We start from the raw sequence: 144,179 nt of genomic DNA on the forward strand, positions 1-144,179 counted from the left end.
TCTGCAGAGGTGGGGGGCAGCTGTGGCTCACCGCAGGGACAAGGACATGGGCAGCAGAAGTTCTGGGAAGTACTCCTTGGCATGAGCCCTCCCGGAGTCCACCATTAGCCCCACCAAAGAGCCTGTAGCCTCCAGTGTTGGGTTGCCTCAGGCCAAACAACCAACAGGGAGGGAACTCAGCCCCACCCATCAGCAGACAAGCAGATTAAAATTTTACTGAGCTATGTCCACCAGAGCAATACCCAGCTCTACCCACCACCATTCCCTCCCATCAGGAAGCTTGCACAAGATAGCCTTATCCACCAGAGGGCAGACAGCAGAAACAAGAAGAAATACAGTCCTGCAGGCTGTGGAATGAAAACAACATTTACAGAAAGATAGACAAAATAAAAAGGCAGAGGACTATGTACCAGATAAAGGAACAAGATAAAACCCCAGAAAAATAACCGAATGAAGTGGAGATAGTAAACCTTCTAGAAAAAGAATTCAGAATAATGATAGTGAAGATGATCCAGGACCTCGGAAAAAGAATGGAGGCAAACATCGAGAAGATGCAAGAAATGTTTAACAAAGACCTAGAAGAATTAAAGAACAAACACATAGAAGAATAAAAGAACAAAGAAACAGAGACGAACCATACAATAACTGAAATGAAAAATACATCAATAGCAGAGTAACTGAGGCAGAAGAACAGATAAGTGACCTGGAAGACAGAATGGTGGAATTCACTGCCACGGAACAGAATAAAGAAAAAAGAATGAAAAGAAAAGAAGACAGCCTAAGAGATGTCTGGGACAACATTAAACGCACCACCATTTGCATTATAGGGGTCCCAGAAGAAGAGAGGGAAAGGACCCGAGAAAATATTTGGAGAGATTATGGTCGAAAACTTCCTTAACATCGGAAAGGAAGTAGCCACCAAAGTCCAGGAAGCGCAGAGTCCCAAGCAGGATAAACCCAAGGAGAAACATGCTGAGACATGTAGTAATCAAATTGACAAAAATTAAAGACAAAGAAAAATTATTGAAAGCAGTAAAGGAAAAATGACATATAACATACAACGGAACTCCTGTAAGGTTAACAGCTGATTTCTCAGCAGAAACTCTACAAGCCAGAAGGGAGTGGCACGATATACTTAGAGTGACGAAAGGGAAGAATCTACAACTGAGATTACTCTACCCAGCAAGGATGTCATCCAGACTTGACGTAGAAATCAAAAGCTTTATAGACAAGCAGAATCTAAGAGAATTCAGTACCACCAAACCAGCTCTACAACAAATGATCTAAGTGGGAAACACAAGAGAAGAAAAGGACCTACAGAAACAAGCCCAAAACAATTAAGAAAATGGTAATAGGAACATACATATCGATAATTACCTTAAATGTGAATGGATTAAATGCTCCAACCAAAAGACACAGGCTCACTGAATGGATACAAAAACAAGACCCATATATATGCTGTCTACAAGAGACCCACTTCAGACCAAGGGACAAATACAGACTGAAAGTGAGGGGATGGAAATAGATATTCTATGCAAACAGAAATCAAAAGAAAGCTGGAGTAGCAATACTCATATCAATAAAATAGACTTTAAAATAAAGAATGTTACAACAGAAGGAAGGACACTACATAATGATCAAGGGAACAATCCAAGAAGAAGATATAACAATTATAAATGTATATGTATATATGCACCCAACATAGGAACACCTCAATACATAAGGCAAATGCTAACAGCTATAAAAGAGGAAATCAACAGTAAGATAGTAATACTGGGGGACTGTAACACCTCACTTACACCAATGGACAGATCATTCAGACAGAAAATTAATAAGGAAACACAAGCTTTAAATGACACAATAGACCAGATAGATTCAATTGATATTTATAGGACATTCCATCTGAAAACAGCAGATTACACTTTCTTCTCAAGTGCACATGGAACATTCTCCAGGATAGACCACATCTTGGGTCACAAATCAAGCCTTGGTAAATTTAAGAAAATTAAAATCATATCAAGCATCTTTTCAGACCACAACACTATGAGATTAGAAATGTTACAGGGAAAAAAATGTAAAAAACACAAATACATGGAGACTAAACAATACATTACTAAATAACCAAAAGTTCACTGAAGAAATCAAACAGGAAATCAAAAAATACCTGGAGATGAATGACAACGAAAACATGACAATCCAAAACCTATGGGATGCAGCAAAAGCAGTTCTAAGAGGCAAGTTTATAGCAATACAATCCTACCTCAAGAAACAAGAAAAATCTCAAATAAACAATCTAACCTTACACCTAAAGGAACTAGAGAAAGAAGAACAAACAAAACCCAAAGTTAGTAGAAGGAAATAAATCATAAATATCAGGGCAGAAATAAATGAAATAGAAACAAAGAAAACAATAAAAGATCAATATAACTAAAAGCTTGTTCTTTGAGAAGGTAAACAAAATTGATAAACCTTTAAAACCAGACTCATCACAAAAAAGAGGGAGAGGACTCAAATCAATAAAATGAGAAATGAAAAGGGAGAAGTTACAACGGACACTGCAGAAATACAAAGCATCCTAAGAGACTACAGTAAGCAACTCTATGCCAATAAAATGGACAACCTGAAAGAAATGGACAAATTCTTAGAAAGGTATAACCTTCCAAGACTGAACCAGGAAGAAACAGAAAACATGAACAGACCAACCACAAGTAATGAAATTAAAACTGTGATTAAAAATCTTCCCACAAACAAAAGTCCAGGACCAGATGGCTTCACAGGTGAATACTCTCAAACATTTAGAGAAAAGCTAACACCCATCCTTCTCAAACTCTTCCAAAAAATTGCAGAGGAAGGAACACTCCCAAACTCATTCTGTGAGTCCACCATCACCCTGATACCAAAACCAGAAAAAGACACTGCCAAAAAAGAAAATTGTAGACCATTATCACTGATGAATATAGTTGCAAAATTCCTCAACAAAATACTAGCAAACAGAATCAAGCAACACATTAAAAGGATCATACACTATGATCAAGTGGGATTTATCCCAGGGATGCAAGGATTCTTCAATATATTCAAATCAATCAATGTGATACACCGTATGAACAAACTGAAGAATAAAAACCATATGATCATCTCAATAGATGCAGAAAAAGCTTTGGACAAAATTCAACACCTATTTATGATAAAAACTCTCCAGAAAGTGGGCATAGAGGGAACCTACCTTAACATAACAAAGGTTATATATGACAAACAAAGGAAACTATAAACAAGATGAAAAGACAACCCTCAGAAAATATTTGCAAACAAATCAAGGACAAAGGATTAATCTCCAAAATATATAAACAGCTCATGCAGCTCAGTGTTAAAAAAAACAAACAACCCAATCAAACAATGGGCAGAAGACCTAAATAGATACTTCTCCAAAGAAGACATACAGATGGCCAAGATACACATGAAAAGCTGCTCAACATCACTAATTATTAGAGAAATGCAAATCAAAACTACGAGGTATCACCTCACACCGATTAGAATGGGCATCATCAGAAAATCTACAAACAATAAATCCTGGAGAGGGTGTGGAGAAAAGGGAACCCTCTTGCACTGTTGGTGGGAATGTAAATTGACACAGCCACTATGGAGAACAGTATGGAGGTTCCTTAAAAAACTAAAAATAGAATTACCAGACTTCCCTGGTGATGCAGTGGTTAAGAATCTGCCTGCCAATGCAGGGGACACATAACCACAACTACTGAGCCTGCGCTGTAGAGCCCACGAGCCACAACTACTGAGCCCATGTGCCACAACTACTGAAGCCCGTGTGCCTAGAGCCCTTGCTCTGCAACAAGAGAAGCCACTGCAATGAGAAGCCCGTGCGCCGCAACGAGGAGTAGCCCCCACTCACCACAACTAGAGAAAGCCCGTGTGCAGCAACGAAGACCCAATGGGGCCAAAAATAAATAAATAAATAAATAATTTTAAAAAGTAAATAAATAAGATAAAAATAGAATTACCATATGACCCAGCAATCCCACTACTGGGCATATACCCAGAGAAAGCCATAATTCAAAAAGACACATGCACCCTGATGTTCGTTGCAGCACTATTTACAATAGCCAGGTCATGGAAGCAACCTAAATGTCCATCAACAGATGAATGGATAAAGAAGATGTGGTACATATATACAATGGAATATTACTCAGTCATAAAAAGAACAAAATTAGGTCATTTGCAGAGACGTGGATGGACCTAGAGACTGTTATACAGAGTGACGTAATTCAGAAAGAGAAAAAGAAATATCGTATATTAACACATATATGTGGAGTCTAGAAAAATGGTACAGACGAACCGTTTTGCAGGGCAGAAGTTGAGACACAGATGTAGAGAACAAACATATGGACACCAAGGGGGGAAAGCCACGGGGGGGGGGGATGAACTGGGAGATTGGGATTGACATGTATACACTAATATGTATAAATAGACAACTAATAAGAACCTGCTGTATAAATAAATAAATAAAATTCAAAAAAATTTAAAGAAAGAAAAACTGCTCAGATTCCGAGTTCTGCACAGCCCCTGACACTGTCCCAATGCACTGTTATGAAACTACACACAGACATCTCACAAAAACTTCCTAAATCCAAGGAGCTAAGAAAAACACCCCTGGCAGCCTTCCCTCACTTTATAATGAAACTGTTCTTTTAGCAAAAAATTCACAACCAAGAAAAATTCTGCTAAATAAGGTGGGTATTTATTTGGGAGACCGTCTTTGGTGATTTCCAAGACCTTGGAACTTAGCTTTCTCTTGTTACTGTTGTTTTCTACCCATTTTACAATCTTCTACATAAGTCTATAGTATGTGGGTGAATCAACTTTAAGCTATCAGAGGCAAAACCAATATGATGTCCATTATGAGTATGCAGATTCAAATATTTATTCAAACATTTGCTGATCCAGGAGGATTTCTTTGGGAAGCTTGGGGAGAATAGCTAATGGCATACTGAAGGCAGATACCAGAAGCCATCGTAATGCAAGAGTCAACAGTTCAGAGTGATGAAGTTGGTGCCAGTCACCGAATTTGGCCATTTGTAACAAAGAAGGTACAAATTGTTTTATACTTATGATGCCTTGGTAGTATATTAAACGTTAAAGAGGAAGTTTATTTCCAGAAAGAAAGAAGCAGGGGAGCGGACACAATGTCTAATTTTTAGACCAAATGAGTAGAACTTCCATTCAGGATTTGGAAGCGCTCCATTATCCAACAGGCTGAAAGTAACTCAGGGGATTGTCATGGTATTAGAGACAGTCCAAGGTGCCAAAGTCAAAACAGGCCACTCTGGCCATAGGAAAGCCCCAAGTGGGAGTGTATGTAGGTCACTTACATGTTTTGAATTTAGACAGGCTGCGTTTATACAATCAGTTTACAACTAAGCGCCGGATAAGTTCTGAATGTTCTAAATTTTTTATAATGTGCTTTTTTCCCAACATATAAGAAAATTGCACCATCACCTTGAACGATGGCCTTAATGGTTCACCTTGGGGCCCTGAGTGTTTGGTAGGGCGCTGGCGGGGAACTCTGCCTCTGCTGACAGGCCTCTTCCCACCCCAGTGAATTTCACTCTGCTTGAGAAGTGTTTGGAGCTAAGAGTGACTGAGGCTCAGGACTAAATTAGTCACGCTCAGTAAACTTTATTTTGATGCAATGAAAAAGAATGAACAAAAATAGAAAGTGTATCAACCATCTGGTTTGATCCCACACATATTTACTGAACATCTACTTGGGTGGGAAGAAGGACAAGTACGTAGAGAGGAAGACAACGGAACACACGTGCCCGTTTTGCCCGATGCTGTCCTGGTGCCCTTTCTTTCCCTGGAGCACATGGACGTTATTTCCCCTCACTCCAGGTCTCCTCTCTAAAAGACTCCCCTCTTTCTTGTTCTCTGCAGACACCCCCAACTTCCCCCATGTAAATGCACATAACAGGAGGACAAATTGTTTCCTGGGGAAACTTGTGCTGATCAGAAGCTTGGGTCTATAAGGGAGGAACCAAATTAGCCACATCTCAAATTCTGCTTTTGTTTTACCAGCTGCCGCTTCTAAGTTCTTATTTAATGAAAGTATTTGCTTTTCCATAAACACATGTAAATTTCCTACCTCTTGCTTGTCACAGCCAAAGAAAGCTCAGTAAGTGGTAATCAAGGAAGAAAGCATATTTCAAAAAAATCACTGTAATTGAGAATATCAGTGTAAACAACGCCATCTTCACAATTGATGAATTTGCCAATTGTTCTGCCGTCTTGTAGATTTAAGGGTGTCACTTAAATTTATTTTCATTAACAGTTCATTAATTAAGAAAGTTATATATATGGTAAGAAAAAGAAAGTGTGTAGTTATAAGATAATCACAGCAACCCAAGGGATTCACTCCCTTATTTCAAACTCTCCAGTGCCTTCTTTCTTTTTTTTTTTTCTTAATTTATTTGATCGCACTGGGTCTTAGTTGCAGCTCACCAGCTCCTCAGTTGCAGCACGTGGACTCCTTAGTTTTCATTCGCGGGCTCCTTAGTTGCGGCATGCAGCCTCCTGAGTTGTGGCATGTGAACTCTTAGTTGGGGCATGCATCTGGGATCTAGTTCCCTGACCAGGGATCGAACCCTGGCCCCCTGCATTGGGAGCGTGGAGTATTAACCACTGCGCCGGCGGGGAGCTCCCTCCAGTGGTTTCTCGTGACCCCTAGAATGAAATGCAAGAGCCATACCTGGTGTGACAGGCCTTTCAGGATCTGGCCCCTTTTTCTTCTTCACCTCCTCCCCAACCTCTCCCCTTCATGTCCCTTACATTGCTCCAACAATCCACTTTTGTTCCCACCTCAGGGGCTTCGCCCTGCCGTCCTTCTGCCTGGCACATCCTTCCCCCCTTTCTCGTCACTCAGCTCTCAGCACGCGTGTCCCTCTGCAGAGGTGGCCTCCCTGCCTGTCCTGTCCCATGCTCCCCCACTCCATTCACTCACATCACCGTGTCTTATTGCTGTGGCCTGATCCGTCTCTGAAATGGCTTTATTGCCTCCTGGTTTATTTTCTGTCTCCCCTCTAGAATATAAACTCCAGGAGGGCAGGGGTCTTGGCCATCTTACTTACATTTCTATGCTCAGCACTTAGACAAGTGCCTGGCACACAGTAGGCTCTCAGTAAATATTGGTGTGATTGGATGAAAGGCGGTAGCAAGGATGGAATGATTAGAATTGTGTCTGGCACAGAGTTGGGACCAGCAAGTGGAAGTTGCCTTCCTCTCGCTCCGCATCCCCCTAACAAAATATATATAAAGGAAAACAATCTAATCTACACTGTTATGTCTTGAATATATTAAAGATATTCAGTTACACTGAGTATAGTAAATTATATCTAGCTGAGTATTCATTAAATGTAGAATGTAAATATTTTCTCGATTTCATTTTTCAGGTTGTCCTTGCCAGAAGGAATCATGAATTGGCATTTTCCCTTTTTCCTCGTGGCCACCGTGACATTGCCCTCTGTGTGCTCCCAGTTCAACCCCCTGTCTCTGGAGGAACTAGGCTCGGACACAGGAATCCAGGTGTTCAATCAGATTGTCAAGTCCCGGCCTCATGACAACATCGTCATTTCCCCCCACGGGATTGCGTCCGTCCTGGGGATGCTTCAGCTGGGAGCCGACGGCAGGACCAAGAAGCAGCTCACCACAGTGATGAGATACGGCGTGAATGGTGCGTGCGCCTGGGCCTGGCTGGCGGGACTTGCAGGAGTCCCAGTCTGGAGGGCCCCTGGCTTGGTCTTTGCTTACCACACAGAGGAGCAGAGCAGCTGGGAGGGGTCTTGCTGGTGCCCCCTGGGCTTGAGGGCCAGTCTCCTCTAAGGCACAGTGGCAATGCTAGGAGTTAGGAGAGCTGGGTTCTGGTCTCCGTTCGGTAGCTGTGGGGCTTTGGGCAGTCACTTGACCCCTTGAATGCCCCTGTTTTCTCATCTCTAACAAGAAAACTTCCCGTCTGCCCCCGCTCTATGTTGTACAGGGCTCAGAATGCATCATGGCTGTGAACGTACTTTTAAATCCGTAATCTGGGGAGGTGGGTGGGTGTGACCATGGAGGGCAGCCCAGGGCAGCCTTATGCTGATGGAACCGCTCTGCGTCTCAGTTGAGGTGGCAGACACACGAATCTCCATGGGGGGTAAAATTGCATAGAGCCATACACACACGCACGCACACGCACACACATACGTATGTAAAACAAGTGAATGAGCTCTGGGGACTGCACCAGTGGCAGTTTTCTCGTTGTGGATCTGTACTACCATCATGCAGGAAACTGGGTGAAAAGTGGAAATATACGGGACCACCTTGTATATTGTTTTGCAACTTCCCGTGATTCTATCATTATTTCAAAATAAAAAGCTATAAAGGAAGTTTGTTTAAAAGTAAGGCCCAGGGCTTCCCTGGTGGCTCAGTGGTTAAGAATCCTCCTGCCAATGCAGGGGACACGGGTTCGAGCCCTGGTCCGGGAAGATCTCACATGCCGCGGAGCAACTAAGCCCGTGAGCCACAACTACTGAGCCCGTGTGCCACAAGTACTGAGCCTGCGCTCTAGAGCCCACGAGCCACAACTACTGAAGCCCACGCGCCTGGAGCCCACGCTCCGCAACAAGAGAAGCCCCCGCTCACCACAACTAGAGAAAGCCCGCGCGCAGCAAGGAAGCCCCGACACAGCCAAAAATAATAAATTAATTAATTAATTAAATAAATTAAAAAAGTAAAGTAAGGTCCAATAGGAATGGTTTCGTTTTCTTGAAAGAAAGCCCCATTGTAATTACCTGTTTAAGCTTAAGAGCTTACATCTCCTAGTTCTGTCACTCAGCTTTAGCTCAGGTTTCTCACCCGAGTCCCCTTCCACTGCCCCCTCCACAGTGCTGGGCATGGGCCAGCGCCAGCCTTGGAGCCCTTCCTTGGCACCAGCCTGTGCCGTGACCTTGACAAGTCACATCTGACGTCCAGGTTTTAGTTGCTTTATTGGGAGGCGAGGACGTTTTCCCACCCACGTTCCTCCATTCCCACTGGCCATAAAGTTCTAGGAATCTTGACCACGTTGACGCCTTTGCTGGGAAAGGAGGAGAGATGGGGGTGTGCGTACTTCAGGGCTCCCCTCTGCGCCCCAGTTCGATCCTTCTCAGTGTAGCCCCCGGGGGCTGCCAGCACGAGATGCCCACCCGCCCCGCTCTGTTTACAGGGCATTAAACTTTTGCATGAGTTTGCAGTTTGTTTACCTGTTGGAAGCACTGGGACACTAAATATTTGGAACACACCGTTATGCCCTTGCTTGGAAGCCCACAGAACTCCTGGTGATTTATAACTTCATAGTGAATCACCTACGGGGCTCCTGGCCTCTCCCAGCGCCATCCAGGCCCTGTCGGCCAGCACCATTCCCAAAGAGCAACTGGATTGTCGTTGTTTGTCTTCCCGCTGAACCACATTCATTTTCACTAGTGTTTCTAAAGTTTTGACAATATTGGTCTGTTGGCAACTCCCCCCAACCCCCATCTCTTCTTCCTCCCAAATCACTAGCAGTCGAGTTGTGGAATGACTTCAGTTCACATGAAGGGAGATCATGTGAACTCCCACACATTGGGGGAGCCCGGGTGGGTTTTCAGGCCCCGGTTTGGGCTCAGACTCTGAGAACTCAGGACAGCGGCACTCTGGTTGAGGGCAGAGGCAGGACAGTCTGGGGCACAGGAGGATCTGCCCTGATCTTTTCTGGGCAGGAGACTGGGGAGCGTGGAGGAGCTGAAAGGGACAAGTGCCGGGATTGGGCTGTGAAGTCTGCTGGTCCCTTCGTTGTACAACGTGCCTGCCCACTCCTGCTGGGCCTGCCCCCACAGAACCCGTGAGGGGTGCAGTCTCCAGAGGCCTCACAAAGGGCCAAACCTTGGGGCTCTTACCTGCCATCATTTAAGAAGGACAGGTCAGCTCTCCAGGGGACCGTCAAGGTGACTCTGCCGGTTGTTTTAGGACAGTGTCATTTTGAAAGGACCCCAAGCGAGTAAGACAGATCTGTAATTCGAGCTCTCTGTAGGAACACATTTCATCCTTTACAACTTATTTCCCTCTTTTCCATGCTCTGAAACTAAATGGAGCATGTATGAATGGTCTGTGTAAAATAAAGCTTACGTTGCCATAAAACGAATTCCCTTACATTGTGAGCTTCGTATCAAATAAAAATCACCTTGTTCTTGGATGGTGGCACATGGCCATTTTTTATAGTCTTTCTGATGCTCAACTTTATACCTTTTTTTCCCCAAAATAGAGAAAAATTGTGTTGTTAAATCTTTGGCAAGAAAGGAAATAGCGCTTAAGATTGTTAAGAAAGAGAGACGGCATTAGGAAGAGTCCTTTGGTTTATTCCCCCATGGCTACATAACTGAAGAGCTTTCCAGCCTCGCTATTGACCTGGCGCCAGGAAAGTCTTCCAGGAGAGCCAGGTCTACTTGGGGAAGCTGTGGAGAAGGCCTCGAAGATGCCTGCTTTGAGGCTAGAAGCGCAATTGATCTTTAGGGGCTATTAATAGTTATACTTCATTCTACGCCCTCCCTTTTCTTAACAGAAGGCCACTGAGAAAGCAGATGACTTAGTCTCTTGCTACGCGTACTAGTTTTGTTTCTACTGTTCTTATTTGCCATAATATAGAAGATATTAAAAAAAATAATAACCTTCCTACATTCTTGCGGAAATATTGCTGCATTTTCTCCTTTCTCCTTCAGGAGTGGGTAAAGTATTAAAGAAGATCAACAAAGCCATCGTCTCCAAGAAGAATAAAGATATTGTGACGGTGGCCAATGCCGTGTTTGTGAAGAATGGCTTTAAGATGGAAGTGCCTTTCGTCACGAGGAACAAAGACGTGTTTCAGTGTGAAGTCCGGAACGCGAACTTCGAAGACCCCGCCTCTGCCTGTGACTCCATCAACGTGTGGGTCAGGAACGAGACCAGGGGTGAGTGGCCACGGCTCCCGGGAATGAGCGGGTGTGATTTTCCACTTTGTGAATGAAAGCGTGAGTTGGGCTCTGAGACCGTCACTGGGGCCTGCGTGTCCGGTGGCCCTTCTGTTGTGAAAGGCCTGGACCCACTGACTGCTCCGCCCTTTCTCTCTCAGAGCCCCATGGCTCAGTCCGCCTTCCTACCCTTTTCCTGCCGCCATCACCTGTGCCCCCTGGGGACTTGTCTCCCCGTGGCTCTCGGGCAGCAGGGCGGAATACCGCTCTGCAGACTCTCTTCTTTCTTTGCAGCATCTCATCTCCAGAGCCCCTGCCCACAGGCCCTTGTCTGTTTCGAAGGTTTTAGTGCTCATTCCTTCCTACTTCTGTATCCACATTCCCTTTGCCCAGAATGTGCTTCTCAGCCTTTAAGATTCGGGATTGAGCTCTCCCCACACCTTCCTTGTCTCTTTCTTTTTACATTGACGTATAATTGATGTACAATATTATATAAGGTACAGGTGTACAATGCAGTGATTCACAATTTTTAAAGGTTATACTCTATTTATAGTTATTATAGAATGCTGGCTATATTCCCTGTGTTGTACAATACATTCTTGTAGCTTGTTTTATACCTAATCGTTTGTTCCTCTGAACCCCCTGCCCTTGTGATGCCCCTCCCCCTTCCCTCTCCCCTCCCCTTCCTCACCTCTTGCTTCTGTCCTCCCAGGAAGTAGGTGGCTCCCCCGGTTATGATGGGCATATGCTTATCCACGACTGCACCCTTTTTTAGAGCACATCCACACTATGTGATTACTTGTGTACGTGCATCTCTCCCTCCACGAAACTGAAGAAATGTCTAACATCAGTGTTTTTAGCCTGTTACGTTGTAAACTTCAGGTTCAGGCGGAAACATTCAGAGGGAGAAGTAGGTCCAGAACATCGGAGGAAAGTTAAGGTTAGAAATAGAGATTTGGGAACCGTTTTTCACCGAAGGGGAGAGTTAAAGTCACAAGAGTGGAAGCAAAAGAGACTCAATGAGGAGAGTAAGCCCAAAGACAAAACTTGGGGGAACTCTGGCCTTTCGGGTCATGTCTCTCAAAGCGTGGTTCCTGGGGCGCGTGTTTAGAATGCAAATCTCTGGGGAATTCCTTGGTGGTCCAGTGGTTATGTCTAGGCACTTTCACTGCTGAGGGCCCACGTTCAATCCCTGGTCAGGGAACTAAGATCCCAAGAAAAAAAAAAAAAAAGGAATGCAGATCTCTGGACCCCAGTCTACTGAGGCAGAATCTCTGAGGCAGGGACCTAGTATTCTGCACAAAAGTAAGTCCTCCCCCGGTCTCCGTCCAGACTTGTAGATGTGAATATTTGCAAACCATGTGAGGGGCTAGAGAAGAGCCGGATGGGGAATGCTCTGGAGGGTGGAGGAGAGCCAGCGTGTGGTTTTGGTAAACCTGTGAAATCCCTTTTCAACAGGATCCTGCACGGTGCAACCTGGGCTCCCTTCCTGAAACCACGAAATGATCAGGCGGACTGAGCCGTGGGGCTCTGAGAGAGAAAGGGCGGAGCAGTCAGTGGGTCCAGGCCTTTCACAACAGAAATGCAGGAGACCAGCAAATGGGAGGGGGTTAGTGGGCTCTTCTGAGCCTGTAGGGCTAAGAACAGAGGTAGGAAGCTGATGGCCCTCAGATGCTGGTAGCTGTATGATGTGACGTGTCAGCGCCCACCCAGCCTTCTTCTTTGCTGTGTCCTGGGAGTAGTAAGTCCCTCAGGATGCCGCCCGACCATTTCAAACCACTTGAACACACACTGACTCAATGCATTTCTCACAGCAACCGGGGAAGGGAAAGCGATGAGGCTAGAAAAGTGATTTTCAACCCTGCAGACCTAACTCCCTCTGTTAAACAAAGATTTTCACTCTGTTTACTCTCTTGAAATGAAACTCGTAGCTCATATAACCTATGCACATGTACACACACACACAAAAAAAATTAATATAATGCCAAACTGTAATACCAGGAAAAACAAAAGTTATTTATAGATGTAGTTCAGTAGGTAAACCCTTGGGTACAGCCACCCCTGAATACGTAACAGTCAGATTCTTAGAATAAGAATTGACATTCACATTGACTGTGAATTGACAGCCACAAAAGCAGACCGAGACAGGCACACTGCACTGGCGACACAAAAACCACGGGCTGTGTTACCATCGTTGAGGCAGTTTTTTTCTAAAACGCTGCAAAACTCCTGGTAAATTTCCGAGCAAAACAAGTAACAGACTCTACTTGGTTTGCGTGGTAGTCACATTCCTGACAAATTCAGCATACATTAAAAGTATGCAAAAGAAAAGATACTTTGTGTTTACACCGGAAAAAGAATAAGGTTCTGGGCTCAGATGACAAGGAGCAGGTTTCTCAAGAACGTGACTGTGCAGCGGGGCATTTGAAAGCAGGATAGTTCGTTGTTTGGGCTGTTTTGAACACTGCAGGATGTGTAGCATCTCTGGCCACTGTCTTTGCAACCAGAAACACTCCCACAGATTTCCAAACTGCCTGCTCAGAGGCGCTTGTGTATATGTGAGGTGTCAGAAGGATCCTGGTGATCAAACTGTCCACGTGTGGAAGACTGCTGCATGATGACAGATCCTGCCCCGCAGAGAGTGGGGGAGCCTTTCCAGTGTGCTAGAGATGTGGTGATGGCCTGGCTGGGGCTGCCCTGCCACCTCTCTGCAGCCTCAGCCCCAACCATGCGGGCTTCCTCCGAACTCTCCTACTCACCATCCTCTCTCCAATCACAGAACCCGCCCCCCGCCCCCCTCCCCCACCCCGGTGCATCCTGCTACTTGGAATGCTTTCCTTCCCCGTTGCCCTTTGCCTATTCATTTCACACTATGTCATGAATGGAATAATAGTTACAAGCATGAGTGCCCAGTTTGAACCTCAGTTCTGCCACCTGCTGGCTGTGTACCATTAGGCAGGTTACTTAACCTCCCTGTGCCTCAGCATTCTCCTCTGTAAAATGGAGATATAGTAGTGGTACCTACTAGAATGTTATAATAACATTAAGGTTGTTATGGGACTATAAATAATAAGCATAAGTCATTTAGCAAGGTGGTTGGCACTTTGCAAATGTTCAACGAATGTGAGCTATTTTTATAGCCGTTGGCTCAAGTAATACTTCCTCAAGGAATCCATCCATCCCTGACCTCATCCACCAGATCAGATCCCCCTCTTATTTGCCCTCACATCCTTAAGTACTTTCACTTGAAGATATTTATTACAATTGCATTTCTAAGTCACTTATATCAGCCTCCACTTCCCTCTAATCTATAGCTTTTGGAAGGGCGGGTTTTATTTTTATTTTGTTTTGTTTTCTCAGGTAGACATCAAAGACTGGCTACATGGATGGATGGATGGGTGGATGGGTGATGGATGCATGTTTATGGCAGTTATGGATGGCAGGTCCCCCATGTGCCTCCTTGCCTCTAAACCATGCATTTCTTACACTTCTCTTTTATCCTTTCTTTTTATTTCCTTGTGCCCCCTTATTATATCTTAGTTCTACCAGTGGCAATAAGAGGCTTTATTTACCTTAGGAAAAAAGGGCAGAAGAGATTCCTTCAGACTCTCGGTGTGCAACAACAGAATAGTGAACATAGAATCTTAGGTGTGATTTTTAAAAAATGAATGACAGGGTTCTTGCTCTTGTGCAGCTCACAGTTTAGTTGAGGGAGACAGATGCTACATTTGGCTAGAATAAAATACCGCAGTGTAACGGTGGTGCTGAGCATTGGGCTTTATGGAAACTCCAGGAGATAGGGAGGAGTGACAGAGAAGAGATATAAGAAGAGGGGACCACTGAGCTGTGTCTCAAAGGCAAGTAGGAATTGGACTGGGTAATGGTCCCAGCAAAGGCAAAACACAGCCTTCGCTATTGGGAAACCAACTCTCAAGAGCTTGCTATCACTGGAGCACAGAGTTCTCACTTCCTTCCCACAGGACAGAGTCTGTGCACAGATGCCGCTTTGCTTTGAGCGATGGCTATTTATATCGCATGTATTTTCCTTCCAGATCCTGATGTAAGGTGGCGTTGGTGCCCCCTTGTGTAAGTAATGAGCAATGATGACACTGACTTGCCAGGCGCCCTGTGGGTCAGGGAATCCTCCAAGTGTGCTTCTTTACCATGACTGACGTAAACATCTGTTTATTGTACCTCCAAATCTTCTTGAGTTTCATTTCAAAGAACTTAAAGCTCTCTCTGCTGAATCAGATATTCTTGCTTCTTCAGAAGCTGTTGGTTTTATTCTCACCATTTAATGTATTGTAACTTGCATTTACATTATGAACATTTTTTAAAAGTTGGACTAAAAGCTACACTGAACTAATTTTTAATAGCTTTAGTGTTATTGATCTCTCTTAAACCCGTACACACACACACACACACACACACACACAGTTGAATCTTCAGAAACCAAGCAAAAGGAACCTAAATGAAAATTCAAAGCTTCAAGCACAGGTGGCACTTTAGAAGGACCTTTGGGACTTCACAAGAACAGCCTGAAATTGCAACTGTTGTGTGTGCTTCATTCCTGCACAAACAAGCTGAACCATCCTGATATCTTGTGAAGAGCATCTTCCTTAACAATTAATTATTCTAGGAGAGACCCCGTTTCTTTTTATCTCTATAATATGAGCGTAAATGGACCCCTGACCCTTAAATATAGATACCGATTTTAGTCTCAACTCTTCTTTAAGTAGCTATATAATAATCAGGGATTCCAAACTAATGCTCAACATTCCTAAAATCTTAAGAGAAATTAAGCATTTGCCTTTGATAACATTACACAGGCTGAAGTGTTCCTTTAACTGGGATTAAATCATCCCAGTGGTTACAACAAAGCAACACGACAACTGTTTATCTTGTGCCGACCAAAAGCCCTCACTGGCAGTCATACGTGTCAGTTATTATCAAAAACAGAGAAGTTAATTATGAATTAAGTATAGCTTATGCAGAGGAGCAAAATGTTCTTAAAATATGGGGTTTATGGGGAATTAGTTATAAAAGAATTTTTTTTTTTTTTTTTTTTTTTTGTGGTACGCAGGCCTCTCACTGCTGTGGCCTCTCCCGTTGCGGAGCACAGGCTCCGGACGCGTAGGCTCAGTGGCCATGGCTCACGGGCGCAGCCGCTCCGCGGCATGTGGGATCTTCCCGGACCGGGGCACGAACTCGTGTCCCCTGAAACGGCAGGCAGACTCTCAACCACTGCGCCACCAGGGAGGCCCCTATAAAAGAATTTCTGGATGAAAAGTTTGTTAACCCTAAATAGAGGGTCTCTGAAGTCTTTTCTGGTTCTCTGATTTTTAGCTTGTTTTCAGCTTTTAATTTTTAGTGAGGAAAAAAATTAGAAGGGACAACAGGATATTGTAAAAGTTCTTTTATAAATCTTTGAAATTTTAAATTTTAAAAATCTTTGAATTTTTAAATGTTACAAATCTTTGAATCTTAAAATTTCTCAGGTTTTTCATTCCCCCCGATCCTGCAGCTGCCTTTTGCCCCCAGACGGACTGCCCGTCCTGAGTGTCCTCTGTGTCTGTTCTCTGACTGCACAGGTATGATCGACAATCTGCTGTCCCCGGATCTTCTCGACGGTGTCCTCACCAGACTGGTCCTGGTCAATGCAGTGTATTTTAAGGGCTTATGGAAATCACGCTTTCAGCCTGAGAACACAAAGAAGCGCACGTTTGTGCCAGCTGATGGGAAATCCTACCAAGTGCCGATGCTGGCCCAGCTCTCCGTGTTCCGGTGTGGTAAGTTCACACTCAGTGAGGCTCTGTCCTAGAATGTGCCAGCCGCAGAAAGGCCCTCGGGTGCTGCCACTTAGCTCAAGAGCAGATCTGCCTTTTTATTTTTTATAAAGGGCAGGGAGGAGACAGCAGGATTTTTTAAAAGCTCATGGTAAGTCTTTGCATTATTTACAAAGGTTATGTATTAATGTATAACACATGTAACGCTTTTAGGTTGAAATTTAAAGATGACAGGACAATTCACAAAATGAGAAGTATAAATGGACATGAAACATATTGCATGCATTATCAAGTCATCATTAGCAATCTTACGTTACCAAATCAAAAATAAAAGTAAAAATTAGATTTCTTTTTCACTGATCAGATTAGCAAAAATTACGAAGATTGACAAAGCCCAGTCGTGGCTCTGATGTGGGGGCCACGTGGGCACCCTTGGGTGCTGTTGGTGGTGGGGAACCGTGGTCTGGAGGACTTTCTAGAAGCCCCGCCTCAGCAGTCTCATGCCAAGGAATTTATAATATGAAGATAATCATACACTAGCAAATAAATAGAAGCCATATATGTGCATGTAGTGGAACACACATGATAATTAGATTTATATAAGCAGAAAGTTATATAATATGTTGTTGATTTCAGAAAACAAGTTGCAGAACAGCAGATGCTGTTTCATCTCATTTATGTAAAATACTTTCTATATATTCATGCAGACACGTCTTGGAGGACGTTCAATAAAATGTTAGGTGGTAGTATTTCAAAGGATTATTTTTCTTTGAGTTTGAAATTTTTTTTAAGGAACATGTGTCAGTTTTACAGTTGGGGGAAAAAGAAAATGACCCATCTCTGTAGTCATTACAACACATAGGTAACTAAGGCTGGTGACTGTTTTTTAAACCTACTTTCATTGAATTATCAGTGGTCCAGTTTAAGTTAAACTTCTTTTTCCTCTATAAGTTAGCCTTTATGTCTCCAATCTATATGTGGACATGTGGGTCCCAAGTATTCCCTTTGCATATACAGTATATGTTAGATCAAGCATTGCTCAACATTTCTCCAGCTGCCTAATTCTTTAAATTAAGAAATGACTCATGCTAGGGACACAGTAAAGTCACTTTCCTTCCCCCATGTCTTTCATCTAACTTCCAGGTAGAATTTTGTCATTCGCTCAATAAATTTTTTCAAGATAATATGTATTTAAAAGCCCTGCAGAGGGACTTCCCTGACAGTCCAGTGGTTAAGACTCTGCACTCCCGATGCAGGGGGCCCTGGTTTGATCCCTGGTCAGGGAACTAGATCCCGCATGCTGCAACTAAGACCCGGCACAGCCAAATAAATAAATAAATATTTAAAAAAAGAAAAAAAAAAAAAAGTCCTGTAGAAAGGTAGCATGCTAAACAACTGAGACCAACGAAAGGCTCTTTTTGTCCAGAACTCATTCTCAGGTTACGTTGCCCAGGAAGACATCATGGAATGCTATCATGGCCACCAGCTCCTATCCGAAGCACAGTTATTTTATTTTAGGTCAATCTTTGTACACATTCTAATAAAACAAAACGCGAGAAGGCGTCATTTACTGTATGTTTCTGTTGCTGAAAAATAATGAATAAGTCAGTAAAGAATAAATCAGCAAGGCTTCTATAGGCATTCCCATGAAAGATTAAAATGTTTGTATTTGTAGGAATGGAAGATGCTTTTCTTGAGTATATAGGATGTTCCCAGAGAGGGAGTTACATATCCAGGTGGCTTTTCAATTAAGAACTGATTTGTCTAAGAATTTGTGGTGTGCCTTATGGAAAGTAAGACACAAATACATTCTTATGGTCCAAGATTCAAACTCCACAGCTCCACAGTGTGGGAGATCTCGTCCCCCACCTTCCCTGATTCATGCCCTCCCTTCTCCACCCTCTTCTGAGCCCCCAGGAGACTGCATCAGTGGGCTCCCTTTTCCCCTGGCTTCCTGTTGGTTGGCTAGTGGTGTGAACCAGCAGGTGATGGGGTAAGGGAGGAGAGCGGGCTTGGACATTGGCTTCCCAGCCCTCTCCTTGCATCGCCAGGGCCGCAGCATCCCTCCACCCAAGGTCACCTGCCATCAGGACCTGCCCAAGGGCTCTTTCTCTCTGGGCCACCAGCCCTTACCCTTGGCCCTCCAAGGCTAAAGCTGGTAATGGTGCCCCACTGTTTGTAGCCCAGGGTACCATCCTTAATGGCTCCTCTGTACCCTATCCTTGCCTTATAAGTGGTCCCTTCATTAAACTCTGCTGAATTGACCCAGTTTGGTGTCCTGTCTGTTAGCTGTCAGACCTTGATTGATCTGTACTGAATTCAGAACAGAACATGAAAGTCCCCTTGCTCTCATTCCCTGCCAAGTAAACACTGCAGGTGGTCTGGGACCATCCTTCCTGCCCCCACTTTCTACGGTGTCATGGGTTTTTACTGAGTAACTTGGGATTGGAACCCAGCTCCTTCGTGGGCCAGGAGACAGAGCCCAGTGGTGTCATCTTCCCCCAGGTTTCCCTCTTTGGCAGCAGAGCAGTTTTTCATGGAAAGACGAGGCAGGTTTGTCTTGTGGAGAAAGCTCAGCCATCTGTGGTGGCCCCAAGGAGTCATTTGTTTTCATGACCATAGACCACACAGCCAGTCACCCATTTTCGTCCTGTCTCATCGCAGTCTGGCCCACTCGACCAGCCAGGGATGGGAGGCAGGTGGTCCTGATAGCTGAGCCAGGCCAGGCTGCCTGAACTCACTCACTCAGCCTCTGGTGCCACCTGCCCAGCGCCTCGTGAGGCCTCAGCCAAGCCTCGCCACCTTTGGTCACTTTGCTGAAACATTGTCCTTCCATTTACTATTTTTCAGCCTTCCTGACTTTTCCTCCAAGATATCATCAAGGTCTCTGAGAGGATTTCCTTAATAACATTAAGGGAGAGGGTAGAAAATAGGAGGGGAAAACTCTTCTGACTTAAGCCCCATAAAGTGTAAGCACTTTGAGGGCAGAGACTTTTCCATTAAAAAAAAAAAAAGCCTTAAAAATTAGTAGAAATGTATTTCATATTCGTTGCAAAGTCCTCAAATACAACAGTATATAAGGCAGAAAGTAAATGTCACTCTATATTCCCATTTCCCAGCATAAAAAGCCCTATTAAGTGCTAGGCGTTTTGAGGCTTTTTCTATGCATATCACTTGAGGCTTTTTCTATGCATATGTAAAATTTGTCCAACTTTTTTGCATACATAGGATTACACCGTAATTTCTATTCTGTAATCTGCTTATTCATTAGACAGGCTATCTTGGAAAACCTTTTATTGTCAATCCTCGTGGAACTACTTGATCCTTTATCAGCTACATAACACCCCATACTGTTATAAACGTATCATAATACCTTAGGGATGGCCATTTACTTTTTTCCTATAACAACACTACAGTGAGCATTCTTGTACATAAATCTTTAGATATTTGTGTCAGAACTTCTAAAGGTAATGTCCTTGGATAGGAATTGCTGAATCAATGTTGTTACAAATTTTCTGTTTTTATGGTTATGGATTTAGATTTAAGAGACTTTTCTGCTTTGAAAAAGACCACAAAGAATTTCAAACATACATATGTATGTGTATATACATGTGTATCTATGAATATACAGTATGTTTCTAGCTTCTACTCTTCTCTGAGTTTCCAACTCATACCTACATATCCATATTATGTCTCTAATTAGTTGTCTATTAAGTTCTGGTTCCACAGATAAATATACTCTTGCCCTTGCCATCTAGTTCTCCCCGCAGTGTTCCTTCACCCAGCAAATGGCACCAACACTCACCCAGTTGCTTAAATCACTCCTCCTTCCCCATCAACTCTCCCCAAACTCCCTTTCCACTGAAGCCTGAATACAGACTAATATATACAGTGGGTCTACTTGTTGTGGTTCTTTTTTTCAAATGTATATTCCAATTTCTACTTAAGTATAGCCTGAACAGTTCCTTAAGACTCAGAAATCCACAAAACTGCTTGTAGTAGAAGGTAATTAAAGGGACTTTCATGCTGTCATGCCCCGGAGCAGTCATTTATTAACAACTTCCCACATTTCGCAGTTTCTTTTTTTTTTTTTTTAATTAATTTATTTTGGCTGCATTGGGTCTTCGTTGTGGTGCGCGGGCTTCTCATTGTGGTGGCTTCTCTCGTTGCGGAGCGTGGGCTCTAGAGCGCAGGTTCAGTGGTTGTGGCGCACGGGCTTAGCTCCTCCGTGGCATGGGGGATCTTCCCGGACCAGGGCTCGAACCTGTGTCCCCTGCATTGGCAGGTGGATTCTTAATTAATTTATTTATTTTTGCTGTGTTGGGTCTTGGTTTCTGTGCGAGGGCTTTCTCTAGTTGCAGCAAGCGGGGGCCACTCTTCATCGCGGTGCGCGGGCCTCTCACTATCGCGGCCTCTCTTGTTGCGGAGCACAGGCTCCAGACGCGCAGGCTCAGTAGTTGTGGCTCACGGGCCTGGTTGCTCCGCGGCATGTGGGATCCTCCCAGACCAAGGCTCGAACCCGTGTCCCCTGCATTAGCAGGCAGATTCTCAACCACTGCGCCACCAGGGAAGCCCGGCAGGTGGATTCTTAACCATTGCATCACCAAGGAAGTCCCTTATTTCGCAGTTTCTAAAAATGAGCTCTACAAGTGTAGGAACTGAATGTTTCCTTTGAGGATTAAAGGGCTTATTAGGAAGTGTGTTTTTTTCTCACTTTTCCAATCAATTTTTCAGTTCCTGCTGAGACCATTTTATCATGCAGGGTAATAGTAAAGGTGAAGACTCCCATCTTGGACCCTCAGGCAGCCCCAAGACGGGACCCGGGCAAGAAGGAGAGTCCACGTGTGTCCGGAGCTGGGGCCAGTCACCCTGGGTACCTGAGCAGCCCTGCAGGCGAGGGCGGCACATGGGGACCTGAGACACCGAGCACCCCCATGAATTGCCCGCGTATTTCTTCCTCAAGGAGAAGCTGTCATGTCATCCTGTAGTGTCATGTATTCTAAGAGCTTCACCATTCTTATCATATTTTACAGCTAAAACTGTTTGTTGCATAACGAAGACACAGTATGCTGTCTCTCTCTCTCTCTCTCTCCATCGGTGCCTCCATCCCAACCCCTGTCTGTGGACAACTGGCTTACTGAAGTTTCTTGTCTCAGTTGCAGTGATTAGCAAAGTTATCCCCAAAGAAAAGACAAGTGACAATCATGAGAGAAACTCACTTTCTCTTTTCTCTCGTTCTTAAATATGTTGTCCTTCTGGGTCATTCAGGGGAGGAGGGAGAGGGAGCCAGTGTTCACTGGGCACCCACCGTGGGCCAGGCCCTGCTGAGTACCTTATATGCATATGTCTTCTAATCTCATCATCACAACTGCAATATCCCTGGTCTCTCCATGCTCCAAACCCGGAGGCACACAGAGGTTAAGTAACCTCAGCAAGATCACCGAGGTCTTCTTCAAAAGTTGGAAGTGTTTCAGAAGACATTTCAGACATCCACCGTCATCTAGAAATGCTGGTTTTCCATTCACCCGGTTAATTCTTACAACTCTCCCATCGCATGTCTAATGTAAAGGTTCTGTGGGCTCCTCAGGCATGCTCTGTGGAAGGCTTTTTCTCCCGGGAGTTCATGGCCCCTCTGGGCCCCATGCTCATGCCCTGGGCTTCTCTCCAGCGCCTATCATGTCTGCACTTGCGTCCACTCGGACGGGTAGTGCTCAGCTGTGCTGCTCAGTTGCTAAATGTTTTGAACATTTTAAGTGGGCATAAAAGGGTTCTAAGATCAAATAAGTTTTGGAAACCTGAGAATAACTAGAGTTAAACAGTTTTCTTCGGGATATCCCAGAGCCTTTCTAGCATTGGTGTATATTTTGAATCTGCAGGAAGAATCGAGTGTCTGGGGCTTCCTCAACTTCCTGGAATGTGGAATCTGTTTTGTCTACCGGACGTCTTGCGGGGATGTGTGTTCTCTAGACGACATTCTGAGAGATGCTGGTTTAAATCCTTCTTGTGTCTTCATCAGTAAGCACAAGTACCATAAAGTATCAAAAAGCCCTAATGGTAGTTACTGGAATGAATGAAGAGTGAGTAGGAAGTCAGGCAGTGAAGGAGGATCATCTTTGCCATTAGACGTACTGAGTCCTGGTCCACATTTTAGCCATGTGTCCCTTGGTAAGTTACGTAATTTCTCGAATTGTAGCCTCCCCAGCTGTAAAATAGGACTGCGTATACCTACCTCGTGGGGCGCTGTAGAGGCTAATTGCGTTGGGGTGGTTGGTATGGGCCTGGCACAGAGTGGACCCTAAACAGTGGAAGCTGTTTACCCCCACCCTTCCTCCCTCCTCTTCACATGCATTCAGAGACACCACCAAAACAATCATTCTTAGGCAGCTCAGATTCATTCCTTCATCCATATGATAAGGGTCAACTTGCAAAGCACTGTGTGCTAAGTGCCGTGTGATCTAGTTAAATTCTACTCAACAGAATTAGTATGACTTTAGTGATGGCCAAAGGCATTCTGTTAAGACATGTCTAGACTAAAGAATTCTTTACCAGGGAAGGAAGAAATAACTGCCCTTATCTTTGACTTTGTAAGCAAGCTATTTTTATTTATTTTCTTTGAATTTTTGAATTTTATTTTATTTATTTTTTTATACAGCAGGTTCTTATTAGTCATCCATTTTATACACATCAGTGTATACATGTCAATCCCAATCGCCCAATTCATCACACCACACCCCTACCCCGCACTGCTTTCCCCCCTTGGTGTCCATACCTTTGTTCTCTACATCTGTGTCTCTCTTTCTGCCCTGCAAACCAGTTCACCTGTACCATTTTTCTAGGTTCCACATATATGCGTTAATATACGATATTTGTTTTTCTCTTTCTGACTTACTTCACTCTGTATGACAGTCTCTAGATTCATCCATGTCTCTACAAATGACCCAGTTTCGTTCCTCTTTATGGCTGAGTAATATTCCATTGTATATATGTACCACATCTTCTTTATCCATTCGTCTGTCGATGGGCATTTAGGTTGCTTCCATGACCTGGCTATTGTAAATAGTGCTGCAATGAACATTGGGGTGCATGTGTCTTTTTGAATTATGGTTTTCTCAGGGTATCTGCCCAGTAGTGGGATTGCTGGGTCATGTGGTAGTTCTATTTTTATTTTTTTAAGGAACCTCCATACTGTTCTCCAAAGTGGCTGTATCAATTTACATTCCCACCAACAGTGCAAGAGGGTTCCCTTTTCTCCACACCCTCTCCAGCATTTGTTGTTTGTAGATTTTCTGATGATGCCCATTCTAACTGGTGTGACGTGATACCTCATTGTAGTTTTGATTTGCATTTCTCTAATAATTAGTGATGTTGAGCAGATTTTCATGTGCTGCTTAGCCATCTGTATGTCTTCTTTGGAGAAATGTCTATTTAGGTCTTCTGCCCATTTTTGGATCCAGTTGTTTGTTTTATTTAATATGGAGCTGCATGAGCTGTTTATATATTTTGGAGATTAATCCTTTGTCCGTTGATTCGTTTGCAGATATTTTCTCCCATTCTGTGGGTTGTCTTTCTCATCTTGTTTGTAGTTTCCTTTGCTGTGCAAAAGCTTTTAAGTTTCATTAGGTCCCATCTGTTTATTTTTGTTTTCATTTCCATTACTCTAGGAGGTGGATCAAAAAAGATCTTGCTGTGATTTATGTCAAAGAGTGTTCTTCCTGTGTTTTCCTCTAAGAGTTTTATAGTGTCCGGTCTTACATTAGGTCTTTAATCCATTTTGAGTTTGTTTTTGTGTATGGTGCTAGGGAGTGTTCTAATTTCATTCTTTTACATGTAGCTGTCCATTTTTCCCACCACCACTTATTGAAGAGACTGTCTTTTCTCCATTGTATATCCTTGCCTCCTTTGTCATAGACTAGTTGACCATAGGTGTGTGAGTTTATCTCTGGGCTTTCTATCCTGTTCCATTGATCTATATTTCTGTTTTTGTGCCAGTACCATATTGTCTTGATTACTGTAGCTTTTTAGTATAGTCTGAAGTCAGGGAGTCTGATTCCTCCAGCTCCATTTTTTTCCCTCAAGATTGTCTTGGCTACTTGGGGTCTTTTGTGTCTCCATACAAATTTTAAGATTTTTTGTTCTAGTTCTGTAAAAAATGCCATTGGTAATTTGATAAAGATTGCATTGAATCTGTAGATTGCTTTGGGTAGCATTGTCACAGTATTGATTCTTCCAATCCAAGAACATGGTGTATCTCTCCATCTGTTTGTATCATCTTTAATTTCTTTCATCAGTGTCTTATAGTGTTCTGCATACAGGTCTTTTGTCTCCCTAGGTAGGTTTATTCCTAGGTATTTTATTCTTTTTGTTGCAATGCTAAATGGAAGTGTTTCCTTAATTTCTCTTTCTGATCTTTCATTGTTACTCTATAGGAATGCAAGAGATTTCTGTGCATTAATTTTGTATCCTGCAACTTTACCAGATTCATTGATTAGCTCTAGTAGTTTTCTGGTGGCATCTTTAGGATTCTCTATGTATAGTATCATACCATCTGCAAACAGTGACACTTTTACTTCTTCTTTTCCAATTTGTATTCCTTTTATTTCTTTTTCTTCTCTGATTGCCTTGGCTAGGACTTCCAAAACTATGTCAAATAATAGTGGTGAGAGTGGACATCCTTGTCTTGTTCCTGATCTTAGAGGAAATGCTTTCAGTTTTTCACCATTGAGAACAATGCTTGCTGTGAGCTTGTCGTATATGGCCTTTATTATGTTGAGGTAGGTTCATTCTATGCCCACTTTCTGGAGAGTTTTTATCATAAATGGGTGTTGAATTTTTTCAAAAGCTTTTTCTGCATCTATTGAGATTATCATATGGTTTTTATTCTTCAGTTTGTTAATATGGTTTATCACATTGATTGATTTGTGTATATTGAAGAATCCTTGCATCCCTGGGATAAATCCCACTTGATCATGGTGTATGATCCTTTTAATGTGTTGTTGGATTCTGTTTGCTAGTATTTTGTTGAGGATATTTCAAGCAAGCTATTTTTAGAATAGGAAAGTTCTCAACCTGAATTGCTGTCTTCCCTCTGAAGCTACCCTGGTGATCAGCAACCATTCATGCCCCTTCTGGAAGTCACCAAGGATGCACTGAACCTGCCTCTGATTTCTTTAGGGTCTACAAGCACCCCCAGTGACTTATGGTACAACTTTATCGAGCTGCCCTACCACGGGGAAAGCATCAGCATGCTGATCGCGCTGCCGACAGAGAGCTCCACCCCACTCTCAGCCATCATCCCGCACATCAGCACCAAGACCATAGACAGCTGGATGAGCACCATGGTGCCCAAGAGGGTGCAGGTCATCCTGCCCAAGTAAGTAGCCCCTTTCCCTAAAAGAGAAAACAACAGGACTACTCGATCCCTGGGAGTGATTGTGTCAGTTACTGGACAACTGAAGGCTGAAATAGACATATCATGAAACCTGCCTTATTTTGCAGAAATTGCATGGTGGGACTACAAGGCTGTGCTTTTGTGAAAGTTGGTTTTCAATCCCTGTGCCTCTTATATGGCAGGATAGTGATGATGGGGAAGGAAAGAAGGCAGCCTGGTCTCTAAGCCTCCACAAGACTACAGCTCTTGTGCCACGACAAAGGCTTTAAATATAGGTCACTGTTCAAAAGACTGAAAGGCAGATGCATATCATCATCTGATAGTATGCTGAAAATACAAGAAAGCTTAGTAGTGCTCCGTGTGGTTTTTTGGGGTTTTTTTTTGTTTTTGTTTTTGTTTTTTTCCGGTACGCGGGCCTCTCACTGTTGTGGCCTCTCCCGTTGCGGAGCACAGGCTCCGGACGTGCAGGCTCAGCGGCCATGGCTCACGGGCCCAGCCGCTCCGCGGCATGCGGGATCTTCCCGGACCGGGGCACGAACCCGCGTCCCCTGCATCGGCAGGCGGACTCTCAACCACTGCGCCACCAGGGAAGCCCCTCCGTGTGTTTTGATAAGGAGTTTCATCTTAGGTACTTACGTTTTAGCTGCAAGTTGCTAAAGGCCAAGGTCCAAAAGATAGGTAATAAGGAAATATTTTGAAGCCACCCAGGCAGAGTTCTTACATTAGTATCTAGGGCAGTTTTTCTATTATACCCTAAAAGTATAATATAAATGAAACCTGAACTGTTAGGACTTGAAACCAAGGGGAAAGGAATCCCAAATTCTGTCTGATTCCTAAATTTCTAACAGGTCAGAGAATACTTTGCCCAGATCTGTGAGGCAGGCAGTGAATGTCCCCTTTTTATAAACTTTTCAGCATTACTGTTTTGTCAGTACCCAGGGCTTTAAACCACCCAGGCCTCAGTGGTGGTGGCAATACCTTCCAGTTCTAATAGCTTTTAATTCTCTAGCCACTGAGTTAAGTAATCAGAAGAGTACATTCATAATAAGTATTAGTAATTCTTATTAGTATTAGTAATTCTCCCAAGAGTATTTCTTTTCTTTTTAAAATTACTTAATTTATTTATTAATTTTTGGCTGTGTTGGGTCTTCATTTCTGTGCGAGGACTTTCTTTAGTTGCAGCAAGCAAGGGCCACTCTTCATCGCGGTGCGCGGGCCTCTCACTATCACGGCCTCTGTTGTTGCGGAGCACAGGCTCCAGACGCGCAGGCTCAGTAGTTGTGGCTCACGGGCCTAGTTGCTCCGTGGCATGTGGGATCCTCCCAGACCAGGGCTCGAACCCGTGTCCCCTGCATTAGCAGGCAGATTCTCAACCACTGCGCCACCAGGGAAGCCCGAGTATTTCTTTTTGTTGTAAAATAAGCCTTCACATAGGCAGTGCTTGCCATAAATTAAGAAGCAGGTGATGTAAATAAATTATAGTTATAATGGTAAATTACCATATAAATTACCATAATAGCCCATCTGTGATGAGAATCTGCTCACTTAGCCTTGCCGCTTTCCCACAGGATGTGATAAAATCTGGTAAAACGTCCTCTGATGATAGATTTAATAACTGACATTTACATATCTATAGCTATAACGCCAGATAGTCCACAAATGGCCAAGAAATCCATATCACACCCAAATGAATACCATTCCTAATGCTTGCCCCTGTTTGGTAAAATGTAATGGTAAAATGCTTCCAGAATCCCAACACGAACTAGCAGGAATGTATTTCCTCTCTTTTGACCATCCCCAATCCCAGTAAGTATGGTGGCTCTTACAGCAGCCAAGATCATGGCTCTGTGGTTGGGTATGGGGAAGAACAGTAGATATTCCAGAATACCAGACACTCATCAACACCCTGTTACCGAGTCCAAGCTTGTATTTCTCGCCACATGACAGACCAGTAAATCAAGAAATATCAAGGAATAGCAACTTTATTCAGAAAGCCAGCAGACTGAGAAGATGGTGGACTAGTGTCCCAAAGAACCATCTTGCCTGAGTTAGAATTCAGGCTTCTTTTATACTAAAAGAGGAGGGAGTAAAGTCAAACATTTCCTGGTTCCCATCAGCCTCCAGAGGGGATGTGTTCATTTCTTCCTTCCTGCAGTCGTTCACAGGTGGGCCTGGTCAAGATAGTTACTGTGAGCTAAACAGAAGTATTTTAGCTTAATGCTCATTACCTGGGAGGCAGGGTTCCCAGAGATGGGCTATTTATGTGTAATTTAAGCTTATAGGCAACATCCCTTTAATGATTAACTTGCAATAGCATACAAAGTTTCTTCCCTATTGCAACCCTGCATCTCCTCATCAGAATAAGAGAAAGTGCTTCTGTAGATCTTCCTAGGACTGGAATGGGGAGCCTGTTGCCCATGAGGGTAAGGACACCCCTACTTGCTGATACTGTGCTATTTTGCCAGGTATGTGTTTGAGAGGTGAGTTGTTCTCTACTTACCTGGTACTTAAATCTTGGGATTAAAATTAAAGATATTAGGTGTTCAGAGTGTACTTTAAAGAGGATCTGTTTGTACACCTTTTTTCCACTGGCACTGATTACATCATTTTATATCATTTATAGTATATTGATTTTCTCCCTATTTTCTGCTTTCGTGCTAGGTTCACAGCTGTAGCACAGACAGATTTGAAGGAGCCGCTGAAGGTCCTTGGCATCACCGATATGTTTGATCCATCAAAGGCAAATTTTGCAAAAATAACAAGTATGTTCAATTTAAAACTTGCTCTGAAACTTGTGGAATATGTTACAAATTGAGCCTCTGATTTGTTCAGAAAGAAAAGGTCAAACTTAGGAACGTGCTGCCATAAAACTCTCCAAGGTTTAATCTGAAAAATCACCCAATGATGCTGTTGAACCTTCATCCCTTAAATCAGCATGTCATCCATCCCTGCATTTCACATGCACATTTCATGTGAAGCCCACACGATCCCACACATTTAAAGAAGCATTTCACGTGTTGCCTCTGTTACCTAAACATTTGGCTCTTAGTTAGATATGTCTCTTCCTTTTCCAAATGCAAACTTTTCCCCTGTATTTTCAAATTTTCAAAATCAAGATTTTTGAGCTCCCAAATGCTTACTTCCCCCAGACAATAGCAGGTACCACAATATTTAGATAGGTATTTTGGCATCTCATCACCCGTTAATCTGAACTAATATAAATTCAAAGGAGTCTGATTAGAGCTTTCCTTTGTCAAACCATCTAGGACACAGCTGGTATAATATCCCTTCATTTGCCAGTACATGTAATTTTTTCCTAGAGTCATATTTGAATGGTCGGTCCTTTGTCTTTCTAAGTTAGAGCATAGTCACCTCCTGCCAAAGGCATGGCTTAAACATGATTTGTGCTCCATGTTGTATCTTTCCCCTGAGTGATAAGGAAACAGTTCATTACCAACCCCACTTGCCTGCTAGTGAACACCTGAGTACCTGTCCTGGGGATTAAGGTGACTTCCCTGGTGAAACTGAAGTTCCATGGATGTTCTGATACTCTCATCCCTTTTGAACCAAACTCTCTTCCCCCATCCAGTGGCATTAGCATCACCTTGTTTGAAATTCACAATTTTGGGTCTGACCCAGACCTACTGAATCAGCGTCTTCGCTTTAACAAGATTCCTCATCCCAATGAAGTTTGAGAAGCACTGTTTTGGATTTTTTTTTTATAAATTTATTTATTTATTTATGGCTGCATTCGGTCTTCACTGCTACGTGCGGGCTTTCTCTAGTTGTGGCAAATGGGGGCTACTCTTCCTTGCAGTGCACCGGCTTCTCATTGCAGTGGCTTCTCGTTGTGGAGCACAGGCTCGAGGCGCACGGGCTTCAGTAGTTGTGGCATTCGGGCTCAGTAGTTGTGGCTCACAGGCTCTAGAGTGCAGGTTCAGTAGTTGTGGCACATGGACTCAGTTGCTCCACGGCATGTGGGATCTTCCCAGACCAGGGCTCGAGCCCGTGTCCCCTGCATTGGCAGGCGGATTCGTCACCACTGCACCACCAGGGAAGCCCTGAGAAGCACTGTTTTAACCTGCCCTTTCCCCTTCAGGATTAGCTTTGTAGCTTAAATACTAGATATCGTCTCAGGGCGTTCACAGGTGCTCAGAGGGAGGACCAGGTGCCAGAAATTCTCCTGAGAGGTTCTGTTTCACCATGCAGGTGATGTGGTCTCTGCGAACGTGCCTCTCATTCATGATTGGTCACATTAGAGCTGAGCATTGACCATTGCAGATGACCCAAAAAGCACTTTCTCCATTTGCATCAGACCTGTGTCCCATCAAGGTCACCATTAACTTCTGTTTGCATTCTCCTCGAATGCTAACCCCAGTGGGCGTTGCTGGAATGGTAAGATTTGCTGAGAAGGAAAGTGAATTCACTAGGAGGTCCCGGAAGCACAGCTGCATTTCTGAGCCTGGCCCTCCAGAGCGCCTAAACTCTGCTCCTACTCTTTTTTTTTTTTTTTGCGGTACCCGGGCCTCTCACTGTTGTGGCCTCTCCCGTCGAGGAGCACAGGCTCTGGACGCGCAGGCTCAGCGGCCATGGCTCACGGGCCCAGCCGCTCCGCGGCATGTGGGATCTTCCCGGACCGGGGCACGAACCCGTGTCCCCTGCATCGGCAGGCGGACCCTCAACTGCTGCGCCACCAGGGAAGCCCTCTGCTCCTCCTCTTCACTAATATGCCCGTAGGACGAGTGACTTTTGTTATGAAAAGACAGCACTTACCACACCACTAATTAGCCATGTGATTGGGGGCAGATTTCTTAACACTCTGGTCCTCGCTTTCCCCATCTGTAAGTGCCATATTTTTTCTGGATCTGACATTCTGTAATTGAAAAATAATATTGTTGGCTTGCTTCTTCTGGAAAACTAGGCTACCTTTTTAAAGCCCTGCTCTTTTCATTTTTTAATAGAATTCTTAGTGATCAGAGTTGAATTGGTAGAGTCACTAACACATTTGGGGTCCGGGACTCCCTCCTCTGAACTGATGATGTCACAGTTCACTTAGCGAAGACTGAAATTAACCGTGGGTGACCCTCACCCTACATGCAGCCTTCAATCACCAGGACTGTAAGAGGTCACTTCTTCTGACACCTTTTAAGAATTGGAGCTTGCCATGGCTTTGAGGTTACTTCCCCCACTAACCCGATGGCCTGCATATCAAATAAATGCCGTTTTTGTTTTATTTTCTGGAAACAGGGTCCGAAAACCTTCATGTTTCTCACATCTTGCAAAAAGCGAAAATTGAAGTCAGTGAAGATGGAACCAAAGCTTCAGCAGCAACAAGTAAGTAAGCCCTGGGTCAGCAAGTAAGTAAGCCTTGGCTCAGCAAGTAAGCCCTGGGTCAGCAAGTAAGTAAGCCCTGGGCAGGACTGGTCCTGGTGAAGGGAGCAAGTGTACCCTGGTCCACTCATCAACTTAACTAATGTGTCCTGAGCCCTATTTCTAGCCAAGCACTGTGGATTGATCCTTGGGAGACAGTGGTGACTTTAGGAGGATCTGCACCCACGAAGCTCAGAGTCTGTTCCATTAAGGAAAGCACTTCAGTAGAAATTCCTCTAGGACAGGAGTTGGCAAACTTCTTCTATAAAGAGCTAGATAGTATATAGTTTCTGCTTTGTGAGCTATACAGGGCTGCTCACAGCTTCTCAACTCTACCCTTGCAGTGTGAAAGCAGCCTAGACTATCCAGGCAAATGGGCATGGCTGTGTTCCAATAAATCCTTCTTCATAAAAGCAGGGCCCCTCAGACTTGGCCTAAGGATGGTAGTTTACTGACCCCGCTCTCAGAAGGATGAAACATGTTGTGGGTTCTTATCGACAGAAAAGACCCATCTTCACATTAAAACATAAAATAATAGCAACTACTCATAGGAACATAGCCAGTTGGGTCTGGACGAAGGACAAAGTGAAGGATTAACAAGCAACTATGATGCAGCCTTCCTCGATAATTAGAGCATCCACGTTTGCTTTCTCCTCAATAGCTTATATAATTAAGCTAGAGAAAATAGAACAATTTTAGGTTGGTTTTTGTACCCCCTAATTATCCACATGAGATTGGATGAATAGATCTGGCCAAACTCTGTGAATTCATAAAGTGAATGTCTTAGCTATACCTGTAACTAGGTCAAGTATTTCTGGTCATTAAAAGGCATCATTTATACTCACAATAGACATTTTATTGCCTTTCTAGAATAAACATTTATTTTTTATTCCTTTAAAATAGGGTTTAAAACAAAGACCTAGAAAGTGATATCTAAATTTTGCCGAAGTCGTTGAGCAATTTTGCCAGTTGGTATAACTATTGGAACTGACTACTTAAGATGCAGGGCCCTAGGCAAAATGAAAATACGGAGCCCTTTGTTCAAAGCTGATTAAGAATTTCAAGACAGCAATAGCAGAGCACTAAACCAAGTGCAGGGCCATTGTGAGTGTGGGGCTCTTGTGACTGCCCAGGTCACGTGCGCTTGAAGCCAGCCCTGCTGTATTAGTCTGCTAGGGCTGCCATAGCAAGGTACCACAGACTAGAAGGCTTAAGCAACAGAAATTTATTTCTCACAGTTCTGGAGAATAGAAGTCCAAGATCAAGGTGTTGGCAAGGTTCCTTTCTCCTGAGGCCTCTCTCCTTGGCTTGCAGACGGCCACCTTCTCACTGTGTCCTCACATGGCCTTCTCTCTGTGTGCTCACATCCCTGGCGTCTCCCTCTCTTCTTATAAGGACACCAGTCCTATTGGATTAGGTCCCTACCTTCATGGCCTCATTTAAGCTTAAAGAGTTCCTTAAAGGCCCTGTCTCCAAATACAGTCACATTTGGGGTTAGGGATTCAGTATACAGGTTTTGAGGGGGTACAGTTCAGTCCATAACTACCCTCCTGCAAGACCTTATCACTGGCTTATACATCAAAGCTGCCATTGGTAAACAGCAGAGTAAACATGTGTAAGACCATAAGCCAAAATAAGTTTGCTTTCTAAGTCCCATGTCTACACCAGATGAGTTGAACAGCAGTATAAGGTAGTAGGTCCCAGATGATCAGTCTACACTGCCAGTGAGAGGACAGTCTAGATGATGTGCTCAAAGAAGGCACAGACAAAATGGATGAGAAGTGAGTGGGTCCTTGATACAGGATTTGGATAAGCTAAAAGGCCCAGGGACCAGGCATCAGCTAGGAAGATGGTATGAATGAAAAACAGCTAATAATAACGGTGAATATGCATTGGGTGTTTATTAAGTGGCAAACACTGTTCTAAGAGCTGTAATATGTTTCATTTAATCCTAATAAAAACCCTACAAGGAGTAAGTACGTTTATTAAAGGAGATGGGGCTTATGTGGACTAAACGAGGAAGGATGGAAAGGGCCTGGCCCATGGCAGGTGTGCAATCAGTGGTGACCACTGGGCCTGTTATTACATGGCTAGCCTGTGGGACAGGAATCATGTCCTGCCTTGAATTACGTGCTGCCTTGCTGGCCTCATGCTGGGCGTACAATGTATTTTCCTTTTCCTCCCACAGCTGCGATTCTGATTGCAAGGTCATCGCCTCCCTGGTTCATAGTAGACAGACCTTTTCTATTTTTCATCCGACATAATCCTACAGGTAAGTGATTCTCCTCCTCCGTTTTTCGCTAGCTGTTAGTTAACTCCAGCAGCGCTGCTTTTAATCCTTGTCCCATGTGTCAACAAGTGCCAACACTTTCAGTAATGTACCCACGCCCCTCGCAGAGAGAGGAAAATCAGGCTGTTTTTACAGAGTGTGAGGGCATTTTTCAAACACAGGATTTTAGGTTTGGTTTTGTTTTGTTAACATCTCGAGAGCTCTACAACCCTTTGGGGCATTTTGACGTCTACTGATTGTTTTTATAAATGCAGTAGGTAAATTTTGCAGGACGCTACCTGTCTTCAACCTTTGTAAGGGCACCCTGCGGTTATGACCTGAGAATTGTTCATTCAGTCTAAGCTCCATGAGTCATGGGTTCAAAATTGGCTGTCCTTTAGCTTCAACTTTAAAATTAGAATAACAATAATTCCTACCTCTTAATACAGTTATGAAGAATAATAAAGACTGTCTTTGTGGAGACGTTGTCGTCATGTTGGTACAGAGTAAAAACTAACATAGTCTAGCGTTTACTCTGTTTTTAATCAATAACATAAGCTAGTTCCTTATCCTTTTATCTCACTGCATCTTCATTGTTATAATTAGTGTGCTCCCGAGCCAAACAGTCCAATATGGGAGCCTCTAGCCACATGTGGATACTTAGCTTTTTAACTTTAATTAATTAAAATGAAATGTAATTAAAAATTCAGTGTCTTAATCACACTAGCCACATTTCAAGGGCTCAGTAGGCACATGTGACCAATGGCTACCATATTGGACGATGAAGATACACACATTCCATTCCCATCACTGCAGAAAGTTCTATTGGACAGCACTGCTTAAGAGCAGTGGGTTAAACACAGCCCAGAAACCTCCCCTTAAATATACCTTCCATCTTATTTTAAGGATTGTTTTTTATAGAGTTATGTGTTGTTTCCTTTTAATTCTCTAGGTGCTGTTTTATTCATGGGGCAGATAAACAAACCCTGAAGAGTATACAAAAGGAACCATGCAAAGCAAAGACTACTTTGCTATGAAGAAAAGACTCCTTTCCTACATCTTTCATAGTTCTGTTAAATATTTTTGTACATTACTTTCTTTTTAAAAACTAGTTCTTAGGAACAGAGACTCAGTGATGCAGTGTTTCTGTTCTGGGAGGCGTTAAGGGAAAAAAGGGCAAGACGGCTGGAACACTGTACTGAGAAATGAATAGAAGGCTTCAAAATGTCTAAAAGATTCTTTAAACTACTGAGTGGTTACCTAGGTCAACAACCCTCTTGAGTATTTACTGTCCAGTTCAGGATCTTTGTTTTGTTTTGTTTATATGTGTGGCTTTTCAGAAAAAAAATTAATCAGTGTGATGGGAGGGAAAAAAGGACATTTTATGGTAGCTCTTACGGTTATATGAAAAAATATTATTGGCCTTTTAAATTTTTTTTTTTGTCTCATCCAAAGTCTTGATAGTAAGAATTACTTTGGGGATAGAAATAGCGAAATCTCTAGGCTCTTTGTGTGTTTTTGTTGTTGTTGTTGTTTTATATAATGCATGTATTCACTAAAATAAAGTTTAAAAAACTAATGTCTTGCTAGACAAGGTTTGCTGTTGTGCAGTGTGCCTGTCGCTACTGTTCTGTACTCTTTGGATTTGCATTTTTGTATTTTGTACAAAGTAAAAATAAAGTGTTATGAGTAGTAGAAGAAAAAAAAAAAAGCCATTTCTCTGCTATTTGAAAATACAACAAAAGAAATAGCCTTTTAAAAATACCTCAGCCTCTTCTAGTAAACCTTTGCACTTAGGCAAACAGCAAGAAACCCCTGGCCTTCCCTTCCCTTCCCTCTAAACCTAGCAATCAGACACTGTTCCCTGCCCCAGCACTCGCCAGTTTGCAGATCACTCCGGAGAGCCACTGTCACAGTAAATCCATCTCTGATGTCAGCTGCGGTTCCTCAGGTGAGGGCTGAGGCTTCTCAGCAAAGGTAGGGATTTTGTAGCAAGAGTAGAAAGAAGTTACCTAGTGAACAGTGACTGTTTCTTTTTTTTTTTTTTTTTTTTTTGCGGTACACGGGCCTCTCACTGTTGTGGCCTCTCCAGTTGCGGAGCACAGGCTCCGGAGGCGCAGGCCCAGCGGCCACGGCTAACGGGCCCAGCCGCTCTGCGGCACATGGGATCCTCCCGGACCGGGGCACGAACCCGGTCCCCTGGATCGGCAGGCGGACCCTCAACCACCGCGCCACCAGGGAAGCCCTGACTGTTTCATTTTTGATGATAGGCCGGAGCTTTTGTTTTTTGAAATGACAAGCTTTTGGTCTTTTGTGTTTTTGGAGAACTCATCACAATTCTAATGTTACCATTTTTTATTTGCCTGTTTTTTTGTTGTTGTTGTTGTTACTAATTTCCTAAAGATTTGGGTAGTCTTACCTAAATCAGAATGCTTTTAAAAATATTTCTTATCAAAACTTTGAACTTTTTTTTTTAACCTTCGAGCTCTGTTCGTCTCTCTTTATACATTTAAACCTCACATTCAGCTCTCCACCAGTTTGCCATTTGTAATTTTTATTCGTCAAGTGGACTGAGTTTTGCTGTTTGCAACTATTTAAGTGTGGATACCTTGGTTAACCAAGAGAGAATGGAGAAAGGGGGCAATTGTTTTCCTGATTTAAGAGTAAATGCCAAAAATTATTTTGAAGGGTTACCTGAGGCCACTTGCATTCTAGCAAACATGCTAGTATAGTTATTAATGCCTCTAAAGTAGTTTTACTGGTTTTCCAGTTTTCTGATCCCATTCAGTTATATTATTTTGAATAGTTTAAAAAAGGCATAGTGTTAGCAGTAATTTGAGAATTATACACTTCATTCATTCATTCGTTTATATACCTATTGGGGTACCAAGTACCAGGCAGTACAAAGACAAATATGTCCTTTCCTTAAGTGACTTGATTTTGGAAGGGAAAGAGAGAATCCTAGCCCAGCAAAATATCTAACTATTGCAAGTGTATTTACAAGATGTGGAAGTAGGATCAAGTGGTCATTAGTCCAGGAGAGAGGATATAAAAGTGGCTGCAGGGTCAAGACTAGATCCCTGGGCTCTTGACTCCAGCACTGCTCATTCCAGAAAGGACCGGAAGAGTTTGCCTTTCAATATAGTGGCCCTGTTACATGATACAGGTAGTCTGCTCCCCAGTAAAATAATTAGTCAAATTTTACTGGCCACATTAAATTTTGAAGTATCTGGTCCCATTTCTGAATGCCTCTTCAATAGATTATAGCATTTCAAATTTATGATATACAAAACTTGGAAACATCTCATGGAAAATTCATAATATGAAGGTTCTCAGACTATATATATATATATATATATATATCTCCTATTTTTCATTTGATCCTCCCAACCTACTCATCTTTAGCCTTTCCTCATGTTGACCTAAAACACATAGAATGCCAGGTGTTTCTCCAGCAAAGATGGGTTTATTTGGGATCAGCAGAGAATTACAATTCGGGGTCTGCAACTTTGGGGAGCCTCGTACAGTCCACCCCCATGGCAAGAGAAGGAAGTGCTTTTATAGAGGAGAAAAGAAAGTTGAGCGGCTGTGATAAACAAAGGGTTCATGGCTTCCCATTGGCTGAGTCCTTGCGGGGAAAGAAGAGGAGTCTGTCTTTTCCCTGTTGGACTCAACTGTCTTCACAGGGCGTGAGAGCGCCCCCTTCTGGTCTCCAGCCTCTATTGCAGTTTCTGTTTATTAACTTTTTACAGTTATCAGTCAACACCCAGATTCTGACCCTGGCTGACTCTTAGACCCTGTTTATAATCTCTGGACTTGGGGAAAAATTTCCTCTCAAATTATTATTTTTCTAAAATTCAACTTTTATCTTTAGATATACTTAGTGGGTCTGTCAGCCTTGTCTTCAAAATGATAAAGTTTATGAAAACTCCTTTACTTGAGGGAAACGAATAAATTTAAAATATGGAGACTGCCACAAAAATGACATACCTGGGGTAAAAGATCATGTTTGCTGTGCTGCTGCGATTTATAATAAGAAATATATATTTGGTCTTCATCCTCATTTCTGGCACAGAACTCCCAAAACCTTTGGAAGTTCTTAAGTGAGGAACACAAAAAAGGGGTCTTTTGTTATGTTAATAAGGTAACTTTTCCTGCTCCCAAGGATGGGGGTTGGTCGCCAGGAGACCCAACCACGTGATTGGAGGGGGTTGGAACTTTTAGTCCCACCCCCATGACCTCCTGGGACAGGGGGAGGGGCTAGGGGTTCACACCGATGGCCAAAGATCTAATCAGTCGTATTTATGAAATGAAGCCTCTGAGAAAATCCAAAATGACGATTTGCAGAGCTTCTGGGTTGGTGAACTGAACACATGGAGATACAGGGAAAGCGGCATGCTCATTGAGAGCTCCTTGACCTTGCCCTTCCCCCAGACCTTGCCCTATTTGTCTCTTCCATTTGGCTGTTCCTGAGTTATGTCCTTTTGTAAGAAACCAGTAATCTAGTAAATAAGATGTTCCTCTGCATTGTATGAGCTGCTCTAGCCAACTCATTGAACCCAAGGAGGGGGTCATGGAAACCTTTGATTTATAGCCAGTGGGTCAGAAGCCCAGGTAACCACCTGGGCTTGCAATTGGCATCCGAGGTGGGAGACAGTCCTACTGGCCTGAGCCCTTAACCTATGGAATCTGATGATACCTTCTCCGGGTAGATAGTGTCGGAATTGAGTTGAATTGTAGGACACCCAGCTGGTGTAGGGAAAACCCACACACACTGGAATTGGGTGTCAGAATCTTTATTTGCTATGTAGATATTTAAGCAAACGATCTACACGTGGATTAGATGTCATACTGAGTTCGGACAGGAGACAGACTGCAATTTCCCTAAAGTAACAAAATGGTAGACTTCTGGAAAAGCTGAAGACAACGGCCAGTAAACTCACTCCTCTGACACTTAATGAGATGGGGATTTTCAATTCTTTTTTTAAAATTTATTTTTATTTATTTACTTATTTGGGCTGCACCAGGTCTTAGTTGTGGCACACAGGCTTCTTAAGTTGCAGCATGCGAACTTTTAGTTGTGGCATGCATTCGGGATCTAGCTTCCCGACCAGGGATCGAACCCAGGCCCCCTGCATCGGGAGTGCAGAGTCTTACCCACTGGACCACCAGGGAAGTGCTGGGACTTTCAATTCTGCCTGAGACACAATGAAAACAAAGAGTAGGCACTAACCCAAATAAGTTGAAAGTGCTATGTCTTGCTGGCCTTCGAGTCTTTGTTCTAAATAGGAAATGATGACAGGTGACCTGGAAAAAATGCAAATCATAAGAGAACTTTACAGAAAGACACAAGGGAGTGGCTTTTGTACCCGCAGCTCTTTGTTTTCCTGAAAATAAAAAACTGAAGGACACATGTGCTCCACATTAAGGGACTTAAGAAACTGAAGGAGGAAGGGCAGGATTTGCTCAGAGCCGGCAGAGTGAATGTGGTCGGCGGTGACTGCCCGGTAGAGGTGAGGTTTGGGTGAGCTGCTGGACGACCTCTATGTCCTTGACCTCCCGTGAATGCTGAAAGACACTGTGTCCTACCAAGAGTCCACTTCGGGTGGCCAAAGAGTGGACAACACCACTGGCTCCAAAGCCCTGTTTCTTTCAAGATTCCCCAAACTGCCCCTTTGACCCTCTTCCAAACCTTGAAGAAAAAAGGATGCAGATGTTGTGATTTAAAGGAAAAATTTGCTAAATGAGAAACCACTGCTCTACACAATATCAGGTATGTTGTTTGCAGATTAAATTGTTGTATATGAGGTAGTAAAATGGAAATGAGTTGTTTAATCCCTTAATGTTATACCTCCTTCGTCTGCAGTTTAAAATCCCAGCTACCAAAGGTAAAGGGAAGGGTGGCAGACTCTTGTGCTTGTCCTTTCTAGACAAAAAACAATCCCAGGACCAAAACCTGAGTCCTAGTGGCAGGTTGTCTGGGGCCTAACTAATGGTCACCATTGCCAAGTTCATCTGTGGATGGTCAGCTAATTTTTGACTGGATGTGTCTTGTTAACTGTAACGTCTGCTGGTAAGTATCTCCTGGCCCTTGCTGACATGTTTTCTTGCTGTGGAGGCGCTGATATCAATAATTTATGTAGAGGAAGTGTTATCAGAAAGTCAGATAAACCCTTCCTCCTCTGACTAGAAATGTCCTTCTCTAGCTGACAATGACATTACTCATCTCTCCTGCAAAACTCATTAAAACAAACTCACTAGTTCACTGTGCAATTTTAATGTACGACAGATATGGTAAAACGGTGTTCTGTGGATCATCAAATTAATGGGGTTCTTCCTTAGTTGAAGGGGGAATAAGCTAATGTATTTAATTTTCTCAATCATTTTTCTCTCAGAAAATTGTCTTAAAACCCTTAGTCTTCTGGTATCGGTGAGCACTAACAGGCAGCCGGATCATTGAACAGGAGCAAATGAGCGTTGAGTGGAAAGCACAGACACTACTGATGCCGAGACAGCTTTCTTTTTTCAGGAGCGTGTGTGCTTGTGATTATTTTTGACTGCATGAATTTTCTCCTGGAAAAACTGTTCTCTGTTTGCAAGATGCGATTCAATCTAGCCATCAGTCTTGGTATCCTACAGAGAGAACTGTGGCTTTCAAGTGCTCTGATAGTCAACCAAAGTTGCGAACCACAGCTCTAGGGCCTAGCAACAATGGTGGAGGGCTTTACCAACTGAGAGAAGACTCAGGGGTCGGCTGACGGGAAGAGAAAAAGTGGGCTTAAGGATGCAGACGTGGGCAGCATGGGGCCACCCTCAGCTGGGGAAAGTTGTGAGCTGGACCACCCCCCCATGAGAAGAATGTCCACATCTGGTTTTATGAAGTGTCAGGATGGACAGTGAGATTCCCTTGCCTCTGCAGTGCATTTTCTGCCATCATAAAAAGAGAAGAGGAAAAAAAGTCTTTTCAATGTTTTATCCATGGCAGCCCTGCAATTCTCCCTTTCCAGTAAAGATAAAAGAGCTCAAACATCCATACCTTGGCATCAGAAATGAATTGTTCATACATGAAACTCTTTAACTTTACGTCCTGAAGGGAGAGGTAAACTAGCTTCTGCAGAAATAGTCATAACATATTATAGCCGTAAGGGGCCTAGAAAAGTCATGTTTCACTGTAATCAAATGTAATCAATCTTTCCTGTATAGGGAGAAAATGGTGCTCCCCATAATAGCACTTTATATATTACTTCACTGCAAGTAGGGTTAGAGCACCACCTTGTGGCCAAAATCTAACACATGCTGAACACAAAAAGCCGCATTTGTTCCATTCTTACTTGGGATAATAGCTTACTAGTTTCTAGTAATACTTTCTCATGGCCATATAAAACACTTTTGAGAATAATATGCCCTATTTTACGTATGTATATAATAAAAACATAATATGAACTAAAAAGAATAAGCCTTGTATAATTGAGTCTGTAGATACCAATCTTAACATTTTTGGCTAAGGAACCTTTTTGGAGCAATTGTATTTTGGGCTTAGGAAACTGGAGGGTGGGAAAGTGTCAGAATTTCAAAGCAAATGACTTTAAATGTCTGTCTCTGCTGCCAAGGTTAAGCATCAGTGCTTTTATATCCCACCAACTCCTATGGTCATAACGACTGTCTTCTCAACGTGGATTAGACTTTAGTCAAACAGGAGTTCTCCGAATGGTCACTGAATGCTCTTGGGTACAAACCCCCTTTGGCAACACCCTCACACCCACATGTTCCTCTTGCCCACACATCAAACTTATGCAATATTTATTCTCATACAGCAAATTAAGTAATTGTCCAGGTTGGTTCCAAGTTTCAAGCTATTTCACACAGAAGTGTTTCAAAAGCATATTGTTTTCTGTGTTCTAGTCCATCATGTTTTAATGGGTGCTTTGAAGAGGTGTAACTTAATTTAGGTTCTAAGACTTTAGAATTGTGTTGAAATCATTCTTTTTCAAGGCATTTGGATCTCTTGCAAAGCAGTTTTCATGAACTAGAGCTAGATTTGCTCCACATGTTAATCTAAAAGCATTCAAGTTTAGAAGCTTGAAAACCTGAGGATAGTTCCCCTCCAACCTTGTAGATTAAGGTCCTACAAACTGCCCTCAACAGGAGAAATATCAGCACAAATTTATGGGGGGAAAAAAGGATTTTACTGAGTCTGCAACTGAGTTCTCCAGACTTTTCAAAAAAATATTCAACTAAAATAAAATTAGAACACTGCTCTAGCTGGAATCTGACATTTTGCACATGCTGGATGACTAAGTGGTTGGAGGACAGGTACCATCTTTTGCGTCCCAGAAACTTTCTATAATCTTTCCTCCTATGGTGTCAATGAGATGCTTATCAAGTCAGGTTTACTTGTCATGGATGATAGCATAAGAGTAGCATTTTACTACTGGATTTGGTCCTCTATCCCTGTGTTGAATTATTAGAAGTTGCAGTTACTCTCAAAAGAAAGGTGAAATAGTTTACATTTAGCCTACTAATTCTGCCAACTAGGTCATTCTCAAACTTCCCTCCAAATGCAGTCTCTGTGTTAGCTGTCATAGCTGTGAGCCCTCTTACATATAACATTAAGTCCACTTTCCTAACCAGTCTCAGGAAAGGAGTTTCAAAGATCCTTCATCTTCCCTTATAAAAAAGATTTCATGGCAAAAGTGCTGTCAGTTTAAACATTTTACCACTTTTCTATTCTCAACTCCCACTTTCCTTGTTAACCTCTGGGAGTGACTACTGGCAGACTGAAACTAAAAATTATTACTGTTGCCAAAAAGTTGAAAAGAAATAAATCAAAGGGAATTTGCAAAAGGATTACTGAATTGAACACAAAGGATTAAAGAACCAGAAGGACACACTCTCAAGATTTGTCCTCTACTGAATTAAACGTGTTATAATAAAATACTTAGAAGAGTGCTTGGTACATGGTAGGTACGATGATGATTATGGAACACTAACTGATAAATACATACCCTATTTTTCCATTAGCTTCAACAGTTTAAGCTGCTTTTGATTTGTTTTATTTTAAAAGCATAAAACGTACGTTCCCTGCCATTCGTTTTATAGATATTGAATAACTATGAAATTAGTATACAGAATTTTAAACCTAGACAGAATCTAGAGTTCATGTAAATGCCTAATTATTATAATCAGCCCCTTACATTTCTAAAGGTTAAGAGTTATAACATTACTTTTTAGCTAAAGTCATACTAGGGAGGCAAAGTTCACTAACCTGGGTATAGCAAATTAAGCTACAATGAAACACTTAAAGAGTAACTTTTTTATTGGCATTACAGCAAACTTCACATAAAACATATATTCAAATTATGATACTTCAAAGCTAGAAGGGAATAAAATACACCTAACTGTACAAGTTAAATATTTACAATAATAAAATCAAGAACTTTAGTTAAAACTTATCAGAAAAATAACAAGAAAGACTTTTGACAAAACAAAAGCGATTAAAAGGAAAAGAAAAGTGACCTAATATCAATACTTGTTTAATTTTAGGAACTCAGTATGAAGAATAAGATATATTTCTTTACAATTTAAAAAATGTCCAGCTTTGGATGTCTTTTGACATTTGTCTCGCTGTTTTGCTTGCAAATTTCAGGCTGCCACATCTCTGGCTGGCTAGCTGGCAGTGATGGTCTTTTCTGCTCTCACATGTTCTTTGGGCTTGGAATAGTCCCAGGGCCGGCGATTCTCGGTGAACCCGTAGAGTTTCCTAAGTGCCACTCGAGCAGCTTCTTCTTCTGCAACCATCACTGTCTCCCCAGGTCCTTCTGCAATCAACTTTTTATCACTAGGAAAAAAACCCAACAGTAGCCTAAAATTACATGGTGCATCATAAAACAAAGTGCACAAATCAGTTTTGCCTGATCTAATTTTGGCAACAATATTCACCAGAAGTAACAGAAATACTGCGCTTTTTTTCTTTCTACCATGAGTGTATGAACTGCTGATAAAGGATGTGTTTAAAGCTCGCCAATCTGATAAGAGTATCTCATTTTGCTTTGCACTTCAATTAAAACTAAAGAAGAAACTTCTTAAAACATTATCAATTTTCTCCTTTGTGATGTCTTCCATTGCTTTCATACCTATAAAGTCCTACATCACATAAAGATCAGAAAAATATTTACCTAAATTTTAGTTAGTTACCTTAGATATTCAGTTTACATTTAACACATCAATCCACCTGAAATCAATTTGAGGCAGGTCAACTGTTACTAAGAAACCAAAAATGTTCTCAGCATGGGTGAATTATACATTTTTGGTGGACAACGTTTAGTTTCTTTTCTTCCCCAGTTCTAGGCTCAATTGAAGCTGTTACAAGTGTGGATTGCGGTTAAATCTGTAATACTTATGAGTCAAAATTTTTTTACAGAAATATTTTTATTAGCAGATACTCCATGAAATTCTACAGTGAATAGTTGGTTAACAAAAGCTACTATGCAGGAAAGGAAGTAGTGACTAGATAAGCATGGGAATGAGATTTTTAAAAAATCTTTTAATGCAATTAGAGGTTATAACAAGAAATCGTGAAAAGTCAGTTTTTAAGGCTTCTGATCAATATTATGAAGTTAAGATTAAAATTTTACTAACCAGTATAAGCCAACAAAATACACAGGCAAAGCTGTGGTGCTTCCAGATTGCCTAGTAAGTCTAGATTCGGGAGCTGAAATATTCCTTTTCTTCAATTCTTCTACCAGTAGCCCCATGGGATTTATTATCTTCCAAATCTCAAAGAGTTCTTTTCCAGTCATTTGAGTAATTAAGAAGTCCTGCATATAAAAAATACAATTGATACATTTAAATTAGTATAAAGAAAATAAGGACCATAATTCAAAGTACATTTTTTATAGAAATTTAAAAATTTAACAGGATTAAGAGGTAAGAACTACTATGTATAAAATAAATAAACCACAAGGATATATTGTACGGCACAGGGAATATAGTCAATATTTTATAATAACTTTAAGTGGAGTATAATCTATAAAAATATTGAATCACTATATTGCACACCTGAAATTAATACTGTAAATCAAAATAAACAAGTAAATGCACATTTGATCATGAAGATCTCCTACCTAGAGCTTCTCCAGCTGTCTCCACATTAGCCTTTACTAGACCATCAAATACAGACTCCTCAGCATGGCTAAAAATAGTGCTGTTCAAATTCTGGGGTGCTTAAGGATCAGCTGGAGACCTAGTTAAAACAGATTCCTAGGCCATACTCCCAGGGATACTCATTAGCAGTCCGAGGTGTTGCCTGAGAGTCTGCATTTCTAGCACGTTCTCAGTGATGGTAATACTGATGCACGGTTTCAAAAGATCTTCCCCACACTGGCTCTAAAAGGTCCAGACCCATCTCCCATTTCCCCAGATACAAAATGACCTGACCACACAAAATCACTTGTAGTTCCCAGAGCAGAAGCTCATCCTCAAGGTTTCTTCCTGGAATGAACTTCTTGGGGCAGGTGTCAGTTCTGTAAAGCTTCCCCAGCCCTGCTAGAGTTAGCTGTTGCCTCCTGATGAGCTCCCTCTCCTCTTTACAATAAGTGGGAGCATCGCCCACATCCCACTCTACCTCTAATGAGCTGTGAGTAGGAGCCTGAAGGCAAGGATCGAATGCTACTAAGCTCGGGCTTCAGTGCTCAGCACAGTGCCCGGCACACAGCAGACAATAAATACTAGGTGGACACATGAATGAAATAAGACAACTCAAACCTGTCAGTTCTACTATGGAAGGCAGCTACACTCACCACTATACCACCAATGCAGTCAGTTCTACTATGGGAGATACCAAAGCTCTTGACTTAGAAATGGCTATCTGAATTATGTGACTCTACTAGGATCTACAATTGGAACTGTCAACAGAGGCACTAAAATACGGTAAACAAGTATTTCCAAAATGGTCTCATGACTACCCTGTGAAAATTTCAAAAAGGTGACTGAAAACTAGGCAGTTCTAGCCTCTACATAAGCTATAGTGATAGGGAGAGAATGGAAATCAAGGGAAGATTTTGTCAGAATTTCTTTAGGAAAAGCTATTTAATTGCAGGGGGAGGAAGGCGCAGGAGAGGCTTCCCTTTTCACCTTAAGCCTAGAGGGCTTCAAAGGGTCCACTGGCTTCTGAATGAGGCAAGCGATGTTCAGTCAATGGGCAGCCAACCCACACGCCTGCTCAACAGGCTGGCAGAAGCTGCCTGCAGTGGTGGGGTGGAAGTCTGCACCTGCTCTCAGAGGTACACAAATCCTTAAGGCCTGACGTGTAACTCACAGAAGGGATGTCATTTTGGGAGGAATCTCACCCAGGAAACTAGAAGCTGACAGCCAACACCCATGTAAAGGAACCTGGTTACAAGGTTCCAGCAGGGAACAAAATGCTCACTAGAGTCTGTTTTAAACACTGATCAGGCTCAGAAAGCACTAAACCAGTTTACAGACATCAAGTAAATATCTTCTGCTTTCCTTCTTTCCCTCAGCTCCCACTCCAGAGGGGTCACTTAACATACCTGCTTCCCAAAGGCAAACAGGTAGTCTACCTATTATAAGCCCTGGCTGGGGAAGGAGGAAGACGGGTCTCATCTATGAATGAAGTCTGAGTGTTGGTCAACACAGGTATCCTTCTTGATCAAAATGATCAGTGTCAAAACTAAATAAATAGATTCCAACAGTAAGGGATGCTGGTTTAAAACACGTGAGGTTCAAAGGTCTGAATCAAGACTGTTTTTGTGAATTGAAGAGACTGCCTGGACTATGCATTATGTAAGAAAGACCAAAAACTCATGTTTTCATCCAAAAGCAAAGGATGAAACTTCTCCCAGTTAACAATTCTAAAAGGACAGTGGAGTTAAGTCATACCAATTATTTATTATTTTAATTAGCCAAGCTACTGGCTAACAAGGAGTTAGGTATACATCATAGGGACTCAGAAATCCAAGATTTTATCACTTTAGAAGAACAGAACAGCAGCTAGTACTTAAGCATGGAGCTCCCTAACCATACTAGCCCCTCCAATAGTGTTCTTTGGACTCATTCATTCACTAAACATCTACTGAGCGTCTACCATGTAGGCACTACCCTTGTACCTGAGGATGTAAAGCTAAAGACATGGCTTGCAGTGCTTACGAACTCACAACCCAGAATTTAGTATTCACCTCTGATGCTGTCCTCAGTAAGAGACAACTGGAATAATTAAGACACTACCATAAAAAAGCTTTAGGTCTTTCTCAGTTTGGGCAGGGAGAAAAACTCACACGTAACCTGCCAAGGTCATAGAGCAAGGACATTAAGTATAAAAAGAAATTTTTCTTTCTGTCTACCTCAAGCATGTCCCAGAGTGTGCAATTAACAATCACCTACCCTGATGAAAAGTGCAGTCCTCTCAGGTCCGCTGCTCTGTAACAGGACTCCAATCACTGCAAAGAAAGTCTGCCTTAACACAGCTGGGGGGACTGGGAATTCTGCACTCAACGTTAACTGCTCCACTGCCAAGTTTCTAGCTACATGACACACAACTTCCTCACTGGTGAGAAAGTCAACTAGACTTTTAACGCCTTCAGTGGGTAAGTCTGAGAATGCGTCCTCAAAAAACTGTGTGAGGCAAGTTTGTGAAAAAGATGTCCCTTGTTCAGATAGTTCTTGATTATCTTTAAGGTTCAGAAGAACAGCTTCTTTCTCTATTCCAAGTTTTTGGCGTTTGGCCTCCTCACTTTTAATATAGCAGCTATTAACAAATGCAGTTTTGAGAAGATCTAAGGAAAAGGTTTCCTGTAACCGATGGCCAAATGCTTGCATTTCGGCATGGTAATCCCAGTTGGGCTTCTCTGAACTGAAAATGTAAAACAGAAGATAGATGGTAAAGAGAACAACAAGATGTTACTATGATGCAAACATTTTTCATTGTGATGCAATTTTATTAATTATATAAAGGAGATTTAAAAATACTGAGTTTCATTTAAATTCCAGACTCTGATTTTCTGAAAATTAAAACTTATGTCACGTGATTACTTGTGGTTCTTTGCCAGATTAATTTTCCCTTTGAGTCAAATGCCACATCAAAGTGGTTCTTCAACATCAGAGACTAAGCCATTATCCTAACTTTCAGGTTCTTTACTTCTGCTCTAAATGGGACTACGCTTCATACTTAGATATGAAATACAAATTATAATTTCATAGGGTCAACCCATAAACAGTAAGTATATTATATTTATCTTGTATTTTATTATTTTAAGTTTTGAAAACAACCATTTAAATTAGCAATTAAATAATCTAGTATCAATATTACAAATAGGTTAAAGGTTCATAATCATTCTCAAGAATTATTAATAGGTCTTTTTAAAAATAAAGACAATAAATCGAAAATAAAACTCTTTTAAGTAAAAAAGTGCAGCAAAGTATAAAGATATGGGCTGTAAGTCATACGACGTATATAATCTATACAATCCATAAAGTTTCTTCCAACTATAAAAGCCTAAAGTGACTAACCTCACAATAATCAAATGTGAATTAAGAAGAAACATTATTTTATTTTTCTTTTTAGCAAGAACTTAATATTCTGTGTGCAAAGTATACAGGACTATGAACACGTATACACCTCCTAGTAGGTGTATAAACCGGATCAACCTTTTTTTTTGGAGGGCAACATGAAAGTACCTATCAAATTTTCATACTAAATTTCCAAAACAGTAATAACTTCAAAGCTGTTACATCGATGTAACTAACAGATGTACACTGTTTCATCGGTTGTAATAGCAACAGTATGGAAATCAAACAACCATAAATGGAGTCATAAGAGTGCGGTGCATCAACCTGTATAGCCACAACTACATGTCAAAGACACATTATTAAAGAGCAAAAGGTGCAAAACCTCATGCATAGTAGGGTCTTTTTTGAAGCTATAAAGATCTGCGTCTATTCCTACCAGATTTTCTACTACTGGAACAAGGTTAATTTAGGCAGAAACCTAAAGCCAAACCGTTTTCCTTTTTCTCTGGACAGTGGACTTGTGATTGTGTAATTTTTTCTTGCCCTAAATCGCAATACTGTAGAGTGCTTTCTTCCCTCTTGTCCGTACCCAAAGAATTCGCAGGCATCATCACAAAGCAGGGGCTACAACACCCAAGCCCAGATAAAGATTACCCTCCAGCCGGCCTCATTTCTCACAACTTTCCCACAACTTTCGGATTCTAAATGGGAGTTCCGAAAGCGTCGGGGGCAGCCACGCGCCCAACCCCTTAGCACAAATCCATCATTCCCTTTGCCTCGGCCACGCGTCCACGTCCCGCGGGTGTCCCTATCGCACAACTAGAGTCAAGCCAGGACCGCACTAGCAATGAGCAATCCTTCCCGCCGCCGGGCCGAAGCTGCGGGGAGGGGAGGCCAGCGTCCCCAACCGCCACCCCTACCCCGTCCTGAGGTGGCTCCTACCGGCGCACGGGCGGCGGCGGGCACCGAAGCAGGCGCCACCGCTCTAACTCCTTCTGGAAGCGGAAGGCGGCGCGGAATGCCTTCTTCACTCCCCGAATCGGCGGGGCGAGAACAGGTACGGCCGGTGCCAGGAGGCAGCGAGGCCTCCACAACACCAGCCTCACCAACCCGGATGCCATCGCGTAGAAGAAAGCAATGGACGGCGGAAGGAAGAAAGTCGGCCCAGCGTCGCTGTAACACAGTTCCCCCGGAACCCGGGTAGGAGAGCGAGGTCGGGGCGGAGCCAGCGCGCGGCGGGTGGGGCGGCTGGCCTGTTTTAGTGCGCATGCGCAAACGTTGGTGTTTTTGCGCGCCTGGGAATTTATCTTGGGGGAACAGGGCCTGCTGGGTATTTGGGTGCAGGAATTTCTGGAATAGCTTCTTCATCCTGTCAGTTGCTCTCGTTCCTTCCGTTCTAATTAAAGTAAAACAAAAAAGTTGTTTCACGTTTAAAGAAAACACTTAAATTCTCAAAAAAAGAAAACACTTCTTATCAACATGTCTTAGAGCTCCAGGCCATCAATCCAGCCGCTATTTATGAGAAAATATTTACCTGGCATGTCTCCAGAAGCCTTCGTTTTAGGACCCCTATACTAAAACATATTGATTTATCCAAAATAAACATTTTTATTTAAAAACTAGGTACGAACTTTTTTACAGCAAAAAAAAAAAGGGGGGGAAATGGAAAAAAATACATCAAGATGGGAACAGTGGACTTATGTCTTTTTTTAATCTTTCACTTTTTAGCAATATCATTATATTGCTTTCTTACCAAACTGTAAATATATATTTTAAATTTAATATTAAATCACAAGGGAAATCTTGTCTGAATTATCAAATTTTGAGTTGGGTGCAGAACATCTAGATGTTGAAAGGGGCACCTCTTTCTGTGGTCTCTCTACTTGTTAATGGCGTTAAAATCCCTCCTCACCCAGATTGGGCTCCTGTGTCTTCAGTTGTTCCTTTTTCCACAAACACCCTCTTTTGTCTAGTTGCCAAGTCTTTTTTCAGTTTAGACTGAAAGCAGCTACCTGATGGCTTAGGCTACCTCTCTCCCAAGTTATTGTAATCAGCCTTCATTGCAATCAGTCTTTTACCTTCCTCTCTTCCCTTGCACATCTCACCGACACATCTCACCTACATTCATCTCCCTGAAACACAGACCCAAACATGTTACTACTTAGCTCAAGAATCTCTGATGTTAGGATCTGGCAAAGATTCTCCCTTGACCAAAGTTCAGTCAGGCTGCTGTAAGCCCTCTCCTCAACAAAGCTTTGATCTTAGGTTCCAGTGTCCCCCCCCCTTGACAGGCCTGCATCACCCAGTTTCAGCAAGAATCCTATTAAGTCAGTTTAGAGAGGCTCCCCCATCTTCATTATCTCATCACCCTTGATATCTAATCAAATTTATAAGCCTCTATATCCTCCAGTGATGTCTGATCACCCTGACCTGCCTTCTGCAAGAGTTCTGTCAACTTGGTTTAGCCAGACTCCTCCTTTACCCCTGATGTTTCCTCTTAGTAATTTTCCACCCACTGACCACCCACCCTGCTCCTTGGCTTCAAATCCCCACTTGTCCATGCTATATTGGGAATTGATCCCAGTTGTACACTGGGGTCCCTTTCCCCTCATTGCAATAGTTCCTAAATAAAATCTGTTATTAACTACTGTCTAGCTGTTATTTTTCTTTGACAGGTCATACAACAGTTTAGGTCTCTTAGCTTAACTTTTCAAGAGGAAGAATCTGAACTGTTCATTCCAGCTTGTAAAAAGGTTCCCTATAGGGAGGGAGAGAAGAAAAGAGGGATTTGGTACATATCACAAAACAAGCTATGAATTTCTGGGTGAAGCAAGTTCTCTAAGAAAAGGTGAGAGGGGATTGTGATTGGTCTTTGTATTACACTGCAATGTGAAGTATTGAAAATTCATGGACTATCAATCAAATAAATGGAATGGAAGAAAGCACAGGGAACTGTATTTTTGCAATATCCCATTACTTGAGAGAAATAATCTAATAAATGATCTAATAATCTAGTTGGAGCACAATAATGTTAAATGAAGTGTCTCTATTGAAAGTTTCTCATTGAGGAGTATTAAAGAAAAGGGGGGATTGAAACCAAGCAGGACAAAAAAGCCCTTCCATGTCCCCAGTTTCTTGTTGGTAGAAAAAGGTTTTAGTCACTAGGTGTTCCCTGAGTTCCAAAGAGCAGACTCAGTTACTAATTAGGGGAGTGAAGGAACATAGAAACAAAGGAATAGCAGTCAAGCAAGGAAAGTAATGATAGCTTAAACAATAGTTTAGTCATAAAACAGAGTCCTTGTTCCTCCTCAAGGAAGAGATGTAGCAGTCTGATGCATATCTCCGAGATATTCTGCAGAAACTAAGACACCCCCCCCATCCAGGTGGAGGAAGGTGACTACAGGCTGACCAAAAGCACATAGACTCCAGACCAGTTGGAACCAGAGGTTGATGTTTAAGATTCTGAAACATAACTCGTTACCTCACCACTAACCAACCAGAAGAAAGTCCACAAACTGCAACCCACACCCCAAATGTTGCCTTTAAAAACCCTTCCCTGAAAGCCATCAGGGAGTTGAGTCTTTTGAGCAAGAGCTGCCTGTTCTCCTTGCTTGGTGCCCTGCAAATAAACGCTGTACTTTCCTTCACCACCTGGTGTCAGTAGGTTGGCTTTGCTGCAATGCAGCCTAATGGAACCAAGTTCGGTTCAGTGACGTTTATGTTCCACAGGAACCAGCTGTGAGCACCCAGCCAGCTCTTAGCAACACCCAAGTCTGGCTGACAGTACCAGGTCAGCTCCTAGAGGTCTAGGGCTGCTTTTCTCTTTCTCATAGCTTTGTGACCTTAAGCAAGTGATTTAACTTCTCCATGGTTCAGTTTTCTCATCTCCAAAATGAGACTAAAAGAGCACTTACCTCTCCACCTCTTATGGTTGTTATCAGTATTGAGATAACCCATGTAAAGATTTTGGGATAGTGCTTGGTTATATAGTCACCCCTCAATGAGTGCCTTTCAAAGATTCTAAATTGCACTCATTTTTTTCACACTTGGAGCTGTGGTCCAAACAAAGGCTTCTTAGAATGGATACAATGTAGTATTATTATTTTCCCAAGGCTCTGGTTTGGGGGACAATTCCTCTTCGCCGCCAACTGCTCAATCCACTCCTGGGTGAATGACTTTACTTTTCAACCTTTGTGAGTTTCACCACTGCTCTGGCAAATCCCTAAGGGCCTCTCTCTCCGCCAAGTAATTTTAGTTGCGCGTCTTCCCCAGCCAATACGATCGTTGGCGGCAGCACTCGGGAGCTTACGGCGGTGCGGCACCCTCACCGCCGAGGAGCCAAAGCGAAACCTGCAGGTCCCCGGCCGGCCATCAGCTGATGGGCCGCCCGTCGCGAAGACCGCCACCGCCGCCGCCGCCGCCGCTGTGCGAACATGGCGGCCGAGATCCACTCCAGGCCGCAGAGCAGCCGCCCGGTGCTGCTGAGCAAGATCGAAGGGCACCAGGACGCCGTCACGGCCGCGCTGCTCATCCCCAAGGAGGACGGCGTGATCACAGCAAGCGAGGACAGGTAGGGCCGGCGGGTCGAGCGCGGGGCCGAGGCGCGACGGGGGCGGCCCGGACTCTCGCCGGCGACCGGGTGTAGGGACCGTGGGGTCGGCGGCCTCGTCGCTTTTCTCGTGGGGACGTCCACGGCCCCCGGGTCCCGCGGCCTGTCGCCCCCGCCAACCTTTCTGGCCTCTGGGCCCCACCCCCGTCCAGGGTTCCCGCTTTTGGGTTCCCTAGTCTCGACCCCCACCGCGCCCCTCCCGCCCGGTATGCCGTACCTGCTTCGCACCTTCAGTCCGGGACACCTGTCCCTCCCGCGTCCACTGCGCTCTGCCAGCCCGAGACCCGCATCTCCGCCACGTCCCTCCAGTCTGGGACTCCCGCCCCCCCTCGCACTCTCCTTTGTGGAATTTCGCCCAGAGCTGGATGCGTCCCCTCCTCGGTCAGTTCCGAGCCGCTTTCTCTGGGAGCCGGAACTGGCGGCCGGTTACCGCGGGACCCGGTGCCAGTGATTCCCTTCTTGCAACAAACCTCCCGGGGCGTCAACAGTCTTCCTTCTGCTTTACGCTGGAGTTTACACCTCTGTGTCGCGCACACCAGGTCCCTAGATCAGTTATTTTATCACAGCAGCTCGGACCACCTGAATTGTTATTTACAAAATAGTTTCTTTTTTTTCTAAAAGTGACTCTCTTAAGAAAAAACTTAATAAGAATAGTGAAAGATACTTTTATTTTTAAGATAACTTGATATTTCCACTATTAATGGAAAACCGGTTATCACTTGCCATAAGAAATTAAACTAAAAGCTAAAACATGTTCATCTGTGTCACCTAAAGTCAGCTGTATCTTGTAACAAGACGTCTTGCCCACCGTATTTTGGGAAACACTGACCTGATGCGATTTTCTCATTCTATCCAAGAGGAAACTGAGGCCCACGGAGAGGCACAGAAGTACTGGTGATGCCACAAATGCACCCCAGGATTCCCCAGTCCAGCTCTCTGGTCTTCCCAGGGCTGTGTGATTGGATTGGAGAGAGGTTTATTTGTTTTAAAACTTTGGCATTTTCTTAAACCCTAAAAGTTTAAAAGGTTAGTGGCTTTACTGTGGGAATTTGGAGGAAATGACTGATGTTATTGAGGGAAACTGCGTTTCCTTGCTACAATGAGTGGTCTTAAATGGTGATATTGCAAAAGTGGAAAGGCTTTCTGGAAGAAGGAAGGTACTGCTGTTCTCTTAAAGCTGGAGGCCTTTTGTAATCTATCTTTTGAAGTGAGTACGTTTGAGGGCCTGTCCCAAATGGAAAGAGGAAACCTGAAGCCCTCAGGGCCTCTTTGACCTTTGCATTTTGCTTCTGAGTGAGTTTATTGTGACCTGGCGATTTACATGTAGCTGACCTTGGTGGGACCTGGGTGTGGGTGCGTCACCAGGATGGGAATGGGAGAGAGAGGGACGCATGAGCCACAGGGAGAAGAGGGGAATGTAAAAAAAGGCAAAGGACAGAATAATGATATTTGCATGATATGAACATAGATGCAGGCAATGCTTTATACAAGTTATCTGTCTTTATTCGGTAAAATATTTTATTCATGATTCGTGTGTTGGGTCAGTCGCTGAATATTTGAGATTATTGGCCAGGAGCAGTGCTGATGAATGTTTTATGGAAAGTGATTACTTAGCTGCTCTGGGACTGAAGTGTTCTGGGGGAGCCTTAGATCAGCTCATTTTGTCACTGGGGCACAGCAGGGTCCTGGCAGATGACTGGACCAGGCGAGGGTAGGGGCCTCAGGTTTCTAATTTGTGTTTCAGGCCCATGGACCGTCCTGGAAGGTAGGACACTCTTTTCAGGAGGTGCTACACTTTATGACATTTACGAAAGCACACGGCTATGGGGTTTTTGTTGTTGTTGGATGTGGTGGTTTGTTTTTACATTGTCGTAAATATGTGTCATATTCTTCAATCATTTATTTATTCACTCATTTCTATATTTAGCAATACTGTACTTACTGAGTGCCAGGCCCTAGAGATAGAACAAGGATCAAAAGTCATAGCACCTGCCCTTATATAACTTTGGAATCATTGATTTTATGGCCTCTGACCTGATAGAACCAGCCTGTTGAGGAAATAGAACACTGACCACCCTAATTCATCAAACAAGCATTTATTGGACACTTACTGTGTGCTGGGCCCATGCTAGACCAGTGGGTAGAAAAAACTGATGCTGAAATTGTTTTTTCCAAAGGGCTGGATGGTGTGGTGAAGAGATGGCCATGTGCTCTCAGCTTCCTGGGTGCTGGGGAAACACAGAGGAAGGAGTATCCTTGGGTGAGGGCTGGGTTTCAAGGAAAGCCTCCCTGAGGAGAAATCACCGGAGAGAGGAGTGGTCTGTGTGACCCTGGTCCAGGCAGAGGGAAAGGACAGGAGAATTTGGACTTTAGTTTGCAAGCAGTGGGGGACCATCAAAGAGTTCAAAGCAAGCACATGACATGATCAGAATTTGTACTTGAGAAATAACAGTAGTTAACCTTTTAAAAGTCCCTTTCCTCTCTCAGTACAGAAGTGGACCAATGTACATGACTGCATCCAATCCTCACATCTCCCTGTGAGGTGAGTTCAGTCACCTAGTCTTATCAGTAGTTCCAAAATTCAAAGTATTTAAAAAGTCACATGTGCTTTTGTTTGTTTTTTTGTGTGAGTTAGGCTTGAAAACTCATTGGTGCTAAAAGTTGACCTATATAGTTGAGACTATTTGTAATCCTTATTTGTCCCGTGTGGTGTGAATATTCATTTGTTTCACTGCAGAAATAGCAATGCATTTAATTGCAGGCGCTGCCCCAGGCCCCGCTGGGAGTTTTATGGAACATTTGGTGTACGCATCTTATTGTAACGGGCATTTGATCATTTAGAAAACTGGGGCACAAAGGACATTGAGTAAGTACCCAAGGTCATGTAGCTAGTAAATGATAGGACTGCGATTTGAACCCAGGTCTGACTCTGAGGCCCCAGTTCTTTCTGCCATGGCCCTAGTTCTACACATTTGGAAAACCTGAGTCCAGGCAGTGTCAGTGATTGTCTACTCTGGCAAGTGTAAAATGCTAGGATTCTGCCTTCCACCCCCTCCCCGCTCCCCCTGGGGACATTTGGCAATATCTGGAGACATTTTGGTTGTCATAACTGGGGGAGGGTACTCCTGGCATCTAGTGAGTAGAGGATGCTCAACATCCTTTAATGCACAGGACAGACCCTCATGAAAAGGATTATGCAGCCCCAAATGTCAGTAATGCGCAGGTTGAGAAACCCTGGTCTAGGCTTAATGTACTTGTTCATCTGGTCCCTCTAGACAGTGGTTCTCAAACTTGAGTGTGCGTCAGAGTCGCACGGAGATAAATCTTGTTAAAACACAGAGATTCTGGTTCAGTAAGCCTGGGGCGGGGCCTGAGTGTTTGTCGAGAGTTTACTTGTCCTGATGCTTGCCTGTGGAAACCCACTGGGAGAGAATACTCTATATTTTGTCCTCTTTTTTGTCAGCTTCTGGGATGTATTTGCCTGGAGTCATTTAGATATACCCACCTATTTCCCAGTAAAACCAAACTATATATATGATAGAGCTACATACAGAGAATCCCCCCCACACCCACCCAGGGAGTAATAAACCATTGTGGGGTATTCAGCTTAATTCCATCGGACCTGGTGTCGCTGGTAATGGTTTGGGCAGTGAGCTTAGGGGTCTAATCAGAAACCTTCAGGGGTTACTGTGCCATGAAGGGTTAACAGAGAATGGCACTACCCTCGCATGCATTCATTTCTATTTTGTTGAAGTAATAAGCACCCTACGCTCTTTTGCTTAAACTTCACTCTTCATGAAACCTTAATTAGTATTTTTAAATTTTAGTTTTCAGTTGCTCGCACTTTGGAACTAGAATATTTGAGCATGCAAAGTAGAATGATACATTTGTAAAGTGAAAAAAAATATTCTTGAGTCACTGGAGTATGACTGTCTTTCTGGTCAGGAGACTGTGAAAATAAAAGTAATAACCTCAGTATTACGTTTCAGAATTTGAACCGCAGCAGTCATTTTCCTGGTAAGGGAAACAGAAAATGAGACTCTGCTTTCAGGACAGAACTGAAATGTGGTGAGGCAGCAGGAATTGATTCCCTAGACACGTTTGCTTTTTGAACTTCTTTGCTGTGAACTGCACCAAAAAATTAGACAGTCAGTTGGTTGAAAAGGATAGATAGCATTTTTTAAAGATAAAAACTTTATTAAAAGCCTTATCAATAAGTTAAGGCTGTGGGCCTGCTGTCTTCATTTTTTGAAAAATAGAGTTTGGAGAAGCGTGCTAATACTATTGCTTCAGGGGCCTGTAGGCCAAGGTTGATTTCTGCAAGAAACTCAATTTTGTCTGGCCCAAGTCAAACAAAGAGATATCTCTTATGTTTTAAGATATTTTAGGATGTTGCTGTTAGGCTGGTAAATAATAGAGATTATAGAAAATCAACTTTTAAAATATTTTTGGTGGCATCTCCCTTTTTTTTTGTTACACCAGCTATTTAATTTTTTGTTTCCTTTTAGACATTTCTGAGCATATTAAGATGGTTTGAAGGAAAAATTGTGTGTTTAGTAGCTGTTCACATGGAAACAATCTTAAATAAACAACTTGATTTTTAAGTGTTATGCTTAGGAGGAAACCTGGCGTAGCTGGAAGTTTTTAGTTTATACAGAAAACCAGAATGTTAACCACTGTATTTTTGTTGTCATGCAGTGCCTAAAAGTAGACTCTTTCGTTTGTGTTATAAAATAAAGTGAAGAAGTGAGAAAGGGGAAGCCTGGGTAGGAGAGCATTTATTCCTCTGTCGTTAGAGTAGTTTTTCATGGTTATGATCATTTTCTTTTTATAGCATAGTTTAGAACAGATTCTGGATCCAGAATGCCAGAGTTTGAATCCCAGCCATGTGACCCTGGGCAGGTTACTTATTCTCTCTGTATCATAGTTTTCTCATCTGCAAAATGGAGATAATAAAGGCACCTACCTCATAGGGTTTTGTGGGAATTAGATGAATTCGTATGCAAAGCACTTTGAACTGTGCCTGGCACAGATAAAAGCGCTTCTTGTGTGTTGGCTGTTACTGTTTTCGTTCCCATTTATTTTCCATTTAATTGCTTTAATCTCATCAGAAGCTAAAGATGTCTCTGCTTACTGTGTCTGTGGGTGTGTATGTGTGTGTGTGTAAATAAAAGGAAATTTCTCCTGTCTGAATAGGATAATACCGTTTTGGGGGCCACTTACACACCTAAGTTCTTATAACTGTCTTCGAGTTATGCCTTTTCATCATTTCCATATTTGGTCACTTACAAGTCACGTCAGTCATAAGTTTTCCCTTATAAAAATCTTTGCCCTGCTGTGTTGGGGGCGCCAAGGCCACCGCCAATTTCCTTGACTCACTAGGACTGTCATTATACAGTCCTGCTTACGGCCATGATTTATTATTACAGTGGGACAACCCACAACAAAATCCATGAAGGGAAAGGCGTGGGGTGAAGTCTAGAGGAAAGCAGGCATGAGCTTCCAAGAGTCCTGGCCCTGTGGAGGCACTCAGGAGGTGCTCTCTTCCTCCAGCAGAGTTACATCACATGTGTGAAATACCTTCTACCAGCAAGGTGGCTGGAGACTCAATACCCAAGGCTTTCACTGGGGGTTGGTCATGAAGGCAGCCTCTGCCTCACACGTGCTGCAATTCCAGACTCCCAGAAGGAAAGCATGTGGTCAGCGGTCTCTCAAATGTTAGTCTGAGTGAATCAATAAACAAATAAACCTGGTAGGAATGAAGAAGCATGGATCAGAATTGAAAAACAAGCTTCTCCCTTCGGCCTCCAACGGTGCTTCTTTTAGGTTAGTTTAACCTTGCATTTCAAGACTTCTAGGCTGTGAACAGAGTTTGAAACTTTTTATTTTTAATTCAAGAATCAGTGTTGCGTGGACCCTACATTGATTGACTCCATCCTATCCTATCCTGCCCTGGCTCCTCAAAGGTTGTGATAGCTTTTACCCTCCTGGGTGGCGCAGAGGTCGCAAAAAATAATTTTGATGCTAACAAAAGCATAACAGCAGGAAAAGATAACAGCAGGAGTGGCTCCTCAAGTAAAAAAGAAAACATCGGCAGGTAGAAAACCCAGCCATCAGGCTTCTGGAGCAGCACTATGCATTTAGGGGCTGGCGCAAGTACCACACAAGTGCAAGTGGCCTTCCCTCCAGGATAAAAGTCTGCCTGTGACACGGTCTGCAGTCTGAGAGTCACCATTGTCATGGACCCTTGAAGCTGCCCCGGATTCCTTCCCTGGACTGTAGAAGGGGGTGGAAATTTTAATTTTTTTAAACCAGTCTGATTCTCCTCTGTAAAAAGAGGCTAGTTTCCCTGACTTTCAGTTTAGATAATCAATTCAATAAAAATCTAGTGTTTCCCCCCTTTGTTATCAAAGGAGAAAGGCTGCTTTCTGCCGCAGTAATGAAGAGGGCAGAGTTCAGGAGACTTGGCTGGGAGGAAACTGTTGTTTATTTGATAAAAGCAGATTGTACCATATCCTTTCCTCTCCCTCTTAGGCTAACATTTTAATGTTATAGAAACCAGCCAGGCTACCAGAATTACACATTTTTGTAGGTAACCCTGGAGGTACTGTCAGACTAGGAAAAAATATCCTTTGTAGTAGGTAACACAAATGTTTGGTGATTTACCAAGATATAAAATAGCATCAGTGATCCTAAGAGTGACTGGAAAATCAGATTTCCCCAAACTTACTATTTGTTCAGAGTTTAAAAGAAATCAGGCCTGGGGCTTAATTAATTTGTAGCATATGCTATACTCTGTATTCTTTTAAATCATTTTCTTGAATAACCCCTGTATATCAGTTTACAGTTTAAAGATGGTTAAATTGCTTTAATTTAGCTATTTTGGGATGATTAGGGTGTTTTTTTGAGAACTTTTTTTTTTTTAGTTTTAAAAAATATTTATTTATTTAGGCTGTGCCAGGTCTTAGTTGCAGCACATGGGATCTTTAGTTGTGGCATGGATGTGGGACCTAGTTCCCTGAACAGGGATCGAACCTGGGCCCCCTGCACTGGGAGTGTGGAGTCTTACCCACTGGACCACCAGGGAAGTCCCCTGAGAACTTTTTTAAAAGAGCTGGTTTTAATCATCAAAAAATCTACAAACAATAAATGCTGGAGAGGGTGTGGAGAAGAGGGAACCCTCTTGCACTGTTGGTGGGAATATACATTGATACAGCCACTATGGAGAACAGTATGGCGGTTCCTTGAAAAACTAAAAATAGAGCTACCATACGACCCAGCAATCCCACTACAGGGCATATACCCTGAGAAAACCATAATTCAAAAAGAGTCATGTACCACAATGTTCATTGCAGCTCTATTTACAATAGCCAGGACATGGAAGCAACCTAAGTGTCCATCGACAGGTGAATGGATAAAGAAGATGTGGCACATATATACAATGGAATATTACTCAGCCATAAAAAGAAACGAGATTGAGTTATTTGTAGTGAGGTGGATGGACCTAGAGTCTGTCATACAGAGTGAAGTAAGTCTGAAAGAGAAAAACAAATACTTTATGCTAACACATATGTATGGAATCTAAAAAAAAAATGGTTCTGAAGAACCTAGGGGCAGGACAGGAGTAAAGACACAGACTCTAGTAGAGAATGGACTTGAGGGCACGGGGAGGAGGAAGGGTAAACTGGGACGAAGTGAGAGAGTGGCATGGACTTATATGCACTATCAAATGTAAAACAGACAGCTAGTGGGAAGCAGCCACATAGCACAGGGAGATCAGCTCAGTGCTTTGTGACCACCTAGAGGGGTGGGATTGGGAGGGTGGGAGGGAGAGGCAAGAGGGAGGAGATATGGGGATATATGTATATGTATAGCTGATTCACTTTGTTATAAAGCAGAAACTAACACACCATTGTAAAGCAATTATACTCCAATAAAGATGCTAAAAAAAAAAAGTCATACCAATAAAAAAGAAAAAAAAGGGCTGGTTTTAGAAATGCTGATGTGTCGGGCGAGGTGGAACTTGGCCTTGTGATTTTACAGAAACACTTGTGTGTTATTTGAATCTGTTTATCAAGGTGAGCATACCAGAAAATCATATGTATTGAACCAAATGTATGTTCTCATGGAGTTACAGATTTGAAAATGGTATTAATCCTGATTTAACACGAGATGCCTCCTGTTTTGAGAGCCAGTGATTTTTAGAAGAAAAATCATGCTCTGAATCTGTCTTTGCTCTAGCATGTTGTAGCTTAAGCAGATGAGGCTTTATAGACTTGGTGATTTCCTGAAGTATATTTTTAACTTGCTTTCAATCAGCTCTTTGAAAGAGTCAAACAAAGGGACTAGAAGAAATAAAAGGGGCCTCTCTGCTCCTCATCAGGAATGTCTTTGAGCAGATCACAGATTAATCTCCCTGGAATAAGTACTTCTTTCTTAATCAAACTTTTGGTTTTTAGTCTGCTTTTTATGTATCTACTGTAGTAAGGTAAAAGAACATACAGAACTACTATCCTTGATAGACAGGATGAAAATATTGAATAATATTTAATTAAGAGTAATGACTTCATTTATGCTTTTACAGTAATGTCTTCAGTTTCTTGGGAATCAAATTAGCATCTGAGCAAAGCGAGGATCCTAGAGCTCAGTTAAAAGTTAAGGTGGACTTATGTGTTCACTAAGTACTTTGAAATTCTTGACACTTGGTCAACGCCAAATGCTGTTTTTATTTCCAGTTTTAAGGTCAGATTCCTAACTATTCTTAAAGATATACTGCTTGGGACAGATGGCATTGTATCAGTTTGCTATTGCTATGTCACAAACCAACCGAAAATTCAGTGGCTTAAAACAACAAGTGTTATCATTGATCGTGAGCCTATGGGTCACCTAGACCCATCTAGTCACAGCCAGGCTCACTTATACACGTTGTTGGCCCTGCTCATCTTAGCCGCAGCCCTGTGGAGGACGGCTTCACCTGGCACAGTGGGGCTCTCTTCTGTGCGATCTCTCATCCTCCAGCAGGCTAGCCCCTCTTGTTCATGTAACCATGGTAGGCTTCCAAGAGAGGGCCTCTTTACTCAGAGCTGGCACTGCATTGCTACAACCACGTTCTTCTGGCCAAAGCAAGTCACAAGGTAGCCCATTTTCAAGATCAGAGAAGTAGCTTCCACCTCCTGATGGGAAGAGCTACAGAGTCACATTGTAAAGGGCATGGATGCAGGGAGGGGTAAAGAATTGGGCCCATTTTTGCAACTTGCTACCTCAAGCACTTACATATTGAATCGTATACTGTAGTTGATCTTGAGGTAGTGAGAGGTTTTGTTAGAATCAGTGTACATATTGAGCACAGAAGTCAGGATTTTTTTGAGCTAAGTGAGAATTTTGGAGTTAGACCTGGACTTTCCCACATTCTGCGTTTATTTGGAGAAAAAAAGGAATTTAATGCTTCATGTTTCCTTATTGTTTAGGAGTTACTGCTTTGGAGGATAAAATGTAGAGTTTTCTGAATGCCCTTTAAAAAATTGTTCTATATATTAATTAATTACCATATAAAGCTTCTTTGCTTTGAATTATTTACTTTGGTATTGTTTTGAAACGTGGATTTTCATCACCTTCTGGCAGAATAAGTAGACAGAGTTAGAAAATCTGATCCAGGGCTGCTGTTGGTTTGTTTGATTTTAGGACTTTCTCCCTCCTGACCTCTGCCTCCCTAAGTATAAAATGGAGGTCTTGGCTGTCATCTTTGCCTTGAGGGTGTGGCATCATGTTCTCAACAGACCGCAGCTTTTCTAGATTCCCAGTGCATTTGTAGAAGGCAGGAGGTAGTGCCTGTGCCACTGGAGCTCTTCTCTGGGAACTTTGAGAAGTTAAGCGGGGACACGTTTGTGAAGAGGCGCGGTTTATTGCCTTGTATCTTTCAGGCCATCGAGTCCTGTGCCTTTTGGTGTCTTCTCTTTCCTGCCTTTCTGCACTGGACTTCTTTGCCCAGCTCTGCCCATTCTGCCTCTCTGCTCACTGCTCCCGGGCCATAATTGATGCTCTCGAGGCCCCGTCCACCCAGCATCTCTAGCCCTTGTGTCCAGGCCCTCGTCACTCCTCTGCGCTGACCTCCGTGGGTGCAGCGGATCCCCTGACAGACTCCACGGGGGCACAGGGCCTCTTAGACTCTGCCGCACTGAAAAAAGGAAAGTGGTCGAGCCCTATTTGAAACTGCCTCTGATTCTAGTGCCTGCAGCCGCGCCATAGAGCTTCAGTCTGACCCCTGCTTTACAATTCAGCCTCCCTTGCTCTCAGTGGTAATGATTTAACGGGCACGCTCCCAGGGAGTGGACGGTTTTTACATTTAGAATTTGAGATAGGTACACTTGAAAATCAGACAAGATAAGTCCTTATGTGCCTCAAGGCTTATGAGGAGGTGTTTAATTGTTGCTGGCCCTGCTGTTTTCCTGTTTCTCAGCTGCTCTACATCTTTTCTTTGGGGACCACCCCCCCCCGCCCCCCAGGAACCAGAGTCCTTGTCTGCCCCGGGGGCGTGTTCCCTTCTCTCCTTTCTGCCCTTGGTCAGCCGCCTTGTCCTCCCTGCCCAGCCTGACTCAGCGTAGTTATGGAATTTAGTTCTATCATCTTATATTAAGCTTAAAAAAAAAACAAAAAAACGGGCTTCCCTGGTGGCGCAGTGGTTGAGAGTCCGCCTGCCGATGCAGGGGACACGGGTTCATGCCCCGGTCCGGGAAGATCCCACATGCCACGGAGCGACTGGGCCCGTGAGCTGTGGCCGCTGAGCCTGCGCGTCCGGAGCCTGTGCTCCGCAACGGGAGAGGTCACAACAGTGAGAGGCCCACGTACCGCAAAAAAACAAAAAAACCCCATAAAACCTTAATATATTTTAAACATTTGTTCATGGTTCTATGGTCTTCACAACTAATTTTAATGACTATATAGGCAATTAAATGCATGTGTCATTAATCCATTTCATTATTTAACATTTTCCCCTAACTTTACTCCTTTGAATAATGCTCATATGAACTTTTTAAAATATGTAGTTCTTTTTTTCATCTATTAAAAAATTTCTTCAGGATCAATTGCCGAGCCTGGAATTCCTAAATCAGTTTATTGTTGTCGTTATCATCATCATCATTGTTAATATTGTTATCATTACGATTAGGCAGGAAACGTGTTTCTCACTATATGGAGCAAAATTCTTGCCAAAGAATTAGCTCTAGTGCGCAGTGCTGACAGAAAATCATGAGAGCCCTAGAAACGGCATGTTATCATTGTTTTCAGCTGTTCCTTTGCTTAGCCCTGCCCGGCAATACATTTTAAACACATTTCAGCCTGAAATATTTAAAATAAAGAAATACAATCCAACTTTGGCGTTTCATTTATTTAGGAAATAAATAGATGATGATCCACCGCACTGAACGAGACAAGATGATGGTTTGATGTGCGTACAGTGGGGTTATAGTCTTACAGAGAGACTTCCTCTCATGTCTCCATGGAAAACGCTGCAGCCCTACATGAGTTCATGCTTCTCAAACTAGGAGGGCAAAGGAGACTAATGGTGCAGCCCTCCACAGGGACAGCAGGAGCGTGGGGAAGATTGAAAAGCACTTATAGTAGTGTAGGCTCTGAAAGAAATGACACATTTCCTTTCTAAGTACCTTTTGGAAAAACATCAGACTGTTGTTTTCAAAAGAACTTAAAAATAGATCTTGGCAAAGATGAACATGTTTCTAAGGTTCTGGTTTTAAGGAAAGATTTTTTTTCCAGATTGATGCAGTCTTGGAACATCAAACAAGATCCCTCTACTAGAAAAATGGGTAGAATAAGCAGCAAGCAAAACATAAAATGAGTTTAGGTGAGCGGGTGTAGGTTGTCAGAATAGTGAAGGAAAAGTTAAGCTGTTTTACTTCAGTCGGAGAGGGACTTAGACATTCATCTAGGCAGAAAATACTGTGCTTTTTGGAAAAATAAAGCCATCTGATCCTGACACTTTGGTGATTATATCGTTCATTAGTATCATTCTAGAGGTTTTTGTTTTTGTTTTTGGGGTTTTTTTTTTGCGGTATGCGGGCCTCTCACTGCTGTGGCCTCTCGCGTTGCGGAGCACAGGCTCCAGACGCGCAGACTCAGCGGCCACGGCTCACGGGCCCAGCCGCTCCGCAGCATGTGGGATCTTCCCGGACCAGGGCACGAATCCGTGTCCCCTGCATCGGCAGGCGGACTCTCAACCACTGCGCCACCAGGGAAGCCCATCCTAGAGTTTTTAATAGTTTGCTCCTGTAAAATGTTACTAAACTGTTTAATTGTGACTAGTAGATTTTGTTTCCAGTTTTCTGAATAGTAAATTTTTTTAGTCTGTGGAATTTGTTGATTTTTTTAAAGAAACAGCCCAACTTAAGCCTGTTTTTATAACCATTTTTTTAAACCAATGAGGCATGTTCTGACTACAATACAAAACAAATTTCTATATTACCTAGTAGAAATTATACACCTTTGTTTAATATCATAGTTTCTTGAGAGTGCTGGAGTATTAGGAGTTAAATTTAATATCGTGTTGATTTTTATCTCAGAAGTGGGAGATTTTAATGCGTCCCCCAAGGAGGGGAAAGAGTTTGGCTTGAAAAGAGAAGGAAGGGAATTCCAGATAGAACGTGTGAGTACAGAGGTAGAGCCAACTCTCAAGGTCAGTTGCTTGGAACCTGATTCCCAAGCAAGGATGATGGTCTTCTCTCAGCCTGGATGTGATAAATAATTTCCAAATGAAACACCCCAAGAGATCATTTGTCTTGCCAATTTCCTAGTGTGTCAGCTGGGTGCAGACCAAATGGTAGTAACGGATGTTTGTCCTCCAAAGGAAATAATACTGTGTTTCAAAGATGCTGGGGTCTAGGTAGGTCCCATTTTGACCTTGGACTAAGCTGCGTGAAGTTAAAATTTGACTTTTCCAGGTTAGATGATTGGCTGGAAGAGACAACCTTTAAGGTTTCCCGCTCACAGTGACTTCTGTGCTGTCTGAAATCACTCTTCTTTCAAGAGGACACAGGGAAAAGCATGTGCCTCTGAGGCCTTCATTGAGCTAACAGTGCATTCATGACCCACAGCTTTTGGGGGTGATCTGGGGGCTTTTAGGCTACATCAGCATTCTGGTCTTTAGACCCTTAAGAAACCAGACAGATAGGTTTAATCCCTTTGAGTGAATGAAGGTGCTGTACGGTGCTCTCATCTTCAAGTACCTTGGCCTTTGCTGTCCTGTCTTTGCAAGTGGAGTAGAATCCTTGAACAGATTTAATGCTTAGAGGTGAGTTCGTCTTTGACTTCTTATAACTCCTGTTTCATCCCCTATGTTGAACATAAGTAATGAAATGTATCCATAAACATTCTGTACTAAGTAACATAAAATATAGTCAACAGAATGTAATATTGTGTTAGTAGTTCAGGCCTAAGGATCATCATTATAAGCTTCTATTGATTAACTTAGGTGAGGGAGGTCATGCTGAAATGGTACCCCTCCTGCGGATACTGCCCAGATGAACTACTGCCTAGAGAGAAAAGTCCTTGGTGGAGTGGTGAGGGATGTGGTGGAGTGGAAAGTCCTTGGTGGAGTGGTGGAGGAGGGATTAGGACATAACCTGAGCTCAGCATATTTGGGGCATCTGAGGTTGACAGCTTGCTGGGATGTAGGGTCTGGGTCTGGGAATCATAATTATGTCAGTTGAACCCCTGATTTGAGACAACAATTGGTGGGCTCTGAACACAGGGGCAGTGGGATGCATGGTTCCTTGGGAGATGTAGCCAGTAGTCGACATGCCCGAGGTGGACCAGAGGGATGAGCCCACCACATAACCTGAGAGGAGGCTGCACTGAGGCATGAGTGATGAGGGCTGAGACGGTGGTGGGCATGCTGAGAACAGAGACAGGGGCCAGTGTCCCAGGTAGGCATTACTGCTTACTTCTTAAAAAAAACAAGCAAAAACCTGCAACACCATTATCACATCACACCTAAAGAAATAAGCAGTATTTTTTTAAATTTATTTATTTATTTATTTATGGCTGCACTGGGTCTTCGTTGTTGGGTCTTAGTTGCTGCGCGCAGGCTTTCTCTAGCTGCTGCAAGCGGAGGCTACTCTTCGTTGCGGCTTCTCATTGCGGTGGCTTCTCTTGTTGCGGAGCATGGGCTCTAGGCATACAGGCTTCAGTAGTTGTGGCGCATGGGCTCAGTAGTTGTGGCGCACAGGCTTAGTTGCTCCGCAGCATGTGGGATCTTCCTGGGCCAGGGCTTGAACCTGTGTCACCTGCTTTAGCAGGCGGAGTCTTAACCAGTGTGCCACCAGGGAACTCCCCATTAAATATTTTTCATAGCTTCATTTAAATGGTTTCAAACTAGAAAGATCTGTTCCATGAAAAAGTCTTAACCTCTGAGGTTTGTGGAAGAAGAAAACTAAATAATCATGAACAGTAACCAAGAACCCACAAATAATAACAGTGGTTTAAAACGTTACCTCAAAGAGTGTCAAATTTTGATTTAAGATGTCGAACTACAAACAGTACAAAGTATAGGTCTGTTCACAGATGCTTTAGTCTGATCTTTCTCTCTCTTTCCCTTTTAATTTTGGATGTGAACTTGAACTTTCTAGGACTTCCTATCACAATATAGGTGCTCCTGAAGGAGTCTGCCTGATTGCCTTGCCTTGTGAACTTTGTCATGTAGGATCTTGTTTAATGGTGCTTGAACGAAGAGACAGTGTCCGAGAGACTTCATGGTGTCCCACGCAGACACAGTGTATGAGTACCTGTTTGCTTGCAAATAGCAAAGGTTACTCAGATTCACTTAAGCCGCTGAGGGTGTTTATGGTGAGGATGCTGGGGCATCTGCCTCACGGAACCCAAGTCTAGGGAAATAGCGGCCTCAGGAGCAGCTGGCATGGGGGACTCTCCACCTGGACTGTCTCCAGCTCGCTACTGCTTCTCCTCTTCGGTCGGCTTCATTCTTTCCCTTTTATTAATGTACAAAATTCTCCAGTCCAAATTGCAAAATGTGTGACCAGAAACAGTCATTTCAACTACTGGAGACATACTGATCTATTTCTGTCTCTCCTGGTTTCTGAGTTCCCGGGGAAGGAACTGACTGATCCCATTTCTGGTCTGGCCAGTTGTGATCAGAGGTGGGATGTAGAGAAAAATTCTGAGGGATTCAACTTGGCCAAAGGTTCCATCATGACCAGTTAGCAGTGGCTGGAAGATGGGTCGTGTTTTACAAATGGCTGTTCCTACACTAAGGCCTGTATGGCCAGTTCACCTTTAAAATAGCATGATTCCCGCTGTGCTGCTAGGTCGTCTTATTTATTTGGATGAATGAAAGTCAACATCTAGTCTTTATTTTCTTTTATTTAGCTCTAATCATTTACAGTAATCTGTAAGATCTTAAGTACAGCTGGGCAGGTTCTGAAAGATGCATACATCCACGTCACCTACTCCCCAGAGCCTTACCATGGCCCTAGAAGGTTCCCTCACATCCCTTCCCTGCATTCTGTCGGCACCTCCAGAAGCAACCACTATTCTGATTTTTATCCTCATAGACCTGTGTTACTTGTCTTGAACTTCAAGCAGAATGGAAACACAGTATCAGCATTTAGCCTTATTGTATTTTAGTTCAAGGTTGCAACCATTAATTCAGTGCGGGCTGTGGGCCAGAATCTGTGTTGCTGTTAGAAATACAAGAGTGTGACAGAGCTGACAATAAGGGACACTGAGACAGGAGTCACGGTGAAGGCAGAGCACAGCTGTGCCGGAAAAGGCAGTGAGTGTCCTACTCTGAAGAGGAAGGGGCCCAGAGCTTCCTGGAGGTTCCATGAGTGCTGGAGAAATATTCCACAGTGTTCTTCGGAGGTGATAAGCCAAAATATTAAACTTTGGCTGTTTTGGTCGTGTGTCATTTTCCTGCCTGTGTCCAGGATTTCCTCATCTCTCTGTGTGCGTTCCGGTGAAAGGAGAGGCTCAGAGACGGGTGTGGAAGGATTTCCTCCCGGGGCCGAGACGACTGGGAATTATATGTGAACGAGCAGTGGTGTGGGCTCTGCTTTGTACGCACGTCTCTCCCGGTTCTCCAGGAACGTTTTCTTTCCATTTACGTCTACGACTCTCATTTGGCTGAGACAGCCAAGCGACCCAGTTTGCAGTTTGTTGCCAAGAAAAGTAGTTAATAGTTCTCAGCTTTCTTTGTATATCATTAGATAATGAACATTTTCCATATTATTAAAGTTATTTAGAATCCTGACTCCTAGTTACTGCATAACTCACCATGTATGGACATACTGTAGGTAACTATGTAATATGTGTGTGTGTGTGTATATACACATATATACTAGTATAAAGTATACCATAATGCTCTGTGTGTGTATTTGTCTAATTTTTCCAGTTGATTAATGTTATAAGGTCAATGGGAAACAGTATTGAAAATAAAATAAAAAGTTTGCCTGGAGCAGAAAAGAAGGTAAAATTACTAAAGACTACTCATTTTTTTCTTTGCTTTTCTCCACAGAACTATCCGAGTATGGCTGAAAAGAGACAGCGGTCAGTACTGGCCCAGCATTTACCACACAATGGCCTGTGAGTAGCTGTCTTTGAGGATTTAAATGTCAAAATTCCTGATTTAAAAAAATGCCGCTAGATTTCAAAATGAGCTTCTTAGTTGCCTAATACCTCTGATAGGCTGTGTTAAACCACAGGAAGACTCCCTTCCTCTTGCGAATGAAGCAGGGTCTACCGGCTTAACTGAAGTGGACTTGAACAGAAGTGGAAAAAATAAAAGGAAGAGGAAAGCCTCCCACCTCCTCCATTTTCCTTTGTCTTCCTTTTGCCAACTTATATTAGTAGCAACTTTCTTCTTAGTAATAGCTGATGTTGACACTAAAACAGGGCTCTGAACACCCTGCCTTCTTAACTGGCCTTTTGTCCAACTTTTTCATAAACTCTGGGTACTGCTGAGAGATTTGGTCCAAGGCACAACGCATTCTAAATGGAGATTTTTCTCAGTAGTCAAATATGTTCTAAAAATAAACCCTGACGATAAAGCTTCTGCATTGAGATTTTAGAACAGCCCTGAGATGTAGTGATATAAAATTACATTGAAATCCAGCCCTTCCTGCAGATCTAAGCAGCTTTGCATCCTTCTTTCCCACTTCTCCATCCTTTCTTGAAAAAAGTGCCTGGATACCACCCAGGTCCAAGCTGGGGTTGTGTCCTGCCCCCCGCAGTGGCCACGCGGAAGGCATCCGTAGCTGCTTATTTCCTGGTGGTTTTGGTCCTTCATGAGGGCTTTTCCTCAGTTAAGGTTTCAATAATCAGAGGATCCCCTAGGAAAAGACAAAAGGCTCTGGAGCAGGCTTGACGGTTTGCTAGTGACGACTGTTAAGAAGTTCTCCAAAGAAGAGTGTTTGCTAGTTCCAGACGTTGTGGACACTGTTCATAGCTCCCTTAAGAGTTATTCCAGGGGCCGTGGAGTTTCTTACAAACAGAGCTGCCAGTTATTCAGCAAATTCCTTATATCAGCTTGAGTCATCCTTCCAAGCACCTCCTTTCTTGGCTAGCACTTTCTCATTTGCACATTTATCGCAGGGTACGTGCAGGGTTTAGATCCTATAAGCATTTCCACAAATAATTAGTAGTTTACCAGGATTTTCATTTGTTCTGCCTTCTACCGACAGCTTGGGCAGGCTGGTTATCTTCTCTATCTTGATAACCATTCAGTGAAAATGAAGTGGACTTTTTGGAATACTGGTATAAAGCTAACTATTATAAAAGGAACCAGAAAACTTTACCATGTGCAGTGTGTTAAGACTCCCTGAAACCCTAATCATGATTTACTGTGCCAGGCAGTAGTACCTCCCGTCCTGTGTCCGTGTGTGTCTGTGGATTTGTCACCTCGGTTACTCAGTGTGAAACAGGAAGTGGCTGATGTCTTGTGAATGTGCTTATGGAGCCCGTTTGATAAGTTTCCTTTGGGATTTTGAGGGAGCAGGACAGAGGTAGGTGGGATACTCTGGGCTTCTGAGCCTATCCTTTACCCAACTGAAAAATAAAAGGCTTCTCTTAGACAGTTAACTCCTTACTTCCAGTGACCCAGCGATAGATCTGATAGCCGGGAATAGCAACAGCCTGGGGACCTGCTACCTGTGCTGGGGGATGTTTCGCCGTCTTTGTGGACAGTCCTGCTAATGCTCTTGCTGTTATCCCTCCCTCCTCTCCATTACCCTGCACTTCATAATCTGGCCACAGCTCAATCTCCTGAGACCTCAACCTTGGAGTACATGCTCTTAAGAACAGAGAGAGACTGAGATAGATTTTTGTCCAGTGTTTAGTTCAGTGACTCCTTGGCTTGTAGTTCCCCCAGATATTTAGTTCACTTTGTAATTGATTTCTCCCCCAGGGCACCAGAACCTAGCAGTAGCAGTGCACACTCTTCCTTGGCTTTTGGGTCTTGGGCACATGGCTTTGCTTTCTCTGTTGCCATCCCTTGCTACCTTGGCCTAACTGTACCCTCCAGAAGTAGCTTCCGGCGCTGTGGCTGGAAAGACTAGTAAAAACACACCTCTGCTGTAGGTGACTGACACCTTCATGTTTGTGTCTGCACGTGTGCAGCCTGTTGCTTCCAGATGCCTCTTCGTTACCTCCATCTGGAACAATGTCTACTGATGAAATTGCAAGCACATTGCCGGAAGAAAACGGAATGAATGAATTTTGAGAAATAACTGCTTGTCTGTTTTATTTTAAAATTAAATGTGAAGTCTGAGAAGAAAAGTGCCATGTTGGTTTTAAAAACTGTCTGCAGATTACCCAGTTGAGGACATTTTAGTGGTCATCCACCAATTTGTTTCCTGTGACCTAACAGAGGTGATCAGTAAGCAAACCTTAGAATGTTGCTGTACGTGGACCAATTAGGATTCAGAACATTACCTCACATAACAAAAATAACTTTCAGAATCTGCTTTAGCTGAAGAAAAATGTAACTCTTAGTTTCTGTATCTACTATGTGCCTCATGCATTTTTGGTTTTTGGTACTATGTTATGAAATCATCACCACAGCTGTATAAGGTAGATGATATTTTCACCATTTAGTAGACAAGGAAACTGAGGCCAGAGGTTGGAATTCCAGTTCATGCCCACCTGACTCCAAAACTGTGCTGCTCACTGCAATATGGGGTGGGTCCACAAACTTTTTCTGCAAAGGGCCAGACATAAATATTAGGCTTTATGGGCCAAACAATCTCTGTGGCAACTTCTCAACTCTGCCATCGTAATGTGAAAGCAGCCATAAGGAATACATAAATGAAAGAGCCTGACTATATTCCAGAAAACCCTTTGTTTACAAAACTAAAGTTTTAAGCATATGATTTTGGACTGCAATGGTGCCTTTTTAAAAGGTCAGTGATTTGAAAGATGATTTGTGTTTTGCTTATTTATAAAACTATGTGGGGCTTCCCTGGTGGCGCAGTGGTTGAGAGTCCGCCTGCCGATGCAGGGGACGCAGGTTTGTGCCCCGGTCCGGGAAGATCCCACATGCCGCGGAGCGGCTGGGCTCGTGAGCCATGTCCGCTGAGCCTGAGCGTCCGGAGCCTGAGCGTCCGGAGCCTGTGCTCCGCAACGGGAGAGGCCACAACGGTGAGAGGCCCGCGTACCGTAAAAACAAACAAACAAAAGAAAACTATGTGAACATTCACATTAAAAAAGCATATATATATATAGTTTATCTCAGTAGAAGCTTCCCTTCTAGGAAAAAAGCCAGGACATTTTTAGATACACAGCAAACTAGCGAGGCTTTTTTTAAAAAATATGTGAGAATTCTCTAGTCTTATAAAATTACTCAGCACATTGTAATTTTTACGCAAAAGATTTTAACATGTTTATGTACAGTTAGTTGTAGGATTGGGCATAAAAATAATTGAAAAGAAGCTTAAAACTAAAGCCTTAAGATTTAGTACCAACTGAAAAGCAAGCAAAAATGATGACAGTGAATCTTTAAAATCATCAAAGAGATTTGATTTCTCAAAGATAATTTTATGCATGGTTATTAAAAAGCACTTTTTATGAAACATATATCTTTGTGGTTATAATTCTTAAACATGATCATTCTTTGTAGTTTGAAACATCAATATGGTGGATAAGGGTGTACAAACTTGTAGTCAGTTCTAATTGTTTTGTGTGTAGACAGTTTTGGTCTCTACATTTCAACGAGATAGTTTTTTGAATGCAACTGAAATAGTCTGATCATATAGCTAACTATGTTTCTGCCTTTGAGTACAATTCAGTATTGTAGTTTATTTTCTTCCTTTGGTGGAGAATATCAGCCATTGTAGTTAGAGAACTTTAAACTGTTTTCAAATGGTAACTTCATTTATAAGATTTTTCTCTTTTACTTTTTTTAAGAAGTTTTATTTCAAAATAAACTCAATTTTGTTTGTTTATTTCCTAGCATGCATTTCTTTCCACAGTCAATTAAAATTCTTAAGGCTGAAGTGAACCCAAACATTTCTTTTTCCAAATGTTCCATTTTCTAAATCACTTTAATCCTGACTTTTAGCAGAGGAGATGATTTAGAGTTTCTCCTTTGTGAAACTCATTCTCTGGCCCATGCTTTCTGGCAGAAGACTATGTAGAAGCTGGAAGAGGGGTGCATACCTGGGAAGAGTCAGGGCTGTCCTAGTCACATGACATGCTATGGACAAAGAGACATGTCTACCCCTCACAATGCGTTACCACAAACTGGGGTTGTATGAGTCATCACAAAACGGAACATTTTTTTCATCACTGGGAAAAAAAACCAAGTAATCCCAAAGCGGCTTTCCCAGCTTGCTCACATGCCACGGAAAGGGAATTGTGGTGCCGGGAACCCTTCTTTCCACAGATGCCAGGCGCTGTTTTACCTGTGATGGGGAAGCGGGAGGGACAGGATGACCTGCGGAATTTGGGTAGCAGATCACCTACTCTAAGCACTGGACCCCAGACCTTTCCAGAAAGAGGTAGGAGTTTCAATCAGATGAAACTTCATGGAGCTCGCTTCACCCAAAGTTATAAAAGTAACTTGGAAGATTGTTAAAGTTAAAATTTTACACTAAGACAACAGAATTTTTTTTTATGAAGTGTTTTTTGCCCTCTTTCTTTTAACCTAAGTTTTATAGCTCTTTTTAATAATGTACCTGGAACAATGACTTAACATGCTTAGCTTTGCGCGTAACGTGGTCTTTGTCTTTCTGGCAGCTCCTTGCTCGGCTATGGCTTACCATCATGATAGCAGAAGGATATTTGTGGGCCAGGATAACGGAGCCGTGATGGTAGGTAGCCTCCAGAATATATTCATTATACTGACCTCCTGTGTTCACTCCTGTTGGACAGTGTAAATAAAGCTAACAATGAACGCCTGCTTGTTTGGCATTAGAAAATGTTTCATTCAGTACAGATGTTAGGCCTAAAAATGGGTTAATTTTAGTTAGTGCTGAACTGTAACCTACAGATCTTCCTCAACTTATGATGGGGTTATGTCCTGATAAACCCATCGTTAAGTTGAAAATATCATAAGTTGAAAATACATTTGTGACTTCCCTTGTGGAACCGTGGTTAGGAATCCTCCTGCCAATTCAGGGGACACGGGTTCGATCCCTGGTCCGGGAAGATCCCACATGCCGCAGAGGAGCTAAGCCCGTGCGCCACAACTACTGAGCCTGTGCTCTAGAACCTGCAAGCCACAACTACTGAGCCCACAAGCCACAACTACTGAAGCCCACGCGCCTAGAGCCCGTGCTTCGCAACAAGAGAACCCACAGTAATGAGAAGCCCGTGCACCGCAACAAAGAGTAGCCCCTGCTCGCCACAACTAGAGAAAGCCCGCATGCAGCGACGAAGACCCAACACAGCCAAAACTTAAAAAAAAAAAAAAAAATTAATTAATAAAAAAAAAAATGTAATACAGTTAATCTACTGAACATCATAGCTTAGCCTAGCCTACCTTAAACGTGCTCAGAACACTTACATTAGCCTACAGTTGGGCCAAATCACCTAACACAAAGCCTATTTTATAATAAAGTATTGAATATCTCATGTAATTATTGAATACCCTACTGAAAGTGGGGAACAGAATGATTGTGTGAGTCCAGAATGATGGTAAGTGTGTTGGTTGTTAACCTTCATGATCACATGGCTGAGCGGGGCTGCGGCTGCCCCTCCCCAGCATCATGAGAGAGGATCGTATGGCATATCAGTCACGTGGGAAAAGATCAACATTAATCGAAGCGTGGTTTCTACTGAAGGTGCGTTGCTTTAGCACCATCGTAAAATTGAAAAATCGTAAGTTGAACCATCATAAGTCAGGGACCATCTGGAGTTCCATGGAGCTCTGAATGCTGTCATGATTGATGGCTTGGTGCTCAGTCTAGCCCACAAAGTACAGCCTTCGTACAGGGGACGTGAGTCCTGTTGCAGCCCTGATCCCTGAACCCATGAAGGAGGAGGCTGGGGCAAGGAAAGTGTGGGAGAGGGCGCACGCGCGCGTGTGTGTGTGTGTGTGTGTGTGTGTAAGGTGAGAAGGAAGGAAAACAAGACTAGGGACTAGTCATTCAGCCAACAGCTCATATAACTCTTTGAGTCTCTACATCTCAAACTGTCTTTGGTGAAGGACCAGATAGTTAAATTTTCAGTTTATTATAGATTAGTATTTTTGTGGGTCTAACTGTGTGTGTATGCATGTATTTAATGGAGATGTAATTCATATACCATAAAATTCACCAGTTTAAAGTGTGCAATTCATTGGTCTTATAGTATAGTTACAAGATCATGCAACCGTTAATACTCTAATTCTACAACATTTTTATCAGCTCCTCCAACCCCCGAAAAAAAGAAATCCCGCACCCATTAGCAGTCACACTACAGTCCCCTTTCCTTCAGCTCCTGGCAGTAACTAATCTACTTTCTGAATTCAGAGGTTTGCTTATTCTAACCATTTTATGTAAATAGAATCATATAAGGTGTATATCCTTTTATGCCTGGCTTCTTTCACTTAGCATAATATTTTCAAGGTTCACCTATGTTGTAGCTTGAATTAATACTTCATTCCTTTTTGTGGTAGAATAATATTCCGTTACACAGATATACCACACTTTGTTTATCCATTCATTAGTTGATGGATAGTTGGGTTGTTTCTACCTTTTGGCTATTATGAATAATATTACTATGAATAGTCGCATAACAGTTTGTGTGTGAACCTAAGTTTTCAATTTTATTGGGTATATACACCTAGGAATGGAATTGCTGGGTCATATGGTAACTCTGTACTTAACTTTTTACAGAACTGCCAAACTGTTTTCCAAAGTTGCTATACCATTTTACATTCCCAACAGCAATATATAAAGGTTCTAAGTTTTTTACATATTTACCAACACTTGTTATTTTCTGGGTTTGTTTTTGTTTTATTATGGACATCCTAGTCGGTGTGAAGCGGTATCTCATTACGGTTTTGATTTGCATTGCCCTAATAGCTAGTGATCTTGAGCATCTTCTCACGTGCTTGTTAGTCATTTGTATATCTTCTTTGGAGAAATATCTATTCAAGTCCTTTGTGTTTTTTTGTTTTTTTTTTTTAATTGTTGAGTTGTAAAATACTTGGACCTTCAGCTTGGAAGAGTTTCACCAGTGAAACCGCCTGGTCCTGGGCTTTTCATCCTGGGAAGTTTTTTGAGTGCTAATTTAATCTGTTTACTTGTTATGGGTTTTCTGTTTCTTCTTCAGCCAGTGTTTGTTGTTTATGTCTTTTTAAGAGTTTGTGCATTTTATCTAGCTTATCTAATTTGTTGGCATGTAACTTTTCATAGCAGCCTTTACAGTCCTTTTTCTTTCTGTAAGGTTTATAGTAACGCTCCCCCTTTCATTACTGAATTTAGTAGTTTGAGTCGTCTCTCTCTTTTTCTTCCCCACTCTGGCTAAATGTGTGTTAATTTTGTTGATTTTTTTTCAAAGAACCAGTTTTGATTTAATTGATTCTCTATTGTTTTTTTCGATTCTCTGATAATGTATTTCAACTCTATTATTTTTCCTTCGGTTTGCTTTGAGTTTAGTTTGCTGGATTGATATTTTGGGTATTACATTGTTGATTGAGAAGATTTGCTGGTTTTGTCTGCTTGGATGTCATAATAATATTAAATTGCTGTAAAGGCTTCTGAACACACATTCCCTATTTCTCTGCTTCTTTCATCAGGACCAGTGGTCCGCAGACCGCGCTTTGAGTATCACTGCTTTATAGAACTGCACACAGAGCAGTGAGAGCACAGACCGGTGCCTGCACCTGGCCGGAGAGCAGCAAGGCCAGCCTGTTACTGTGCTGAGTCATAGAGGATGGCTAGGAGTTAACCAGGAAAGAGGGAAGAGGACTTCCAGACGCAGAGGACAGCATGAGCAAAGACAGAGGGGTTTTCAAAGTCAGGGTGTGCGCGGGGAACAAGAATGAAGCAGCTTGGCAGCATGAAGCACATAAGACTGAAGAGATGGCTGGAGTGGGTCACAGAGAGCCTTGCATTCAGCACTAGGTGTCACGCAGAATGCTAATTAAGAAGAAGGTAGACATGGTCCCTGCTCTCAGGAGCCTTATGGTCTCATGGGAGGGACAGGTAATATACAAGTAAACATGAAATTACAGGTTGTGGTAGGTGCTGTGAAGAAGTGAACGGGCGCGGTGAAAGAGTGAATCCAGAGAGATGTGTGGCCCCGCTCGTAGCAAACAGGATCCTCAGGAAGGAAGACCGCTCCAAGGGTGTGACATTCAGCTGAGGCCTGAAGGGCAGGTAGGAGACAGCCAGGCAGAGCCAGAGTAAGTTTTCCAGAAGTGAAGGTCCAAGTAAAGACTCGAGGCAGGAAGATCTCTGTGTCTGAGGACTTGAAGGGGGTCGTCTTGGCTGGATGGTGCTGAGCGACGGGGCAGGACGAGGGGCGATGGGACAAGTGGGCTGAGGCCAGGTCACGCAGGGCCTTGTAGGTCTGGGTGAAGTTTTAAGTTTTGTAAATCTGTGGGAAGCGCTTACAGGGTTTTCAGGAGAAGAATGGCGTGATTTAATTTACATTTTTAAAAGATCACTCTAGCTGCTTAGTGGAGAATGGATCGAGGGGCCACAAGAGTGGAGGCGGGAACGTCAGGTGTTGTCGCCTTCTGGGTGAGAGGGCAGTGGCAGTGATGATGGACAGAAGCAGATGACGGACATACATCTGTGGCAGGTTGGGTGTGGAGAGGGGAGGAATGGCAGCAACTCAGGTGACAGCCAGACTTCTGGCTTGAGTAACTGCTATTGAGAAGAGAAAAGCTTAGGGGTATGTGGGGAGAGGGGGCATTTAGAGGGAAAGAAGACAGTGAGGAACCAGCCGTACAGTTGAGATACCAGTGAGACAACCAATGGCGATGAGGAATTGGCATTGGATTTGCAGGCCTGGAGCCCAGTGGGAGCCCGGGCTGGGGAGTCAACTGCACATAGGGCATCTTTCAAGCCATAAGAATAGCTGTGATCGGGCTTCCCTGGTGGTGCAGTGGTTGAGAGTCCGCCTGCCGATGCAGGGGATCACGGGTTCGTGCCCCAGTCCTGGAAGATCCCACATGCCGCGGAGCGGCTGGGCCCGTGAGCCATGGCCGTTGAGCCTGCGCGTCCGGAGCCTGTGCTCCGCAACGGGAGAGGCCACGGCGGTGAGAGGCCCGCGTACCGCAAAAAAACAAAAAAAAACAAAGATGTGATCTCCTGGGGAGGGAATGAGAAAAGACAGGCCCCAGGCCTGAGTCCTGAATGACTGATTTAGGAGCGGGGTTGATGAGGAAGGCAGCCAGGAAGGAAGGGGAAATGGTGATCCTCAGTGTGCATTAAGGAGCCTGGACTACATCGTGTAAGCCGAGCTTCCCAAGCTTGCATAGTCAGTCATATTTATCATTGAGGGGACTTACTGAAATTCGCGTTGCCTGGCTCCATGCCAGACCCACAGCTTCAGAAGCACTAGGGAGGGGCCTGGGAATCTGCATTTTAGCAAGTCCTTTCGGTGACCCTTAGGGTCAAGTGCATTAGGGAATCACTGCATGATGGGGAGCCATTGAGGAGCATCCAGTCGGGGAGGATGGAACGGTCAGGTGTCTGTCTGTTTGCTTAGTGTGCCGATATGTGGAAGATGTTTGATTAGATGTAGGTGTTTAATAGAGAGCAGTGCTGACAAGACGGCGTCCGGTTTCTAGCCAAGATGGTGGTGAACGGTTAGCTGCTCCCTGAGACAGAAGACACGATGATATTGAGGGGAAAGGTGACAGATTCAGTTTTGACAGTTGGGGTCATGTGCCCAAGGGGTTGGCCTGGGCTGGGGTTGGGAGTCCTCCCAATTTAGGTCTCAGTGGAGACCACGCCTGTGGCTGGCGTCAATTAGGGATAGCGGGTACGACGAGAAGAGCAGAGGGCCAAGGTCATGTTCCCTGGGGAATATCAACGTTTAAGAGAAAGTCAGGGGGTTGGGAACCCACAGGGGAGACAGAGACGGAATGGGCCATGTGGGAAGAGGGCTTAAGATCAGAGCAGGGACGCGACCTTGGGGATGACAGCTAGACAGCAGCTGGTGGTGGCAGGGAGAACCCTTCCCATGCAGCGGGGGTGGTGCCCTGCGGTGCGGTGGATTCAAGAGTGACCGGGGTGAGCAGCTAGAGATCCTGAACGTAGCGAGTGTGGGCTCATCTGTAGAGAAGGTTTTGGCTGAGGAGGGGATGAAGAAAGTTTTAGTATCGTTAAGAGAATTCTGTTGTTTTTTGTTTGCTTGTTTTGCTTTTGAAAGTAAAGGAGAAGAAGCCTTGAGTGTGTTTAAGGGCCAAGAAAGAAAGCCAAGAGAAAGGACAGGCTCTCTGCTTAAGCAGTTCACGCAACGGTGGGCAGCTGGTGAGGGCTGGGGAGCTGCGGGCTTGGGGGTCAGCGCCCACCTGCTTGGGGCTGCTGTGTGTACATTGTGTAGTAATAAATGCCAGTGGTCTTGTTTTTCTCCCTCTGAAGATTTTATAGGAATATCGTGGCGATGTGCGCACACATATAACGAGAAGCCACGAGTGCAAGCCTCAAATGCCTTCTCCAGTGGTGGTAGTGGTCATGCATTTATTTCTCTAGGGACCATTCTTGCGGCTCGTGGTTCAAGGGTACTCTCTGCAGTTATAGGATGGCATATAAAAACTCTTATAGCTCCTCAGTGGAAAGGGGCAATGTAAATTCAATTTATTATTAGTTAGTATTAATCTGTTGATTTCCCCCAAGTAGAAATTAGTATGTATAAAATGCTGATACATTTTTGTACTTTGTAAAAAACCAAGATGGAGAACAAGGAATCAGTATTCCTTTGTGGGTTGTTTTTTTTTTTTCCATCCTGACCAATCAGCAATTCATAATGTCCATGTTATCGAGACCCTTAAGGACTTATCAATTTAGTGCTGATCAGTAGAATTTTTAATTAGTGCTTTTTCTTTAGAGTTTTATCTTCTCAGTTTTATGCTGAGGCTCTTTTTCTCATTAAGAAATATGTAATTTATTTTTTTCCTAGTTATAAAGTATCACATAGTCTATATAAATTTTGGAAGATACAGGAGTATTAAAAAAAAAAAACCCACAGTGTCTAAATTTCCTTTTTAGTGTGTGTTTATATATTAAGTATACGTAATTTTCCTCTCCTATTGCCTCAGATACCCAATGCCTTATTTCCACTAGTGCTGAGAATTCTGTTAATAATAGGTCTTTGTAGTTTTACTTTGTATGTGTCGTCTTGAGGAAATTCTAGTGAAGCCAAGAGAGCGAAATTAACAAGATGCCTCCTTTGCAATTAGAGGGAGAGGAAATACAGAGCACTCATTTGTAGAGGAAGAATTCAGACAAAAATGCTGTGCTGGTCAGCAGCACTTTCTTTACTTGTCTGGTTCCAAAAGAAATGGTAACCCGAGGACAGGACCAAGAAGCAATTCCCTATTGTTCTTACGTAGCTAATCTTGAGTCCCAAGGCTGGTGGTGGCCATTTTTGGATTTTACTTCCTTTTGAAAGTTAAGGTCCTGTTGTTTTTAAAACCATAACTGTTTTCTTATTGCATGTGTTTACTTTTAGGAATTTCACGTTTCTGAAGATTTTAATAAAATGAACTTTATCAAGACCTACCCAGGTAATTATAATACACACACACACAACTAGAATACCATGTCTTATGATCAAAATTAGGTTTTCACATTAACTTTTTAAAAGTGTTGTTACCCCAGTTATATGGGAGGCTATTAGCTCTTCAGAGTTATTTACCATCCTTTTCCTGCTCATTAACATTTGAAATTTTGTATAGTATTCCATTGGGTGCAGATTTAATTTAACCATTCCTCTGTTTTTGAAAATGTATACTGCTTCCATTTTTTGATAACACATACTAACATATATGATGGTGTGTATATGTGTGTATACATATCTGTGAGTGTGTATATTTCGTATATGTGTATATACACATATGTGTGTGTGTGTGTCCTTGATGGTTACTCTTACTCTAATTCTGTAACTCTGATTACTTCTATTTAAGACAGATTACTAAAAGTAGAATAACTGGGTCAAACTTTAAAACTTTTTTTAATACTCTGGATTTATTTTGCAAAACTCTTTCCAGCAATAGTGTAAATTTTTAACGAGTGGTGATTGCGAGTGCCTGTTCATTAAGTCTATATTGATCTTTATAAATGTTTATTGCCAGTTTGATAGTCAAAAATTGTTCTCAGTTTTAAAATTATTTAGGCTTTATTTAATGTTGGCCATTTGTCATGTTTTATGAATATCTGTTCATGATTTTGCCCATATTTCCTGGAAGTTGTAGTATCTTCTGATTTTTCTGATTAATTTATGAGAGCCCCTCCGTTTTTCTGAAGCAGCCTACACAGCTGAGAGCAAGGTCAGAAGTGTCTGTCTAGCCTCTGACTTCATTCATCAAACTGGACATTTATTAAACACCAGCTGCATGCAAGATCCTGTTCCAGATAAAGTAGACAGGTCACTGCCCTGGTGTGGCTTGCAGTTGACCTGGAAATACAAATATTCTAGAAGTTAGGTAATGGAACACCTTCCTCATTCTCAGCTATTGCTTTGGGATGCAGAACTTTACAAATGCTTCATCTTAAAAATAATAAAAAGTTAATTTCAGAAAATCTCAGTTGCCCTTTTTTACAATGCCAGTGTTTTCTAAAGAGTCAAAACACTAAAGGTATAGACAATAAAAAACAAACAAACCTATTCTGTTGAGATAAGACTGCTGTTTTCCATATGGAATTCATTGAGAGTTGTATGTGTGTTTTTTAATCAGTTCTCTAATATATTATTTGAATCCCTCTTGAGCCTTACTCTGTAATGATTTGTAGCTTTTGATGGTCTTCCCTGTAGGGAGGCAGAGGGCAGGGCCACGGAGAGCCTGAGATAGATCTTGGGTTGGGGCGGGCAGATGCTCTGCAGCCTGTTTGGAGTGCGGGCATCTCCGGGATAGGACTGCTGAGCCTGTGCGTCTGCAGGCGGACCAAGTGGAGAAGGGGAGCCTCAGTTCACACCCACGGAGACTGGACTCCAAAGGTCACATTTCTTCCTGAAGGGCGCAGACTTTCCCTTTCTGTCCCCACAGCTCATCAGAACCGGGTGACCGCGATTATCTTCAGCCTGGCCACAGAGTGGGTGATCAGCACCGGCCACGACAAGTGTGTCAGCTGGATGTGCACCCGCAGCGGGAACATGCTCGGGAGGCACTTCTCCACTTCCTGGACTTCGTGTCTGCAGTATCCTTCCCTGCACAGCGCCTCCCGGTCTCAGTAGCTAGTTTTGAATCTGCTTGGAAATTGCTGATTGAGATCCAAAGACTGAACGATTCCTACATATTTCACATAAAATCTAAGAATTTCTGTCTCTGCTTTTTTGCTATAAAGTCGGTTTATTAAAGATAATAACTAAATGAATTGCTCTTCTCTGCTGGGATGTGCTCTAGGTGTTTTAATACAAAATCTCGGAAAACCTAAACCTCATTAGCGCAGACCCCTCCCTCCACTCCTTTACTTTTCAAAGTGAAAGAAAAGACTTTCTGTTGTATAAAGAAAGAAAGAAAGGAACGACTCTTCTGGTGATGGTTTCTTTGCAGACCCCACAGGAGAACATAAGAAGGGTCTGTGACCCTGGAGTTCATAAATGGGCTACAGTGTGTTTGGAGAGGGTTCATAATCCTTATAATACTCGCAAAGTTGCCTCAGGATATCCCAAATGTTACAGAATTGCCGCTCTCAAATTTTTCTACTACTCTATGGGATTTGTTTCACGTGGAGCTCGCTCTTGCTTAAGGCTGCCTGTGGTAGCTGTGTATCTTAGTGATGGCAAGGTCAAGGCTGTCAGCAACAGACAAATGCCCCGCAGTAGTTTCTCTTTGAGAGTTGGACGTCTGGTGTAGTAAAACTCTTTTCTTCCATTGAAAGCCTTTATAAAAAAATGTGTACTACAAATGAATGCACAGCATGAGATATTTAAAATAGTACCACATGCTTTAGAATCAAGCAAGGGAAGACTACTCAGACGTATCAAGTGCTAAATAAGTTTTTCTGTTATGTGTTTGACTTTCGTATGGATTGATAGAAAATGGCACCGAATCACATAATCATGGCCCAGCCTGTGGTCCTCCTTTTGATCTATGTTTTGGAATTAAAATAGTAGTTACCTTATTGTGGGTAAACTACTGATTTGCCACAAATGTCTATGGCCATAAAGCGACCAAGAAAGTAATGAGTTGTTGCCAATAGTTAATATATTTTTAAATTTAAAGTTTACTACTACGCCAAATGACTGCTGTTTGGTTGATTAAAATTAAAACTCTTCACAGCAATTTAAACCATCCTCTTCACTTAACGCTAAATCATCTAGGCCCCCCATAAAGATGGGTTCATGTCCATATTTGCTGTCAGTTTTACACCATTTCCAGAGATATTTCATGAAAAGCAGTTTTCTTCCAGTTCTTTTTGGCTGTTTTCATTATTGAGCATTTTACTTTTTAACACTTAGTTATACTTTGCTTATAGTCACTTGTTTTTATGTCTGTCTTCTCCATCAGCTCTTAACTTTTTTGTTGCCAATTCCCAGGATACTGGTTGGAATAGTAACAGCTACTCAGTGAATTCTTGTTGAATGAATGAATATTAATTTTCCTGATAATTCTAGCTTAAAACATTCTTTTTCTTCAATATTTACACGTTGTATGATTTTCAGCTGGGTATTTCTTTTCTCGTAGTTTTAGGTGTGTCACTTATTCTCTTTAGAATGCACATTTTCTTCTTTATAACTTTGAGATGGATTGTGTTATACGTCCTTGACTGCGTCTCCACAGATATGACTTTGATACTCAGTATGCTTTTGTCGGCGACTGTTCTGGACAGATCAGCCTGCTGAAGCTTGAACAGAGCTCCTGTTCAGTTATTACCACCCTTAAAGGACATGAAGGTAGGCTGTGTAATCACTGCCGTTTTTCACCTAATTCGGGCATCCAGATTTAGTTCTCAGCTCTGTGGTTTCACGAATGATCACCTCCTTATGATCTGTCAGATTTCAATTCGATCGGCCAGATAGGGGAATTAAATCTCAAAAGGTCTCAAAGAGTGAAAACTAAGTGAAGGCAGGGTGTTGGGTAGGGTTTCATGTTGTCCAAATCCCTTCTAGATTGCTTGTGTGGAAATACTTTCTATTTTGTTTACCTTTTAAATTAAATTATTTTTGAAGACCTTTTCAAATGTCTTATAAATGGTGAGACCTTTGGAAGAATGTTGTTATTACTGTTTTAAATTTGTCACTTTCTAGGACACCAAGCAAGATGTAGTAGGTGAGTACAATTAGAAGAAATGTATGAGCTGGTTCTGTCTCTACTTGGGAAACATCCTCGGGGGGAGGGACCGCGGGAAAAGAATGACTGGGTGGAATTTTATTATTTCTGTAGGATGGTGAGTTGGCCGGGCTTTGTGGAAAGGCTTTAAAACTCAATCGGCTATATTGAGTAACAAATTAGAAGCTCTGAGGCCATCTGGTTCACATCGAAGAATTGGGGGTTTGTTGAAGGAATTAATGATGGACTTATGAAAATAGTTTTTTTAAGTGTAACAAGTTAAATGTCCTCCATAGCTAATCTATTTATTTAAAACCGAGTCTATCAGATCAGGGACCTTGAAGGGGAAAAGGGAGAAAGAAGGACAGTAAGTTTGAATAGATTTAGGCAGGAAAGCACAGGCCCTGCAGAAACCACTTTCTGTTTATGACTAATGGTCTCATGATCCCCATGCTGTTAAGTATTCTCTGGGTTGCTAAGGGCAGAGTGTGTTCTGATAACTACTTAGCAGTGTTCATGTAGAAGGACCTTGCTTGTCTGCTATTAGGCCTCTAGCTGAAGTGCATGGGGCATAGGATCAAACAGGGTCAGGATTTCTGCAAAGTTGATCCCTGAAGCCAGTTTTGCACAGTACTTCTTTTTTCACTTTCGTTAAGCTTCTGTGAGAAACTAGTCTCTGTTGGTTGGTTTTGAATGTGGCTTTATCAGTTTTCTGTATACCCACCAAAAATATTATTAGCTTGTGTGACTGGTTCAATTTTATCAAGTTTATTAATAGTTTTTTTCTAGGCAAGCAGCAGTCAATGGAACAATGAAGGGACCTGTTGAAAGAGAAATCTGTAGAAAGAAAGATTTTCCCAAGGATATCAAATTTAATAAGTTTAGCCAATATAGAGTGTGAAATGTAGGGTTTGGATTTTTTTACCTAAGTTCTCTGGCATAATTGTATGGTACACCTGCATCTCTTTTTTTTTTCTCTGAGATACTTAATTCAGTTTTCTTAAATGTAGGCATCCTGTGGTAAGACACCTGCAAGGTCCCAGAGCCCTAGAATAATCTAGATTTTAATCTTATATAAGGTAACCACAGAAAACTTCACTGCCTTTTCTCATTAGATATTGGTAGCTATTTTTTTTTTCTTCAGAAGCTTTTTCTGAACTAACCCTCATATACAGCTATTTTATAATTTTTTGGTATAGACGGGGAAAATCTTCTTTAAACACATTTGTGTTCAAAGCAGTTTGATATACAACTGAAAATCCTAATCTTGTAGTTTGGGACAGCGGATGTGCTGTGCCTTCTCTGTGACTCGTGATAAAGTGTTGAACGCCCTTTTGTACGATGAAAATACATTTTTACTTAAAGATTCAGCTGGTCCTCGTTCGGTCTTCTGCCTCAGATGTGTATGTCCTGATGTAGAATTACATTTAGCCTCCCTCTCTCACGCCTAGGTAGTGTCGCCTGCCTCTGGTGGGACCCTATTCAACGGTTACTCTTCTCAGGAGCCTCTGACAACAGCATCATCATGTGGGACATCGGAGGAAGGAAAGGCCGCACACTCTTGCTCCAGGGCCACCAGTGCGTGACTGTTTGTGAGGGTGGGGAAAGAATCTGAGTTGGGGCAGGTCGGGGGAGGCGTTAGTATTCTGAGACTACTTTCTCCAAACCCCATCTTTTAGCAGACTGTGAGCCCTGTTTGATAGGGCTCTCTCAGTCTGCTTCTAACTGCTTTTCCATGAGGCCTGAGTGTCTGGTGTTCTGTAGCAAAAATAGAGGCCAGGGTTTTCTTCTTCCTTAGTCCATTGGTAGTAACTACCGTGCCATTGGTAGTTTGATAGGGAATTGCATTGAATCAGTAGATTGCTTTGGGTAGTACAGTCATTTTCACAATGTTGATTCTTCCAGTCCAAGGACATGGTATATTTCTCCATCTGTTTATGTCATCTTTGATGTCTTTCATCAGTGTTTTATAGTTTTCTGAGTACAAGTCTTTCGCCTCCTTAGGCAGGTTTATTCCTGGGTATTTTATTCGTTTTGTTGCAATGCTAAATTGGAATGTTTCCTTAATTTCTCTTTCTGATTTTTCGTTGTTGGTGTATAGGAATGCAAGAGATTTCTGTGCATTAATTTTGTATCCTGCAACCTTACCAAATTCACTGATTAGTTCTAGTAGTTTTCTGGTGGCATCTTTAGGATTCTCTATGTATAGTATCATGTCATCTGCAAACAGGGACAGTTTTACTTCTTCTTTTCCAATTTGTATTTCTTTTATGTCTTTTTCTTCTCTGATTGCTGTGGCTAGGACTTCCAAAACTATGTTGAGTAAGAGTGGTGAGAGTGGACAACCTTGTCTTTTTCCTGATCTTAGAGGAAATGCTTTCAGTTTTTCACCATTGAGAATGATGCTTGCTGTGGGTTTATCATATATGGCCTTTATTATGTTGAGGTAGGTTCCCTCTCTGCCCATTTTCTGGAGAGTTTTTATCATAAATGGGTGCTGAATTTTGTCAGAAGCTTTTTCTGCATCTATTGAGATGATCATATGGTTTTTCTTCTTCAATTTGTTCATATGGTGTATCATATTGATTGATTTCTGTATATTGAAGAATCCTTGCATCCCTTGGATAAATCCCACTTGATCATGGTGTATGATCCTTTTAATGTGCTGTTGGATTCTGTTTGCTAGTATTTTGTTGAGGATTTTTGCATCTGTGTTCATCAGTGATATTGGTCTATAATTTTTGTGTGTGTGATATCTTTTTCTGGTTTTGGTATCAGGGTGATGGTGGCTTCGTAGAATGAATTTGGGAGTGTTTCTCCCTCTGCAATTTTTTGGAAGAGTTTGAGAAGGATCGGTATTAGCTCTTCTCTAAATGTTTGATAGAATTCGCCTGTGAAGCTATCTGGTCCTGGACTTTTGTTTGTTGGAAGATTTTTAATTACAGTTTCAATTTCATTACTTGTGATAGGTCTGTTTATATTTTCTAATTCTTCCTGGTTCAGTCTTGGAAAATTGTACCTTTCCAAGAATTTGTCCATTTCTTCGTGGTTGTCATTTTATTGGCATATAGTTGTTTATAGTAGTCTCTTATAATCCTTTTGCATTTCTGCAGTGTCAGTTGTGATTTCTCCTTTTTCATTTCTAATTTTATTGCTTTCGCCCTCTCCCTTTTTTTCTTGATGAGTCTGGCTAAGGGTTTATCAGTTTTGCTTATCTTCTCAAAGAACCAACTTTTAGTTTTATTGATCTTTGCTATTGCTTTCTTCCTTTCTATTTCATTTATTTCTGCTCTGATCTTTATGATTTCTTTCCTTCTACTGACTTTGAGTTTTCTTTGTTCTTCTTTGTCTAGTTGTTTTAAGTGTAGGGTTAGATTGTTTATTTGAGATTTTTCTTGTTTCTTGAGGTGAGATTGTATTGCTATAAACAAGATGGCAGTGTGGGAAAACGTGGAGTTAGCGTCTCCCCACAAATAGGGCGCCTGCCGGCCGCTGGTGGGGACTCTGACCTGCAGTTCTTACTGACTGATAAGTACTGTTTATTTCATAGAAGCTATTATTCTGTATAATAAGTTATAGAATGCCAATCAAAGTTTATACTGGGATCCAGGTCATCGATGATAAAATGTCAGTTGCTGATTCCAACGAGGGGAGAGATTTGAGCCTGCATGAAGATGATGTCTGTGTTTTCCACATTGAGACACGTAACTGTTGTGTGTGCTGTTTGCAGTGACAGGGTGCAGTCGCTGTGTTACCTTCAGCTCACGAGGCAGCTGGTCTCCTGTTCCTCAGACGGCGGGATTGCAGTGTGGAACATGGATGTTAGCAGAGAGGAGGTAAGAGAGGGCAAAGCAGGGCTGACCAGGAGAGCTCCCACAGCCTGCCTCTTGGTTTTCTACCCGGTGACCGGAGATGCCAGCCAAGGCGCAGACAGTCCCAGCTCTTACTGGTTATCAGCTGACGGGGTCCTGCATGTCACTTTGCACTGCATTCACTACTCATTGGAGAGTTTCCACAGGGACAAGCGATATACACAGCCAGGGCATTTAGGCTGATTTTCACAGAGAAGGGCAAGGAGAGGACCCGGGAGACGGTCTGGCATGCCCAGGGGAGTGACTGTGGGGAAGCGCTCCGAGGTTGCACACCTGCCCTGGGGTCCCCGAGACGTGCACCAGGGGCATAGCTCCTCTGGGAAAATATATCTCTGTTCTCTGCTTTTATTTTCCACTGACTTCTGTTCCACTGAGTCCACGTAACATAGTGTTCTTTTCAGGAGACCTGAGTTCTAAGTGCCTTAATTTCCCTGAGTCTCCATTCCTTCTTCCATAAAGTGAAATAGTTGAATGAGATGACTTCTAAGGTCTCTTCCAATTCTTTAGACAGACACTCTATCTAAGCAATCTCTCTGTCTTTTTTTCTATTTTAAAGAATGCTGCAGTGAACATTTTTGACCTTGTCATTGTGTGATTGTTCAATTATTTATTTCAGACAAATTTCTAAAACTAGACCCTTTGGGTCAAGGATATGTGCGTTCTGAATGCTTTTTATAGATGTTGTCAGATGATTTCCAGGCAGGATTTCCATTCTCATCTCTGCCAGCACAGGTATTTATCTGTCTTTTCCAAGGGGCGTTTAAAACCTGTGACGTAGATAGCGGAGTTGATTCCAGAGAAGATTTTAGTGTGAGGGGTGTTAAAGACTTATGGTTTAACTTCAGAAACATTTATTGAGCATCTAAAGGGTGGCCCTAAAGTCTGGAAACTTAGGTGCATATGCATCATAAATGATACTGCATTGCAGTACATACTATATTGCATGATGTCACATGATGTGTTCCAGGTGCCGTCCTTTACGCAGCGTGTAGGTCAGTATGCTGCACACCTCTGTGGTGGATGCCAGGCATGAATGCAGCATTCCCACCCACCCCTGCATGTATCTGCTTTGTGTTGCCTCTAATTACTTGTGAGTCTGATTCTCACTGAATAAACTCGCATCTTTAGTATACCCTAGGGACGTAATCAAAGGGGTTCAGTCTATTTAAAAGAAATAGCGGGCTTCCCTGGTGGCACAGTGGTTAAGAATCTGCCTGCCAATGCAGGGGACACGGGTTTGAGCCCTGCTCTGGGAAGATCCCACATGCTGTGGAGCAACTAAGCCCATGTGCCACAACTACTGAGCCCACGCGCCGCATCTACTGAAGCCCGCGTGCTCTAGAACCCGTGCTCCACAACAAGAGAAGCCACTGCAATGAGAAGCCCGCGCACCACAACGAAGAGTAGACCCCGCTCGCCGCAACTAGAGAAAGCCTGCACACAACAACGAAGACCCAACACAGCCAAAAATAATAAATAAAAATAAATTTATAAAACAAAATAAAAGAAATAGCAGTATTACTCACTTCCAGACTTTATGATTACCATGCTTTATACACAAAGATTCATACCTGCAAGAAGCTTGTAATCTAGTGAAGGAAACAGACTGCCGTATAAATGATAAAATGCGGTCCGTCATCTGGAGAAGTACCGATCGCTACTTTTTTAGTGACCTCATATAGAGGAAATCTTGATTGCATGTCTGCTGGTTAATTTCCCTTTTAGAATTTTCTAAAGATCTTTTTGTAAGGCTTAGAGTAGCTTGTTATTAAACATATGTAACATTGGCTCGATATTACAGAATGTGTAATACTTTCTTTGCAAAGATTTATTTGAGCTGCGTTTTACATTTGTCATCTGCTAGTTACGTGCAACAGTGGCAGCTGGTATACTGTTCCATTTCCTAGACTCGGCCTGTTGTTTTTCAGTCTTATTCTGTGCTCCCTGGATCATGAGGGAGGAGACCACTGGGGCCTGATGCTACTAGTGGCTCTTATAAGAGTAACTGTTATAAGAGTTTAACCGCTTGGATTTCAATCCACTATTCTCATCCTTGGAAAGTTCTTTCAGATGTAGCAAGTAGAAACAGAGTTCTTACCTTCAAGGTTATGTGAGTGTGGAGTTTATTTGTGCCTCTAGGGAAAGAAAAGACAGTCCTGTCATTCCTGTGGGGGTCACTCTTTTCCTTGTAGTCACTTATGGAAGAGTACCCCAAATCACGAGCACACAGCTGGTAATACGTTTTGCTGTATGAGCTTTTCTGTCTCAATGGTTGGCGGTATTGGTGGGAAAGAAAATTATGTCAAAAAGATGCAGCACTTTTAGTAGATTTTTTGGGTTTTTTTTGTTGTTGTTTTGTTTTGTTTCTACCAGCTGAGTAAATATTAGTGCAAAAGTAAGGCACCTCCGATCTGTTAGATTCTGAACTTGAGTTAGGGTTTTGGACAATTTGTAGGACTTCTTTAGGCACAGGCCTAGAGGATTAATCCCAGATTCTCTAGCCCCACAGTGTTTGCTGGAATTTCTTTCTGAGTCACCTGGAAACACTGACTGTGGAGTGTCCGCAGCCTACAGTGGCTGTCGGCCACCACACTGGCTGGTTGGAAGCAGATCTGCCTCCCTGCCAGATTGTAATCAAAGGGACTCCTTTCTGGAAGTAGGCATGAAACATAAATGAGCAAGTAACAAGAATTAGAATGAATCCTCTTGAAATGAGAACTTTATTTGGAGCTAGTAGATCACAGAATGGATACTATTTTATACATCAGTGCAAAGTAGGTGAGCGCACCCATTAGCAGCAGCAGTGCATTGGGGTTATTCTTGTTACATCATCTTTGTCCAGATTAGGCAGATGGAACAACGTGGAGAAAAGAGAGTGAAACAGAAAACTTGATTAATGTTCTCCAGCTCTTCTCAGCATAGAAGAAAACTTTGTCTCCTTAGAGAATAAGCACTTAATAGGATGGTTCATGATAGCTTACACCATAACACAATTCTATTAAAAGAAACAAAGTTATGGATATTTCTTATATCAAAATATGTTCCAATAAGTCTGTTTATTTCTGAGTTCATTTTTTCATTTGTTATCTCAAATTATTTAAAGCATATTTTTTCTTCCCTCACACCCCTCTGCCCTCCAGCTCAGCAAAGTAATATTCTTTCCTAACCCTTAGGCAGAAGCATGGTTCCTGAGTGCAGGAACTCAGTCCCCATTGGTTGTCATACTCCAGAAACATGTTTGGAGACCCTGACATGTTGAAGTGAAGAGGACCATGTCCAGAGGCTGTGTGGAGCGCAGTGGACGAGTGCAGGGCTGTGGGCTGGACTCTTGGGTCTACTGGGAGCTCTACCCACTAACCAACCATGGACAGTCGCTTCAATCTCTGAGCCACAGTTTCTTTGCCTGTAAAATGGGGAGAACGTTGCTCTGTATCTCCTAGGGTTGTATTGAAAATTAAGCAAAGTAAGGCATATAAAACCCTTGGCACACACTGCTGGACTTATAAGACCCTTTGTATATACCAGGCATTATGCAAAACACTTCGCCAACGTTGCCTCATTTAATCCTCACAGCCTTATGTGGTTTATACTCATACTTGAATATCACTGCCGTGAATACGTTTTTGCGTTCATCTTGTCCCACGTGACTGTTCCTCACGTGGGTGGTATTGCAGGAGTTACACTGGCGTGTGTCACAAACATAAGACTAGACAGTGGCCCCTGCTTTCCTTCCCCCTGCGATTTAATGTCCCCACGTTGTTGGCAGCAGGGCCCGTTGTGTCATTGTAATCACCGTTTCTCCTTCGGAACATTGTTCACAGGCAGTGTTTTCAGACCACCTTCTCTCTTCCCTGGTCACAGAAACAAGTAATTCTACATCAAGTAGTATTCTTCCTCACAGAGGTGTGCATCTCTTTATCACCCTTTCTGTCCTCCCTTCTCATTTCCAACATTAGCGCAGTTATTTAAAGAAACCTCTCCTCTGTCTCAGCCCACTTCATTCTGTTTGTGAGTGCCTTACCCCCCAACCCCCGAAAGAAAGACCTTCGTAATGGCTGTCCTATATAGAAATATTTCTAGTGCCATATCTAAAATAAGGAATAGGAAAGCCAAAAGTTTTGACGAAATAGGAAACAAAAAAAGAAGTTGGGAAACTCATTCTTTAAACCACCAAAAGTCCCCTTTTGAATCTCTGTAAAGCTGACCATCTTCACTGAATATTTTATAAGGATCAGTGTAGGTCATTTCCTGTGGTTCTCCCATGGTCTCCTCTTAACAGATACATTTTTCTTGAGTGTTAACTTTCAAGATCAAGAACAGATTATTTCTTACTTCATGACCTTTGGTTTAATTTTATGGAAGTAGTATTTTCTATTTTTACTGCACGTATATGACGATACATGACTGAGGTTAAATAGGCTTTTAGCAGGTTCATCTTGTAATCAAATACAACTTGTAATGTTTTGTTTAGAGAAATATTTTCTAAGTTCTCAGTGAAGTAATTTTGAGGCCTAACTGCCCTGTTTCAACAAAAATTCATTGAGCGCCTACCCTGTGACAGGCTGAACGTATTTAAAGATGAAAAGACCAGTGAATAATTCATAGGTTAGTCGAAGGGGCTGGGGGGAGGAAATGTGCATAAAGAATTGCGGTGCAGGTCTTCCCTGGTGGCGCAGTGGTTGAGAGTCCACCTGCCGATGCAGGGGACGCTGGTTCGTGCCCCAGTCCGGGAAGATCCCACATGCCGCGGAGCGGCTGGGCCCGTGAGCCTTGGCCGCTGAGCCTGCGCGTCCGGAGCCTGTGCTCTGCGACGGGAGAGGCCACAGCAGTGAGAGGCCCGCGTACCGCAAAAAAGAAAAAAAAAAGAATTGCAGTGCAGAGAGATCACTGCTCGAATGGGGGTCCGCAGGCTGGCTGTGTGGGCACCACTCCCAAGAACTGGGAATGGGGGCGGGGCAGCTCACCTGTCTGACACGATGTCCCGCCCCAAAGATCTGCTAGTCACCTTGTGACCCCACAAGCCTTCTCAAGTGGTAGTTCGTCAGGTTCTGCAAGAAAGGTTTTTGCTCAACTGGATATAGTAATCAAACAACTTTAAAAACTTTGGGCATAAAAAAGAAGTGTATGAAGACAACTCTTAAGAGTTCATAATGCAAAATGAACTATTCCCTCCTATCGGTAGATTAAAAATGAACAATCCTGAAAACATGGCAAAAATGATAAAGATGATTCAAAACACAAACATAATACTGAATATGTTTATTACATATTAATAATGAATATGTTTATTACATATAATTAATAATGAATATGTTTATTACATAAATTAATAATGAATACTGAATACTTCAATATATAATATATTGAAGAGTTTGAAAAAAGGATAACCCCACCAAGGTCTGGAGCTGTTGTGTTAATTTCTGACAACTCAGGGTAAACAGGCAGATGCTCACATGTTGGGTTTCACTTTCTCCTCCCCCAGGCTCCTCAGTGGTTAGAAAGTGATTCTTGTCAGAAATGTGAGCAGCCCTTTTTCTGGAATATAAAGCAGATGTGGGACACGAAGACACTGGGGTTGAGACAGGTGAGTAGCCAACATCGAGTCATCACTGGGTTAATTATGTGTTTTGTTATTTATATGATTAATCTGTCATTTTGTTTGGAATCGCACTTTTCCCTGTAAATGCTGTTGATTCCTACCCTTGTGGTGTCACCATCATTGTGTGACTGACCATGAGCAGGGCCTTTCCCGAGTAATAGTGAGACTGTTAGCAGACTATGCCACTGCTTGTCCTGCACTGGAAAAGCCGGGACTCACAGAAAACCCTGGGAGCCCATTTGTCAATAGATGAAAGAGTTTTGAGTTTAGGACTATTACTTGTTAAAGTCAGTGTTTGTACTCCATCAGAATGAACTAGGGCGTCTAAGCCTAATGCTTGCACAAACAGACAACAAGTAACAGATTAGCCCTCACTGGAATATTCTGACACCGAGAATTTTAGATTATTCATAAATTGTTCCATGTAAGTGTACCTGGAGCATTTCTATTAAGCATGTTTCAAGTATGTACTGTTTTTTATCTTTTTTAATTTGTTGAAGATACATGTCCCAAATAGCCTACAGATTTCAAGGAAGCGGTTACCACTGGGTAGTCACGTAACACTAAAGTTCTACAAAAAAAATAGTTCTACAGTAGCCTTGAAGGTAGCCACTCATTCAGATTGAATATGAATTTGTGCAGGTTAAGTAAAAAAGAATGCCAATTTTATTCCTTTTATTACTGGTTGCACCTCTCTAAGGGATTGACGGAAAGTTTGTGTCTGTTAATAAACTTTCCTTGACTTTACTTATGAAGCTACTCTACACCAAGGTCAGGTATGAGACTGGCAGGCAGTGCAGGAATTGTTTTAGCATTCATAACATTCTAATGCTCGGAAGTAGCACCCACATCGCGGCCTTGGCCTAGTTTTCGCGACGCATGTCTGGTGGTAACTGATGTGTGAAGTAGTCTCTACTTCAAAGGAAGCATGAAGAATTAATTTTAATCTTATGAGTTAACAACTAGTGGTAGAGAGAGGAAAGGTGTGGATCACAAGGCTTTTAGTGGTTTAAAAAAAATATATGTTAAAATTAGTAATAATAACTGGGCTATTTTGGAATGTTCTTGGTGCTTATTTCCAGAATCACAATTTGAAAGATTAAAAGAAATAGTACAACATGATTATGGTTATCTGTTTCTTAATGAGGGCAAATTACATGTAAAACTTTATATCAAAACTTTTCTCTGAAATAGGAATAAATTTTTCCCTCCTGAAGTCTCTAGCCATTTGGGTTCCTGAATGAGCTTGAACTTGGTCTTGGCAATGTTGTTTATGGTCGCCTAGGCAGATAATATGAATGAATAAAAACTAGTATTTAACCAATAACAAAGCAAAGATATTTGGAAATCCTCAACGGGTGTTGATATTGTCTGCCTTTGGCGTGTTTATTGATACATTGAATTGGGGGTGATTATAATTCGAGGCACATTGTCCCAATTCCATTTCCCCTACTCTGAAGTGAGGCCACGGGCATTAAAGCAAAAGGTAAACTCCTCCTTTTCCTCCTTCTGGTCCCGGAAGCATCACTGCAGGAAGTGTGGGCAGGCTGTCTGTGGGAAGTGCAGCAGCAAGCGCTCCAGCTACCCTGTCATGGGCTTTGAGTTCCAGGTCCGCGTCTGCGATTCCTGCTATGACTCCATCAAGGACGAGGAGTGAGTGTTTGCTTATCTTTATCTTTCTGTGTGTCCATCTGCAGTGGGAGAGCCCGAGAAATGATACAGATACATGGTTGACCCTTGAACAACGCGAGGGTCAGAGGTGCAGCCCTCCGCGTAGTGGGTAACTTGGGTATAAAAAGAGTTGGCCCTTCCTATCCACGGTTCTGCGGATCACGTAGTGCTGTGGTATTTACCGTTGAAAAAACTCTGGGTATAAGCGGACCCACGCCATTGGAAGCGTGTTGTTCAGGATCACCTGTATTCCTGCCCACACGTTTATCCCTTTCATAAACAGTTTCTAAAGAGGATTCTGCTCTAGCTTTATGACTTAAGACAAGTTTCTCCCAAACACTGTGAGAAATGATGCTGCCAAGACCAGTCTGGCCCGGAGCCCCTCACCACTCGGGATGCTGTGAGGGTCAAGGCCGTGTGCACACTGATGGGTGGCTGAACTGGCACCCTACAGAAGCACCCTGGCTTCCACCTGTGCGCACACATGCATGGAAATTTTATTTGTGGGAAAACTCCGGAGACCCCTGTTCTCTCTTCCACAACAATCTGACTTAGCAATCTGTTCTTAAATAACTATTTGTGTGTAAGACAAATCTGTCTGTCCTCCATTCTCTCCTGACTCAGGCAGATCCATTTGGACAGAACCAGCATTTTATTTTGCTCCTTTCTTTATTAATTTTTGGCCGCATTGGGTCTTCGTTGCTGCGCGCGGGCTTTCGCTAGTTGCGGCTAGCGGGGGCTACTGTTCGTTGCAGTGGGCAGGCTTCTCATTGCGGTGGCTTCTCTTGTTGTGGAGCGCGGGCTTCAGTAGTTGCAGCACGCAGCTCAGTAGTTGTGACGCACGGGCTTAGTTGCTCCGCGGCATGTGGGATCTTCCCGGACCAGGGCTCGAACCCATGTCCCCTGCATCGGCAGGCGGATTCTTAACCACTGTGCCACCGGGGAAGCTGGTGAATCATCTTTGAAAGTAGCAGACGGACACACCTTGGGGGAAGCCCAAGTAGGAAAGCTAGTGCGGCACCACTGGTGTCGGTCAGGGAGCTGGAGATGGGGCCTGGGCTGCTGCGGGCTTTGGAGCAGAGTGAGGGTCAGCGTGCGCAGGAGCGCTGCTTCTCACACCAGGGTTCCGGGGGAGCCTGCAGTCTGGGATCTCATGCAGTGTAGTCTTGTCCTTATGTCTAGGAAGGTACCAGCCTTTCCGCTAAAAAAAAAAAAGAAAGAAAGAAAAATTTAGTTATTTTGGGAGTTTTAGAAAATCTTTTATAAAACAGTCTTGCAACTTATCATGCTTTCCATCATCCTTTAATTATAGTTTTCAAAACTGCAGCCACATTTTTAGGAGCGAATTTTGACGCTGTTATCGTATTTCCTCTCTGTTGCTAAGAAAATTCAGCCCTTGGCTCTAGAAACAGTGGGGTGAGTTTAAATGGTCTCTTTTCTCTCTGTTAGTCGGACTTCTCTAGCAACCTTTCACGAAGGAAAACATAACATCTCCCACATGTCCATGGATGTTGCTAGGGGCCTGATGGTGACCTGTGGGACCGATCGCGTGGTGAAGGTAACCTGCCAATTAGCACCTCAGTGTAGATTGCTCCACCGTCATGCTATGAATGTGCATAAGGCATTTCTGATTGGCAAGCTCGCCTTGCCTTTTGATGAACAACCTATAGCCACGTGGAAACCTGGAAACGAACTGCATGTTTGTGAGTTTCCACGCCCTTGGTGGTGTCTCCCTCGGCCACGTCGTTCTCTCCAGGTGAGCCAGTGAGGGCCTGGCACACCTCTTTCACTGTCTGCACTGAGCCAGCCCCAGGGTCCTCCCTCCCACTGCCTGGCCTTAGCTGACCCCTTTCTCTGATCACTCCTTCCCTGGCTATTGATCCTTTCATCCTGGGCAGAAGGCTTCCCACGTATAAGAAATAACCACACGCTTTTTTATTAAATCCTTGGGTGGCTAACGCAGAAACTGAAAGTAAGTGTTTTATCCTTAGTACCACTCTTGAGTTGTAAAACTATGACATAGTTTATTTCATAATAAAAAAAAAAGGGCTTTTCCCCAGTGGGCTTTTTATTAAAAATAAAAGTAAATTTATAGTAAAACATCATTATGATGTAATTTACAGGTGTCGAGAGAGATACTGCTTATAAGCTGTTTTCATATTTTAGCTGACCACGTTGTTTCGTCGCTGTGTAAATCTCGAGAAGGTTTTGTAGGGAAAGAAGAGAATGAGTTATGTTGGCCCCTTTGAGAGTGTAACAGCTGTCTGTTCTGAGCGCCAACAGCGCCTCCTGGGGGGCCACGTGACTGGTGCTGCGTCTCCAGGCCTCCCCCTTCTCTTGCAGATTTGGGACATGACGCCCGTGGTGGGCTGCAGCCTGGCGACTGGGTTTTCTCCACATTGATCCAGGAGCCGGGCGGGGTCTGCACCTTCCCAGCAGCAGCCTTCACCAAACAGGACGCTTCCCTGTAGCTCCACAGTCACTGTCACGTGGATGGACAGCAGCCACTAAAAACCAAATCAACGTTTTTAAAAAGAAAAAGAAATGTAAAGGTGTGTTTTGGGGCCTTTGTGGAACTACCCGTGGGATGTAGCGGGTCCCCAAGGAATGGAGTTACTCCAGCGAGACGTCCTCGGGCATGGTGAGCTGACGTGTGCTGAGGCAGTAATTTAGCACGCGAGAGTTTCAGAGGAAAAATACTGAACGGAAGAGTTAAAGCCTAGAACTTTCTTCAAGCAGTTCCAACTACAAACACACTTCCCCCCAGACCTGCTGGGCCCGCAGGGGCTCCCATGCTTCTCTGCAGGCAGAGCAGGGGTCAGGGGAGGAGGGCTTGTTCTCTCCCTTGGGGGCTGCAGTGGGACTTAGGAGCCCAGAGATTCTCCTCATCTGTGAATATTCTCTACGCCTCGTCACTGAGAAACCTCTTAACAATATCTGTCCTCTCCAGGTAGTGCCATGTCTGCTCTTAGTGTGTGGCCCACTTCAGTTGTTTCTCGTCCCAGCCAGCATGCCGTGGGCGAACTCTCAGATTGTCACTAAGGGAGCTGTACAGTTTTTATACTAACCAAGGCAGTCCGCACTCTTCCCTTTCCCCCAAATGTGCTGTGAGGACGAGATGTTTCTATGGTGCTGTTAACACGGGACTCACACAAGCCGCCTGACTTTTTCTGATTGCAGTCAGTGATGACTAATGGAAAACCCAGCTACCAGCATGACTGTGATGGGATATGATCAGCCCATTCCATGGAACAGCCCAGTCCTCCTAAAAGACACAATCTATTTGTAGTTCCAAGATGAGCCCCTGTGATACTGTGGCAATTTAACAGACACCTCAGAAAAGGACTCCAAAGCTTTTTAAACTAGGTTGACTTTTAGTTATAACTTATTTCATAGAAGGAAATCAGTAATCCAGAGCAGTAACTGTTAACCAGGTCCTGCACAGTAACTCCTAACTTGTAAATTACTTTCATAACAATTAGCAAAATCTGTTGTATCAAATGGCATTTTAAAAGTTTTTGGTGACTTAGTACCAGGATGGGGCAGAGGTAGGGAATGGGGAGCCTGTCTTTTAATATTCAAATATCTATTTGTTTTTAACAGCAAAACATGTATCTGTTACTTTAGGGCTATGGAAGTGAGTGGAGAGAAGTCGACTTTTTTTAAGGACAGATTTTAAAATAGATAGCAAAAGTATTTTTGTTAGTCTTACTAATGGATATTGAAAAAAACTACTGCATCGCTTTTGGGGGATCATATCAAGACAACATCGTTGTGTATGATATAACTAAGGGACTAAATATTTTAAAATAACAGCTGTTAATTAAAGTGGTTTTTTTAACATCTTTATTGGAGTATAATTGCTTTACAATGGTGTGTTAGTTTCTGCTGTATAATAAAGTGAATCAGCTGTACATATACATGTATCCCCTCCCTCTTGAGCCTCCCTCCCACCCTCCTTATCCCACCCCTCTAGGTGGTCACAAAGCACCGAGCTGATCTCCCTGTGCTATGAGGCTGCTTCCCACTAGCTATCTGTTTTACATTTGATAGTGTATATATGTCAGTGCGACTCTCTCACTTTGTCCCAGCTTACCCTTCCCCCTCCCCGTGTCCTCAAGTCCATTCTCTACGTCTGCGTCTTTATTCCTGTCCTGCCCCTAGGTTCATCAGAACCATTTTTTTTTTTTTAGATTCCTCCATATATATGTGTTAGCATACGGTATTTGTGTTTCTCTTTCTGACTTCACTCTGTACGAGTTTTTTTTAATAATAGTTTAAGACAGGCAGTTAAACTAAGATGTCTTAATGGCCAAGTGGCACAAATAAGGAGAGGGGGTCAGGCACATCATGTTCTAGAATGATCTGCAGTAGAAGTCGACTTTGTTGCTCCTCGTAATTTTTGTGTTATATCACTTGAAAAAGATGTTTTCTTTAAAACTTTTTACTAGGCCCTTTGCCTAATGTCTGTTACTAACATAATCCAGAAGAAAGTTTGAGTGATGGTAACTTGAATGGCAGTGTTGAATGTTAGCTTCGTTTAGTCAGTGGTTCAGCTCATTCAAAGGTGCCATCCTGGGGATTTTATGAAGTCCTGCAAGGAAAATAGAATATGATCGATCCCTTGCCATGCTGAAGGGTGCCGGACTGCGGTTTTGCTTTCCTTTAACCGCTGTAAAATGTGATTTTATGACGCCTGTGGTAGACCGAGCAGAGTTTCGCAGCTGCTGAGAATATGCCTTAGCTTTGAGACTTTTTTTATTTTAAAAAATCCTTAATGAAAAACTCAGTGTTTCATAGAGAATATAAGGCTGATATAGCGCTTCCGAAGGGGTTAACCTAAGTCAAGGAGGAAAGGTCTGTGTGAGGAAGAACTGGAGCAGGGTATCCAGAAAAGGAAAGGAGAATGTTTCAATGTACTTTTTCTCCACCAGAGCTTATTACCAGTTTTTTTTTTGAAACGCACATGGCAGGCTTGTCTTGTCTCTATCACACACTAGGTAGCAAATGGGGTAATATTTTTTATAAAGGTGGGTGACAACTATTTTCACGATTTTAGTGACTGGGCACATAGAGTACAGCTAGACTTCTAGTTATTGCCTTATTTTGACTGCGTTACTCTTTAAACGGGTCACTTAACATAGTTCTTTGAGTAAGCGTTTACCGGTTTTTCCATTCCTAAAATTGCTCTTTATTAGTGCAGGTGATAGGAATATACCCTTATAGCATGAGATGGAAACAGATTATTCATTACATTGTAAATCTCTGTTTACTATGCCCTAGTTCTATCCTGCTGCCTAGAGGATATAAACAAAACATATTGCTCTAGAAGATGGTGTCACTTTGTTCTCCCCCTGAAGCATTCAGTTTGTTAATACCTACATTTTTAAACTGTTGAAACAGGCCTAAGTATGGAATAAATACCATAGTGGCTCAGACCCAAGGAGATATTTTCTAAAATCAGTTTTCTTTTTTTTTTTTTTTTTTTGCGGTACGCGGGCCTCTCACTGTATGGCCTCTCCCGTTGCGGAGCACAGGCTCCAGACGCGCAGGCTCAGCGGCCATGGCTCACTGGCTCAGCCGCTCCGCGGCCTGTGGGATCTTCCCGGACCGGGGCACGAACCCGTGTCCCCTGCATCAGCAGGCGGACTCTCAACCACTGCGCCACCAGGGAAGCCCTAAAATCAGTTTTCATTACATTGCGTCCTACTTCCGTTACTGGACCTGGTATCTCCTTAAATGTAAGAAACCCGTTACTATTAACGATAAACCATCTCATTATAAATGTGATGTTTAACAAGTAATACATGCTATATTTATTCAAGTGTCTAGTGCTTAATTGTTAATTGTGAGCAGATTATTGAATGCCTACTCTATTTTCTGCTATTTACTATACAGTAACTCTTTGAGTAAGTTGAAGTTTAATTGTGCAACAGATTTATATTAGAATACAATTTAAAGTGTTTTTCTCTAGAGGCTTTTTTGACTGGGGAAGCAAAGGGCAATGTTGATTAGTACATTTTGTCTTGTACTAGCTATGCTTCTATAAGATAGGGTGCCCTGCGTGTCCCAGACAGCTAGAAAACTTTGTTCTTTGCTTCTATTTGCGGGTTCTGTTTTTGTGGGTTTTTTGAGAATGTGCGTACAATAAAGTGTTCCTTGCTTGTTACTCTGTTGCTTAATTTGGCTTTTGTTATGTTTGATCTGGACATAGGGCAGCAGTAATAGCTACCGTGGTTTAGCACTGTCTGTGTGCTGGGTGCTCTGCGGACTTTGCATTATTCAGTCCCGGCAACACTTCCGCAAGGCATTGTTTTCCCCGTCTTACAAATGAGAAAACCAAGGAGATACTGTCTGTCTGACTTGAAAGCGCGTGCCTTCTTCATACCTCCTGCCTTAATGTGCTAGCGTGTAATGAGAGTTTTATATAAAGGAAGTAGGTATGATCTGTTTTGAAGTTTGTGAAGCCCTGGAGTCGGATCACTCAGGATATACAGGCCCCCTGAGTGCCCTGAGCCACATGGAAACACCATGATCCCTGCGCTAGGCCCCCTTGCCAACAGCTCAGTCTTATGAAGAAACACAGGGTGGTTCAGACCCAGGACAACTGAGTCCTCAGCTTAACTGATAAGGGGTTGGTTTAGAGATCAGATTGGCAGTTTATTGATTTTTTTTTTTTTTTAAGCACTAAAGCTTTATTTTCTCACATCATCAAGATAATATGTTTATTGGGAATTCCCTAGCGGTCCAGTGGTTAAGACTCGGCGCTCTCACTACCAGGGCCCAGGTCCGATTCCTAGTTGGGGAACCAAGATCCCAGAAGGTGTGTAGCATGGCCAAAGAAAAAAATATAATAATAATGTGTTTATTATAATGAAAAGAAAAGGGGAATAAAAGGATAATACCAAAAAGTATTTAAAAGATTTTTTAAAAACCCCTTAGTCCAACCACCCAGAGAAACCACTGTTAAACTTATGCTGTGTATCTTTCCAGGGTTTTTTTTAAATGCACATGTACATATAGAACACACACTTATAGTGTTAATGGATGACTACCTTTTTTCCCCACCTGAGGTAGTATGGATAGTTAGCCCATGTCAAAAACTTGTGCACCCTGTTAGCATTATTAGTTGCTGCAAAGTCGCAGTGGACACTAGCTCTGTGCTGTCTGAACGTGTCCTGGGACTGCCAGTCTCCAACTCTGTGAGGTTACGTAAGTCCACGTGACTTACTTCAGCCAATGAAGTACAGGCAGAAGCATTTAATTGCAGGCGAGAGAGGCTCAACCACCAGTTTCTTCCCGAGCGGTCACGGAAGTACATGTTGATAGAGGAGTATGATGCTGAACCATCCCATGGAACCCAACTTGCCCTGGACTTGCAGTGGATGTTATATGAGGGGAAAATAAATCTTTGTTGTTTTAGTCCGCTGAGGTAGGGTGTGTGTGTGTGTGTGTTTTAGCTGTAGCATAATTTAGCCTGCACAGCGGTATTCCATTGTTCCGTTATGTGGCTGAACCATCATTTATTTCACCAATCCCATGTTGAAATTAGATTATACATCTTTTGAATTTTTAATTAAAACTCTAAATATTTTAAAATACTAAACTCAGCATGCTTGTATACTCATCTTTTCCCATTTTTCCAATGATGAGGATAAATTCTTAGCAGTAGGGATTGCTGGGTCAAAGAATATGCATATTGTGTTTATTCTTATTGCTAATATCCTCATACCATTGCCAACGCTTGAATTTGTTCCTTTGAATAGGCAATAAACAGGCGTAGCTTAGTGTCTTAATCTATGGAATTCCAGCTTGTTGACTTACGGGTTTCTGTAAGACAGTCTAGATAGAACCCAGGTCACCTCTGGCAGACTGTGCAGTGGACAAGGATGTGGGGGATAAAAGGTTGGCTGGATGACCTCAGTGCTGTTACGACAGCCTGATGTGCTTGTTGCCGAGGGTGCTGAAGAGTCAGCTGGTCGCTTTTCACTCGGAAAGTGGAAACAGACCAGCAAGTTGTTTCCTGCCTTCCCATTTTAGGTTTCACCTGCCTCACTTATAAAAACATTCTCGGGAGGCTAATGCTGGTACTTGAGTTATAGCTTCCTTTCCCATCCATCACTCTTTAGTCCCTAAGTTTCCTTGACTATAGTTAGATCTCTTTCTAAATCTTTTCACTGCACACACAAACCATCCCTTAGGGAGTTTATTACATATTGATACATATAGTTTCCCACCAAAGTTGAGTAACACACTATGAGACCACCTTCTTGACTTGAGTCTTGTCATCTGTGGTATAGAAATGGAAGATTCAAGCTCTGGTCCGTCTGACCTCAAAACTCATGCTTCTTTTTCTAGTACCCCATCTGGGTCTTTCATATTTGAAGAAATTTTAGATCCTGGAGAAAGATAAAGTAATAGAAATTTCGTTACACCATTAGCAAGGGATGTGTGGTATGTTTTCCCACACCCTAGAGTTTAAGGTCAAGGGGGGCATTAGAATTCTATTTGTCACCCCCTCACCTTCACCCTGGACTCATGAACCAGTGGTGTTACTGATAGGTGGCTTCTGTGGTGACATTTATAACGCCAAGTTTCTTACAAGCCAATCATTTCCCGTATACTCCAAAGAGCAGTGATTCTTAATCTGTGTTTTATGATATTTATGATCCTCTACTATTTATACATCATTTTGAAACTGTTAAAAAAAATTCCTTCCAGAAAGTAAATTGTATTTTTATCTGAAATAGATTAACATTAATGCACGGCAAAGAATGTAGCAGTGTCTCCAGATCAAGCTAATAAATTTGAAAGAACTTGGGAATCACTCTTCTAAAGTGTGGCTGTTAAGCCTGGGACACTGGTAAGGGACTTTTACTTAAATCTGCTCTCGTAACGGGGATTTTCATCTATTCCCGCAACATTTAAGAATAGCTAATAGCCCGTAGACTCCACCAAAATCAAACCCAACTAATAAAGTCACAAAACAGTTACATGATTTTACTATTTCAGAATTCAAAGTATCATTCCCTTATTAAATAAATAGGATATTCTTTTGACAAGATAACGGTAACCAGGTATTTCAATAGCTGTAGACTGTTCCAGTTAATGCTGTGATATCAAAATTTGCATGATTGCACAATTTGTTGAATTCAAGATACCTGAAGTCACAGGAAGGAAAATTATCTTCGAACAATTGCAGCCTTATTTAAACTCTTCTTCCGGACCCACCACATGCTTTAACTCATGACGGGAGATTTGATACATACATTGTGATGGCCTGCTGACATGTGCCCTGCTTCTTGCCTGAGAGCCTCTGAAAGGCAGGGACCAGCCTTTCTATCTGTATCCTCATTGCCCATCATACATTTGTTTCTTCTCATCCTTTGAAAATGCCACATTAGGCTGAATACGTTGAAGGTTTTATGTGCTCTTCCTTGAGCTGTTACCTGTACTTAGAGGAACTAATTGAAGAGCAACTTCTAAAATTAAGTAGGAACATCTGGTTGAATTAACCCAGTGTAGTGTCAAAAAGAGGAAGGGAGAGGAGAAAGCATACGGTCAAACAGAAATTTGTTTTATTTCTGGATTTACTTGTGTAAAAATAATTCTTTGCTCAAGTGACTTGGGACTTTATTTCTGCGTTATTATTGTACTTTCCTATTTCTTGTATTTTATTGACATGGCATCAAATGTCTTTTGCTGCAGGAGTCATGTCAGCTGTAATCTATCGGATGAATCCCAAGTTGCAAATGTGTGCTGAAAATACAGGCAAGCTTGCAGGCACAAACCTCAGTACAAGCCTATTGGCTGTACCTTCAAAATGTATCCCAGTACGGCCACTCTTCACCATTCAGCTGCTATTACCGTGATCCAGTTCCCTGTCATCTGCACTGTTCCACTGACCTCCTAACCAGTCTCCCACCTCCTGCCCCTAACAGCCTTTTCTCAACACACCTGTTAAAACACGGCTCAGGGGCTTCCCTGGTGGCGCAGTGGTTGAGAGTCCGCCTGCCGATGCAGGGGACCACGGGTTCGTGCCCCGGCCCGGGAGGATCCCACATGCCGCGGAGAGGCTGGGCCTGTGGGCCGTGGCCTCTGGGCCTGCATGTCCGGAGCCTGTGCTCCGCGACGGGAGAGGCCACAACAGTGAGAGGCTCGTGTACCGCAAAAAAACAAAAAACAAAAAACAAAAAACACGGCTCGGATCATGTCATTCCCGTACACAAAACCCTCACGACTCCACCCCACTCACAGCAGAAGCCCAAGTTCTAACCTGTCCTGTCATTATCTCCCTGACTTCGGTGTTCTCGTTGCTTGCTCCTGTCTAACCATGCAGTTCTTGTTTTCCTCTCTCTAACTTCTATGGGACAGAGAATTTGTGCAAACACAGCATGGAGCAGAGGATCAGGCACACCACAGACACTTAAATGATGACGCCTGTATGTGTACAGTTTGGGTGCTGTGTGCATAAATGCCAAGGAACTTAGGTGAATTTTCTTAGGGAGTGAATCCGTAGTGTGAAATTCCTGTTCCTCCACCACCATCATTCCTACCCATCCTATCTCACCTTCCAAGCTACTCTTACAGTTTCCAGAGGCTGGAAGGAGCAGTTAGAGAAAAGTGTAGAGAGGTTATAGAAGGTAAGTACACGGGGGACATGAGATGTTTCTAAAACATCAAGCACTAGTTCTGGGAGTCTGATCATCATTAAGACCTAATCAGAAGACAATACTCTGCAGCTTCATGTTTCGTTTTGGTTTTTTTTGCGGTACGCCGGCCTCTCACTGCTGTGGCCTCTCCCGTTGCGGAGCACAGGCTCCGGACGTGCAGGCTCAGCGGCCATGGCTCACGGGCCCAGCCGCTCCGCGGCCTGTGGGATCTTCCCGGACCGGGGCACGAACCCGCGTCTCCTGCATCGGCAGGCGGACTCCCAACCACTGCGCCACCAGGGAAGCCCTGCAGCTTCGTGTTTGATGGGTATGATGGTTTAAAAATATTTCTGCAAACGCTTAGACCCTCCTCCTATTGAGTGGTGGGATTTAGGTACCCTCCCCTTGAATCTGGGTCAACCTTAGTGACTCACCAATAGATTATGGCAGAAGTGACACCATGCAGTGTCTGAGGCTAGATAAGAAAATACCACACAGCTTCCACCTAGTTCTCTGCGGGAAAGCAGCCACCTGAGACGGCCAGGTGTTGTGGTCGGTGGCAGAGCTGAGCTCCGTCTGACAGCCAGCATTATCTGGGTGTGCCATCTTGGAGGCAGCCTATCTGAGCTCTCAGATGTCTGCAGATCCAGCTGACAACTGCCACGCAGGAGAGGAGCCAGTGAGGGCTGCCGAGGTGAGCCCTTCCCCAGTTCGTGACCCACCAAACTGAGCAAAATAAAATGCTTGTTTTAAGCTGTTAAGTTGTGGAGTGATTTGTTACACAGCAGTAGTAACCTGAACAACAAGCCATTAATTCCTCATCTGGGAGCCATAGGACAGAGCACCGTCCCTACCCACCCGCCAACCCAAGCAAGAGAAGTGGACCCAAGGCAGCACAGTACCAACGAGCTTCTTCAGAAACAATTGGGATTCCTTTTCATAAGAGTACTCTAGGGACCTATAGCTAATGGGTCCTGATCCTCCTTATCTTTCTTCAGATTTCCTCTGCATTCCTACCCACCAAGCCCATCGCCCTACCTCCACTCCAAATTTTTCTTTGAGATTTCCCTTTTGACCACATTAAACTTTTTTTTTTAACTTTTTATTTAATGTTGGAGTCTAGCCAATTAACAATGTTGTGATAGGGCTTCCCTGCTGGTTCAGTGGTTAAGAGTCCGCCTGCCAATGCAGGGGACACGGGTTCGAGCCCTGGTCTGGGAAGATCCCACACACCGCGGAGAAACTAAGCCCGTGTGCCACAACTACTGAGCCTGCATGCCGCAACTACTGAAGCCCGTGCACCTAGAGCCCGTGCTCCACAACAAGAGAAGCCACCGCAATGAGAAGCCTGCGCACCGCAACGAAGAGAAGCCCCTGCTAACTGCAACTAGAGAAAGCCCACGTGCAGCAGCAAAGACCCAACGCAGCCAAAAATAAATAAAATAAATTAAAACCAACAAACAAAAAACAATGTTGTGATAATTTCAGGTGCACAGCATGTATCCAATTCTCCCGCAAACTCCCCTCCCATCCAGGCTGCCACATGAATTTGGTTTTGAATTAGCCCAGTCTGTACTAAGCATATTCAGATTTTATATTGGTCATATTTAAGGGTGCTCTAACTTTCTCAATGTTTTTTGCCCATTATGTAAATGTAAGTTATGTACCATGATTAGGGCATGGAGAGTTCTGAATTATGGAATTCCCAGTTTTCTAAGCACTGAAACGTTACTATATGTGATGTGTATTACATCATATATATTGTGTTTTTATTGACACAACACCATTCATTGAAAAAATACTGAGTTTCTACCATGTATAGGTACTATTCTAGATCCTTGAGAAAAAAAGAAAATGAACAAAACAAAGATCCTGCCCTTGTGGAGTTTACATTCCTACAGAGGGAGAAGACAGACAATACACAGTAAGCCTAATAGATAAGTTATACAGTATACTCGAAGGTAATAGTGCTATGGAGAAAAGGCAAAGAACAGGTTGCCACAAATAGAGCATGCAGGTGGTGGGTAGGGGTAGTTTGCCAAATAGAGTGATCAGGGTGATACGTGTTCAAAGGATTTGAAGGAGGTGAGGAAGATAGCTAAGAGGAAATCAAGGAAGGAGTTCCCAGGGAAGATAGCTGGATCAGAGGTTCCAAAACAGGGGTGAGCTTGATGTGTCAGGGGCAGAGCAAGGAGAACAGAGTGGCTGCAGTGGAATGAGTGAAGGGGAGAGTTTTAGCAGAGAAAGTGAGAGCTCAGTGGGGGCTGGATCACGGAGGCCACTGCAAGGATGCTGTCTTTTACGGAGTGAGGTAGGAACCACCTGAAGGCTTTGAGTACAGGAGTGACATGAGCTGACTCGCATATTAGGAGGGTCACTGGCTGCTCCTTTGCCCATACTCTGTAGTGATGCGGGCAGGCAGGTAGCTGAAGAGGCTGGGAATTAATCCAGGAGAGAAATGATGGCGGCTCAGTCAGAAAACGCTCCAAGTTTTCCCCTGAGCATTGGGAAGGTTGGGGCTGCCATATAGCTCAGAATTATGATCAGTTGTCGAGCTGAAAAGTAGATGCTGGGGAACCCTGATCCGAACTCGTACCACAAAAAGAACCCAGCATATTCAGAACTGACCAGATGCCAAGCCAATATTCCGTGTGCGTTTTTTCTTTATTTCATGCAACATCCATGAATGAGAACGAATAACCATTTTACAGAGAAGGAAACTAAAGTTCTGAAAGGTTCAGAGACATTAAAGTTCAGTGACCTTGCCCAGCCTACTAAGTGGAAGGGCCGGGATTCAATTCCATTTTGACTCTACAGCCTGTCGATTCTGCTGCGGCCTCGGGGACCCTCTTCCTCACTGGACCTCAGCGCCTGGCATTTTCACTCTGTGTTTCTCATAATATGTTACTCAACTGTCCAGTTGTGTAAGACAAAATTAATTACTGATTAAAAAGTGTCACTGCCTCCTAAATCTCCCCTCTCCTGAATCAATAGATCCTCCAGTATCTTTATACCTACAAATCCACTTGATTTACCCATTTATTCAACTTGAATGGCTTCTGTCCTTACTGTTTATTGTCTCATATCGCTTGAACACATTGCTGCCAAAGACTGTTGAGGCCAGGTTGCTCTGGGTCCTTCCTATAGTTTTCTCATAATAAACACATAATTCCTAATCATAGGTATCTAAGTATGTAAGGTTTCTAAGAGAAGGTATATGAGTTACCTGTAGTTTCTGTGTCTTTGCTGTGCTGACTTCGGCACCATATTATTTTTGACATCTAGATTCACTATGGTGCCACATGATCTGTGAATTAGGAATGCCTGATAAACTACATTTTTACATCTTTCTAGACTTCTGTTATTTGGAGATGGTTTTTTGTTTGGTTTGGGTATTTTGGGGCTGTGCCAGGCGGCATGTGGGATCTTGGTTCCCGGAACAGGGATGGAACCCGTGTGCCCTGCAGTGGAAGCGCAGAGTCCTAACCACTGGACCGCCGGGTAATTCCTTGGAGATATTTAATAGGAGGGAATTGATGAACGGTGGCAATGCTTGCAGGGGAATTACTGCTGCATAAATGCCATGCCTGCTGGACTGTTAGGCTCCTCAGGAGGTGTGGGCGTGGGGAACTAGTCCAGGATACTTTTTGTTAGATGCCTAGCTTGTCCGTTTGAGAAGGGGATCTGCAGACATCTTATTATCCCAGCGTGGAATAGTCATCGCAGTTATACCATTTTATTTGTTTTCTTTTCCATTGTAGTTAATTATTTTATATATACCATTTTAAAAGGGTGAAGTGTCCACTGATACCTTTATCATTGATAGACGGTGGCGCGCGATCTGGTACGCAGGGTGCATGCAAAACTACAACCGCTCCAGACTGCCTCAGGGCTTTTAAATCTTGGTTTCTTTTATTTACAAGTGAAATTAAATGGAAGCTTGTTCACCTTCATTCGCTTTCTGGTTCCATTAAATGGTGCATAATCACCCTCACCCTCAGGGTCCTACAAGCTCGGGATTAATAACTTGTGTGGCTTTGACTCCTTAAACGTTATGCCCCGGGAGCCTCACATGCTGCACCCTAGTCCTGACCTGAGTCACATTACCCTCATCTTCTTAGGAATTACCATCATGTGAAGCTGTCCTCTTCGTTCATTTACTAATGTGAATAATGTGACTAATATTTCTCTCCTTCCTTAGACTATAAGCTCAATAAAAATATAAACTCTTTGTCACAAACAGCCTGCTTGTCCAGTAGGTTTAGGAAGCATCATGCCTACAGGCTCACAAAAGCAGTTTTATTTTAATTCCTTCTCAAATCAGAAGAGAAAATGAAGATAAGAAGAATGAATATATAATAACGAGTCTAGCCTGGATTATATTTGTCTTTATACCAACGTAGTCATAAAATATACTGTTTAAGATATTTTTATGGGGACGGGGGGCCATGATGGCAAGAGTGGCCTGGGACCCACAGAAGTCATAACGCAGCCCTGGTCACAGCACCTGGGACTGTGCCTGGCACGAGGCAGGTGCTCAGGAAATCTCTGTCATGAGAATGAGTTAGTGAAGGGAGCATTCAACCAAAATAGAGATTTGGAGTCGAGTCAGGAGATATTGAACAAAGAGTTTTGTCCCTGGAGTCTTCCATTTCTAAGAACTATTGCTTCTCATTTCAAGTTTTAATCTAGATTGAAACAAATACCCAAGGACTCTCTAATCCATACACGTTCCCATATGGACTCTACAAAACCACCTGTCTGTGTGATTTACAAAGAATGTGAGGACATTCTTAACAGCCCAGCCCAGCATTCTTCAGCATTCTTGCTGAAATGGAAGTTTTTTTGTTTTTTTGCTTTTGGTGAAAATAAATGGTTATTGTTCTCCCTTCGCTGGCCTTTCATTTATCTAAAAAGTTGCCTAGTGTCTTCTCTTCATTAATTCAAGTTTCCCAAGTTTTAATTTAAACACTTTATTTATACATGTCGGGAAACATTGGTGAATCTCAGTGAACTCTAGGGCACCATGCGCAAAGGTTAAGTGGATCAGTGTTTCATATTTCAAGTCCCAGTAGTAGAAAATTCACATAGTTTATTTCAAAGAGTAGACAGAATAACCTCTTTGGGACTGATGATAAATACCGTTGATAAATTCAAAAAATTTAGTTTTTATTGTTAATGGTGATAGCCCTTTCTTTTACAAGCATCTAACTTTGTTTGGGAAGGGGAGGCAGTGTGGGATAATGGTTAGGAGTGCATCCCCTGATGACTTCATGCCTGGGCTTGAATCCCAGCTATCACTTACTGGCTGTGTGATCTTGGGTGAGTTACTTAGCCTCTCTGTGCCTTAGTTTCCTTATCTCTAAAGAGAAGGTTGTGATGGTGCCTACATCATTGGGAGGTTGTTATGGCCAAATCAATTAATCCATGTAAAAGTGTTTAGAATGGTTCCTGGCACATAGGACGTGTGCTCAGGATATGTTATGCAGATTCAAAATTCAGCTTATTAAGCCTTAGTAAATTAAAATAAACACCGGGCTTCCCTGGTGGCGCAGTGGTTGAGATGTCCGCCTGCCGATCCAGGGGACACTGGTTCGTGCCCCGGTCCGGGAGGATCCCACATGCCGCGGAGCGGCTGGTCCCGTGAGCCATGGCCGCTGAGCCTGCGCGTCCGGAGCCTGTGCTCCGCAACGGGAGAGGCCACAACAGTGAGAGGCCCACGTACCGCAAAACAAAAAAAACAAATAAAATAAACACCTCTCTGTCTATAAACAGACAGGATTTATATTACTCAGGAGGCAAATTTTAGATTAATACCAACACTCTTGCAAGTTCTCGTAAAATATAAACGTTGTCTTACTCAAATTCCTTCTGTTTCTTTGTTATATTCCCCCAAATTAGTCAAGGTCAAAGTTTCTATCAGACTCTACAAGAGACCCAGTTAAAACAGGATCAATTTTCATTAGAATTAAATTTTGAAAAGAAGATTTTGAATTATTATGTCTACAGAGTATGTTTGACGCATTTTTCCATTTTTAATTTTGATTTTGAAATTAATTCACATTGTTTAATAGTCATAATTATGAGTGATATATATGTTGATTTTAATTAGGTTTCCAGTTTACCTCCAAGACTTAAAACTATTATGACATCATTTTACTCATAATGTAATTTTAATCTAACATGTTTAAAGCTTCCATTTTAATTTCATGAATTAAAAGCTAAAGCATAACCACCACATCTCTCAAGATACGAAAGCTTCCTTCCTTCCTTCCCACTGACCACTGCCCCCCGCCCCCCAAAACACCCAGCTTTCTTTACTTTGACACAGTATTGCTAATTGATTACTAGAGAAAAGAGCAACGTAATTCTAGTTTTCAATGATTTCACAGTGACTTTCACCCCAGGTAAAAAAGATTTCAATGGCCGTTTGTCTTTACAATAATCATCTTTTTAAAAAATAGAAAATATATTACAGAAATAAGTCCTTCAAAACCAATGGCCTACAATATAGCACAGGGAACCATACAGTAGCTCCTAGTTCCAAGTTCAATATCTTGTAATAACCTATAATGGAAAAGAGTCTAAAAAAGATTCACTTTCCTGTAGTCCTGAAACTAACACAACATTGCAAATCAACTATATTTCAATAAAAAATTTTTTTAGAAGACAAATGGTCTTGGTGTATTTGTGAGCATTTAAACATTATTTTTAAAAATTCCAATCATCTAGGACGTGCATAAGACTGTTGAATTTATCTTGGTCCTCAATTATCAATAATTGAGAATGCTGTCAACGGCTTTTTTCTTAACTTTTTATTTTGACACAACTTCAGACTTACAAAAAGTTGCAAGAATTCCCATGGACCCTCCCAAATTCTCCAAATTTTAATATTTTACTATATGTGAAACCGAAGGCAGTCATCGGTTAGATCCCTTAAACTATAATTCGCTTAATAAATAATATCCTGTAAACCGCCTTCACTGACTAAGCTCGCTTTAATTATTTTTGCAAGTTGTATACCCTCCAAGCTTCACACAGTCTTGGTAATATATCACAAGACTCCCTAAGTCTCCCCCCACCGCCATAGATAATACCTCTGACCTATGGGTTGCTATCGTAACAGTTGGAGCTGGCTAAGACTGGTTGGGACCACCGACCTCAAACTGGGCCTGTGCAGCTGTCCAGTCTGACCTTTTGACGTCAGAGGGTCAAAATCTCCACCCTCAGATCAAGCTAATGCCACCATTTTCTGAACGTGCATCCCATGAAGAGCACGTAACTCAGATATGTCTGTGCAGAGCAGCAATTACCTCACTTTTTTCCTCTCTCAAATCACCTTCCCCTGCACCTCTGACCACCCTATGCTCTTTACCCATAAATATTCCAAGCCCCTTGCCTTCAGGGAGGCCGATTTGAGAATTGTTCTCCCATCTCCTCACTTGGCTGCCTTGTGAAGAAACCCCTTCTCTGCTACAATCCTCGGCATCTCAGTGTTTGGCTTGGGGTGCTTTGGGCAAACCAACCTGGTTCAGTAACACATGTAATGAATACTTTGAGACTCTATGAACACCCTATTACTCTTCAAATTTTCACCCACTAGTTTTAGCATCCATTGGTGATTCTTGCTTGATGATTTTCTTGGTACTCACCAAGACTGCTTGATGATTTTTTTAATTCCAGCATTTATTCTACATTTATTAGTTGCTTTCTACTAAGAAAAGCTTTGCCTTGACCCAGCAATCTCACTACTGGGCATCTACCCAGAGAAAACCATAATTCAAAAAGACACATGCACCCCTATGTTCATTGCAGCACTGTTTACGATAACCAGGTCATGGAAGCAACCTAAATGCCCATCAACAGACGAATGGATAAAGAAGATGATGTGGTACATCTATACAATAGAGTATTACTCAGCCATAAAAAGGAATGAAATTGGGTCATTTGTAGAGATGTGGATGGACCTAGAGACTGTCATACAGAGTGAAGTAAGTCAGAAAGAAAAAAACCAAATATCATATATTAACGCATATATGTGGAATCTAGAAAAACGGTACAGATGAACCGGTTTGCAAGGCAGAAATAGAGACACAGATGTAGAGAACAAATGTATGGACACAAAGGGGGGAAAGTGGCAGGGGTGGTGGTGGTGGTGGTGGGATGAATTGGGAGATTGGGTTTGACGTGTATATAGTAATATGTATAAAATACATAACTAATAAGAACCTGCTGTATAAAAAATAAATAAATTTTTTTAAAAAGCTTTGCCTTTCCCTTCATGTGTTTGCTTGTTTGTTTATAAATCAATCAATCCATGTAGACTAGTGAATTCTTATTTTATCCAATAGGTTATAATCCTTTACTATTATTATTTTATTGCTTGAATTTGTTTAATTTTTCCCGTGGGAGTTCTTTCAAGCTGGCTCTTGTGTCCTCTGAACATGTCACTATCATTCTTTGCTTACTTTCTGGCACAACAAGACATTCCAGGCTTTTCTTACACTTTCCCTGTGTCAGCCCTGGTGCCTGTCATTTCTTCAAAGTTTGTTTTATTTCATGGTATATAGAAGCAAGATCTGGGTTTTAGGTGGGCTCATTGCTTCTGGGGTATTACTGATTTTAGGCCTTTTCAAAGGAGTGAGTTTAGGAAATAGATGTATGTCTCCACACACACACACACACACACACACACATATACATATACATATATACCTACACACACCTATATCTATTCTATACCTCTATCATGCATTCTTATTCTTTTCTTTTTTTTTTTTTGGCCGTGCCACGCAGCATGTGGGATCTGAGGCCTCCAATCAGGGATCGAACCTGTGCTCCCTGCAGTAGAAGGATGGAGTCCTAATCACTGGTCCACCAGGGAATTCCCTATCATGCATTCTTAATGATAATTCCAACTTCAAGCGAACACTACAGGGTTCATTCTACCACCCACTCTTTCTGCATTTATGACTCCCTTCTACAACAGTGAGAAACCTGTCTCCCGTGACCCATAATATATTTACTTACTTGTTGAATCCTAGAACATACAGGAAATGGTTTTAGAATTCCTAATCTATATCTCCAAAGAAGAAGGGAAAGGAGAAGGACTTGGGGGGAGGAGAGAGAAGAGGAAGAATTTGTTTCCTAAATTCTGGTCCAGTATTTAACAGTTCTTTATCTTTAACCAGAGGGGATAGGGTCCAAGAACTGTACCCTGCAGGTTTGGGACTTGTCAGCCTGCATAACTGCATGTGCCAATTTATTAAAATAAATGTCTCTCTATATATAGATCTCCCTCAACTCTTAATGGTGTTACAACCCAATCAACCCATCTTAAGAGTATCTTAAGTCGGGCTTCCCTGGTGGCGCAGTGGTTGAGAGTCCGCCTGCCGATACAGGGGATGCGGGTTCGTGCCCCGGTCCTGGAAGATCCCATATGCCACGGAGCGGCTGGGCCCGTGAGCCATGGCCGCTGAGCCTGCGCGTCCGGAACCTGTGCTCCGCAACGGGAGAGGCCACAACAGTGAGAGGCCCGCATACCGCAAAAAAAAAAAAAAAAAATCTTAAGTCAAAAACGCGTTTGATACACCTAACCTACCAAACATCATAGCTCAGCCTAGCCTACCTTAAACGTGCTCAGATCACTTACCTTAGCCTACAGTTGGGCCAAATCATCTAACACAAAGCCTATTTTATAATAAAGTGTTGAATATCTCCTGTAATTTATTGAATACTGTACTGACAATGAAAAACAGAATGGTTGCTGGATTCAGAATGGTTCTAAATGTATGAGTTGTTCACTCTCATGATCGTCTGACTGGGAGTTGCATCTCACTGCCACTGTCCAGCATCACAAGAGAATATGGAACTGAGTATCACTAGCCCTGTGAAATTCAAAATTCGAAGTATGGTTTCTACTGAATGCGTATCACCTTCACAGCATGGTAAGGTTGAAAAGTCATAAGTCGAACCATCATAGGTTGGGGGCCATCTATATATACACATCCTATTGGTTCTGTTTCTCTAGGAAATCCTGACTAATACAGATGTGAAACATTAACCTGGATCCAAATGTTAGAACTGTGCCCAGAGCTATACGTAGAGAAGTGACATTCCCCTAGCCCCTTCCTAGCTTCTCCACTCCCATCCCACCCACTAACTCTGGGCAAATAATCGGACAGTGCCTGGTTTAGGCTCCTTCTTCACAAGAGGCAGATGCACGTGTGTTTTGTTTGCTCTTTTTTGTTGTATGAAGGTAGAGTACTATACATACTCTTGCACTTTGCTTTCTTCATTTAACGGTATATCCTGGGAACCAGCCGCATCAGTTCACGGAAGTTCTTCTCATTCATTTGTGCTGCAGAGTATAGCTGTACCGCAGTTTATTTAGATGCCTCCTGTGCACGGATTACATGTGGTTTCCAATATGTTGCAATTACCAATAATGTCACAGAGATTTATTTTGTGCACTGTATTTTTGTATTGTTGGAGGTGTATCTTCATGTGAATTCTTAGAAGTGGAATTGCTGGATCAAAAGGTAAACACGTAATAGTTTTGTTAGGTGTTGCCAAGTTACCCTGCATAAGGGTTGAACCAGTTTGCATTCCCACAGCAATGGATGAGAGAGCCTGTTCCCCACAGCCTGCCAACAGAGTTTGTTGTCATGCTGTTCAATGATCGATCCTTAACCAAAAAGTTGAGGAATCTCCAGTTTTAATTTGCATTTCTCAAGTTGAACATCTTTACATATGTTTAATGGTCATTTAAAACATTATGTGATGTCAATTATACCTCAATAAAAAACAAAAAGCAAACAAAAACAACTTGTGCGTGTGTGTGTGTGTGTGTGTGTGTGTGTGAGAGAGAGAGAGAGAGAGACAGAGAGAGACAGAGAGAGAGATTTTTCAGTCAGGTATTTTGATCATTTTGTTCTCAATTCTGAGAAGTTCTTTCTATGTTAGGGAAGTAGCCCTTTATCTGTGGCTATGTTGCAAGAAATGTTTCCCCAGTTTTTCTTCTTTTCTTTTTTTGTCTTTTTTGGCCCTGTACGTGGCCTGCTGGATCTTAGTTCCCCAACTAGGGATCGAACCTGTGGCCCCTGCAGTGGAAGTATGGAGTCTTAACTCAGTCACTGGACCCCCAGGGAAGTCCCTCCACAGTTTTTCATGTGTCTTTTGACTTATGGTGTTTTTTTCCTGCCATAAAATTTAAAAAAAATTTTTATGTAGCCAAAGTTATCAATCTTTTATTGATTTTGTCTCTTGTTAGAAAAACTCTTCCATATACACAGGTTAAAGAGGAATTTATGTTTTCTTTAGTCCTGTGTGATTTCCTTTCTCTTTCATTCTTCCTTTATCTCTTGCTCTCTCTCTTCCCCTTCCTTCCTCCCTCCCTCCCTCCTCCCTCTTTCTCTCTCTCTTTCTATCTCTTTCTCCCTTTCTTTCATTTTTACAGTTAGATTCCTGGTTCCTGTGGAGTTTACTCTCATGTGGCGTGACATATGGACCTGACTTTATTTTTTTCCAAATGGTAAATCAGTGTAGCAGTACCATTTATTAAAAAATCCATCTTTGCGTCAGTGATTCGAGATAAGCTTTGTCATAAAGTTCCGAATAGACTCGGGTCTGTCTCTCAACTTTATAAGCCATTCCACTGGTCTATTTGCTTCTGTCACAAAGTGCTATACTGCTTTAGTTCTGAAGGCTTCGTAGTATGTGTTAGTGTCTAGTAGAGCTAGTCTATTTTGTAGCTCCTTTAAAATGTTTCCTGATTGCTCTTGAATGTTTATTTTTCCATATAAACTTTATTTCTACTTGTCTAGCTCTGTAAACAATGCCTTGGTACTTTTATTGGGATAAGTTATTTATGAATTAAGTTAGGGAGAACTGACATCTTTATGATGTTCAGTCATCTTGTGCAAAAGAGAATGTGTTCCTTGTGTTCAAACCTACTTTGTGTCTTTCAGGAAAATTTTGGTCTCCTCTAAGGTTTTGCACATTTTGTGTTAAATTTATTCCCAAGTGTTTTTTTTTTTTTCCTTTCATTTTTGTTGATAGGGTAAATGCAGGTTTCTCAGCGATTGTATCCTCTAACTGGTAATTGTGTATATGAAGGTTATTGATTTGTTTTTGTCTTTTGAAATTATATCCTGCTTCTTTCTTTTTTTAACATCTTTATTGGAGTAAAATTGCTTTACAATGTTGTGTTAGTTTCTGCTGTATAACAAAGCGAATCAGCTATACATATACATATATCCCCATATCCTCTCCCTCTTGCATCTCCCTCCCACCCTCCCTTTCCCACCCCCACCCCCCACCCCCAGGTGGTCACAAAGCACCGAGCTGATCTCCCTGTGCTATGCGGCTGCTTTCCACTAGCTATCTATTTTATATTTGGTAGTGTATTTATGTCCATGCCACTCTCTCACTTCGTCCCAGCTTACCCTTCCCCCTCCCCGTGTCCTCAAGTCCATTCTCTACATCTGCGTCTTTATTCCTGTCCTGCCCCTAGGTTCTTCGGAACCTTTATATATATATATATAGATATATATATATATATATCTATGTATATATATCCTGCTTCTTGAATGAATTCTTTTATTGGTTGAGTGCTGAGGGTTTTTAAACAATTTTGTGTTTCCCTCTCCTCACACCAAAAAAAACCTGTTAGTCCTCATAAAACCTGGACATCAGTGATAGAGTTATAATGAATTACTTGAAGATTTTTTTTCCATTTCAACCACAACTTGTAAAAGTAGTAAAATGAAAATTAAGAAATGTACATTTTAATATATGTTATCTCATATTTAATTAAGGTAAAAAATGTCAAAGTCCTAATTATACAACAGAGTTAAAATTGTAGCTGGTGTCTGGGAATGTGATATATATTTCTTTCACATGGCTCCTTAGAAATTCGTTTTATTTTTATTTATTTATTTTTGAATATTATATGAAGTTTATTTTTCAAAACAGACAACTTTTTATTAAAGTATAGTTGATTTACAATGTTGTGTTAGTTTCTGGTGTACAGCAAAGTGATTTGGTTTTATCTATCTATCTATATATGTATATGTATATATATATATACATATATATTTACGTATTCTTTTTCAGATTCTTTTCCATTATAAGTTATTACAAGATACTGAATATGGCTCCGTGTGCCATATAGTAGGTCCTTGTTGTTGTTTATCTATTTTATTCTTTACAAATTCTTTACAAAAACTTTAAGCCTTGTTTACAAATATTAAGCAGGTTATACTTATGTGAATTTGAACCTTTCAAAACTTATTGGGTAAAGGATAGGGAGAAACCTCCAAAATAGTTTTCAGATTTCAGATTTCCAGCAGGCAGTAGACAAGGGTAGTTTTTGCTTTTCAATCTAATGGCTTATGTGTTAAAATGTATTAATTAAGGATAGTACACAACTAAGTACCTAATGGTGTTGAGCGGCCTCTCCCGTTGCAGAGCACAGGCTCCGGACGCGCAGGCTCAGCGGTCATGGCTCACAGGCCCAGCCGCTCCGCGGCATGTGGGATCTTCCCGGACCAGGGTACGAACCCGTGTCCCCTGCATCGGCAGGCAGACTCTCAACCCCTGGGCCACCAGGGAAGCCCTTCGATTGCTCTTTAATCTCCCTATTTAAACTATTTATCTGCGTTCTAATGAATGCAGTGAAAGCTTCTAATTAAATGCAGAGTGCTGGGTTTATTTCCACCTATTGCCTAAGTCTCAAAACCAAGTCACAGCAGGATCCAGAGAAGCATTTACAGCTCAGAAAATAAAGTACCGTTACAGAATTTGCCTCAGTGTTTGTGCTTAGTGTCTAGAAAGCAAATATTCAAAGGAACATAAAAGGAAGTGTGTGTGCTTTAAGTCTTGAAACCTAGTTGCCTTTTTTTCCCTGACATCACAGGGCTCAGAGTTAGTTCAATGACAAAAAATATGTCCAATATATTCTTCTAGATATATCTGGTGAAATGAAAGAATATTGGGTTATTACTTACAGCCGACTGGTGATTTCAACAAAGTCAAATTAAAAAGTAGAGCATCGAAGAGCCAATGTTTCAAAGAGGGTAAATATTGATTCATGTATTTATTTATTTATTCATTCATTCAAATATCCTCTTCACATATTTGGTTTCTGGCACCGGTTGAAGCAAAACACTAGGGATATAGCAATAAATAAAACACATGAATCTCTGAGTGCTGGATTTTATATTACACGATGATGGAATAAAACAGAAAGGGTTAGCTGAAATTTTGGTGTCCAGGGACTATTTATAATCTGTCTGGACCTTAATTAAAATTCCAGGGTCTTTTGGGCGATACACAGAGTTTAATAAGAAGGAAAAGTCCATCTTCCTGGGAAGCTTCAATTAATTGGAGATGACTCCTTAGTTGTGTTGAGAGGGGAGCATTGAGTAGGACGTGAAGATGGTTAGTGAAGGACTAGTTATATTGGTTGGTGAAGAATCCCTAGGGGATAGAGATATAGATACAGATCTAGATATACAGCTTTATTAAAGTGTTTCCCTGGGGAAAAGAGGGAAAACTGTGAGTAGGAAGTTATGCAGAAGCTACTGCATACTAAAGATGTTTAAAACAGGCATAGGTCCATGTAGTTTCACCTCTTTAGCTTTAATTTACAGCTTTTCCCACACTGGTTCCCTCTAACTGTAATCTTATAAATTTATTTATTTATTTATTTTTGGCTCCGTTGGGTCTTCGTTGCAGCACGTGGGCTTTCTCTAGTTGCGGCGAGCTGGGGCTACTCTTCATTGCGGTGCGCGGGCTTCTCATTGTGATGGCTTCTGTTGTTGTGGAGCACGGGCTCTAGGTGTGCGGGCTTCAGCAGTTGTGGCTCACGGGTTCTAGGGAGCAGGCTCAGTAGTTGTGGTGCAGGGGCTCAGTAGTTGTGGCACATGGACCAGGGATAGAACCCGTGTCCCCTGCACTGGCAGGTGGATTCTCAACCACTGCACCACCAGGGAAGTCCCTAACTGTAATCTTAAAAAAATTTTAATAAGTCTGTTTCTTTCCATTTACCATATTTTTATAAAAATAAAATTGAGGGCTTACCTGGTGGCGTAGTGGTTGAGAAGCTGCCTGCCGATTCAGGGGACACGGGTTCGTGCCCCGGTCCAGGAAGATCCCACATGCCGCAGAGCAGCTGGGCCCGTGAGCCATGGCCGCTGAGCCTGCGCGTCCGGAGCCTGTTGCTCCGCAACAGGAGAGGCCACAACAGTGAGAGGCCCGCGTACCGCAAAAAATAAATAAATAAATAAAATTGAAAATGTCCACCTTCAAAGAATAGCCTCTTCCATGCTGGAAAAAAAAAGGCACAGAATATATATTGTATTGCATTTTGTTCTTGAATCCAATGCTTACATTTTAGCACCGGGGTCAGGCCCAATTCCTACAGCACATAACATCTTCAGTATGCTGTGTTCTTGTTATTTGTTGCTTTCTCTTTGCATTTGTACATTTTCTCTGTTGGATTTTCGGCAGTTCATTTAAAAATCTGAATTAGAGCTTAACTAATTTCTCTATTCAAAGCATATTTGCTGCCAGCATATGATTTTAAATTGTGTTCATTTGAGGCCAAGCCTGTCTGGATGTAAAGTTACATCTCTACTCCCCCCCTCCCCCACCCCCCTTTATTTTTTACCACCATGCTGCTGCTTCATCTTCCAAATGGCCTGGCATTACTGCTTCTCCTGTGTGAGGCCCAGTGTAGGTTCCCTGCGGTCCAGAGGAGGTGGAGGTGGAGTGGTGGTGCTTATTCTTTTTCAAATGTGGTGCTAAATTCTTCATCTGGGTTATTTGATTTAATCCTTTTTAAAACCCTCTGTGGTAGGAACTATTTTTACTCCTATTTTACAGATGAAGAAATGCTCCTCAAATTCTGGTTTTTCTGCCCAAGCGTTGATTCTGACTTCCTAGAGGAAGCCTACAGGAAGTGCTAATAAACACTTTCAAGACAGCATGGGGTAGAAAGTGCATGGACTTTGCTCCCAGATTTATCTGGGGTTGAATTCCAGCGCTGTTGCTCATTGGATATGTTAACACTGACAAGTTATGCAAACATCCTGGCCACTCATTGCTTTCATTACCTGTAGAATGAGTACAATAATATTGCGTATGTAAAGCACAAGGTGTTTAAAGTAGCTAGCTTAGTATCCATAATAGATATTAGTTTCTTTCCTCTCCCTCCCTTTCATTAGAAATGATGGTGTTGAAGTGGAGATTGAATATATTTTGGGGAAGTCGATGGAGAAGAGGAGAGTGGTGCGTGGGATATGCCCCTTGAGGCAAAACCTACTTTGGGTTGGACAGTTGAGGTGTGTGGTCTGATTGCATCCTGAGTTCCTGGTTCACGGCCTAAAAAGAACACAGCGTGCTTTAACAAAATGCCAATACTGGGCAGTGCACACAACTGTTCCCTGACCCAGCCCCAGGGGTGCTTATTACCAATCAAAGAAAAAAACCCGTAAAATCTGATTGAGCAGGATTGAGAGATATGAGTGAGGCCGCCTCTCCAAGGGTAACAAAGAGTGCTCTGTACTCATGGAGGGGAAACATTCTCGGGCCCGGAATAGACCTGCTGGCCAAGAGTCCCTTAGGGGCCAGAAAGGAAGGGAAGGGACTAGGAGAATCTGGAGTCCAGGAACACTCCTCAGTGGGATCTTGAATCTTGAAGTGAGTTCCATTTTGATTCATTCAAACAGTCATTCAACATTGATTCATTCAACTAATGAGCCCGCCTGCCCCCAGTGCAACCAAATAAATAAATATTTAAATAAATAAATATAGAGAATTTGGAGTTATAAATTAAAAAATTGATTTATTCAACATGTATTCATTGAGCACCCACTCTGCAAAGCTGTTAGGGTTCGGTAAGGGGGGTGGCCATGACCATGGGCTGTGGAGTCGAATGCCTGGACTGGAAGTTCCCTTAGGAGCTGTGTGGTCTCAGACCAGTTATTTAACCTCTGGCTTAAGATTTCTTTATCTATAAGGTGGGGGAGAGTAATTACCTGCAGAGAGTCTAGTAGCAAAAATTAAATTAGCTAATATATACAACGTGCTTTGCACACTGCCTGCCACATATTCAATGCTCAGTAAACCTGAACTTTTTTGTTTTTTTTATTATATTTTTCAGTGGCTTTTAAATTATATAATAAATGCATTTTTTTTTACAACTTAATTGATGTACGACTGGCATACAATAAATTGCCCATCTTTGAAGTGTACAGTTTGGTGAGTTTTGACATGTGTACACACCCATGAAACTATCACCACAGGCAAGGTAATGGATCTTGCCCTCACCCTCAAATCTTCCTCATGCCCCTCTGTTATCCATCCCCCTTGCATCTCCGTCTCCAAACGCTGATCTGCTTTCTGTCATCACTATACATTAGTTTTCATTTTCTAGAATTTTATATGAATGGAATTGTACCATGTGTACTGTTTTATGTATGCCTTCTTTTACTCAGCATCATGACTTGGAGATTCACCTATGCTGCTGAGTGAGTGAACCTTTCGTTTACTTATTTTATTGCTGAGTAGTATTCCATTCTATAGATATAAATTTGAACTTTTTTTTTTTTTTTTTTTTTTTTTGTGGTACGCGGGCCCTTCACCGCTGTGGCCTCTCCCACTGCAGAGCACAGGCTCCGGATGCACAGGCTCAGCGGCCATGGCTCACGGGCCCAGCCGCTCCGTGGCATGTGGGATCCTCCCGGACCAGGGCACGAACCCGCGTCCCCTGCATCGGCAGGCGGACTCTCAACCACTGCGCCACCAGGGAAGCCCAATTTGAACTTCTTTGATGCACCAGAGTGGGAGAAAAGATTAGAAATTCAAAGAATACTAATGCATCTCAGAGGCCTGCTAGGCACTTAGAGGGCCCTCCTGCCTGGCAGGTGGAGACAGTGTCGGGCAGATCCCAGACCCAGTTCCCAGCCCTGCTTGATGAGGGTGTGTTTGAAAAGCCCAAGTTGCATCCCAGGGTTTCACGTCTGAGTCTTTCTTCTCTGGTTCCTGTGACTGGCCTTTTGTAATCATGTCCTCTCGTTTGGGGACAGAGACCACAGTGTAATGGGAGCCGCCCAGTCTGAGAGTCAAGCTTGGGGAATGCCATAGATTTGGACAAGTTGCAATGGTGACTCTTTTAAGCCTTGGAAGTTGCGTGGAACTTTTGAAGGTTACAAGTTTAAAGTGGCTGAGAAATGCCTAGGAGAGCACTGATGCAATCCCCCAGTTCCTCCATGACCCTGAGACCTGGTGAGGCTCAGGGACTTGACCATCCCAAGGCAAAGGCACATCTCCAATCCCCATCACATACAATATATACGTACGGGAGTTTAGAGTTGAAACGGCCGCTGCACAGTACATGGACCAAACTTACTATTTTCACAGATGGTAACGCTTAAGGCTCAGTATGGCTGAAAGACAGTTTATTAGTGCCCCTACTTCTTACTGCCACTGAATCTGAGCTGACTTGTTTATTTGGAAAGGTGGCAACTAATTATAGAAAAAATAAAGTTCCTAAGAATGGCCCTGGTACATAAAGGTCATTTTTCCACTTAACTCCTCTCATTTTCTCTTTTTTTATGTGAAATGTCACTTATTTTTATTAATACAATTTAGGGAGAAATCTCTTTGGGGTTTTCTTTGTGATTTTTTTTTATTATCCAAATATTCAAATCAATTCATTTCAATTTAGTAAACATTGATTACATTCTTACTGTCTGTAAGGCATGCAATTGGAATCCATTCACTTTTTTAAAAAATTTAATTTTATTTATGTTGTGTTAGTTTCAGGTGTACAGCAAAGTGATTCAGTTATACATATACATATGTTCATTCTTTTTTAGATTCTTTTCTCATATAGTTTAACACGGAATATTGGGTATAATTCCCTGTGCTATACAGTAGGTCCCCGTCGTTCATCTACCTTATATATAGTAGTGTGTGTGTGTTCATCCCAAGTTCCTGATTTATCCCTCCCTCCTCTAATTTTCTTAAGTCAGGAGAAAAACAGGTTCATGTAGCAGCTATTACTCAAAATGAACACAGGGGGTCTCTACTGCCATGTCTTGGCTTGAAACTAGCTCACTCTTCTGGTCTTCCTTGAAAGCTGTACTAACACCTAACTCTCATAAGACTGTTAGAATCTAGTCTTTAAATCCAGCAGGAACAGAAAAAGTTATTTATTGCTCTGGGAACTTCATTTTACCAGAAGTCAAACTCTGAGCTAATATTCACACTCTCCTTTTGCCTGGGAGTGTAGGTTTAATGCAAGAGAACTATCTAGGCAAATGCTCAATGATTACTAATTGGGAGCAGTGAAAAATGTGGATCACTCCCAATCACCACATTCCAAGAAAAATGATTTCCTGTGCTGTTTAGGGGAGCTCAGGTAAGCAAATACCCCCATAGCCAAGGGTTGAGATAGGTGACGCCATTTAAAGAAGGATTCAGAGAGAGGAGAGAGGAGTGGGAAGCAAGCATTCTGTTCATGAATTTGTTAATCACGGGAACTAATGAGATTAGGGTGCCATTTTGTTTAGAAAGCTAAAAGAAAGAGGTGTTTTAAGAACAAAATTCTGGCTCTATCAGAGCCCTCGAGGCCTGCTTCACCTGGGACCAAGATCTTCTTCAACTGCTCTGCCCCCCATTGTGCTCCAGCCCCACCTGCCCTCCTCCAGCTCCTCCAAGCCCTCACCTGTCTTCTCCCATCCCCTTTACCTGGCTGGTCCCCTTTCAGCCCTCAGGTTAAATGTCTCTTCATCAGACATTCTCTCCCTTTATTCCCCTTCTAAGTAGATTCCCCATTATACCCTGGCCACTGGTTTCATCCATCATAGAATTCACCACAATTTCCAATTATAGTGTTTTTGTTGGTGTACTGGTTACTTTCCATCCCTCCACTAGATTATAATTCACTGGATACTGTCTGTTGCATCCACTGGTGCTTATACACCTAGCTCAGTGCCCAGCACATAGTAGGGACAAAATACAGAATTTCTGAATTGGGCTTAGAAAAGAAAGAAATGGTGGTGAATGGAGCAGTGCTTGTGAATAAGGAAAGTGGCTCTGGGGTCTTCACAAGTTGTGAGTCCTCTAATCATTTATGCTGGAAAGTGCAGGGTAGTCTCTGCCTTGACTTCCGGCTTCTCCACCCAGGCAGCTCTCGGGGAGAACGTCTTATGACAGAGCGTTCCAGACAGAACTGAACTGAAAAAGAACTGCCTGTGGGGATGAAGAATGTTTGTGGGTGTCAGGGGCAGGGAGGGCAAGCTCAGAACTCCAGCTCCTCTACTAGCCTTGGGGGCACACAGTCCGAGTGAGATCTTTGTTTTGGCCTAAGAAAAAATTCACAAAAATTTAGTATCAACAAGAACAGTTAACTTTTATTAAGCACTTACTATGTACCAGGTACCACGCTAGACCCTTTTCAGGTATTATTACTGTGATTCATTCTTACAACAAAACTGAATTTCATGCTGGTGTTATCTCCATTTACAGATGAGGAAACTGAGGCACAGAGAAGCTAGGCAGTCAGTCCAAGGTGGCAGAGCTAGTAAGTGGTGAGGCCAGGACTAAAATCAAAGCCTTGTAGTAGAATGTGAGCCCATAACTACCTCACTCTGTGCCCTGGAACAGATCTCCTGAGTCTGCATTTCTCAGGAGGGGCTGGCATATATATCTTTAGCACGTTCCCTCCTCAGTATTTCTGTGCACACCAACGTTTGGGGTCCACTGGCTCTAGTGAGCGGGGCCAGAGTTCTCATGGCTTCCCATGGCGGGAATTTTCTCATGGGTGTTTGAGTTCGCCCTTCCCATCCGTGGGACCCTGACCTGTGTCCAGGAGGTGGACTCCCATACATCAGGCTTGAGAAGGAGATGTGAACGGTGTGTGCAGAACAGGAAACCTTCTTCAGGATCGTGCTCGAAAATGCTGGAAGTTTTGGAGTTGGGAATAAAGAGGACAAGAATAAAGGAAAGCTCAAGGTCTGGATAAAACACAGGCTGGGGGCTGAAAGATTACTTAGTGGAAAGATACTAGACTTTGGAGCCAAGGTTGCCCAATCTGAACCCCAGCTCTGCGCTTTACTAGTGAGGTGATCTTAACAAGTTTTTTACCATTCTGAGCCTCAGTTTTCTTATCTACAAAAGAGAGATAATAACTTACACAGAATATCTGGAACAATCTCAGTACTTTCCAAAATGTGTGACTAGGGAAGAAACGAGGGGAAAAAGTGTGACCAGAGAGAAAGGAGTAGCCAGAGAGGAAAAGTCTGTGGTTTAAGAAAATAGATAAAGAGGGGGCTGAGCCTGCATAGAAAACCTCACAGCTGAATGAATTCCTGCTAATTATTTGCTTCACCGAAGTCTTAAAATACTATATCAAAAGGGCGGAATATTTGAAATAAAGATAAAATTAACAGCCAATATCTGTTACCTCCTAACACTGTTTTTAGAATACTGACCCATATTAGAAAAAAGCCAAGCAACTGACAAAGGCTTAATTTACAAATATACAAACAGCTCATAAAACTCAATAATAACAACAGCAAAACCTCCCAATCAAAAAACAGGCAAAAGACCTAAATAGACACTTCTCCAAAGAAGATATACAGTTGGCCAATAGGCACATGAAAAGATGCTCAACTTTGCTAATTATTAGAGAAATGCAAATTGAAACTACAATGAGGTATCACCTCATACCAATCAGAATGGTGATCATTAAAAAGTCTACAAATAGGGACTTCCCTGGTGGCACACTGGTTAAGAATCTGCCTGCCAATGCAGGGGACAAGGGGATCCCTGGTCTGGGAAGATCCCACATGCCGCAGAGCAACTAAGTCCGTGTGCCACAACTACTGAGCCCACGTGCCCAGAGCCTGTGCTCCATAACAAGAGAAGCCACCACAGTGAGAAGCCTGTGCACTGCAATGAAGAGTAGCCCCTGCTCGCCGCAACTAGGGAAAGCCCGTGTGCAGCAATGGAGACCCACCGCAGCCAAAAACAAATAAATAAATAAATTTATTTAAAAAAAAGTCTACAAATAATAAATGTTGGAGAAGGTGTGGAGAGAAAGGAACCCTCCTATATTGTTGGTGGGAATGTAAATTGGTGCAGCCACTATGGAAAAGAGAATGGAGGTTCCTTAAAAAACTAAAAAGAGAGTTGCCATATGATCCTACAATCCCACAGCTGGGCATATATCTGGAGAAAACTAATTCGAAAAGATATATGCACCCCTATTGTAAGCACTGCTTACAATAGCCAAGACATGGAAGCAACCTAAATGCCCATTGACAGATGAATGGATAAAGAAGATGTGGTACATATATACAATGGAATACTACTCAGCCATAAAAAAGAATGAAATAATGCCATTTGCAGCAACATGGATGGACCTAGAGATTATCATACTAAGTGAAGTAAGTCAGACAAAGACAAGTATCACACAATATCACTTATATGTGGAATCTAAAATATGATGCAAATGAACTTATTTATAGAACAGAAATAGACTCACAGACATAGAAAACAAACTTACAGTTACCAGAGGGGAAAGGGGGGGAGAGATAAATTAGGAGTTTGGAATTAACAGATACACACTACTCTATATAAAATAGATAAACAAAAAGGTCCTACTGTAGAGCACAGGGAACTATACTCACTATCCTGTAACAAACCATAATGGAAAAGAATATGAAAAAGAATATATCTATGTAGATATATATACAACTGAATCACTTTTCTGTACACCAGAAACTAACACAACATTGTAAATCAACTATACTTCAATTTAAAAAAATGCAAATAGTACATACAACCTATATCAATGGATAATTGTATTAAATAAGGCAATACATTTAAAACCCTCTACTGGAATCACAGTAAGCAGTTAATAAATGTTCGTTATTATTACTTTAGAAAAAGAAAAAGAAAAAAGCCAACATGTAATCAGGTATTTATGATGGCATAATATTATAAGGATGGAAATTAGAAGGCAGAGAACCTGATCTCTTTCAACAGAAGGAGGACAAATACTCTCTCACAAACTCCTGAATGTAGGAGGCAGTGAGCTGACATTTTCTTAGGTGGCCATCTCCCCTAGGCATTCACATCACTTACGCTAAAGATCCTTGAGACCATGTGATCGCCCAAGTCTTGCTTGTGTGTGCAGATTACCATTCTGCTTATTACCTGAGTTTCATGTGAAAGTCAAGTGTGGTTTGCACTGCTGGGGACGAGCTGGCTGGACCCACGGAGCTACCATGCCATCCCACTTAGCTCTCTCCAGTGCTTTGAAACATGCTTTTAAGGCACATCATGCTTTGGAAAAGGTGTTTTGGTCAGTGAGGCAGCTTTTAAATAAAGTTAATACTTATCAAATTTACTACTAGTGGGCTTCCCTGGTAGCGCAGTGATTGAGAGTCTGCCTGCTAATGCAGGGGACACGGGTTCGAGCCCTGGTCTGGGAGGATCCCACATGCCGTGGAGCAACTGGGCCCGTGAGCCACAACTACTGAGCCTGCGCGACTGGAGCTTGTGCTCCGCAACAAGAAAGGCCGCGACAGTGAGAGGCCCGTGCACCGCGATGAAGAGTGGCCCCCGCTCCCCGCAACTAGAGAAAGCCCTCGCACAGAAACGAAGACCCAACACAGCAAAAAATAAATAAATACACAAATATGAGGTTTAAAAAAAAAATTTACTGCTAGTGGTAGTAACAGCTATAATTATTGAGTGTGGACTTTTTAATACTGCTAACATCTTTAGGAGGCATAAGAATGAGATAAGGAAATTGAGGCACAGTGAGGTTAAACATGGTGCCCAAATTCATATGGCAGATAAGCAGAGAGACCAGACTTGCACTCAGGGCATCTGATTGCAGAAGCTCCTCTCCTCCCATAAGACAATCCCAACACATTACCTTGGGGAGATGTTAGCTCTCCACTCTTTCCCTGTCCCAACTCACTTGAGGACTAGGTGATTCTGGTTGTTTTCCATTGCCCTCCCCACTCCCTGCCCTGGATTTTGAAATCACTGGCTTTGATGTTCAGTCTCTTGCCCAACATATACATTTATCTAGTGACTCTGTACACGTGCTTAGCCTACACATGACCATAGGATTACATGGGGAGTTCGACTAAATGCTACAAAACCAAAAGTTGTTGCTTATCAGGAACACCAAGGCAAAGGATTCTCTGGTTGATGTGAAATTTAAATATCAACCATGGAGTTCAGTATATTTCACAGGAGACTAACAATGTATGAAACCAAAGTGGCATGAAGCTTCAGAACAAGCTGAAGCCCCCTCCTATCCAGCTATAAATCTGGCCCCAAACATCACATCTATGTCTTGGGTAACTCATCAGTGTCACCACTGGGTACTGTGAGTGGCCACAAGAACTTCCCGGACCATGGTGATTGTTTGGGCATTCAGAATTCAAAGTCGGGTGGATATAAGTAGTGAGAAAATGGTGGCAGAAGTCAGACAAAAGCGCAGCACGCAGGACTGATGCCAATCCTTTGAAACCAAGACCCAGAATGGGGAAGGCAAGTCTCTGAACATAACTGAGGATCAAATCAAAGGCCAGCTCTCACACAATAAATTGCTTCTAAGGCTCTCCAGTTTCCATGGCATCCATTATTCTGACATATTCTGCATTGTTAATGGTAATTGTAGCTGCCAGCCAATATCAAGGTGTATCTGCATTCCATTTTCTTTTCTCCTTTGGTGGGGCAGTGATAACAATCCCTGCTTTGTGGAAGTATCTTGTATTTGACCAGATTAACAAAATGAGAAACCCAGGGACTACTCCTCCCATTCCATTTATTTTTATTTTAGTTAGCCTTTAACCAGATTACCATTATGATTAGGAAAAAAGAATGACCTTGTACATTTCCTGATAAATCTTGTTTGATGACATCAGTAAGTCTCATTTATTTGCAGATTCCAAAGATTACTGTTAAGAATTCAATCAGGAAGGGTTTTGCATAATCACTCCCCCCCCACCCTCCACACACACAAAGGCACACTTTGTACCTTTTTTCTTTTCTAAAGACAATCTGGCATTTACAGTGTGATAAATTAACATTTGAATAGTATTAATTAGTACATACATCTGGTTAGATACCATTAAACCTCTAAGGCAGAAATGCAGGTAACTGCAGGGATATGTCTCATGCTTTAATAATTTCACCTTCTCAGGGATTTGCAATGTCTGCACGAATCCTTCAGTATGTCAAGAAGAGACGTTAGACCAGCCCACTCTTGGTGATATGCATGTAGCTATGTTTTTAAAGCCAATTTGCGGTCTCTAGAGATAATGGGCATACTTAACTTATGGAGGCACCAGTGGGGCCTGGCAGTCTAGGACTTTCCCCTAAGAGGGAGGAGCCCACTCAAAGTATCTGCCACTGAGAACTTGTAGGGGTGACAGTGTTACCAAAAGCTTGGCCTCTCTTTTGGTAACACCGGGGCTGAATCAAATCTCAGAGACAGAGTTTTGGGTGAAGTAGAAAAGGATAGCTTTATTACTTTGCTGGGCAAAGGGGGACACACTGGACTTCTGCCTCGAAAAACTGCGTAGCAACCCGGGAGGGTTTGATGAGGGCTTTTATAACAATGGTTCAAAGGTGGGGTCTCCAGCAAGATTAGGGCGTGAGCAGGCTTGCACTCCCTTTATCTTGTCTCAGGTGGTTGGTCTCCTAATCTTGATGAGCTTCTCTGTTCCCTTTAGTCTTGCCTCAGGTGGTTTCTCAGCTGCTTCTACCTTGATTAGCAAATGTTCAACTCTGGAGCTCAGGGAAGGTCATGGAGGCTGGAGTCTTGCCTACAAGGAACAGGGAACAAAAGGGACTCTGTGCCTGGGAACCCCACAGGGCCCCGCTTGGTTTCAACAGTAAACCTGCAGCATCAGGCTTTCCCACCTTCCTCAAGGATATTTCCCCGCCCCACCACAACTCTGGCTCTAGGGCTTGCAGCCCTCTTTCCATAAATCCCTACTGCATGAAAATCATGTTGGAAACAAGCTTATATAGAAGTGGAAACAGATTGAGAGTTTGTGGATTGCCTTCCCTGGTGATTGGTTTCAATAATCAATGAAAGCCATAACACAAAGGAACTGAATTCTTGTGGAAATTTTGCCTTTATTGGGGATGTGTGTGTGTGTGTGTGTGTGTGTGTGCACATGTGTGCATGTGCATACATGCATGTCAGTGAATTAAGTCACATACACACACTGAATTTCTTGGCCAGGTTACTAGTTTCTTCTCAAATCTCAAAAAGTACACTTAGGGCTTCCTGGGTGGCGCAGTGGTTGAGAGTCCGCCTGCTTATGCAGGGGACGTGGGTTCGTGCCCCGCTCCGGGAGGATCCCACATGCTGTGGAGCAGCTGGGCCCGTGGGCCATGGCCGCTGAGCCTGCGCGTCCGGAGCCTGTGCTCCGCGGAGGGAGAGGCCACAGCAGTGAGAGGCCCGCGTACCGCAAAAAAAAAAAAAAAAAAAAAAAAAAAAATTGGTCCAAATACACAGTAGTGGCTTTGAAACACTATCTTAACTCATGCCACATCTCAGCTAAACTAGGGAGTAAGAGTGAAGATGACAGAGGTCCAAACACTGAGTCTGGGTAGGCCAATGCTTAGAGGATTGGAAGATGAGGGGGGTTTAGCAAAGGCAGAAGGACGGGGCCAGTGAAGCAGAAGGAGAGCCGAGAGAGTGGTGTCCTGGAGGATAAGGAGACAGTGTTTCCCGGAGGAGGTTGCCTGCAGTTTGGTCAGACCTGGCTGATGGGTGGACTGAGATGAAGATTGAGTGCTACCCACGGGGTTGGGCAACGTGAGCTTATTGGCGATCTGGATAAAAGCAGTGTGGTGGAGGCAAAAGCCTAACGGGAGTGGGTTCAAAAGAATGTGGAATCAGAGGATGCAAAGACAGGGAGTAACAGCTAACTGAGTCTTTATTGTTGCGGGAAGGGGGACCCCCTCCAGGGCCCGAGAGTGGGCTCTTGTTTAACACTCTGAAACGAATTGTCCGAGGAGACACACGTGCTGACAAAGCAAGAGACTTTATTGGGAAGGGGCACCAGGGCGGAGAGCATGAGGGTGAGGGAAGCCGGGAGAACTGCTCTGCCATGTGGCTCGCAGTCTCAGGTTTTATGGTGATGGGGTTAGTTTCCGGGTTGTCTCTGACCAATCGCTTTGACTCTGGGTCCTTCCTGGTGGCGTACGCATCACTCAGCCAAGATGGATTCCTGCGAGAAGGATTCTGGGAAGTTGGTAGGACATTTGGATGGGATCTCCTCTCTTCTTTTGACCTTTCCCGAATTCTTCTGGTTGGTGGTGGCTTGTTACTTCTGCGTTCCTTACCAGGACCTCCTGTCGCAAGATAACTCATGCAAATGGTTACTGTGGTGCCTGGCCCGGTGGGCGGGTTTCAGTCAGTGGTTCCCCTAACATTATTATAAAGGAGAGAAGAGATATAGGGTGGCAGCTAGAAGGGAACACGAGGCCAAAGGAAGTTTTGTCTTGTTTTTAAAGGATGGAGGATATTACTGCATGTTTAAATGTTGCATGGGGATGGGCTTGTAGAATGGGAGGAAGTGATGATGAAAAAAAAGTGTGGCAGTTCCAGAACAGGCTCCTTGCCTCTGGGAGGGGCAGGGGGTACTTCGTGCCCAAGCGGACAGGTCCAGACAGGCCATCCGTGGTAGTAATGGAGGGACGAGCAAGGGGGAGACATAAGAGAATTCGGGAAGGCTGGAACACTGGTGTTTTAAGGCTGGGGAAGTGATCTTTTTTTTTTTTTAATTTTTATTTTATATGGGAATATAGTTGATTAACAATTTTGTGTTAATTTCAGGTGTACAGCAAACTGATTCAGTTATAGATATACATATATCTCTTCTTTTTCAAATTCTTTTCCCATTTAGGTTATTATACTGAGCAGAGTTCCCTGTGTTATACAGCAAGTCCTTGTTGGTTATCTATTTTAAATATAGCAGTGTATCTTTTGATTGCTTCTATTTTCTCAGTGGAATAAAAAGCTGAGAGGGAGGAAAGGGGAGGAGGTGCTGAAGTATGAGGAGAGAAGAGAAGGTCTTCAACAGTCCTTCAGCAGAGGGGAGCAAGTTGGCTGGGGGATGTGGTGAGACTGCCAGTTGGCCCTAAAGGCTATTTGAATGTGTGGGCAGGAATTTAAACTGAGACAGGCCAGCAGAGTTGTGAGTTTTCTCCAACTGAATTCAGCTGGAACTTTGTTTATACCGAAATTTATTCTTAATTCAAGAGTTACGTGGGTTGTTTATTACTGGTGGGAATATAGACCAGTGTAAACTGGATAGATATATAGAGAGATGCTTCAAAAAGGTGTATTCTTTCAACTAGTAATTTGAATTTTATGAATTTATCCTGATGTAACCAGAAGCTTGGAGAAAAATTTTATGTACAAGATTTCCATTGTATTGAATAATATTCATAAAATAACAAGTGGAAACAATCTCAGTATTTAGTCATAAGGACTTATATTCCTGGAATTTCATTATATGTCAGTTATAAGGAAATAGAATATGCATAGCCCAAGAATAGGCTATTTATATGTCCTTTAAGTATTGTGTTGTTGTTTTTTTTGGCTGCGTTGGGTCTTCGTTGCTGTGCGCGGGCTTTCTCTAGTTGTGGCGAGCAGTGGCTTCTCTTGTTGCAGAGCACGGGCTCTAGGCACGTGGGCTTCAGTAGTTGTGGCACACAGGCTCAGTAGTTGTGGCGCACAGACCAGGGATCGAACCGTGTCCCCTGTACTGGCAGGTGGATCCTTAAGCACTGCGCCACCAGGGAAGTCCAAACTGGTTTCTTATCGACTCTCCCATCTCTAGAGAGCAGGCTCAGTAGTTGTAGTGCATGGGCTTAGTTGCTCCGTGGCTCCTGGGATCTTCCCAGACCAGGGCTCGAACCCGTGTCCCCTGCCTTGGCAGGCGGATTCTTAACCACTGCGCCACCAGGGAAGTCCCTGTATTGTTGTTGTTGTTGTTTTAACTAGAAATTGATACTGAGAGATTCTCACAAAATAGCATTAAGTAAAAAAATCCAGGGACTTCCCTGGTGAACCAGTGGTTAAGAATTTGCCTTCCAATGCAGGGGACACAGGTTCGATACTGGTCAGGGGAACTAAGATCCCACATGCCACGGGGCAACTAAGCCTGTGCACCACAACTAGAGAGGAGTCCGAGCGCCGCAACGAAAGATCCCGCATGCCGCAACAAAGATGCCGCAACTAAAACCCGACGCAGCCAAATAAATAAAAATAAATATATTTTTAAAAAATCCATTACAAGAATCCTGGTCAAAGTCACTGTATCATCTTGCACTTGAAATATTGCAAAGACCACTTAGACGCCCTGTATCCTCTCCCGTCTGCCACCAGTTCTATTCTCCGCACCACAGCAAATTGTTAATAAACACCTTTAAAACACAAATTTGACACTTCTTTACTTGTAAGCCTTAAATGGTCTCCCACTTCTTGATTTCATATTCTGAATGCTTAATCCAACCTCCAGGGCCCCGTGTGATTTGCCCCGTCCCTGCGCTCAAGCGTCTTGGGACCCATGTTCTGCAGCTTCATCTGCTCCAGGCTCCTAAGCACGAGCATGCTGTTTCTTGCCTTCAACTGGTCTCCTCACCTCCCTCCCGCTTCAGGCCTGCTTAACTCCTAATTCCTCAGATCTCACCTTATACCTCCCTTTCTCAGAGAAACCTTACCTGACTCATTTATGCCTCAAATCATCTTAATCACCCAAACTGTGACAACCAAATTAGTTCAGGTCACTGCAAAATCCAGGGTTACTTTCTGGCTTGATCCAGGACTCAAAAAGTGTCACCAGGACCTGATTATCTTCTCATCTCTTGGCCGCATTTCTTTGGTGCTGGTTCCAAAGAGAAGCTCATCTTTCATGCTAAGATGGCTGCAGTGGCTTCCCTCTTCACCTTCAAACCTAGGAGGAAGAGTGGATATACTTCTCCAAGGAGATTCCAATAAGTGTCCCAGAATTTAGTCTTGTTGGCTTAGGTTACTTGACTCCAAGCATATGCCTATTTTAGAACCAATCATTGTCACCATGGGAAAGCAATGCTTTGATCCACCAGGACACTGTCAGGCCATGTGCTACTCCTAAGGCTAAGCGTTATGTGTGTGTTGGGTCCCCAAACCTAAACTGGGATTTCAGGAGGCAGGGAGACTGGATCCTGGAGAGGCAAACAACAGATGTTTGCTAGGAATTTTTTTACTACATGTTTGCATAGCACTTTCTCCTTTGTGATAATTACACATTTATGTATGTTAGTTACAGAAAAAATTATCTTCCCTATAGCACTGCATACTCATCTTGAGAGGAACCACGCTTTTTTTTTTCTTTTCTCATTGTTCTATGCCCAGTAGCCAACACAGTTCTTGGCACAAAGCAGATGCTCAATTAATATTTTGTTCAGTTACCAAAAAAGAAAAAAAAAAAGCCCCAAACAAAAAATAACAATCAGTAGGATATAAAACAGTACATATGGTAGGATTCCAAGTTTTGTTTTAAAAACTAACTCTCCCTCCTCTCCTCTGTGCCTGTCGAATAAAAATCTGAAAGGAAATATACCAAATGTAACAGTGGTTATTTCTTCATGGTAAGATTAAGAGTGGGGCTTTAAAATGACACTTTCCTGTATTTTCCAAATCTACAGTGAACCTATAATATTTTTTAACTGAAAATTTTCTAAAAATATTCTTTAGAAACATATTGGATAGGGTTCTTTTATTTGGAATAAAAATGTCCAGTTTTGAAAAGAAAAGTTTTCTAAAAACATAAGTCCTCAAACCACAAGTTTCCCCATGACGAGGTGAATTCCTGAACACTGCAGAGGGGTTACTGGAGATGTTGATTGCCTAAGACACTAATAGGAAGGCACTGAAGAACAGCAGGGCCAGGCTTCAGTCAGACAGACGTGTGCTGCCTTGGAGGAATTGCACAGGCTGGCTTTGAAGTTGGCTTCGCCTTTGCTTCTTTTATTAAACTTGTGGCTTTACTTTCCTCAATTTCTAGAATATCAGTTTCTAGATATTCTGGTTTATCATCATTTTGTTTTATTCCCATGTCCCTGATTTGTAACCTCACCCACCCCACTTCCCCTCTATGGACTCCACGGTGGCTTTTACTGAATTCTCTGTACTTTCTGTTACTATGTAGTTATAGAGTGATCTGAGAAGTGAAACTCATAAATCGAGTTGACCTCATACCAGGGCTCTGTGCACAGAATCACACCAATCTGCTCAGAGATCGCCTGATCTGAACCACATCCCCCACTGTGCTCCCTGGCTTCTGCTTATGGCAGTAGATTTGGAATCAAAGGCACCTTCAGGATTGGACCATCTTCCCGGTGGAGCATCGTGATATACAGGGCCTCTGGGTCCTCCCCGGGGTTGGCCTCATTATTGGTGGACCTGCTGTGGAGTTCAGAAGGGAGCAAAGATGCTACAGGGAAGTCAAGACTCAAAAATGCAAGTAATTCCACTAAGATCCATGAGTATTCTGAATAAACACGGCTTATCCCCCACTGAGTGTCCTGAGTGGCTCTGCCAGATGTGAGGCTTCAGCGGGAATCAACTTGAGCCTTTGAAACAGTGCACCTGAGATTGGGACTTGAACCCAGCCAAAACCCACGGTCTTCCAACTGAGATCACACGCCTGGTTTCAGGACTTAATGAAGCTCAGGTTCTTGATGTCTTATTGCAGAAAGAATTCAGTGAGAGACAAAGTGATAGGTAAGAAGCGGATTTATTTAGAGAGAAACACACTCCACAGACAGGGTGTGGGCCATTTCAGAAGGTGAGAAAAGCACCAGGGTATGGGGTTGTCAGTTTTTATAGGGGTAGGTAATTTCATAGGCTAATGAGTGGGAGGAGTATTCCAGCTATTTCAGGAAGGGGCGGGGATTTCCAGAAATTGGGCCATCGCCCACTCTTTGATCATTATGGTTGGTCTTGGAACTGTCATGGCGCCTGTGGGCGTGTCATTTAGCTTGCTGATGTGTTACAGTGAGCGTATACTTAGGCTCAAGGTCTAGTAGAAGTCGACTTGTTTGCCATCTTGGACACATTTGGGTCTAATCAGTTTATGTCATGTCCTCGGGCTGTGTCATTCTTTCAAAGGTTGTGCCCTGCCTCCTTCCCTCCTGTTTCATTCCCCCCTCAGAGATTTTACTCCCATATTCTTATGAGAAGCAGAAGGGCATGGTCCGGCTTATGTAACTGCTTCAGGGCTGAGTGGGGGTGTGGACCCTGCCTGTCAGGGAGTAAAAATCTCTGGATGCCTGATCTAGGGGCCCCAGGGGCAGGGCAGCTCCTTGTTTTAAGTCAGAATGGGCTGTAATCCTCGCATAGCCATCGTCTTGGTGTGGAACTGTTGTAACTGCTTCCATAGCTTTTCTATGAATCTCCTTGATGATGAAGCACTTTTTGTAACAGCATCAGGCTACAAGAATATCTATAAATGACAAAAGACTTAAAAGTCATGGTTAAACACCTGACTATAGTGTAATCAATAAGGAAACTTGGTTACAATAACCAGAATTCTGACTGATTGCATTTAACTTAACATACCAAATAATCCTAGTTAAATATTTCTCTTTAAGATACCTCAGGGGACCTCTAAAGTACCCCAAAGTTAGCTGGAAATCAAAAGAAACAATTAAAATTTGATACTTGGGAAGTGTGTCAAAAAGTTTTAAAACACTTGGTCAAAGAAGATCATAGGTCACTGTGAGACAATACTTATTCCTTAACCAAAGTTACAAAAGATCTCAAAAGCAAATACAAGTCACTTAAAGGCAAAGAAACTCACACAATCTGTTGTCAAAAGCAGAATTTCGGGCTTCCCTGGTGGCACAGTGGTTGATAGTCCGCCTGCCGATGCAGGGGACACGGGTTCGTGCCCCGGTCGGGGAGGATCCCACATGCCGCCAAGCAGCTGGGCCCGTGGGCCATGGCCACTGAGCCTCCGCGTCCGGAGCCTGTGCTCCGCAACGGGAGAGGCCACAACAGTGAGAGGCCCGCGTACCGCAAAAAAAAAGCAGAATTTCAAGAATACTTTGGAGGGAGAAGCCAAATCCAGTCTTGTTCCAGCCCATTCCTAACAAAATCCATTTATTCAACTAAATTCAATCCAGTCTTAGAAAATCCTGATCACGCATAACTCTTTTCAGTATTTTTCATTCTTCACACCTTCTTTTACTAAAAACGCATATCTTACTTTTCTTATAAGTTTTTTCACATTGAGATACTTTTCTTGTTGACAAATTTGTAACAGAATAAGGTCGTATTTGACCTCTAATAAACCTAGGTACAACACAAGTATTATACTCAACACTGATGACTCTAACTTGCCTGTATTAATCAAACCAGCAAGCTTAAGCCACCTTCAGTACCAGATATCAGTTTAGTACTGAATGTTTTCCAGATGACATGAACCTGAAATTCATTCTGGCCAGATTATTTTCTCTTTCTGAGTATTTATATAATTGCTTATTTTTTTTTAAGGCAATTAAGTAGAGCTCTTTTACGAATTCATTTTTGGCAATACCATACACCTACAACACACATATAGATACATATGAACACACAGACACAGAGACCTCGTAGTTCCCACTCCAAAATTTCAGCCCTGAGTCAGGTACAGCATAAAACCATCAGTAACAAGGGGTTGGATTCAAACTGGGCTTCTAGCAGATGGAAAATCAAGGTCACCTAACTAGATGGCTAAACCCTATTTACTAGTGTTTACAGAAAAGACACTTAAGACTTCTATTTATCCTTGACAAGTCACGCTCTAAATTACTTTACCCTCTTTTTTAAAATTTGCATTTAAAAAGATGGCAGAGATAAGGCTTTCTGAGAAGACCAGATAGGACATTTTCATCTCAAAGGTACAGGCAAATTCCTCCTAGGATGACTTTGTTTCCCCTTTGTTTAATACTTACAAGCCTCTTAAAATAAATAGGGAAGGTTTTGGGAGTAGTAAAAGGATTGGTGGGTTTTGGATTATTTTTGGAGCCACATCTCTGGTCCTATAAAGACTACAATTTGTCAAACAAGGACAGTTTTATGTTCTTTTTCAAAGAATTGGGTGGTTACCTCAATGATACTGAAGGACTGACATACCCATTCACCTAAGTTTTACTTTTCCTCATTTAGCTTAGGGGAGAAGGCCTCTTCCAAAATTCCCATCAGGCTCTGAGTATCAGCTATGGTCAGCTTAGTCAGACCAGTGGCCTCCTATTTTGGTAATCTACTTACAAACATTTTTGAGGATCTTCCCTAGGTTTAAGAAATTTGTACCTTATATTCAGACACTATATAACACTTTTTACTTAATAATCACTGGCTGGATATCTTTGGCCAAGCCCGGAACCTCGATATTCCACATTCCAGGATCTACTAAGACTTCTGTTTTAGCTTCAGATTTTATCTGTTCCTTTTTGCTTTTTGTTAGAACCATTTGGAGATGAGGGTGGTTCTCTTGCCCCTCGAGAAATAGAGTGGCCCCTAACTTAGTTCATAAATCTCTTGCCATTAAAGGGATGGGACAGTCAGGCATGAACAGAAAGGAATGTAAAAACAGTTGGCCATTGATCTTGCACAAAAGGGGTTCCAGGAAAGTGTGTCCCTGTCTCTTCCCTGACAACCCCATTACATATTCCTTATGATTGCTAAGGTTTCCAATCCTTTGGGTTAAGACCGAGAAGGTTGCACCAGTGTCTATAAAAAATTTTTATCGGGCTTCCCTGGTGGCGCAGTGGTTGAGAGTCCGCCTGCCGATGCAGGGGACACGGGTTCGTGCCCCGGTCCAGGGAGATTCCACATGCCGCGGAGCGGCTGGGCCCGTGAGCTATGGCCGCTGAGCCTGCACGTCCGGAGCCTGTGCTCCGCAACGGGAGAGGCCACAACAGTGAGAGGCCCGCGTACCCTCCAAAGAAAAAAAAAAAATTTTTATCAAGTGGCCCGCCACATCAGTGACCACCTGAGCCTTGACATTAATTATGTAGATGGTACCTCTAGGCAGAGCCACTTTCGGCCTTGGGCCCCTTTAGTCTTTTGATTGCAAAACCATCAATAGAGGAGGGGCCCCGTCACTCTCTGGCGTCTGGGGCATTCTCTCTTCCAATGCCCTGGCTGTTTGCAAAGGGCACATCAGTCACAATCCTCCCTCCAGTGCCTTTTGTCCACACACGGTAACACTGGCCTTGTATGGGTACCCGTGGGCCATGGGGTCTGTCAGGGCCAGATTGGCCCAGAAAAGCCAGCTTCCCCTTTGGTGGTCTCTGAGCAGACAAAGCTACTGCCATCATTTGGGCCTTTTGCATATTTTTCTGGGTGTGTTCAGCCTTTTTGGCCACATCCCTATTACTGAAAACCAAATAAACCAATTGGAACAAACCATTCATTGGAGTCTGAGGACCAGCAGGTGCTTTCTGAATTTTGCACCTGATGTCTGGGGCAGACTGGGCTATGAAATGCATAACCAAAAGGGCCTGTACCTCAGGGGAGGAGGGATCCACGTTCGTTCGGGATCCATGGCCCTGTAGGGTAGGTCAGTTAAAAAGTCCTCTGTGTCCTTTCTAGAGTTACCCCTCTGAGCTACACACGCCTTAGATTTCTTTTGGGTTTCATTGCCTAGATACAAGGCCATGAAAATCTGAACACAGGGTACTTCATTTTAAATTTCCTAACTCGTATTGTGGCCAAACCTGATTACATAACCTACTAAGTTTTTCCTTTTAATTACTGTTGTCCAAATCTTTCCCAGTCCTGGAGTATATGGTCCAGGGGGTATTGGTTGAGATTGATGCAGCCTGACCCATTTCAGACAAGCCTGAGCCTAACTCGTGAGCTACCCAAATTCCACTCTTAAGTCAAAATCCACTGCACAATTTGGTCAAGATTTGCACTTACGATTTTAGATGCTATCCTTTCCAAGGCAGTCTCCCAACCAGGTTAGGGCCCCAAAAGTTGCAAAGAAATGGCACAGAAGATGTCCACAGTGGTGTTGATGATGAGCGGGAGTTGGTCTAGCTATAAGTTGGGAATGAAGTACTTGTAAGGGTCAGAGGGAGGGGAGTAAAAGTAATAAAAAGTACACCTTGGTGGTCTCACAGGTCTTCTGGGGTTGATAGAAGAAAGAAAGAAATAGAGCAGGAAAGAACAAGAATGCAAGAATGTAGGAGAAAAACCTCAGAGTCAAGGAGAAGAGTATAGGAATTGACAGTTCTGTTGTGGATCTGCTGTTGGATGTGCATAAGTATATGGGGTTGACCTACCAGTCAAAGACGAGCAGACAATCGACAGAGCGTCCTCCCCAGTGTGCCTGGCTCGTGGTGTCCCATGGGCCTCTTTAGAACCAAGACCAAACTCTCAACATTTTCTTACCTAATCACTATCCCTTCGTGGTCGCCAGCTGAAACCGTGCACCTCAGATTGGCACTTGAACCCGTGTGCCGGGACTCAAACCCAGCCAAAACTCAGACTGGGACTAGACCCACGTGGCTGGGACTGGAACCCAGCCAAAACCCACAGTCTTCCAACTGAGATCACACGCCTGGTTTCAGGACTTAATGAAGCTCAGGTTCTTGATGTCTCATCACAGAAAGAATTCAGTGAAAGACAAAGTGACAGGTAAGAAGTGGATTTATTTAGAGAGAAACACATTCCACAGAGTGTGGCCCATCTGAGAAGGTGAGAAAAGCACCAGGGTATGGGATTGTCAGTTTTTATAGGGGTGGGTAATTTCATAGGCTAATGAGTGGGAGGAGTATTCCAGCTATTTCAGGAAGGGGCGGGGATTTCCAGAAATTGGGCCATCGCCCACTCTTTGATCATTATGGTTGGTCTTGGAACTGTCATGGAGCCTGTGGGCGTGTCATTTGGCTTGCTGATGTGTTACAGTGAGCATATACTTAGGCTCAAGGTCTAGTGGAAGTCAACTTGTCTCCCATCTTGGACCCATTTGGTTCTAATCAGTTTATGTCATGTCCTCGGGCTATGTCATTCTTTCAAATGTCGTGCCCTGCCTCCTTTCCTCCTGTTTCACCTTGGTGCCTTGATTGTAGGCTCAGCTCAGCCTCATTAGCCTGGTCTATGGTTGCCTTGGTCTCACCGCCTCTGAGACTCAGGCTCTCATCTGTACAGTGGGCACAGCACCCCCTCTTTTAGAGGTTGTTTGAAGGCCAGATAAGACCACCTATGTGAAGTGTCCTGCCCTGAGGGTGATTTTGGCTGTGATGTGGGAATTTGGAGGGAAGAACATTAGGGGGCAGAAGCTCAGGAGGGTGTCCTCTGCCCATCACAGCAAGGTCGTGAGGGAAGGCAAAGGATGGTCCTATTCTTGAACCAAGCTTTTCCTAACCTGAGCCATACAGTAAGGGAACTTTCTTCTGCTTTTATCTTTTACTTAACTGTCATGACAAGAGCATTGAGATTTCTATA

At 42.7% G+C, this 144,179-nt stretch overlaps 3 protein-coding genes across 8 annotated transcripts; 2 read left to right on the forward strand and 1 right to left on the reverse strand.

Annotated features, from left to right (window-relative positions):
* The first annotated feature begins 7,449 nt into the window (after positions 1 to 7,449).
* SERPINE2 (serpin family E member 2) lies at positions 7,450 to 35,527 on the forward strand. The gene is made up of 8 exons (XM_029225773.1): positions 7,450 to 7,738; positions 10,776 to 11,003; positions 16,595 to 16,792; positions 25,961 to 26,159; positions 28,839 to 28,939; positions 31,425 to 31,511; positions 33,736 to 33,819; positions 34,769 to 35,527. The coding sequence occupies exons 1-8, from the start codon at positions 7,480 to 7,482 to the stop codon at positions 34,804 to 34,806; spliced, it is 1,194 nt and encodes a 397-aa protein (XP_029081606.1). The 5' UTR covers positions 7,450 to 7,479; the 3' UTR covers positions 34,807 to 35,527.
* A 7,585-nt stretch (positions 35,528 to 43,112) lies between these two features.
* Positions 43,113 to 49,495, reverse strand: MRPL44 (mitochondrial ribosomal protein L44). The gene is made up of 4 exons (XM_029225057.1): positions 49,285 to 49,495; positions 47,218 to 47,686; positions 44,455 to 44,633; positions 43,113 to 43,654 (listed from the first exon to the last, which is right to left on the reverse strand). The coding sequence occupies exons 1-4, from the start codon at positions 49,461 to 49,463 to the stop codon at positions 43,483 to 43,485; spliced, it is 999 nt and encodes a 332-aa protein (XP_029080890.1). The 5' UTR covers positions 49,464 to 49,495; the 3' UTR covers positions 43,113 to 43,482.
* A 3,184-nt stretch (positions 49,496 to 52,679) lies between these two features.
* Positions 52,680 to 104,820, forward strand: WDFY1 (WD repeat and FYVE domain containing 1). 6 transcript variants are annotated; one of them, XR_003793904.1, is made up of 12 exons: positions 52,680 to 52,912; positions 69,492 to 69,559; positions 74,207 to 74,280; positions 81,083 to 81,137; positions 82,617 to 82,767; positions 84,354 to 84,466; positions 86,294 to 86,420; positions 88,573 to 88,678; positions 94,197 to 94,298; positions 95,836 to 95,966; positions 97,434 to 98,536; positions 104,735 to 104,820. XR_003793904.1 is itself a non-coding variant. In XM_029225054.1 (12 exons), the coding sequence occupies exons 1-12, from the start codon at positions 52,776 to 52,778 to the stop codon at positions 98,385 to 98,387; spliced, it is 1,233 nt and encodes a 410-aa protein (XP_029080887.1). In that variant the 5' UTR covers positions 52,680 to 52,775; the 3' UTR covers positions 98,388 to 99,829. The 6 variants fall into 6 exon arrangements, 3 of the variants coding, with proteins under 3 accessions (XP_029080887.1, XP_029080886.1, XP_029080889.1); XR_003793905.1 differs by lacking the exon at positions 104,735 to 104,820 and adding an exon at positions 101,522 to 103,492; XR_003793903.1 differs by lacking the exon at positions 104,735 to 104,820 and adding an exon at positions 99,165 to 99,829.
* The last annotated feature ends 39,359 nt before the right edge of the window (positions 104,821 to 144,179 follow it).

Source organism: Monodon monoceros, unplaced genomic scaffold (assembly GCF_005190385.1).
Source record: "Monodon monoceros isolate NGI ecotype Baffin Bay Population unplaced genomic scaffold, NGI_Narwhal_1 Super_Scaffold_16, whole genome shotgun sequence".
In the NCBI taxonomy this organism is placed as follows: Eukaryota; Metazoa; Chordata; class Mammalia; order Artiodactyla; family Monodontidae; genus Monodon; species Monodon monoceros.

Excerpts from the sequence above, each read along its gene's own strand:
- SERPINE2 (XM_029225773.1), top strand. The coding sequence starts at position 7,480 with ATGAATTGGCATTTTCCCTTTTTCCTCGTGGCCACCGTGACATTGCCC. Across the intron at positions 11,004-16,594 it reads GGTCAGGAACGAGACCAGGG|GTATGATCGACAATCTGCTG; the intron begins GTGAGTGGCCAC and ends CTGACTGCACAG. Across the intron at positions 33,820-34,768 it reads CATCCGACATAATCCTACAG|GTGCTGTTTTATTCATGGGG; the intron begins GTAAGTGATTCT and ends TTAATTCTCTAG.
- MRPL44 (XM_029225057.1), bottom strand. The coding sequence starts at position 49,463 with ATGGCATCCGGGTTGGTGAGGCTGGTGTTGTGGAGGCCTCGCTGCCTC. Across the intron at positions 47,687-49,284 it reads CCGCCGCCGCCCGTGCGCCG|TTCAGAGAAGCCCAACTGGG; the intron begins GTAGGAGCCACC and ends TTACATTTTCAG. Across the intron at positions 43,655-44,454 it reads TATTTTGTTGGCTTATACTG|TGATAAAAAGTTGATTGCAG; the intron begins GTTAGTAAAATT and ends TTTTTTTCCTAG.
- WDFY1 (XM_029225053.1), top strand. The coding sequence starts at position 52,776 with ATGGCGGCCGAGATCCACTCCAGGCCGCAGAGCAGCCGCCCGGTGCTG. Across the intron at positions 81,138-82,616 it reads CTTTATCAAGACCTACCCAG|CTCATCAGAACCGGGTGACC; the intron begins GTAATTATAATA and ends CTGTCCCCACAG. Across the intron at positions 82,768-84,353 it reads TCCTGGACTTCGTGTCTGCA|ATATGACTTTGATACTCAGT; the intron begins GTATCCTTCCCT and ends GCGTCTCCACAG.